Source organism: Micropterus salmoides, unplaced genomic scaffold (assembly GCF_014851395.1).
Source record: "Micropterus salmoides isolate LMB-PRFRI ecotype aquatic unplaced genomic scaffold, ASM1485139v1 Ms_hic_scaffold_14, whole genome shotgun sequence".
In the NCBI taxonomy this organism is placed as follows: Eukaryota; Metazoa; Chordata; class Actinopteri; order Centrarchiformes; family Centrarchidae; genus Micropterus; species Micropterus salmoides.
Window position 1 is genome coordinate 20,061,017 of NW_024040485.1, and position 144,179 is coordinate 20,205,195.

Below are 144,179 nucleotides of genomic sequence, written 5' to 3' on the forward strand. Positions count from 1 at the left end.
GGTCTCTAGCAACCAGAGAAAATCTGGCACACAAATAAGGCCCAGATGAGAATACACTTGAAACAGTGTGAATATCCTCTTCTCTCAGTCGTTCTATCTGTCTGTCTGTCTGTCTGTTTGCTCTTTCTTTTTCTGTCTGCATAGCTGGTGTCCCTCTCAAGGGGATCCTCCTTCTCTTTCATGCTCTCTTCTTGTGGGCAAAGCTGGCAGAGACTGGCAAAATGCCCTCCCTAAATAGCTGTTTTTATCTCTTTTTCCCTCCATCCATCCCTCTGTCTCTTCCTCCCTCTATCTCTATGGCTCAATGGCTGTCTGGACTGAGCTAAAGGGTGTTTTTGGGGGGCTCCAGAGACCTGATGTTGACATATATTTTGTGCACACTGTCTATGAACTCAAACGTTTTTAGGATTAGTGGCCACAGTAGAAATCTCAACCTCACTCCTGGCGGTGTTAGTGGCACGAGCTAAGCTCTGCTGCCACCACAAAATAGTAAGGTAGGGATATGGAAGTACAGGTGTAGGGAGATTGGTTGTGTTTTCGCAGATGCCTTGAAGACTACAGGGTGGGGGATGCTGGAGAGGCTCCCGGCCTGCGTATGAAACCGAGACAGGGAGACAGACGGGGGCAGAGAGGGCTTTGTGCATCAGCCCTTTCCCACACTCCCTTTCACCTTTTGTTGTATGGCAGCACCAGGGCTCTCTGACATGACGAATCGCTCTGCCTGCTTAACTAAGACGGTAGCAGTAGGAAAGTAAGAGTGGAGTGAAGTGGAATGATGTGTGTGTGTGTGTGTGTGTGTGTATATATATTTATATGTGTGCGTGCATTTTTGTCCTTTAATCTTCGTGCCTTAGACTGGCTCTGCTTCCCATCCTCTGTCCTGCAATTCTCTGCTCATTTGTCACTGGTCTGGAACAGGAGAATCCAAGTCTCATTGCTTCGAGGAGCTCTAAATGAGCAGATTCCACAGCGGATGAGCCAGACACAAGCACACGCACACACACGCTCATATGCACACTAATGCCTCTGCCCAAATGCCAGCACCAAGCTGTTGCCCATAAAGCGTTCAGGCTGTCACAATAGAGACATTACCACATGAGTGAGTGGCTTTGAATAGGGCTAAGGGTGTGTGTGTATATAGAGTGTGGTGGCTTCGGGGGGAGTTCCTGGCAAGGCAGACGACCCTGTCATCACCTCTGCCCCTTCTCAAACAAGTGATCGCCGTCAATGGCGCATGCATGCAACACACACACTTGCACACAGTCCAGCTGCGCTGCCTGTTGCGCTTATCCAAGTTTCATCTTTACTTTGTGACAGTCCTTTATTTTCGTAGACAGGAGCTCTTGCTGAAATGTGTGTGCGTGTGTTTAAGGGAGGGAGAGAGACAAGTGCGGGTGGCTGGTTAGCTGACCAAGACAGATAAAATGAATAGTTGACCCATCCAGGCCGAGCAGGGTGAGGGGTGAGAATTTAGGGGTCGAAAGAGGAGGGAAAACGAATGAAAGAAGAATTCTATTCAAAATGAATGAAAGGGCTAGGAAAAGACCAGCACTTCCTTGTGGAAATAAATTCTGCAATCTTTAGTCAAGAGAGTGATTTTTGCAAAACGACAAAGGCAGATGCAGATAGAGTTATGTGTATGAGGGCATAAGGAAACACATGACACATTTCAAATGTTTGTTGTAGGCTACTGTCGCTCAGCGCTGTCAGTGGATTGTCACCACATGGGTTTGTGTGTGCAGCCTTGAAATGTTATTATGCAAAAGCGGTGCTTTACGCTGGCGAGATCACTCTTCCACGAGGCATGCAGGATGTGTGTTTGGGTGCATGCGTGTGTGTGAGTGTGGTAGACAGAGTGACAAGGGTTTAAGAGGCCATGTCATGCTGTCACTGCTGGAATGCATCACAGCAATGTTTTGTCACTGCGAGGATGAATGCAGCGTCATGGCAGCAGAAGAAGAAGGAGGAGAAGAAGAAGAAAGAAAGCAGAGAAGAAAAAAAGGACTATTATTTTTTTTTCTCCCCACACTCAATGAGGAAATTAGGTCATCCAAGTAAAGCCATTGCAGGGAACAAATCATCATCATAATTGGAGCCTTAACAAATCTGGAGGTGGCTGCTTCACACACACAAGGAAAACACAAAAGCCAACACAGACTTATATAGCTACACACATTGCCAAGACGGGGTAAAACAGAATTTCAGCATAAATCAGGGTATGTTTGACAGTTTTATAGCTCTTTCAGGAGCCTCATTTGGGACAGAAGCGTGATAGAAGAAGGTTGCTCGTGGTAAATATAATTGTGGTCATGATCCTTCCATAAATCACAGCGTGGTTACATCACATTTGCCAGCAGGGAAAAAATCCCAGTGCATCAGGTGACCTATGGGATGTCTTTATCCCATTCTGTAAGCTGAGCATTCATAGCAAGAGAAATGCCAAAATTAGATTTGAAAATAGGTTGTAATTTCACCCAATCCATATTCAAAACCGCACCAAACTGAGTACTGAAATGTTGGAATTAAAGGAGGAGTCACTCTTGCTGAAAGTTGGATGAGAAGATTCATAGCTTAGCTTAGAGAGTAGAGTAAACTTTATTGTCCCCATAGGGGAAATTTGTCTTGGGCACAGTGCTACAGTCCATTGCGTCACATAAAAGACATCACAAAAACATGAGAAGAGTTTGATACAGACAGTTGCTTCACATAAAAGCATTTTATCTATCTATCTATCTATCTATCTATCTATTCAGAGAGGAGGGGATGTCGAGGGTCTGCAATGATTTTTGTTGTTTGTTTCATGACTGCCTGCTCTTAACAAAGGCATACCAGCCACTCTAAACCTCACACAAAAAATCAGTGGAGACTCCAGGAAGTGACTTCGCCCAGCCAAGAAATAGTCACATAACCCACTGTAAAACCACAGTGTATCAGTTTTAAACTTTTTGTACAAGATGTAACGTGTTAATTATTGAGCATTACAGGTGGGTAGGTGGATTTTGTTAACCTGAGTTGTTTTCTCTGTTTTCAATCTTTATGCTAAGCTAAACTAACTGGCTGCTGGAGGTAGCTTCATAATTACTGCACTTGAGCAGCAATGGGTGAGAGGGTTGGGAGGGTGAAAGGGTACAGATCAAGGCCCTAACATGGTACGGTGAGAACAAGAAAATGGAAGGAGCAGAGGCCTATGGTCAGTAAGAAAATAATCACACTGTTTCTATGATATCACCCTCTGTCAGAAACTGAACCAGACTATCCCCACGCAAAGCAGGTTAGATAGACAGAACGTTTTTCTCTGGGTTTCAAAATAACTGACATGACCTTTTGTGCTTTATAATCTTCTTGAGTATATGTATGCAAAACAGAGCATGACCTGGACAGGTCTACAACACGCTGGCTTTGGAAACGGTTGTTAAAGACTCTGTCTGTGTTGCTACAAGGCTAATGGCCAAGAGCTTATTTGAAATTGCCCATCTTTGTATCAGAGCTAAGGGGTGGTGGTGGTGCTGAAGCGGTATGGATGAGGGGTCCAATTTTGAAAATGTTCCCCTCTCCTTAATTCCAAATGGCTGGCCTGAGAGTTGTATCAGTCTTCTCATCTAATTCTCATCAAGAAAGTGAATAAGCGTATTTCTCAAAATATTGAACTATTCCATTAAGGTTTCAATTAAATTACATAAAGTTACCCTACCATCTACTTTTAATAAGGACTAATTGGTAGAAATGAATGATGTGCCTCATTAATTGTCAGAAGATTAAATTTTTTTTGCATCCTATGCCTTCATGAACTGGTGCTGGTTTCCAGAGTAATGTCATATTTTGTGTTGACCTCAACCTACAGGTGCAATTGGTCAAAACAGTTGGAGAAGCTGACACCAGACGGATGAGAAGTGTAATATTCTGTATATGAACACAAACACACACGCACACTCGTGTTAAGCGAGAGAGGTAACATGTCCCTCTTGAAGACATCTTCTTCCGGCAGGGGCAGGGGTCTCACCACATGAGCTCAATAAGCCCTCTTAAAGAAGAAGAAGATTGAAAGCTTGACCTTGCACACACTCGGCTCCTCCTCGCACATTTCATATGACAGGCTGCGCATGTTATTTATTCATGTTTAAAGACAGTCTGCTCGAGACATAACAACAGCAACATTCACACACACAAACACACACACACATACACACATTCCTGACGTCCAAACTGTAGTCAAATATATGCAATATAGGCAGAATAAATCTCCATAAAGTGTTTGGGTGGAATCTGATGTGCATGTCAGTATTGTCCTAGTAACATCTGCAGGAGCCATATCAACAACCGGGCAAAGACAGAGAGAGGCAAGCCTGAGCTGACACTAATCCAGTAATGTGCCCATGTCGCTTATCAAAATAATTGACAGAATTTTCTACAGTGAGATGGAAGTGTTTATTCTGGTACTACCCAGACAATTCTGTAGATCCCAACAACTCTGGATCAGTAATGAGATGGCTGGCTTTGTTGCATTTTGCTCTACCCACGAATGTGGTTCTGGGTAAATCCATCTAAAATCGGTTAACTGCATGTGCATTGTCCTTTGCAAACACACTTTTTTTGCCGGATGTGAAATAAATTAGAAAAAATTTAAAAAGTTAACTTTGGTTGATATAGGTGATTGTTTCCCTTATGGCCATAACTATGTGAAAATCATGATTAAATATGCTTCTACTTTTCAGGGATTGCATCCCTTTCACTGCTCCTGAAAGTGGGGAGTGATACACAGCTGTCAGTTTAATCCCATATGAGTTGACCATTTTTTAGAAAAACAGATGAGCAAAACAATAAATCCAAAAGTTTTGCTTCTGTATCTTCTTTTAAAAGAAATGACAGTTCTGAGCCTGCTCAGAATCATCTGATCCCAGGGAAGATTTAGTTTTGCTGTGACATTTATGGCCTATTATCACGTTTGAAGCAGCATTGTATTTGTGCCTGAATTTCAGTTTAGGGTTGCTTTGGATGAGATTACAAGTTTACAAGTCTAATTATGTCCCTGAAGCACTGACGATTGAGCATGTCCTTGTTAAAATGAGTGGGAAAGTTAGTTTTATCTCTCTTTATATATCCCCTTTCAATCTTTCAAAAACAAAAAAATATTTTCAAACTCAGGATAAAGCAATTGTTCAGATGGATACTTTTTTACAGTGTAACCTAGAGTGAGGCGTCTCCAAAGGCTACACCACAGTCAGGCGGCTGATTGACAGGACTTGGCTGGCGGTGGACCCTCCTTCCCAGCGTCTCCTCCTCTCCTGCCCTCGTCCCTGCTCTCTCTCTCTCTCTCTCTCTCTCTCTACTCAATCGCAGGGCTGCGCTCACCGACTCGACACCGCCAACAGGGATGCAGCGAGGGCGCAGCGCAGCCTGAAAATGGCACCACCACGCGTCCTGTGGATCTATCCATCCCTTTTCCTCCTGTTCTCTCTGCTCCTTTTTCACGCGTTGTCGCCGTGCCGAGCCTTACGGAATTACCCGGAGAATGAAGGTGGGTGTCCGTGGTGGGTGTTGTGAACCTTAAGTGGAGTGAGGTAGATGACTTGGTTGTGCGCTGTGCTGGCTGATGGGGAGCCCCGTCCCGCGGTTCCACTTAACGGGGAAGGAGCTGAGCGGAGCGGCGGAGAATCCCGTTAAGTGCTCTGCTCGGTTATGAATCATGCATAAAGAAAAGCGGAGGAGGGTGGGGGGTACTGTTCGTCACGTTTTTCTTTTCCGAGCAAATTGATATTAAATTTGTATGACATATACACACAGGCGACCCTGTCATGCTGAAGATAGAGAAGCCTGATTTCACTTTCTGACATATGGAAAAGCTTCTTTGCATTTTATTAATCTTTGGGAATATATTTCTTGCATTAAAGTAGCCTAACTTATATTGGTTATGCCAAAACAACATTGACATCTCTGTCAAAAATCCCTCTTAATTATAGATTCTTTATTATAACACAGTGATAAATGTTTGTTTTTTTCTGCTGTGGGCTATAGCCTACTGCCTCAGTCTGCAAATGAGGAGCAGCAATTACATTAAATTTGTCACACGCTGCTGCTGAGCCTCTCTCAGTTATTGTATTAACATCGATGCTTGGCTTGAAATTAGCCAATGCATTTACTTACTAACTACTCCCGAACGCTTGCTGGGTTGAAACATGGGAGCTGGCTTGTTTAATGGGAAGCTGAACTTGCACTTAATGGAGAAAAGAACAAAGAAGTGTGCACAAGTTATATAAGTTATATTCACCATCATTGGTTAACAAAGCAGAGTGTTTGAAGTAAAATGGAAGTGTCTGTGCTGTTGTTTTTCGCTGGCTGGCTGTCAGACAGTCTAGCTGGAGATGATGCAGCTGTGACTTGATTGTCATTCTGTGAATCATTTCATTCAGTATTCCCCAAAGCTCCAGTCAGCCCTGTTCTGTAGCTCAACAGAGCTCCCCCTCCCTGTTATGAGCTGGATGATTTGCCTCTCATTGACATCTTCTGTATCATTTCTCACTCACTCTCAGGCTTACGTGGGGTAGATCAAACAGTCACACACACCACACACACCAATGGCAGGCCACCGAGGTCTGATGGGATCTCCTGTCTCTGGCTGACTTAACAGTATAGGCTGCTTGTACGTAAGTTGTGCTGAATGTATGTCACAGCCCTGAGGAGTAGCCTACACACGAACAAAGGTCCTGAGGATAGATAGGGAGTGAAGGAGAGAGAAAGAGAGAGAGTGGAGGAGTATTTTAACAGCAGGAGACAATGCATGTGAAGGAGACACACACTGTTGAAATATTCACTGAAATGAGCATGAATGATGAAACCAACTGGAAGCCAAAAGAAACTCCTGTTGATTTAGATAAACTGACAGGAGCATCTGTAAGTCCTTATACATGTGGTGTGTGTGTTTGTGTGGATCATGTTCAACTTGAAAATTTTGAAGGAGACTGACAGGTTAGAAGGGGTTTTCATTACTTTTCAAATAATCTGCCAGGCAGTCTGTGTGTGTCACTTGGTCCTTCATCCTCTGGTGATCCTCTATCCTGCTGTGTTACTAAACTATTGGCCTAATTGGTACCAGTTGTCTGACTTGTGTGTGTGTGTGTATGGTGTGTGCACGTGCCCCCGATGGGACAGTAATCCAATGAAGCCATTTTTGTCAGCCACTCTATGCTCTGCGTTTACCTTTTGGCCTGCCAGTTTTCCTGCTGTGACTGCATGCTTAGGCGAAGGATTGCTCTTCTTTGTGCCTGTGTGTGTGTGTGTGTGTGTGTGTGTGGTGTGTGTGTGTGTGTGTGTGTGTGTGTGTGTGTGTGTGTGTGTGTGTATGTGTGTGTGTGCACCTTGTGTTGTCTTTGAGTGTGCATATTCTCCACCCACGCATCTCAGTAGTCATGTTATTCCAGGAAATCCTCCCTCTGAGTCTGTCTAGTAGCAGAAGCGGGGCTGTCATAAAAGGAGAGATACGGCTCTCAAGGCTCAATTAAGAACACAGTCCCTTTGATAGAGCTGATAGTGTTAAGCTGTCAACAAGCTTAGTTTACTACCAGAGATATTGATCTGCTTCAAACTTGTTGGCATTTACAAGAATCACAGTTGTGAGGGTGGACTGGCGGAACCCGGTGCTTCTGGAGAATTGATAGAATTGCTTGAAAACTGCTGCTAACTGCAGACTGGGGAACATGAGACTTAGTAGAAATGGGTTCCTTCATACGTTGCTGTGATGAAGAGTATTTCATCTGAAGGTCTTTGTTGTCAACAGTGAAAGAGGTAAGAGTGGAAGAGTTTTTGTGCACCAGCAGAGGGAGTCCAACACGCCTTTTGCCTGAACCCTGAGGGCACACTGATGTAACAGGAGGGTGGATGCTCACAGGTCTCCCATGGTCCTTTGTCCTGCTGTCCTCATCCCTTCTTTACTCTCTTCTGGATCCCTTCTACCACGGTGCAATGACATGTGTCTCCTCTATTGTTGTTGTTGTTTATTTGCAGTTGCTCCCCCCTTGTGCAGATTCCTGGTGGGGAAAGGAGCAGACTGTCGCTCCTTTCTATTTTGCGTCTTCCTTCTGACTCTAAATATATCTCCAATCCTAGAAAACATACTGTAAAAGCATGACTGGAGCCCCGCGCCTCTTTCCACTGCCAGTGTATGTGTATTAGAGTAAACTAATAGAGGTAAATGAATGGTTGAACTCCAAATTTTGCCTGAAAACTGTGTTCAAACGTAATTGAATTAATAATCAAGAGTGGGCAGAGAGGGAGAGGAAAAACAACAAAACACGGGGGGAACATGACTCAGTTATGGTTTATGTTAGAGTCTAGAGGTTTACTGTAATGTGTAATTGGTCGACTTGGAACTACAGTACACTTATAGCTTTTTCATTGGAAGGCCTTCGGGCGCTTTGGGGTTGCTGTATTGCTTTGTAAGGTGAACATGAGGGCGAGCAGTAAGTGCAGAGGCAAGCATATGTAGAGGACGCCGCCTTCTTACACACACACACACACACACACACACACACACACACTCACACACACACTTTCTTATGATTCACACAAGATCCTGACTGTGGTATAATGTTAGGTCAAAGGTCTCCTCTGGTTTAATTGCTTTAATCTATAATGGTTGCTTGTAGTTATCGGCAGAACTATACCTCATTAAGTGTGTGTCTGTGTGTGTGTGTGTGTGTGTGAGTCCGAGAGATTGCTGTACTCCCATGTAACAACCATGACCTTGGACAGAGGAGGATATAGATCTCCACTCTCATCAAAGAGCAGCAAAGAGAGACAGCAAGAGCGAGCACCCTCCTGTTTCTCTTTTCTACCTCCACCACTCCAAACTATCTCTAATCCCCTTCTTTCAAATCTGCCCTTCTCTATTTTCTATCAGCCTCCCTCCTGGCCTCCATTTTCTCCCTCCTTTTTGTTTTCCCTTTTGTCTTCTTCTCTTCTCTCTCTCCTTCTGACCTCCAGTAGCAGTAACAGTTGAACAGGAGTTGCGAGCCACTGTAAGTTTTCTGTAACAAGGTGGAGCTCCTATATCTGCTTAAAACAGCCCATACACAAGCGCGCGTACACACACACACACACATACACACACACACATGTATCCTATCATAATGTATGGCTGGGGGCAGTTTGGTGGTCTTGGTCCAGAGAATAGTGTCATGTATTCCCGAGGCTGACTGATAGATAGGGTTATAAATACAGCTCAGTGACAGAGAATGATTCTACTGTGAGGGCTTGTGTGTGTGGTGGGGTGGTGGTGAGGGGGGGGGGGGGGGGGGGGGGTCAGAGACAAAAAGACAAATCCACAAGAGAGACCGTGAGACAAAACATAAATGAATAAATAAAAAGCAGAGCACAGAAAGAGACGTGGCTCTAAACAAACTGAATAACTCACCCATTTCTTTGTGGTCTATTGAGCAGAGCACCCATAATAGCACCCACAGGGCCTTTGTGTTGTACTTGATGGTCGTCAGTGGTTGCTAAATATAGTTTTGTTATTCAGCCCTAACAATTCAATTTTTTTTTTTTCTGTTTTGTTTCAGTTTGGTTTCTGTTAGGGATACACATGTTTAATGGTTTGACATAGAAAACTGATAGCACTCTAAAGTCTGTACACTAAATATGAGGCTATAGCCAGTAGCTGATTAGCTTAGCTTTGCACTGGAAGGACCGGAAACGGGAAACAGCTGGCAGGCTCTGTCCAAGGGTTAAAACATCCATCTAGCAGATCTCTAAAAGCTCACTAACAGGTTATATGTCGTTTGTTGAAATTTTCCTAAAACTTAAGTCTAAAAATTACTATTTGTGGTTTTACAGGGGGATGATGGCAGTGACTTAATGGAGTTTCCAAATTATTGTAAGGCATCCAGGAAGTCACTTTGCCCAGCAAAGAAGTAGCTTGGCACACAATCCCCTATAAACCCACAAACAGGCATTTTTACTGTAAGGTGTTTGTACGTGTTAAACTAACAAAATAGAACATGTTAGTGAGCTTTAAAGGTGCTGGGCTGGCTGTACTGTACACTTGTTTAAACAAATCCTCCATAGACAAACTGCAAGTTGTACAGAATGCAGCGGGTGAGAGGTGATCAGGCTTTCTGTGTGGTGGCTCCACGGCTCTGGAACTCTATTTCTTTAGCTTTGAGAGCCTTGGACTCTGTGGAAACTTTCAGAAAACACTAGGGTTGACCCCCAATAGTCGAAGATTCGATGCTTCGATGGGCGGAGCCAGATTCGACTGTCAATCTCACAGTCGAAGCTTCGCAGTGAAACGAGGATCACCAGTTTTCTCCCAATAACTTATTATACAGCCTATTACAATATACATTTCAATGTTTAATGCTGTAAAAAATATGTAAAAGAATCAAACTTCCAATAAATGTTTTTAAAGTGCGTGAATAAATCCAAAATTGTAACCCTAATCTTGGGTCGTCATGGGCATGTGTAGGCGTAGCGTGTGTGTGTGTGGTGGCGGAAGAGGACGACTTGCTGAAGAGACTGAGCCCCTGGTGTTGTGCCAAGTTGTCCGCACCTCTCGGGACTTTTGGATAATTTATCAAAGTTGATGAACCAAACAAAGAATTTTATCGTTTTTATATTAGCCGGCTACTTGAAATAGACCCGCAAGAAACCGCGACGTGCATGTAGTTGTTGGCAGCACGGCATGCACGCAAAACTCACAAGACAGGTGAATGACAGCGCGAGAGAGAGAGAGATAGAGAGATAGAGAGAGAAGGGTCTTCAAAAAGCCTCAGTATAGCTGGAAATTTACATTGTAAGTTGAATGCATAGAGACTGCAGCTCTGCAGCTTCTCAAGATTAAAGCGGAGCTACCTTGTGAAACTCCCCCACTCACAAATGCCGCACACAAAAACGCACGATTCCACTATCAGTCGACTATAGGCAGGACTTGACGATTTGACTCGACTATGTAAATCCTTAGTCGGGGACAGCCCTAAAAAACACCATAAGACACATCATTTTAAACAAGCATTTAACTAGTCATATGGTTTTGTGTTTTATGTGTTGTTTTTTATTTGTTTTATTTTATTCTATTTTTTTCATCTCCTGGCTGCAGCTTTATATTACTGGCATTAGAGTGGGATCGATGTCGTCATCTAAGTCTCAGTTTTTAGGCTTCAATGATTTCTGTCGGATGCAGAGTTCATTTATGTCAAATGTCATGTCTGTGGTGAAGTTTGGGTATAAGTGGGCTCCCACCACGTCTGCTGACCCCTTCCCCCTCTGAACAAGCCCTTAACGGCTGGTCAAATCACTGATCACTGGGCCTTGACCACTTTCCAGCCGCTGCTCTAATCCACACACTCCAGCTCTTCTCCTTTTCCTTCTTTAATCTCACTGCCCCTTCTCACACAACTTCCCACCCCAATCATACCCTGTCCTGACCTTTAATTTGACTAAATTGAATTTTGTTGTTTCCTTAGCTCTCTCTCTTTTTATGTTTTCCTGTTTGCTCTGCGGGATTGGCTCGTGCCGCTGCTGTGAAAGGCTGCATTAGCCAGCTTTACAAACAAACAGTCGAGCATTTGGGTCAGCCGCAGATATCGAACGTTTATTGGCCAGTGCTCCAATTTTTCTACTGACCTGTGAAGGCATTATGAGAGCAAAATAACTTGGGAACTTGGACGCTGAGTCAGGATATTATAGTGGTGGATGGCTGGTTGTACAAAGAATCCAACGTTGAAACTTGAGATCGCTGTGCCCATATCATTCCCTGCCAACAGTCAACATTGGTTTCTTTTAACCATGACAAAGATCTTTCCCGACCCTTACCAAAAAAAGTTTGAGTTGTCTAAACTTGGCAAAATGTAAACCATAGAGATATAAAAAAATGCTCATATTAATAACTTCTTACCAGCCATTTTGGACAGTTTTGAAAGGTTCTGACATACATACACTCATATGAGCCGTGGAAGGTGATGACTGAAAGACTTTTTCTTATTGTGTGTACTTCCTAGATGCTTTCTTGCAAGTCACAGATGGTAATCTTGTTGTCCTTTGTTGACACCATTTGATGATTTCTAGACTTGTGTCTTCTAGACAGTGAGCTTATTCTCAATTCATGGGATAAGATGTAACCATGAGTCCTGTAGTGAATTCCCAGAAAAAACTGAACCATAGAAAACAGGGCCAGCTTACAAACATTTCTCTTATGATTTTGGTGTTTTGCTAGCATAGTTCCCTTAAGACTTTTCCTACAGTAGGCTACATCCGCCATCCACTTAACCTTTTTAGCTTCAGTTTTTTTAGTTATGCTTGTTCTGGCTCTCTGTTTACTACTTGATAGTGTCCTCATCAGTGCAAAGTAGTTTAAGTTTGATTTGATAGAGGCAGCAGGGCAGAAAGACAATGATTGTAGGTGTGTGTATATACATGTTATATGTGTGTGTACCAACAGTAGCAACCTAAGCACACGTTTGTCTGACTTGTGATTTCCTAACCATCTCCACTGCTGTGGCTCACTCTAGGCCAATTTACCATCCTGTGACCAGCCACTGTGTGACAGCTATGTGTGTGAAAGTGTGTGTGCACTTGTCCCATCAGGAGGAATGTCATAAGAACTAACAGAGCACAAAAAAGGTCAAACAAGAGAAACACACACACTTGAAGGGGAATTTAGAGAAAGAATTAGCTGTCCTGTGTCTTATTAAAGGAAAAAAAGCTTTATCTATCAATGCTCATTCACTCTATTCACTCCTCACAGGCTGTTTAATTCTGTTCTTTAAATGAATGGTGGGTTGCGTCACAGTTTGAGCGTGTGGCACATGTGTGGAGGCGTATGTGTCTGTGGTTTGTACAGCAAGTTGTTTCTGAATCCTCAAGGACTCTGGTTTGTATTTGCCACATATGTGTATGGATGCGTTGTTTTAGTTGTTGTGTGTGCGTGTATGTGTGTGCTCCTTGCCCTTGATGATTTGTTGGCATACTGGTGGAAGAAGCTTATTAAAAAAACAAGCGTCTGGATCTGACTGTGTGTCACGGTTCAACACTGTAAGCATTCGACCAGCACGCGCAGACAAACCCATACACGCACACACACACACACACTCCAGAGCCTCTTCAAGCGACAAACTAGGGCAGTGCTCCTGTCATAGTCTGTCAGAATGGATCTTTTCTGTTCTGCTGGGGCTGCCAGTGTATATGAAATAGCAGAGTAGGCTAATGTACTTTCTGCAACAGTGGAAGGGGGAGGGAGGTCCAAAAATGCAAGCTCAACGAGGAACAGTTCATCACATACATGAAAATTTTCATAAACATTTTTAGCTTTGCACACCATTTGCCTTCTGGGGTTGCCAGGGTATTTTTTTTCAAGGCTTTGGAGAATAAGGTTTTCAATAAACCATGTGCATCCCTTTTAAAAATGACTTCAGTAAAGCAGCTCCCTTAGAGCTTCTTAACATCACATTTTTTACCCATGTGTGACTGCAGTGTAGAAGACATCTTATGCCTGTTATCTTGACTTATTTTTACCTGAAATTGGGTTAAATGTCTTACATTTCTGCCAGCTTATTCAGGAAAATCCAACATCACAGTTCAAAGAGGTAGCAAAAGCTTTTGATAAATGATGTTGATGTATTTTTCCTGTTTGTCTTCTTTCATTTTTCGTTGAACGTTTTGCTTGGTTAATCGGAGTGGGTTTCCTCTTTGGGGAAGAGTGTAATAAACCAACTAATGTTTTAAGGGTCCCCATTTATTGGCAAGTCAATGATTAAAGATACCATAGAAAATATGTACATGCACCTAGGGCTGAGCAATAAAACAATAATGATAATTATGGCAATATAATGTTCCTCAATTACAACATAACAAATGTTCAATATATATAAATTCAATAAATGTTTAATTTAATTAATTTGAATCACACGGATTAACACTTAATTTTTCTATTAAGATATTTATTTTGTTGAGGAAAAAGGACTGAACAAAGATTTATTAAATATATTTTTGAAAAAAGATTTTATCATAATGTTTTGAAAGTTCTACCTCAGATTTGTGAAGTGATCCACTGTTTGGCATGAAGTGTTTGTCATGTTATGACAATAAAGCATTAAACCATTTTTTATCGTGATATATAATTTTTGGCCATATCGCCCAGCTCTACATGCACCCCCATGATATGACACTTATATGGACCACAGAGTAAACTGGTCATTTGATATTTCCATATGCATGATTATAATATCCAGCTTTCTGATCATCCGTGCCTTTTTTTCACATTGCACAATCACATTTATTTGTCAGTGTAACCCAGCCAGCTATGTTTAGGTTACTTAAAGGTTCAGTGTGTAAGTTTTAGTGACATCTAGTGGTGAGGGTTGCGAATTGCACCCCCCCCCCTCACCCAAGCGAACAGTATAGCTACGGTGCCTGAGACAGGACAAAGGTGTCATCTATGAGATAAAAGAGATTGCCAGTCAAGAAATTAGGTTTCTTTTAGATATATTAAGAAATTATATAAATTATGTAAAACCATGTGAATATTATGTTACTTTTTCATTAATAAACAATAGCCACATGAAGAAATGAAGTGCTACATTATTTTACAACTTGGGAGGGTTGGCTATCTGGACTAACATACCAGAGAAAATGAAGAAGATCTCAAAAACTATCACATCTAGTGCATCAAGTATGACCACTAACAGATACCAGGACAATGTAAGCCTCACTGTTTCTGCACCACAGCCCATTATAAACCACATAATACGTGAAGTTTACAAAGGCATTGGCTGGGGAGGATCAAGGCTCCAGTCACTTTGCTTAATTAGATAAGCAATCTGCAAATCTTACCAAAATGTCTTATTAATTTTTTGAAATACAACAGAAACACAATTAGTACTGACAGCCATAATTTCAACTTGTGGTAAAACGGTGCAACGTTTTTAATGGGCATTTAGCATGTGAAAGTACAAATTACATATTTGTGTGCACAGTGGGACGCAATATCCATTAAGTTTTTTTAATGCAAATTCGGAAAGTATTTATTATGGGTCACTTGATAGGCACACGGTCTTGTTATATATCACCATTAGCAGCAAAAAGAAATATATGTTTTCCACCAGGGCAGTAAAATGTGAAGTTGCTGATCTGAGCTTCCCTGCTGTTACCATTTCATTACCAATAATATTCATCAGCTGATTCTCTCAGAAGGTAACGGCACATTTCTGTCCACGTAACAAAGCTGTAACAGAAGCTGGAGAATAACTAGATGAAGTTACAATCCAACTACATTTTTTCTACCAGCACAGTAAAAGTTTAGCTGGCTGATCTGAGCTTCGATGCTGGAAGCTGCCGTTTTACTGCCAATTAGCAGCTGATTCTTATGAACATAACATACAAAACCAAAACAGAGCACTGGAGGAAAGAGAGAGATAACTACATGAAATTAATCCAACTAACATAACACCACAAGCCAAAGCACAGCGCTGGAAAGTAAACCAATCCAACTAACAATAAATGTTTTTCTACCGGTCAATAAAAGTTTAGCTGGCTGATGCTTCCATGCTCTAAGCTAACGTTACGGTACTGATCAGCGATTGTTTCGCTAAGTAACGGGCAAAGCCAAACCACAGGCTGGAGAATAAGTAGGCGCCATGAAATTAATCCATATTTCACACCACTGACACGGGAAACACGTCACGGCTTTCTGTGATTATGGCCAGCTTCTAGCTAAAACTATCAAACAGCAATTTTCATTTGCATTGTTAAAGTCTGACAAACACAGTTAATTACCTGTCCAGCAGAAAACAGTCAACTTCAGCACCGCTTTGAAAACATCTGTCCCACATTAGCCTTCCATCTGGGAAAATCCACAAAATCCGTGATTTCTGCCGTCAGCTGTCTGTCCCGACTCCGTCTGGCTGTCGGCTCTAGTGCTAAATAACACGTGTGCTCCTTCATTTGTCCAAATGTCACTTCTCTTCTTACTTCTAATAAACCAGAAGACTACTCGGAGACTGTATATTACTATTATTTTTAGTCCCTCCCCCTTCTTCTTTGTAGGTATTCAATGTAGTGACAGGCGTCTACACTACCGGAATTACACAAGCAGAAGAAGAACGCCGTGATGACAAAACGCGCTCTGTAGCGCTGTTTGTTCGTTGACGGCTACGGTAGAAATATGACGACAAAATACAGCGACCTCCACAGCAGGGGATGCCCGCGGTTATGTAGATATAAATGTCTCATTCTAAGGTAATACAAAACATAACGGTTCATTATGTAAGGTCTTTATACACCACTGAAAACATAGTTATGGATCTTAAATTGCATTTCTGTCAATAGAGCCTCAGAAATATTACACACTGCACCTTTAAAACGAAAATAATTGCTTAGCCGTGTTTCTGAAACCAGGTATGGTGTTAATCTAACACTCCAAAAATGGTTGAGTTGAATGATAATAATGTTTATGAAATCAAACTTTATATAAAATACTTAATGTCAAAACAAATTAATATTTAAGAGCAAAATAGCAATCCAGTCAAACTTTAAAAGTTTTACAATTTAAGGGCAAATGATATGTAGTTTTTTATTTTGATTATGCTTTGATCCATTTTCCTATCAGCTCACAATTCAGACACCCAACAACCATTTAGCCATGCGTGCAAAAGCTAATTAATTTTTATTAGTGTGTTTCACAGATTCAGCTTTTACCTGTCTGTCACTCATGTGTATAGCTATAGGCTGCTGTGTTCCAATTCAGTTTTAATTTTGTGTTTGTCGAAGTGTGGAGGATCAACATAACATTTATCTGAACAGAATGGGAAGTTAGAAAGCAGGGCCCAGGCAACTGAACTGAATCAGCGAAGAAGAATTTGGATGAGAATTTAATTTAAATCCGCTGAATTATTCATAGACACATTCAGTTTGCAGAAAACTATCATACTCAAAGAAGAATAACACTTTTTTTGCTCCAAAATCATACTAGATCCCACCTCATTCCGCCAAACCCCTGTATTGAAAAATGTAATTAAAATAATGAAGATTGGGATATGCCTGCTTAAGGGGAAGCACATCCTACGCACACAAACAGCACATAATACAGAGTGAAAATCTGAAGTGTGGATACAAATATTTGCAGTTTTGCTGTAAAATCTTCTCTCACGTTCCCCAAAATCTGGGGTAGGCTTGATGATGTAGGCTTGTGAGAATAACAAGGACCACAATCAACAGGTATAATTAAATGATTTATTGATTAACGAACAGAAGATGTATGAAGCTTGCAGTAGCTGAATAGACATTGGAAAGCGTTGTGGGGAAGCTACGATAGGGAAATCCGCCGTAGCACCCGGGCACGACGGACCCCCTATAAACCTATGGAGAGGAGGAAGGAGATCAGGAGGCAGGACAGAGAAAGGGGTGGGAGGGAGGGCTGCAGGATACGAGGGCGAAGGGGAGGACTTAGGACGAGTGGGTATTTATGGAAATGCTGGCGATGACGTGCTTTATGTGTGGTCCCGCTCCTGAAACTCTGCTAATTAGCACCACTAAAAATTGCCAAACATGCCAAAACATCTTTTATATATTATACATGGAATATAAAGCCGCCCCTTTCCTGTAACATGCATGCAAGGCACAAGAAAGCTCACCGATGGATTAATGTGTGCATGCAACCTAATCACTGGGAAGGATGTACAGTAACACACAGCTTTGATAAAAATAGTATGAACAGAGGATGAGAGCGCAGAAGGAGAGAGAAGCCTAGAGAAGAAAAGGCTGACTGAGTGCCTCTGGTGATGATGAAAAAGTCCTTGTACAACGCCAGTTTGTTCCTAAAGTTCAGAGCGCAACTCTTCTCACTCCTTCATCCTGCTCTCTGTTGGCCCGTATGTTGCCCTGACAACGCTCTCAGTCGTTGAACTGCGCTCTCAGTGGAGTGGAGGCGGGAAGGTCTGCCTGTGTGGCGCCACAAATACTGACATATTGGGTATGTACAGTTCCACAGCTGTTTTATTTATTGCATCTCGGTATGGAGCAAGCTGCAAGCTTGTATTACTAGAGCATGTACTTGTATTGTGTATTTATATTAATTATTATTCTTTCCTAGTGGGTTAACCTTTTTGTTGTTGTCTTAAAGAAGATATTTCAATCTCAGTGGCATTGTCTTTCTGATGAAGGATTTTTATGGATAGGATAGTTTATATTAGCTTATTAGCGTTCTTGCCGAGATTAAAATGAGAAAACACCACTATAATGTCTATACACTAAACATGAAGCTAAGTCAAGAGACATTTAGCCTAGACTGGCTCTATCCAAAGGAAACAGCATGTACCTACAAGCACTTCTGAATCTCACTAAATAGTAAGTCTCTTTTGTTTAATTTGTCCAAAAACAGAGGCAGGCAAAGTGTTTTTTAGAGGATTTTGTACTTAAAAGGAATGATCAGCATCTTCTTTGTGTTGTCTCCCCATTTTTCTGTTTACTTTCTAATACTGGAAGATTCTCTTCCCTGAAGAGGACCTTGATTAGTGTAAACTTTGGTCGTCAGCATTTTCTTGCGGCAGGAAACACTTTCGGTTATGTCGAGACATAAAACCTGGGTGAGAATCTGTTTAAGCTGATCTGTTCCTTTTAAAAATTAGGGATTTATATTTAAAGTCAGTGAAAAACAGTGAGGCTTGTACATGTAGTATCATAGCATGTTGAATATAGTGTCAGCAGCCCCTTTACTCATATCACGTCTACCATTTCCAATGTAATATTTTGTGTTTTGAGCTGAAAAGATTGTATGAGCTCATTATGCATTCACATATTGTACTCTATATTGAGTCTGTGTGGTGGTCTTATTGAGTAGTCTTTCTCTTTCTGGCACTGGCACCATCCTGAAGTGCGTGTGAGTCAGTTTTATGTGTGTGTGTGTGTGTGTGTGTGTGTGTGTAAGCATCATGGGCTCTTTGTGTGCCAGTCTGGCTGTTGGCAGCACCGTTTGATTCTTGGCAGGTGGATCACAGCTTCTTGCAGCCCAGCTGAAGCAGTGGATACCGACCAGAGAGAGAGAGAGTGGCAGAGAGACATTAACAAAAAGAGAAGGAGCCAAAAAAAAAAAGGAAGACAGAGAGACAACCCAGAGGGGGAAACAAGAGTGAGAAGAACAATAGACCGACACAGGAGGAGATGAGGAGACAAAGGGAAAGCGATTGAAAATCTATTTTCCGCACATGGTTCTACTACTGTAGTTTCGGTTTCAGCGTATTACAGTATTTGTACAGGAATTCCTGATTTACAAATTTCACACCCTCCACCCCCACTTCCTCCTCATTTTTCACTCTCAGAATGTAAACCTCACAGTTTGGCGCTGAAAATCAATAAGAGAGCATGTCTCTCTGTAATCGAACAACTCTCACAGTAATCAGGTCACATGTGTATGTTTATGGATCTGTGCATTTATACCCCGGGAAGAAAAGCTTGGGGAAAAAATGTGTGTCCCCAAGTAAATTTGTTAGTGTGTGGAAGTGGTATTTTCAGGTAGAAAGGCTGGGGAATGCTAGTAGATAGTTTTTTGTTTCGGTGTTTTCACCGAGTGCTCAAATTTGGAAGGTGCTCCACTGTGGGTATGATATTTTGTGTGTGTGTGTGTATGAGTGCGTATAAAAGAGAGCGAGAGACTGGTCATTAGATTGAACATGAGCCTGGCCTGAGTGACTGAGTGATGAGCTTGGTGTTTCTATTTCAGCCCAAAGCAGGCTTAGATTTCACACACACAAAATTTTGCCAATTCCCTGGAGAAAGAGAGAGAGAGAGAGAGAGAGAGAGAGAGAGAGAGGCAGGGTGGGAGCTCAGAGATGGGTAGAGACAGATTTGGTTGGGGAAGAAAACTATGTATTTTTGCAATTTCTCATCTATACACAAACACGCAGGTGTACACACATACATATATGCAAAACTGGCTATGTCAGTAGACAGGAAGCTATATAGGCTATAGCTAATACATAATTGATGAGTCCAGTCATTGATTACAAGTGATAAGTGGTATTGACAGGAGGTGTGAGGAGAAGAAAAAATGGCGTCGATGTGTAGGTTAATGTATGTGTGTTTTCCCAGTGGGCTGCAAAATGGCTTTAGAATATGTAATGGCCCCAGAAACACATTAGCTTACTGGACCTTAAAGCAAGTTTCTACATGGTAGTGACTCCAGCACAAAAACACGTATCCGCTTTCTCTCTGAGGTAGGTGAGAAGATCAGTACACCTGTTGTGTGAAGTGTGAGGAGGCGATTAGCCTACCTAAAAGTATATGCAACTAACCCTATAACTTGCCTTATATTTGTTTGTGTACGGACTAAATGAACATAACGTCCTTGTTATAACGTGTTAATGAACTTCATGAGCCACCCATCCATCTGTCCAACAGAAAGCGAACAACCATTTTTCCTTAAGCATAGACCCATTCCTTTAAAAGATTGAGCACCAAATATCTTTTAGAACATAAACTGAGATGTGAGAGTTGGAAATGTTCAGTGGAAAATTTGCACTTCATAAACATACAGAAAGACTGGAAGAAAATGCCCCAGAGAACTGGAGTTCTTGGTGAGTTTTGAGGTCAGATCAGAACACAAACAGACACACAGACGGTCATTTTCTTTACTCCACAGGATATTCCACAGAACACATATGTATTATGCAGACAGAGTAACCAGGACATTATTTCTAGTAAATACACACTGATACTGAATTTCAGTGGGATTATGTGAAACACAAAAAATTCCACTCACCCGTATTGTATTGGGTTGGCTGCTTAAACTATCTGTAAGCCTAGAAACCAGTGGGGGTAAGTGAGAGAATATGTTTGTAATTTGGCTGAACTGGCACTTTAATTTATCAAGCTTAGACTCAGTTAAACTCTCTGTGAAACACATGAAAGGGTATTACAGTAGGTGAGTCACAGTGAATATCATTGGACTGTATGTGAAACACACAATTGTGCAAAATTCCAGGAATGTTGTTGATAGGTAGCTTTTATCGCTGAGCAGATATATGAGTGTGTGTGAGAGGAAGTGCGTGTGTGCGCTTCTGGGTCCTGAAATCACATATTATTATACTATTATGTCCTATTTTTGCACGCTACTCAAATGCCCATGAACTGAGGAAAGCAGTCTAAATGGTCTTTAGTCTCTGTGAATACACACACTGGAGGCTGCCTCTGACCTTTCGCTACTCAGCACCTCTCCTCCGCTGTTTGTGTCTCATCCCTCTCATTTAATCCACCTCGCTCTCACTCTCTCACCTAGGCTCTGCTGTGCAGCCTCTCTCCCTGCTTCATTATACAACGTGCACTGTCCTCTCTGTGGCTGTTTTCTCACGCAGACGCTGCTGTTTAGCGAGTGAGTGCAGACACACGCGGATGTGTGTGTGCCGTGTCACGCGCGTATGCACACATAGACTCAGTAATACAGCATGACGTGCCTCCCTGCTGTCACGTGTGTGTGCTGAGCTGAGGTTGGGCTTTCAGTAAGGGCTGATGAACAGCATGACTGCAATAGGAAGAGAAAGAGAGGGAAAGATAGGAAAAGAGGAGGTTGGACCAATTTTACAGTCCCTTTGTTACACCTACGGGCAGTATGGATGCACAGAGGGGCTTGTAAACAGGCACTTTCAACCCTCTTCTATTGAGTGATTAGTCTCATTTGCATTCAGGGGGGCAAACTCTGTTTTCTTTTTACTTTGGAATAGGTTTTTTCCCCAGGTCACTGCATATCAAAATTGGAGGGAATATGAAAGTGTGCTGCTTTAAAGTAATGCAGTCAGTTTAAATTGTGTCAGGTCAGCGACTCATGCGTCTGATCTTGGATCTTTGGATTGAAAGTATAGTGTCAAAGATTTTGATAGAGCGAGGATAACCTGAGAAAGCCACAATGTGTGTGACCGAGTAGGAGAAGAAAGAGAGAGGCAGCAGTCTCCGCAGATGGATACTGATTAAATATTGATGGTCAGCGTTGTTGAAGGCTTGATTAGGACCTGACTGAGCCAAGCCCTTAACAAGCACACACCTACACACACAAACACACACTAACAAGGGACACACACAGGTAGAGAACCTTGGTCCAGAATCTGAGCAGGTTTTCGTTATGCTCTCCTGCTGATCAACCTGCCACCTTCCTCTCTTCACTTTTCATTCTCACCTTCCTACATCCTCCCACCGGTTCCTCCTGTCACACAGCGATCACACACAGGAAACAGCATGTGCTAATTCAGAGTCGAATGTACAATCACCCTGCTGTTGCACTTTGTCCTTTGACATTTTTCTATTAAAGTGACACTAAAACAAAATCGTTGTAGAATTGAAATCACAGTATTAAACACTTTTTTTGCTTGAAAGTTGTTAGTAAGATATTTGCAGTTCACTTGTTGCAAAGGTTGGTTCACCACCCAAATGACAAAAACACATATTTTCTCACATATCGTGTTATCCAGACATGGAGAGAGTTTTAGTTTTATAAGCCCAGGTTTTCAGATATCCATCTTCAGAAACAATGTCTGGAATATCCAGACCATGTTGTCAGCAGTTTTTATGGGGACTATTTCTTCGGTAGAGTCGTCAGTAGTGTTCACAGAAAGGTAACCAGGACAAAACAGAATACTTTAATTTGTTGAATGCAATTTTTGTTTTTCGTTTTCTTTGAGTACCACAAACAGAAAACCATTCACCTTCATTAGATTTTGGTGTCAGAAATCTCAGAGACCTTATAAAGTCTCTATGCATAGTGTAAATGATAAAGTTTTTGTAATTGAAATGACCTTTGAAAGAATATAATATTGTTATGAGCTTGGATTCAAATCATTCAGTTTGGATTTCAATAGTGACTACAGTTTGAAAAAAAAAAGGGAAATGTTCACAGAAACTTCTGAAATCTCCCCCGCTGTATAATTCTGTTCTAGCCAATGATTGAGCTTGGATAAAGCGATACGGACCGGAGTCTCCTGCTCTAATTTGTGCCAAAACACAAAAACACCTGCTTGGGCTTGACAGGGTGATGAGTATTATGACACAAGCAGCTTAGCCATATATTGGCAAAAATGTGATTTATCCTGAGATGAACAGCAAAGTAGACTATTATGGTGCAGGTGTGGTTTGAGAAGATTTGGAAACATTTTGATATGTTTTATGTGGCATGAAAACATTGAAAATCCATTGTAACCACTTTGAACCACAACTTGACCACAGCATCCTTTCTCCTTAAATAACACAAGCTTCAAATGTCCAACAGCCATTTCTTAGGCCGAGTGAGTGGCTGAACAGAAGCATTGGGTGAAGTGTCACTTTAATGTCTGAAATGTAAATGTAACTGTAAAGTATACTCTTGCTATCTTGATACTGTTTCAGCACAACCACAGATGAAATTATAGGTTTACCACTGCTTATGATTTCATTCCGACACAACAAAAGACACCCTTGTATAACAACATGAAAACATCTTGGAATTTTTTATATGGGAGGTTTAGGATGCAATATGATCTTATGTGAAGATTTCAATACAGCAGTATTACCACACTGTATATGGAAAACATTATTGCTCTTTTATGTAAAGGGGGATTGAGAAATGATTTCCTCAGTATGTGTGTTAAAATGTTTGTTCTCTCTCCTTTGTGTTCCTGCAGTTACGTTGCTGGACTCAATGTCAGCATTGGCTGACCTGGGCTGGCAGGCTTTCCCTAACGAGGGGGTGAGTATACGCAACACACACACACACACACACACACATACACAAACAAAAAATATCCTCTCTTTGTGCCGGAGCTGGCACCAAAAGAACACATCTGATAACAACTAGCAGGTTGTGTTGACATGTTTTATTTTCAGAGAATGAGCAGGGACTCGGAGCTAGCAGCAGCAATGGAGTATGTGTTTTAGAGAGCACTGGTTTCTTGAGCGCTCTTTGCTAAATCGGGAGTCTGCAGGGGGAATTACAAATTATTTCTGCTGCACTGAATACGCTGTGGCACTGGAGCCTCCATTTATTACGGGTTGCGACTTTCAGGATGCAGTGAAGAGATGGGGTGGAGGGGTAAATATTCTTATGTAAAAGGATGTGTGAATGTTGGTGTTATTTACGTGTGTATGTGTGTGTGTATGTGTATGTGGGGGTTGCGTAACTAGCCTTTTGCAGGTATAGGGACCGAGGGAGTCTGGAGTACAGACATCATGCATCAGAGAATGACAACAGAGATGTGAGAGGATAGGAAGAGGGTAGAGAGGGTAGAGAGGAAAAAGAACGAGGTGCATTCAATAAAGAAATAAGAGCGGGTTCTGTATGTCACTCTACCGCAGGAGCTGTTGAATGGCACTGAATTAATTCTATTTCCCCTTGAGTCACACTTCCTCTCCACTATTCAGCATCAGTGTGTTAAATTGCAGGATGCCACACGCGGTTTCATGGTTGTGCGCAGCAGAGAGGCAGCTGAAGTGAGCAAAGCTGAGCAAGGTTGTTTTCTCAAGCAAGCAAGGGTATCAAGTTCACTTTATTGAAATGCTCTGATTGTATGGCCATATTGCGGATGTTTGTGTGTCTTTTTTCACTGAGGTCCCAGATAGAAAAAGAGAATGTGCTCCATATGTGGCTAAGCCAAAAGGTTCAATCTAATTCTGAAAATCAAAGAGTACACAAGTTACTTTTACTGACAATATGGTTCAGTTTGGGGTGGCTTAATCGTGGCCCCCAATAGCACATATGTAACTAGTTTACGCTCAAAGAAATGTGTTGCCTTGAAATCAAATATATATAATAAACTCCATCCGGCATATCATTTTTCATGTACTGTCAACATAGTGGGTATCTGGCATCTCCTCTCTGAATGAACCTGGCTCTGCGGCCATCCACACAACTCCTCTGTCAAATAAATACTACAAAGAGATCCTAGATAACACATTATCAACCGAGACATTGTTAAAACAAGTGTTTTCTTTGAGTTTCTTTACTTTTGGGTCAGGCACAAGCTCTATCAGCTGCTTTATCTGACCAAGGAAATGATTAAATTGGTTAAAGCTGGTTGTTCTTATTTAGTCTTGTGGTACTTGGCGCTATATAAATAAAACTGAGTTGAATTGGTACATGAAGGCGATATTATCTTCCTCCTGTATAAACATGATCCTCCTCGCTCTGTTTCTTTTTCTAGTCTTTGTCAGTTAAAAAGACAAATGTGGAAGCCTAAATTGTATGAAATAAATAGCTGCCTCTTAAAATAGGCACGGTTAACAATGCCATAAAACAAAAATTTTGTTTCTGTTTAACAGCTGGAAGGCACATGGGCGTACAGCAAAACAAAGCAAGTGCAGCTGGCACAAAAACACAAACAAACAAGAAAAGGTGAACTGAAAGGAAAGAAAAAAAGATTCTGTGTGTACACATTTTTAAACATCATTGCCAATTTTAATTGTGACAAAAGCTATAAATATTGACAGCATGCAATCAATATTAAGTGTTTCTGTTGTTATATCTGTCGTTGTGAAACAAGAGCAAGTTACGTCATCCTCTGCTCACATCCCTGCCTGCTGATTGGCCTGACACATACTGTACCTGCTGGGTTTACATGGGCATGTAATCCGTTTTAATCATCACACACCTTTTCCAAGCGTAAACATTTCCCCTTGCATCCTCAAGCAGAGGATAGTCGCATGCTTTTATTGTGAAGCACCTATAGGAAATGCAGTGTCTTTGCCAGTCAGTTAGTTAAACAGGTCTATGCAATAAGACATGGACATATTCTGCGCTATTTATTCAGTTTTTAAATATTGCAGGGAGAAGTAAGCAGAAAGAGTGAGCTATTAGATGACAAGCTCTTACTGCGGTTTCTCTAACATGTCATCAAGCTACCAACACAGCTTGAATTTTTGCAGTACCTCACGGGCCAGCTCGGCACGAGCATTCCAACCTGTATAAAAAAAGCATCAGGGGATCATTCTTGCAGGATGTAGTTTGGTGAAGCTGTGTGAAGCTAAATGCTTCTTGCAAGACAAGATGCTTCTACTAGACTTTCCTGGACAGAAGGGAACCTTTTTTATTGTGTAATAAAAGTCTTTCTATTCCCTTTTTCTGCCATAAAACAATCTAGTTAATCTAAGCTAGTGGCATACATCATAAAAAGCAATAACAGAGACTAGTAGAGGCTGCCAATCCTGTTGGCAAGATAATGATGCATTTGTGTCCGAATGAATGTGGTAATGATTTATTAAGGAGAGGAAAAGTGATAGAGAGTGAGAGACTGAGAGGAGAAAGGTGCTAAGGCTGTGAGGAGGTCTTATGTTTCATATCAGAGGGATTATCTAGTTGACCTTCAAACTTTAACTTGGAATTGGTCTCAGTGAGGGGCAATTCCCACCAATCTGAGACCACTGTCTAACTGAATTAGTCTAAAACCACACTTGACCCCCACAGGTCACACATAATCCAAGCCGTGCAGGGCCGGATGTGCCTGAGACTGCGTGGAGCGACCCACTTCTGTCACCGGTCGGGGTTGTTCCTCGTGAGGGACACAAAACAGATACGTCTTAATGATGTTTAAAAATGAGAGGCCCCCACAGCATCTCTACTCCCCCAGTGGCTCCTCAGCCCTCATTACTCCTCCCTCCTCTCTCTTCGTCCTCCCTCCCCCAACTCTCCTTCTCTGTCCCCCTCACTAAGCCAGGGCTTGTCCCAGAGTTTGGAGGCCAATTATGTCCTCGTAGGTGTACCCATCAGATGATTGCAGAAGGGGGAATATTATGTTAAGCTGGGGAACGGTTGAACTTAAACCCTGATCCGACATCTCTGCTTCACTTCAAAGCAATCAAGCGGGCTCCATGCTGATTGGCTGAGGTGATTGAGGGTTCAGGGAGGAGGGTTTCATTCTGAATGTTAATTAGTGTTCAGACTGAACCGACACAAGCAACAGTTTTCACTTTATATGCGTGCGTGGGTGTGTTTATGGAGTAAGAAAGAATCAGAGCTTAAACTCTTCAGCCTATCCAAACATTTTCCCAGTTGTGTTTTTAGTAGATTTTCTCTCGAGTGGCTGGTGTATCATTAGCAAATATGGATGCGAGCAGGTTGTTTTTAACGTTCCAAAGCACACCTGTGCTTTACACCAGGCAAAAGTGACAATGAACAGACTCGCCAACCAGGGAAATAAGTGGCTCACCAGGAAGTGGCTGTAATCCAGCCACTCCAAACTCTGCCTACAAAGAAATAAACAAAGACATCATAAAGCCCTCTTTATCCCTCAATGACTATTCCCATAAATGCTTTAATCACCACTCCCTGGGGACTCAGCTTTGTGTGTTTGTGTGTGTGTTTGTGTGTGGGTGGGTGTATGCGACCGTCCTGTGATGTCCGACTGGTCTCAGCTCTGCACAGATGGGTCTATTTAGCTGCCAGGCGTGCCTGTAATTTACCAACATTGACTCCTCTCTCTCCTCTCTTGCTTTCTCTCTCTGTATTGCTTTTACCCCCTTTTATTTGAATCGAATGTAGTCAATCACAATGACTCTGAGTTGTTGTGTGCACAAAATGTCGTACAAGACTCCAGTGACACGTCCTTTACATGTAAAACTCTTGTCAGGGACGTTTATGTCAGATGACTTCCACAGCTTAAACAGTTTTCTCTCTCCTCTTCTTTCTTCTCCCATTCCTTCTCTCTGTCTCTGTACTTGAAGGACTGTTGGGTCACAATCAAGAGAGAGCTAGTTTTGTTTGAGCTCCAATTCATACACAGTAGACGTTTCAGCGGAGGCTGTGGAGATTAAAAGCATCTGAGTGTGAGGAGGGAGCTGGAGAGGGTGTGTGAGTCTGTGTGAGAATGTGTGGTTTTTTTATGTGGATCTGTTTTAGTGCTCAGGACTCTGAGGTGAAATGCGTCAAGCTTTTGCCGGGATGTTGGGCCGTCACATTAGATTAACCTCAAGAATCCAACCTTAGCCCGGCCTCCGATCGTCTAAAAGTTTCTCTTTGCCTTTTCTTTTGTTGCTTTCTTTGCCTTTTATTGGCCTTTCTTTCTCTTCACTTCTCATTACATCTACCATTCAACTTTCATTTGAATTTAAGGACACGCTAGGGATGACAGGTAGTTACTCCTGTGGGTCTTGGTGTGGACATGTGTGTACGCACATGTGAGTGTGTGTGTATACAGTCTGCGCCCACGCTTGTGCGTATGTATCAAGGTTTGTGTTTACATGGTTGGGCTACTGTTAGGTGATATGTGCTCATCACTCTAGAGATTACAGCTTCAGTCTTAAAGATGACGACATGAGCTCAGAACAAAGATGGTGGTCCTCTCATCCCTTACCACAAACTAGAAACCAGTTTGCATGTGTGTGTTTTTGCATATGTCTGTCTGTGTGTGTCCAAGAAAATCCAGTTAGCTTCCCCATGAATGGATCAGATATCTTGAGACACTGAAACCACATTGGTTTATTTTCCTTTTCTTTAAGGAATAGAAATGTTCTTTCTCTGTGCACGCATAACGGTTTATGCGTGTGTGTGTGTGTGTGTGTGTGTGTTGATAGAAATGTTTTCCTGCTCATGCGAGAAGTGTTCTCAATTACTGCCTTAGTTAGAAGTGGAAACAGATGGTAGCAGATGACGGGAGACAAAGTAGCTCTGTCCTACCTACTCCTTCTCGCGCTCCCTTTCCCTCTTTCTCGCTCTGTGTCTCTCTCATACACATACCTCCACCTCTTAAGCGCTAAATCGCGCATTCACTTTAGAAAAACATGCTCACTCTATGCACACGTGCGGCATAGACAAAGACAGTCCTTCAGTCATCTTGACACAGATCATCACTCATATTCACCCAGACATGAAAACAGAACATGCAGGCTTAGCGTTGGTTTGCATGAAACCACAGTTCATTGAACTTGGGCCCAGTTTCCCATAAGCAATCTTTGTACTGAGATCTCCTTTGTCCATTGACTAGTGATGAAATAAGACAATCTTACAGCTGAGTGGTGCTGTTGTCAAGCCGGCACTGTGCTGCTGAACGTCACTCTACCCTGGCTGCACGTCCACTTAGTCTTTGATTTGAAATGTATGTTTTAGTTGCAAGGATTTCCCCCGTCAATGCAAACACTCCTCAGCAGGCCTCACCTCTCTCTTTTGCACTCTCCTTTCCTTTCTCCTTTCTCACCCATAAATCCCCCTTCAACCCTTTCTTTTGCTTCTCTTTCCCCTCTTTATTCTTTGCTCCTTTCTTCTCCTTTTCCCACCCTCCTCTCACCTTCTCAATCATCCTCAATCTCTGATTTCTGTCTTTTTCCTTCCCTTCATCTAGTTGCTTTCTTTTGCTCTCCATCTTAAAAAAAGTCATCTGATAAATGTGGAAGATGCTAAATCCAATCAGAAATGTCATGTTGCAAGCATAAAATATACAGCTTTGCATTTAGTAGACCTGCTTTTTTGGTTTCCCTCTAAACCTCCTATTTCTCATCCACAGTGGGAGGAGATCAGTGTGATGGATGAGAGGAACACCCCAATGCGGACCTACCAGGTGTGTAATGTCATGGAGGCCAACCAGAACAACTGGCTGAGGACGGGTCACATCAGCCGAGAAGGAGCACAGCGCGTCCACATTGAGATCAAGTTCACCCTGAGGGACTGTAACAGCCTGCCCGGGGTCCCCGGTACCTGCAAAGAGGTCTGCATCACTTCACCCCCCCAACCCCGACACCACACACACATACACACACACACACACATAATACACATGCAAGCTTTTGAACACACAAACAGTATGGTGGCAGATCACAAATGACCTGTGTGTGTTTAAGCCCCTGTGTTGAATTTGTGCTGCTTGTTTGTTCACTCTTGGTGAGCAAGACACTGAATTTTGACCAGCTCCATTGGTGCTGCTGTGTATCTGTGAATTTATTTTGGAGGCAAGCAAGTAAAAAAGACACACTTCTGTTTTGGAGATCAATAGCACAGGAGTGAGTTTAATTTGGTACATGGTGGAGGCAGAAATAGGAGTCTGGGGTTTTTCTGCAAAGCTACAAAATATTTTCTGTGGAGGACTCCTTGATAAAATTGAGTTAACTATAATACATTCAGTATGTCTTTCACTTCTCAAATGTATATCTAACTTAGTATATACATATTGTATTTTTCATGAAAATGGTAGATTAATTAAGAAAACAAATTAGGACGATCACAAATTGGAACAAATTCACCCTACGGCACACGCAATCGCCACTTTTTTTCGTGTGCTTAGCTAATCAACTAAATCAGCAAATTAACTTTAATAACACTTTTCTGCATTTTCAATTGACCCTGCCTCACCTTCATACTTTATCTGATATAATTATGCCGTATTGTTTGCTTTTGCAGATTCCTTTTATTTCTGCAGAAAATCCAGACACTCGAGACGAGTACGAGAAGCAAGCAGGAATTTAGAGAAGGACCACTAGAAATTAAATTTTTGTTCTTAGACAAGGTTCAACATAAATTAAAAAAATATATAATTTTTTGTATATGAAGTGCACAAAGGCAGTTTTCACAGCTACTTGAAATGAAAAGTCAGGTCATAGGGAATATGATATTGGGTTATTGGGTTATTATCATGAGAGCTACAACAATATCTTACTAAAGTTACTTACAAAGACTGCAGAGATCTACTGATTATTCAGCTTCCAAAAAACATATCCTCCTACTCTGCTGATCTCCCTCTGTCTCCTCTCCTCTTCAACAGCAACAATAAACACAAGAGTTGTCAAATAACAAGTAGTACTAATAAATGTATTAATGTTACATTAACTAGAGTAGATCTGTCAAACCAGTGTTTGAGGAAATTAGAAAGCAAATCACAACCATCCATTTTGATGAGTTTCTCAACAGCTTCAGTGATGGTGATATGTTTTCAGTGTAATGAGTCCCTGGGAAGCACAGGTGGTCATTTCAGTGGGTCCCAGGGAAATTAAGTGGGTCCCCATTATAATGTGTGGTGTGGTGTTTAGAGATGGGTATTGTTAGGATTTTATTGATACTACTACTCTTATCGGTTCAGCTCTTTATTAGTACTCGTATTTGTTCTTTTTCACTACTAAAAGTGCTTTTTTAAAAAATTGTTAAAAACATACATTCAGAACAGAATTAGGACTGAATATACTTAATGTTTCTAGTGCAGCAACAACGACATTTACAACAACAATGCTACATGTGTCTTTGTGTAGAAGCTCTCAGAAAGCAGGACTTTTAACACGGATTTGTTGTTCACAATGTAGCGAAAATAGGGTGCGTCAATAGTGAGTTTACTGCGTTGTTTTGTTTTAATGGGTCACCTGTAGCCGAGAGCAAAGACAATGTTTTGGGGACTGGTTCCAAGGACCCGGCAATGTCACGCCTTCCCATTGGCTGTATGGGCAGTAGCAGGATTTGTGGTGCATTCAAGCACAATATATTATATTTGTTTCATGAACACGCTTTAGAAACAGTGTAAAACAGCAATAAGCGATATATTTTTGAAATCTGAGCATGAATGCCGTTCCCTTCTGACTTCTACTCATGGAACGGCGTTCCCCCCATTTCCACCATTGTTATTATGCACATAATACTGCTTTACACTGCAGAGCAGCAAAATACCATTTTATGTATTTTTTAATGATTTAATCTTTCAGTCTTTTTACATTCAATACACACACATACAACACACACAGATGGAAGTTCACTTTGATGGCTGATGAATACATAAACAGATGAGAAGCGGGAAAAGACTGACATGAGAGAAAAGCTGCGGATTGAAACAGATGTTCTAGAGGCTTCTTTAGTGGCTCCTCGTATATTTTAACATCTGATATATTTTTTTACTGTCCCCCATTCTCTCATATCAGCCTGATATCACTGCTCCTCTGTATTCATTTCTGTCTACTTTGTCTGCCCTCTGCACCCTTTTCATTCTCATTACATCTCCAGAATGACTAGTGGAGATAATACTGTATGAGACAGTATAGAGCTGCACTTTCGTGAAACTGCAGACAGTGTTGCTGACTGGCCATCGAGACAGATGGACTGAGATTTGAAGAGAAGCAGCAGAATAACTGGAGAGCTATGCCTTGTTAAATTTCACATTGGATGGACTTTCTCACTTTTAACTGTCTACCTTTACTGTGTTTTATTCTTGTGTCTGATAATATACATTTCTAGAGTCTGAAAGGTGAAATACTGTTTGTTTTGCAGACATTCAACATGTACTACCATGAGTCCAACACTGACAAAATGTGGTTCATCAAGGAAAGCCAGTATGTCAAGATCGATACTATAGCTGCAGATGAGAGTTTTACACAGGTATGGACACACACACACACACACATTGGACATTACACTGACTTACATTAATTTCCTGGAGACTAACCCTTACCCTACCCGGACTTGCATTTTGTCCCCAAAAGAAAGGCGAGTCCCCACACAAACAAACAAAAAAAAAACACTCATATAGCATAAGTACACATAGGCACTTACATGTGCTGCATATATAATAAAGATACACATTAGGTATACATACAAAAAATAAAACAGGGCATTATGTAATAGATAATAATGCGACAAATAAATAAAGATTTCCAAATGACCTCGTAGCTATCATTGAAGTGAATGTGACCAGTTCATATCTGCCCAATTTTTTGTTTGTCTTCAATCAAGATTTATACTCTCCTTCCCCCTCTTTAAAAGAAAAAAAAAACAGTGACAAAAATGAATCAGTATTTCCAATTGCAGCTGTGCTTTGGCTATCTCTCATCTCATATCTCTCTGTTTTCTAAACTGATTTTATATTGATTTTAGCATTAAGCTGTTTGTATATGGCCATCTGATTCTCTAATAGAAGAGTTTCATTCCAAAATTAGATAGTCACTGTTTGACACCTACTCTTTGAAAACAAATCTCAATGTGGGGAATTTTTTAAACTTAGTTATCGTATTCCATTTGCTTGCAAAATTGTCAGGAGGACATTATTATTTTGGTCTTGGAAATGCAGTCGCTGAGTTTCAGGCAGCAACATTTTACCAAAATAAATGATGAAAAAATGAAAAATGCTCCCATTCAAATGAACTAAGACATATAAAATGTCCTTTGTCCACAGGTGGACGTTGGAGACCGTGTGATGAAGCTGAACACGGAGGTGCGTGAAATCAGCAACCTAAGTAAAAAGGGTTTCTACCTGGCCTTCCAGGACCTGGGCGCCTGTATCGCTCTGGTCTCAGTCAGAGTCTTCTACAAGAAGTGTCCCCTCACTGTGCTTAACTTGGCCCAGTTCCCCGACACAATAACAGGCGGAGACACAGCACTGGTGGAGGTCCACGGTGTGTGTGTAAATGCCTCTGAGGAGTTTGAGGCTCCCAAGATGTACTGCAGCGCAGACGGAGGCTGGCTGGTTCCTATCGGGAGGTGTGTGTGCAAACCGGGCTTTGAGGAGAACAAGGACGTCTGCCAACGTGAGTGGGGTGGGGGTCCAGGGGGGTCACGTGTGGGTGTATTTATAAGTGTTTATGTGTGTGAGAAATAGAAAGAGAGACAGAGAAGGACAAATTTAGAAAGCAAGAAAGAGAAAGGTGCTGTCATGTATTTGCTTTCATGCTTATGCGTACATCAGTGATTATATAATAGCACAATTTACACTACAGTTGATAGTGTAGTGTATCACTGTGTTCAAAGTTCTCATAAAGGTCTTCTGATATGAAAGAAACCTGAGTGTCAAAGTATGACATGTGAGATTCCTCTACAGCATTTAAATGTTTTTCTTTGTTTCTAAGAGCTACAATTGACAGCAAACGTAAATATTTTTGTAACTTTTCTTTACTAGAAAATTCTTTTTTTATTTCTTTATTAGGAGCCTCATTAGTGCCAGCATAATCATTGGTTATTCTTCCTGGAGTATATTTGTATATTTTATTTGAAAGAATATATTACCCTATTTCTGTTCGCAGCATGCATGTAAACTTGACCGGCACAGGATCGAATATGTAAGACTGATCAGCCCGGTGACCAATTGTGGCCGATGAGGCTGAAAAGTGGCCGATTCCAGTCACCGGCTGATCGATCATTTCATCTCTAGTTCTAAAGAAAACACAGCCATCATATCGATTCTGCTCTGAACGACGTGAATATGCGATGTGTAAATATGTGTGTGTGCATCTGTGCACACCTGTGTGTCGTCGCTGAAAGAGGGTGCGCAGCAGCATTTTGGCACCCCATGAATACTCCTGCACAACTGAGGATGGAATGACAATTACTCTGTGTATTTAGGTTACTGATGCTCTTGTGTGTATCTGTGTGCAACGTGTGTGTGTGTGTGTGTGTGTCAGTGTGGGCGTCATCAATCAGAGTAACTTTTATACAGCTCCCAACAAGGACAGGACAGTTCTTGCACAGAAAAGGGTAGCAGTTGCTTTAAGGCATTTCCTTTTTTTTGAGTGTTTGTTAGAGCTGAATATCTCATTTTCCCTGCTGAGTAGGGAAGAGCTGTATGAGTGTGTGAGAGAAAATGCTTATTGATGTTTGTGTGTGTGTTGTAGGTATGCCTTAGGAAGGAGATTATTGAATCATAAAACTCCACAGATGGTGTGTGCAGTATGTGTGTGTGTACATACTGTGTGTGCCTGCATTTGAGAGCGCGAGCTGCATCAGACTCACACCCTCACCTGTCCCCACGGGCCTAATTTCTCCATGAAAAAAGAAAATGGAATCATAGATATTCATCATTGCAAACTTGGAAATTGGTGCACATAATGCAATTTCAGTTGCTTTGGAGAAGCAGCAGCCAAGACGCTCGGAAAACCTGGCAGTTGGGCCTTAGAGACAAGTGAATAAGAACAGAAGTTGTACTCTGCAGTTTCCAGGCTGGTAATGTGCACAGATTGTGGCAGAACTCTGGCTGTATCTCAATCATGATACTCAGACTGTTGAGCTACATGCCTGTCTTGTAAAATGATTGTGGTTATTTGACAGGTGATCTCACTGACAGGTTTTCAAATGATTTCTCTACGTACATTGTGTAGTTCACATTCCCTATGTTGAACCTTTGTTTAAAGTCAGTCTGAAGCAGCAAAGCGGTTGACCTCAGTGATCTCTATGACCTCATCAGTCTGCTCCCTGAGTCATATCACTCCGGAGAGAATATGTAGAGCAATGTAAGCGCATTTAACAAGCAAGCTTTAACTCAATAACAGCATGCTTGTGTGTGTGTGTGTGTGTGTGTTTGTGTAAGTGTATCTGTGCTGTAATTGTGGGTTGAGGTAATGATGGACTCTTGACAGTCTGAGGCCAGAGGTCAGGAAATATATGTGTCCCTTGTCTAATAAGTTAGGGTCAATGCAGGTATGGACGAATGTGCTCTTGTGCGTGTGTGTGTGTGTGTGTGTGAAGGCAAAACAGGTGTCCAGTGTCTTCAACACAGAAAGAAAAGGTGCTTGGTTTGGTTTTTCAAGTCACATTTTCTGGTGTAGCAATTATTCCAGAAACAATCAACTAGCATTTTCCAATAGATTCTAATTCCTTCGTGGTGAATTGAAGCTTCTTTTCCGCAGGGTTGTCTGCGCCACCTACTCAGTATTAGGAAAAACATTTTTGTGGGATCTTGGGAGGGATTTGCATAGCAATGAAATTTCCTCCTCATACAGCAGGATAATTTGCTGTCCCACGTATGTCAGTCCAACATATCTCATATGAACCAGCTTTCTTTTGTTAAAATGATGTTGGCGCCTGCACTATTTTGCCAGCTTCCATGTGCTTCCATTCTGATATTGTTCCTTTTTCCTTGTCAAAATTTCACTTAGCCAACTAATGTAACTGAATCTGTAATCAGACTGCTTTTAACAAAGATATGAGAGGACACAGAGAAGTACAACAACCCACTGTGTTGTGCTTTAATGTGTCCCTGAGAGAACAGGGGCCAGGCTTTTAAAGAGTCCTCTCAGCGCTCTGCGTCAGCTCCAAACAAAAGGTGCCTGCCCTGACACAGTCTGGAGGTCTTCCATAGGGAAAACACACTCAGCTAATGCATTTAAATCATCCTCTCTCGTTTGCTGTCACACAAAAGATGAAGAGGTGAGGTGGGGGAGAGAGAGCTGGAAAAAGGACTGGAGGGGCATTTGTAATTATCATCATCATGCAGGTGAACAAGCCTTTTAATGGATGCCTTGGATTCCCTTTCTCATGTTCTTTTTGTGTATGGTTGCTTTCATTCTTTTTATGCCTCAGTGCCAGCGATAACCGTGGCTGGAGGCATTATGTCTCAGTAACGCCTGAAAGGAATCTCTTCAAATTTGGCACAAACGTCCACTTGGACTCAAGGATGAACTGTTTTGAATTTGGTTGTCAAAGGTCAAGGTCACTGTGACCTCCCAAAACACATATTTGGCCACAACTCAAGAATTGATGACCATGTTTCACACTTGGTCAGACAATGAATTGGTGGCACTTTTGACTCAAAGGTTAAGGTCACTGTGACCTCAAACATGTTTTTGGCCCTAACTCAGTAATTAATATAGGAATCATGACAACATTTCACACAGATGTTTAATAAGAAATAAGAAACTTTTTTACCCAAAAGGTCAACTTCACTGTGACATCATAGTGCCCTATTTTTTTTTAGCTATTATTCAACACCATACCTCAGCAACAGAAGGGGAGATTGTGACTATATTTCACTGTTGGTCAGTCACTGAATAGGTGACACTTTTGACTCAAAGATTAAAGGTCATTGTGACCTCAAATAGGTTTTTAGCCATAATTTAAGAATGAATTCCAGATTACACACATGTTGACTGGGACGACATAATGAGTAAACAATGACTAGCACAGTACAGGCTTTCGTCCATTCTGCCTTTCACTTCCTGCCTCATTCTGAATTTTGAATCGACTGGTTGGTGGGGGCATACAACCGTGGGGTGGAAATTCCAGTTTTCACTATTTAGCTGCTCTGATGCTCATTGTTTTCTTGCTCTGGTGTTCTGTGTGAATCTTCTCGTTGTGTTTTGGCCTCTCTAGGCTCCTCTTTTTGTCTCTGTGTCACATGTGTCTACTTCTCTCCCTCTGACTCCCACTCTCTTTCTCTATCCCGCTCTGTCTCTCGCTCAGTGTCCCTGTCTCTGTCTGTCTGTCTCTCTCTCTATTGGTGTGAGGCGCTAATGGAATCATTACTAGCCTCTCTGCGTTAGACAAACACCAGACACCTCCAATTACAGTCGTTTTTTCTCAATCTCTGGCTCTCTCCCCACTCTCTGCTATTTTCTAACCTTGCTCTGGTGTCTGCTTCTATAATGGGACTGTTTTCCACCTCCCTCCCTCTACAAACCCCCCATTTTGCTCCCCACCAATTCTTTCTGATATTGTCTTCCTTTTTCACCTCATCATTTTTCTTTCTGTCTTCCTCCTCCTCCTCTTCCTCCTCCTCGCAGCCCTCATCTCCTCTGTCTGCACTCGTTAAACATTTATAAACCACGGGTTCATCTTTCTCTTTTTCTATTTTCCCACCCCATGCTTGCTTCTTATTCCCTAAAGTGGGGCACAAAGTGTCTTTAAATGTGTGTGTGTTTTGATGTTGTTAATGGCAGACACTTTAAGATTAAATCTGGTGAAAAGTTTTATGACAGAATGGGACGTTGCTCCCTCAGAAGGGCCACTATTCTGCCAGTACAATCAGTACAAGTGGTAACTGACTGTGTAAATGGAAATAATGTCATTCATGGGAAATATGGTCTAGTTTTTGAAACACAAGCACTCATTAGCAACCAGGATGTGATGGAAGCTACCATTTGCCTTCACAGTGATGTCATAAGTTATCATAATTAATGTGACAATAATATATTGGTATTTTGGCCAAGAAAAGAAAAAGGTTGACATTATACTATGAAAACAAAAACAGAAAGATTATTTAGGTTGCAATTGGAAATAATTGAAAAAAAATAATTGCAAATGTACCACATGAACAATGTCGGTAGTACCAAATTACTTTTCCGGGCACCTTCCTCTGACACATCATTACATCATTTTGTTTTAAGTAACCTTTGAGACCTGTAAAATAAAGTTACAGTAATTTACTAAAAGAGATGGATGGGCACTATAGTTTTTAACGAATGTTAATGAAACAGCATCTGTTGGGGCTATTTTTAGCAGCGGATAAATGTACATTTGGTGCTCCAGTGAGTATTTAACGTAGAAGGACGATGTACTGTATGTGAGAGGGACTTAAAACTGTGCCCAAGTTTAGTGAAGGAAAAATAGAAACCAGTGCAAAAGTGTGACTCATTGATGTGCTTTTAGTATCTTTTGGACAACAAAGGGGAAATAAGCTTTATTAGACCTTTGCTACACAGACGATACGTGTTAGTATAGGATCAATACATTATTGGTTTTGGTCTTTTCATGGGATGTGTTGACATTTTATGTTTAACACTGCAACTTCAATACATATTTGTTTTCTTTCTTTTCCATGCGGTTTTGTTTTATGTCATTCACCTGTGGTTTTCTGTTTACTGTCCTGTGCTCTAAACACACTGATGCTCCGACGGCCAGGGCTCTGCTGCTCAGTCAAATGAAATCATACTCATCTCCTTTGTCACCACTGGAGTTACATAATCTCTCTCTCTCTTATTCAAACACATACTTGCTCTCTCTGTCACATACATTTGTACGCCCTCATAAGTTCTCCTCCATCTCTCTCTACCCCATGCAGAGGCCTATGTCTGTGCAGCCGAAGCCTCCCCCCCTCCCCCGTTTGTCTTGTTCACACTCTTGCTTTCTTTTTTTCTCTGTTTGCCTCTGTTTCCTCTACCCTCTCCATTTCCACCTCATACTCCCTCATTCTCTCCTGCTGTCTCTCTGTCTCACAGCTGGTAGGGAATGTAGTGAACTCTCCTGCTTTTAAGCCCTAAGGATACATGCTGAAGGGCAGGAGTGTGTGTGACCGTGTATGTGTGTGCCAGCATAGACTATGTGTGTGTTTGTGTGTGTGTGTGTTCTGTCCTTCTCTGGGTGCCTGACAGCACCAATTACTGCCTCAGATGCCTGAGAGATGGAGGAGACGGAGTGGAGAAGGACAGACACCTGTCACCTCCACACAAATTCTCTTGCTCTCATCTCCTCCCTCTTTTTCTCAGCAGGCAAAAGTAATATAGGTCAGCATGACATGTCTGTCTGTCCGTCGGCTATACCTGTGTAATGGTCTGCTTTTTCCACCCTTTTCTTCTTATTCACTTGTCTGTTTGATGCTGCCAATATGAAGCAAGAACTTAGTTTACAAGAGGACCTTTTCAAAGTCACACCACACTCGTCATACTGGTTCCGCTTAGCTCTCCTGCTGTTATTTTCACTTCTCAAATTGAACAGAAACCAGAGTGTAAATCACTGAGGAACAAGTCCAATGTGCATCCGATCCGGTGTGAACTGTCTTATCAACTGCACTATGTGTTAATTTGGAACGCTGTGGAGGCAGTCACAATGGGTTTCTGGACTGCTACATGATTTGAACTAATATTTTAAAGAAAGAAAAACAGAACACTTTGTGGATTAACTCGCAGTATTGGTCTTTCAGAGAGTTCAATATAAATATCATGGCTGTGTGTTAAAGGAATAGTTCCACATTTTTTAAAATATGCTTTGTTTTTCCATTTCTGTGTTTGTTGCAAAGTTACAGTCAAATTTTGTCTTTATTATGAATTAATAACATTTTATTTTGTGTGCTTTCTGTTTTTATCTACTATGGTTAATTAAATGATAATGATGACCGACTGTAAAAACGAGGGGTGGGACAAAGATTACTTGAGCAAGCATGCACTGCAGGGAATATGTGTGTAGAACAAGGCATTGGTGCAGTCTTTGACCTCACGACTCGGGAATGTTGCCAGGTTGGTTAAAAGTGAAAATAAATCAGCTGAAAATGGATGCAACAGTATATGTTGAGGTGGCAGAGAGGCCATCGTGCTTAATATTGATATCACAAGCTACTGCCCCAAACACTGGAAATGGAGAAATAGATAGCTTGGCTCTACCCAAATGTAACAAAATCCACCTAGCAGCATCTCTAAAGCTCACAAATAAACACGTTATGTCTCGTAATCTGTGCAAAACAAACGAGTGTACACATTGCAGTGTTACTCAGAGTTACTGTATGTGCTGGAACATTTCTTGGCCGGCCGCTGTAACTTCCTCAAGATTTGTTGTCAAAGTTAGGTTGCCAGGTTTGTATCATTGTACCTGTACAGATCAAAACCAAAAATCTGTGCTCAACGACTTTATCTGGCAACTTCCAGTAAGAGACGCTGCACAGAAGTGTTGCGCGGATGAATTGTGAAACACAAAACAGCTCCAATGTTGAACAGTTCCTTTAAGGCATAGCCATGTAACCCTGAATGCCAGGAAAACATCATGCTGCTTTCCTCACTTATACACTCTAAACCCCATTTGACTATGAGATCATAACTTCTGGGAGGGATAACTAAGTCCAGTTCAATGTTATTTTCAGGAGTTAAAAAACACAGTAGTTTGTTTTTCTTTTTGAAAAAGTTACTCAACCTGTGTAGGGAAATTCAGCTTTCTGTCTGCCCAGTGACAAACAGTGATCAAAGGGCTGCTGCTCAGCCGTTCACTCAATCAGACCTGGATCTGACGGCAGCGCAGCAGGAAAAGATTTATTTGTTCTCTGCAAGAAAACGTACATTCTGTATAGATAAGTGAAAGTTATATGTGCTGTAAAGGCCCCGTCAAGATATGCAGTGAGACGCATATAATGAAAGAAATAAGACCAAGAAGACTACAGGCACATACACACACACACACACACAATAGACTGTTAGACTTTATATCTCATAAGAGGATTGCAGCCTCTGTTCATAATGAAAGGTTTGAGCAGGGAACAGATGTAGGAAAAGGCTAATCTTCGCACCTGTGAAAGAGATTGAGCTCATTTACAGAGCGCTGTGTGTGTGTGTGTATGTAGGTGTGTGTGTTGAAAGATCAGTAGGGAACCTGCCTTTCTTTATTGCCTCTCCAACACAGAGCTTGATCTCTGCCTCTGTCCTTACAGCAGAAGTGTGTGTGTGTGTGTGTGTGTGGGGGGGGGGGGGTCTGTAGTAGTGAGCATTTTTATGTTGATCACATACAGACTTTTGAAGGTCAAGGGCTCCCTCCTGCATGTAGTATGTTCTCACACACACACACACACACACACACACACACACACACAGTTCCCTCATTTCTTTGCTCTTCTCTTTGTGGCAGCTCAGGGAGCTCAAGAGCATGAAGGTGTGGGTAGGAAGGGCGTGGGCGGCTAACAGAAGGATTTAGACAGCAAGTCAAGAGATTTTTGTGTGTATACAATCCACACAATGTTTGTATGTGTGTGTGTGTGTGTGTGTGTGTGTATGTATGTACACTGCTACAGGCATTAGGGCATTAAGCTGTTGTGTCAGGCAGCAGGGTGTTATTACTGGCCAGATGTTCTTAAAAGACAAACGGATATATGGGCCGGGTAAAGGCCAGTCATCTGTCTTTCTACCTGTCTATGGGAGTGTGTGTCTTTCTGCTACTCGACTTGTCCATCTGTCTGACTTCACTTTTCATTTACTTGGATAACGACGGCCGCCTTTTTCTTAATTTCTCCTTTATTCTCCTTTGTCTCCTCTCTCGCACACGTCCTTCCTAAACTCCATCCCTTTCCCTCTCCCTCTTTCTCATCTCCTCTCTTTTGTGTTTGAATAAATGACACAAAATCACAAAGGCTTAGGCACTCGCTATGTCCTCTATACAGCATGGTCCCCGTCTACATACCCACACAGCACTGACCCAGATAATGTCTATTCACACAGAGCCTCCGAGCACAGCTCCTCTCTCGCCATGGTAGATCGCTTGCCAGACATAAGCTGAGTTGCCAAAAGCCACCTTAACACCAAGACGTGTTTTCACCGTTGAAGTGTTAACCACAACAAAACCTGAGGACATTAAGGTGGCTTTTAGGAGACTAGACCTCGTAGAGTTGAGCTGAGTCTGGTGCACTGGGTTGAGCTGTGTGAACAAACCCTTAGAGGAAAGGAGAAAAAGCAGGCCAAGGACTGAGAAGCTGTTAACGCATGTTTCAACTCCTCACGTCCTTATATAGCACTGTTCCCTTCAGACAGAGGCACAGAGAGAGAGAGGTGTAGAGGGGAGAGTTTGTCTCCTTTGGGTACAGTTGCTATTAATTGGCTGTGTTCCATAGGCTGTTGAGTTCCAGCAAGGGATAAACATGTGTGCGCTCATGGGAAAGTTCATAATTTTCACATTTCTATAGTGTTATATCAGTGTTGAGTTTGCTCCACTTAAGATCTAAAGGTTTCAAAAAGGTGCATGTGTGTGCAAGAGAGGCCAGAGGAGGCATGCAGAAAGCCAGCGGGTCTGCTGAACAGGAAACACAGGAACAGGAAGGCAGCCATTGACCCCTTCCCCTTATCCCCTCCTTCTCTCTCTTTCTAGTTTATGGATGGCTTCCAGATGTACGATCAGCCTGTCAGCCTGATTGGGCCGGCATTGCACAGGCATTATTGCTCAGCCCCAAACACGACGTGCACATGTAAGCGCGGGTGAAGTCCAAATTGTTGCTGCTTTTGTATGCAGTACAGCTGCACTATTGTTCGGCAGCCAAGAGGAACTGTTCAGAAAACTGATTTTTTAGTCCCACTATCGGCCAGAACAAGAAACGGTTACACAGAACCTGATGTGACAGATTATGTTTCCCTTTTAAATATGGCCGTTTAGAGCAGCTGCTGCAGTGTTACGATTATAGATGGATAATTTCTACATAGGCTCCAGGCTTGAACTGACACCTTGTACAGGTAGCTCCATAAAATACACCTGCAAGCTTTACGAGTAAACATGTTTACTCATAATGATTTCTCAAGAGAGGGAGGCAAAGACACTGTGTGAGGTGAAAGGTGACAGGTGCATGCCAGTGCTCTGAAAAAAACAATCAGGAAGTTGGTTATTGTATTTTGGCTACTGCATGGAGGCAATTAATGGACTTAGCCCTTAGCGTCTGACTGACACAATTTGCGTCAGAAATTGCTCTCAAATCTGAACACACAGACCTGATACACATACTTTTACATTCCTCGTGACTCTTTCTGAAGATATATTACCTCAGAGAATAGGCCATAAATATGCTTAAAAATCAGCTTTAAAAAATGCTCCTCATAACTCCAGAAATTAACCTGAAAATCATCATGTTTTTAAGTTTTCTTCTGTAACAAAGTAATCCAGTGATAGCAAACCAGAATTGTTCTCAGCTAATTTGGCATACTTTTAATAGTGCCAATTTGCACTACTTTTTTGAAAATAGCAAATAGCTGATTTTGCAAATATGTGTAAAAGGTTACAACGCATTATTAGTAGAAGACAAGAGAATAAATCAGTTACAACTAAACAAATTACAAAAAGTTTTAGGACACATGGTCACATTTAAGATGCCTCATGCAAACATATAACTTCACTTTTGATCATTTTACATGAAGCTGAAAATAAATGAAAACAGCAGCATAAATCATCAAGTTTATGTCACTTACACTTCATCTCTCTCCATTGTGATTTGCCACCCGGCTTCATCCATCGCTATGCTGAAAGGACATCATTGAGGTCTGAGAGTGCCATTACCTTTCAAGGCTGCTTCAGAAGTAGATCTGCCCAGAGATCTAATTGTTTTGTCGATATTTATTTGTCAGATGAAAAGCTCCTGCGGTCCTGAATGGTGCAGATTTTATTATGGGGAGAACAAAAAAAAGGGACACGCCGTGGCAATTTTCTCAGGAGGGGACTCTTTTGTATGTGACACCCTTCACTTCCTGCATGCTGCCGGGGTGTCAAGGAGATGTGTAAGGTGAATACTTCATTTGTAACAAGGTTATACTGTGTCTGTCAGGTGGAAGAGGCCACTTGGGGTCACACACATACATATACTTGCACATAAATACATTCATTCTCAAGAGATGTATGCTCAGCAATGTGTACACACTCACAAACGAGCAAGGAAGCAATCTCAAGCGTTCTCTCTCTTGGCATTTCTTTTGCTTTTGTTAGTTGTTTATAAATCACTGACTATTAAGTCTCTGTAATCTTCCCATGCGAATGAGATTAAAACATACAAGTTCAGATTTTCCTGCCATTGTCAATTTGCGTTGAGTCTTTTGCTGACAAAGGCAACAACTGCCCACCCACAGATTACAACAAGAATATGGCCCCCCCACTTGACAGGTACATCAGTGTGTGTGAGTGTGTGTGTGTGTGTGTGTGTGTGTGTGTGTGTGTGACGGACACCAAGAAAAAGGCACGGGGCTCTCCTTTCCTCCTCCGCCTGAAAGAATGAATTATTGAGAGTGATGAACTGAAAATAACGTGGGTGAGGAAAGGAGGTGCGCTCCTCCTACACACACTCTGCCGGTCACGGGGCCGGGCCGATGCCGGCACGTTTGCTGAGTGCATCTGGGGAGATAAGATGCGTGCGTGTTTGTAGTGTGTTAAAGCTCTGTGGGTTGAGTTTGATAGAAGATGTTTAAGCGACGTGTGCCTAGGGAAAGAGAACGTGTGGGGTTAAAGTACAGCTTGAAATCTGCCCATGAAGACTGAAGCTTTTTTTTTTGGGGTGTGTGTGTTGTGTTTTTGAGTGTGTACTGGTCCGTCTGTCTGGCTGTTAAAAGGAGGAGGTGAATCTTTGTGTTCCTCTGGCCCTGGCCTTTTATCTTGATGGAAAAACAGACAGACAGAAAAGTAAGTTATTCAGACAGTGAACCAAACTCCCAAAAGACTCCTTCTATAGGCCTGTCATGCCCTCTCTCGCTCTCTTTCTCTCTCTTTCTGTCCCTCGCCCATGACCACTTTCACACAGAAACACACATGCACCTGGTATCTATTTAATCTGTTTTTAGACTGCAGGATAATCATCCTGGCTCGGAATTAGTGAGCCATCAGCTTGGGTTACCACTAGAAAAGTGTGTGTGTGGATGTTTGTTTTAATTGCACTGAAATTGAGCTTGCTCTCTTTCCCTCCGATTTATTTTTGAGGGTTTTGTGTATGTGTGTGTGTGCCTGTCAGCGGAGAGAGTAAATATTTGTGCAGGAGCTCTGGAGGAGGTCAGGGTCAACGTATGACAGACAGCCCACTGGGAAATAAGACACACATACAAAGGTAGACTCACACATACACACACATACATAAATAGAGAGAATAAAGTAAAGATGGCCAGAAAAGGAGCAAGACAGACAGAGAGGACAGAGACAAAGAAATAGAAATAGACAGGCAGGAGGGCAAACAGAGAGATAAACAGAGAGAGAAAGAAATAGAGAAAGACAGACAGAGAAAACAGAGATGGACAGAATGACGAAGAGGGAGAGCTTCATCCCGTAGTTCCCCTTGGCCGCTCTCAGTAATTGGCTGGTATCCAGAGGACACAGAGTAGATCAGAAAGAAGCCAGAGTATGCTCATGTGCTTCATGTACTGGACATCACAAACCATTTTATATCTGGTTTGACCGTGTGTGTGTGTGTGTGTGTGTGTGTGTGTGTGTGTGTGTGTGTGTGTGTGTGTGTGTGTGTGTGTAGGGGTCAGAGAAATAATAGGATGCTATAAACACAGTAAGGGTCTGTCCTGAGGTGTCAATCATGGAGGCCTATGTCTTCTGTCAGGACACGGCTCATGTCTCACGTCCACTATGCAGTCATGTGATCCTGCCTTGTATTTCTCTAACAAAAGTCTTGTAGGCAAAAGTAACCACTGCCACACATTACAATATTTTCTTTAGGAAGACATTATAGTTTTTGAGACACCACCCCATCTGTCGTCTTACCTCTTATGTAATGAACTTTAGTGGTTGAACTGGGATAAAAAGGTGTCGATACTGTCAACTTGTCCTACTCAACTACTAGGCCTAAGTTCCTAACAGTTGATCTTTTCCAAAAACAACTACCCATATATGGCCACACACAGTACAGGATCTGACATGAAAATGCATGTGTTCACTGATAATTAGCCTGGCAGGCTATTTTCACACCTCTTCTATGGTCAGATGGATTTTTCTCCATGACAAACATCAAAACACTGTCAGAAGTCTGTACAGTGTCAGAAGTCTGTAAAGAGTTTATTAAATATTTTTGTGATGTATGTGAAATTCATTTACTGTAATTATGCAGTTACATGCCTGTAAATGCCTTCTTTTTTCAAGGACCAGTATTGCCCTAACATTACTTACCTGATATAAATACTATTTATTACTTATTTGCATGTTTCCTTCCTGCCAGTAATACAATTCTGGTGGGGAAATATTACTACTCTAAATTTCTGGCCTTAAATGGTCTAATGGTCAAGCATAACAATGTTTAGTCTCAAATACAGGATAACTCGTAAAGTTAGTTCAGGTGGGTTTTCCTTCCACTCTGACCCCTGATAGGAAAATATCTAAAATGTTACTGGTACCAGTGAGCACCTGCTCTGTTCAGGCACTACAAATTGTGCTACTATCCTGAGTAAAGTCTTTCCTGTTTCCTGCAAATTATTTTTCAATCATTTTAACATTCACATTTGTTATACTTCTTAATAAGAACTGCATTATACTTGACATGTCTTGATGTTAACTGGGTTAAACTGGACCAACAATTACTGTTTCTTGAGTAGCTATGTTTTTCAAGAAGATTGTTTTTGGAACACACATATATCAAAGTTTTTAGTGTTAATCAAACTATTGATCAGATTTTGCAGTGAGAGGACAGATGGTTTTAGCATTGGGAACCTGTGAGCTACTGTATATATATCTGTAGTGAGCTCATTGTTATTACAACATTTCTGTTGTGGTGATGATGCCACTTATAGAAAACTGCCCCACAACACAAAAACAAAACATAAAGGCAATGTAATTTTGTAATTGCAAAGTTGCAAAGTTGTTGTTCATACAAAGCAAAAACATGAGGTGTCCATAGTTGAATAATCCTTAGATCAAGAAAGAAAGAAAGAGCAAATTTAATGCAAAAACAGACAAGCATGTTTGCTCAGGAATTGTATGTGTGTCTTGAGTGTGTGCGTATGTTTTGCAGGATTAGTAGTAATGCTGAATATTATGGTGTTAAAGGTTGTTATGAACTCCAGTTAGGGATTAGAGGTTCTCAACAGGGGGCTGGACTATGATGCTGACATCTCTATCCTACACAAACTTCCTCATTACCACACACAAACCGACACACACACACACACACACACACACACACACACAAACCCACACACACACACACGCACACACACCAGACATATTACTTCCACTTATCAACAAGGAAAGTTGTTGACTACACAAACACACTGTCAGTTGGTCATGTTCATCGGCAGCTTTTAAAAGATGCATTTTGCTTTGATAATGCACACCAATGTATAGTGAATCTATTGAATTAAAATGACATGTTTACATTAACATTTGTAATGTTGTGAAGTGCCAGTAATCATATAAAGGGTTTTATGCCCCTTGTTGTGTATGTTTTTTTCACATATAAGGCACAACGTTATTCAATTCGGCCGAAAGCATGTTTCACGGTTATGTACACATGAGCACAAACACACACATACAGATGCGACCCCAGTGGCCGTAAAGGACGTCACATTCAATCTCGTCAGATTTCTCCACTGACGCTTGATGTATCAATTTTTAAATAGCTGGCCTCAACTAACGCCTGGGTAGCCAACAAACACACACACACACAGGCCGCTCTGTGCTCCAGGAGCTGTGGCACTCGAGGGGTACTAGAAGGGTTCCAGCTTGAAAGCCTGTTGCCATGGTGACCATTATGGAGCTCATCTCCCGTGGGCCAGCGAGCTTTACACAACTTCCCTCTCAAAAGAACACACACAGGCACATGCACACACTCACTATACCCCCCAACCACCCACCCACCCACACAAACACACACACACACACACAGAGTTTTCTCCTCTTTCTGGCCTTTATGGTAAAGCCGGCGGGGAGCCAATGTTTGACTTGAAGCAAGTGCGACAGAAAGCAAGAGAACAGAGCAAATAACAGTTAAACTAGCAAGAACATTTGAAAGGGAAGTGGAGGAGAGGAGACGGCTCCCAGCCAGGCAGAGGAAGTGTTTGTTTCAGAAAAGTGCAGCTGATGTGATTTTGTATACGTACAGAGCTGCCTGGCTGAATGTAATTAGGATGTAATGACTTTGACTATGTGATATCGGGTTTGTGTTTCAGTGTGCACACTTGTGTGTGAATATGCACAGGCCCTTTTCAACCATTAACCGAACCCACTTCCTGAACTCTTCCGGTATAGTCAGCAGTTTCTGTCATTCACACAAGTTCAGTACGCTTGTATCTTAAACAGTCACTCAGCTCCATTTCCTTTTCCTTTTTTCTTTTTCTCGTTTTATGTGATTCTGAATAAGAACACTATATTTGGGTTTTGCAGTCAAATAAAACAAGCAGAAGCAGTATCAACAGATACTTGGGGGTAACGGATTCGCGATTCTGGTCAATCTGATGAATGAATATTTACTTTCCTTTTACCTTCGGCTTGCTCTCCTGAGGTAAATACCTGGCTATTTAGGTGCTAAATGCTCCACTATGTTCAACAGCTAGCCGCTTTGTCTGTCTGCTGTTTGGTGCTGGGCAGGTCACGTACCGTCACTTTTATAAGAACTTTTTAGCTGAAAACAGCTGCCTGCTCCTGGAAACACAGTTGATATGTGGTGACAGTGAACTAAACCTGTAAAGGTGTGAGCCATAAACCACAACAATGTGTTAAGAGATGCTAAAATGCTCTGTAGAGTTGAGGGGATCTGCAGTTAAGAATTCATCACTACATTACACATCATCATTTGATCCATTGTTAATATAAATACACTGATTAGTGCAACTTTTTAAAGACATGTCCTGGTTGTTTGGTGTAATACACTTATTTATCTATAACTTGTCAGATTTTTTATAATTGATTAAAGAATTTGAGTAGAGTAGAGAAAGAGTAGAATTGAATATACAAGAAATAGAATACAAAAGAATTCAATCACTGTGCAGTGTTTTCCCAAAGGAAACAGTTGGGCTGTTCCCTTTTCAATCAGTGCGTTGTGACTGAGGGTGTGTCTTGAGTAGCAGGACTATATCATATCTAAGAGCTATCGATTGGCATAAATATACTAAGTCTCTCTGGTGACCGGATGAATATTTAATAAGATACTGGATCTGAGGCCACTCTTTGTCTTTAGAAGAAACACATACACACACATACAAGCACCCTACGTACTGTACAGTTACTTTGGAGTTAGCTCCTAGTTCTACAACATAGTTTTTGTGACTAAACTTTTGTGCTCCTGTGTGTCTGCTTTCTGTGAGTGCATGTTTATGTGAGCTCTGTCTTACTGCCTCAGCCTTCTTGTCCCTTTTTCATATCTATGGTAAATCATTAATCATAAGGGAACCAAGTCAAGTAACACATTTCCCATGGGGCAGACACAGGGAGTAGCTTGAGAAAACAAAAAGAGGCAAGAAGAAGGGGGATGGAGGAGAGGGGGGACGGGAGAGAGAAAGAAAAGCTGGAGTGAGAACGAGGTGGAAAAGCAAAGTAGAAAACAGCAGATCAGGAGAAGGAAGCGCCACTCAAAGTGGCCAAGCTGCCATTCTTGCAGAAAGTTTTTGATCAGGCAGTTGTTCGGACGCCAGGCCTGGCACGGGGCGCCCTGTCTGTCCTCTAGCGTAGGGGTCCTTTGTGCCTGGCCAGCGCCCGGAGCCAGGACTCTCCGGATGAAACATCCCCAGAGAAAAGCTGCTTTTCCACCCTGCTCCTACAGCCCAGCCAACAAGAACACACACACGCACACACACAGAGTCACTAGCACAGCACATAGGCACCCATTACCTTGGAAGCTGACAGGAAGGAGGAAAGAGAGCAGAAACCCTTTGAGAATTATCACTCCCTTTCCTTTCTTTCTTTCTTTCTTTCCTTCGTTCTCTCTTTCACACCTACGCACACACACATCCCCTTTCTGGTGTTCTCTCGGGTCTTTTGGGGATTGTGCTAGTGGACTTTGCTCCCCTATGATGAATGATTTGCCTAAAAATACTGTCTGTATGCGAGCAAGCACAGCGTCCAGGTGGAGGAACTTACCTCCACAGTGAGAAATCACACCACTTTTAGGCCACTTTTCCATTCCTCTATCTGCAGGTTAACCATGGCGTCGGACATGCACGTGTGCCTGTGAACATGTGTATTACAGTGATAATTTACAGCCTTTCTGGGACGTGTAGCTTGACGTGTAGCTTGATTAAATCCGTGACCTTCACCACCAGCACAAGCAATCAGCAAGCCAACACACACGCTCACACATACACACGCGCCGCATACTTAACACTTTCTCGCTGAAAAACGCTCAGCGCACGAACATGCAATCAGCACCTGGCGGAATCTATAGCATCACTGATCAAACATATTCGCACATACACATATGCATACACACAAGGCATATATCGAATTGCATTTGAGACACTCATTTTCCATACATGGGGTTTTGTACACCTTAATACTATTTACCACCTTAGCAGAAAAGGCTTGCAAGGACGGGAATACCAGGCCTACGAATGTATAAATAAATACATGCGTAATCTTTATTCAGATTACCAGAGGGAAAGTCGGAAATTCCATTTTACTGCCTAGGATGCAAAGGGGAAATCATTCAAGTCCCCAATCTACTTCAGCAAGCTGCTCCTGTTGAGCGGTAGCGTGGTTTTCCCTCCCCAGTTTTATGACTCCACATAATGACTAATATGCAGCCAGCGTAACAGCCATAGCAATAGTCATATTATGTTATTGTGATTATTGCTGCGACTGCAGCTGTGTATTTTTGTTCCCTCGGTTGCCTGAAGATCTACAGCTTATATAACGGGAATGACAGTGGATCTGCTGTTGCACCATGTTATTGTATTGTACAATAGGGCCGTCAGCCTGATCTAAAAGTATCTCATATAGACCCAATGTCACAATATATTAATCAAACTTTGTTTTCTTGTTCTTGCCATGGGGGCTGCATGGCACATCTTATGACCTATCAGTATCTGTTGTAGTACCTCTTTTGTTGCATAATTCCTCATGTCGGTTTGCATTTTCTTGAACATTTTCTACCTTTTTGAGTAACTGTTGCCCTTTATACTCTTCTGACTCTCCTTTATTTTCACACAGTCTTAAAGGTTATTACCGTGCACAACCTTGGTTTTATTCTTGTAGTTTTGACCATAATTTCTTTCAGTTATGATAACGTACTCACCAAATTGAAATCTGGGAACTTCAGACATTTAGACAGGGCAAGAAACATCAGCAGTCGGACGATCAGACAGGTGGTACACAAGCCAAAAATTTAGCTAGATTATTCAAACCACTTTACTTGGAGGTACAACTGAAATTGAATGCAAGGTCTGTAAAAATCCCTCACTGTACAGGAAAAGTGTGTGTCCTCACAACTGCGGCCGGTAGGTTAATATTAATTACTAGTGTGTTGGTTGATAATTGTTGAGCGGAATATACAGTATAAAAGGTGTATTGGCACAGCCTCTAACACAGTGTTTATCTGTCTCCTCACTCAAGCGTGCAGACCTGGTACCTACAAAGCTTCAGCCACAGATGCCTACTGCACCAAATGTCCTCCCCACAGCTCGTCTCCGCAGGAACAAGCCTTTGAGTGTGTTTGTGAGAAAGGTTTCTACCGTGCTGAGACCGACCCACGGGCCATGGCCTGCACACGTGAGTGGCAGAAAACTGGCAGAAACTCAAACCCATGCACATCTCATTAGCTACAGTCATACAGTTCGAAGCTAATTTCATACCACACTGTGTATTCACTGTAGTCAAATATTTGCTTTCGACTGTTTACATTTCTACCTCATAAAATGGCATTAAGAAACAATAATTGAATTAAATTTCATTTAATTAGTTTGCAATGTATTCCTGTAAGAATTTACATTGAAGGGCTGCTCCATTTATTCATTTTTCTATCTATAATCCCTCCATGCATTTTCCTTTTCCTCAGCTGCTATTGATTTACACAACACTAGAGATACAAAAAAACACACACACACACACACACACATCCATGTCTGTCAGCTGTGTGGTTACAGTCCGCAGATATCTCAGATGAGAACACTGATATGGGTGATACTCGGGTAGAAATGTGATGATGTTTCTTATTCTTTGTCTGCTTCCCACTCTCAGCCACACACACACACACACACAGAGCCAGGGGGATCAGAACCACATCCTCATGAACAGAGACAGCGGAGCATAGAAAGGATGGGGAGGGAAGATTGGGGGAAAGAGGGGGACAGAAAGAGATGGATTGAGATAGACGGAGGAATGTGGGGGGTGGGAAAGGACGGTGACATGGAGGGAGAGAGAGCCTGAAATATGGACACGCACACACGTGCACACACACACCCAAACCCATTATCAAGTTATGGTAGATTACACTCATTAATCGTTGTCACAGGTGAGATGTGTAACAGTTGGTGTTATCAGCTGGAAATGAGTAACGGTTTGTTCAAGTATGTATGGGCCACATGAGCACACATGCGCACACACGCGCACACACGCACACACATGCTGGTGAAGAGCACTGAGGAGGAAAAGGCGAAAATGAGAAAATAAGGAGCAAAGGTGAAAGAATTTGTCATTTAGAGACATGGAGAATGACACTTTAGACACAGGCAAAGAATAGAACAGTGGGGGAAATAGGGGACTATCAGAGGCATATAATTTAAATGTCATAAAAGGCAGATCAGTAGACACAATGATGGACAGTTAAGTTTGGCCGAGGGAAGTGGGGGGATGGAGAGAAGAAAAACAGAATTAGCAGGATCAGTCAGCACAATCCTTTAGGAGATTTATGACTGACAGCCTCAATTATCCACAGCATGGCCTCTACCTCCCCACTCCCAGTTTTCCCTCATTCTTTCAGAGAGGCTCGCCATTGGGATGGCTAATCAGGAAAGTCCCAGGCTTTGCCAGCGGCCCCCTGGGGCTCAGTGCTCAGCCAGGACCTGATGAGATGTCAGGCTGAATGGGCATCTACTGCCAAATTTCCATATGGTTGAGATATCTGCACTGTGCTGTGCTTTGAGCAACCACAATCAGAGGTTTCCATAAGAGTGAGACACAACAAGAAGTCTTACCTTGATTATGTGTTGGAGGTTTGTGGTTCGCTCACACTGTCCCTGCTGACAATATTTAAAGTTGATCTGCCAATGAAAAAACACAGAAAAAAGGCCAACATGTAGATGTACTTAATTATTACAACAACAAGGAGTTAGAAGATGGTTGCTAACTTTGGACACAAAGATAGCACCTCCAGTATTTGCTTCTCAATAAGGCCACATTCATTACTTTGTAATGTCAATGCCATATTCCTAGAAGAGATCATTGCATTGCAAGATTAAACCTTCTTCCTGTTCAACTGGTTTGATGGAGGAAAGCTTTAATGTGAAGCAAAAGCAGGAACTGCTCAGTCCGTGACAAAAATAGAAACAGAGAAGCCAGTGAAAAGTGAAGGGTGTACGATCACCATCCAAGTTGGGGATCCACTACCTCCACAAAAGCTTTTGTGGTCCTAAACAGAATTTAACTGAATTTAAACTCAATTTGTTATAATTCCCAAATTTGTATAGGAAATATAATTTGTACCCAGACTATGTACCTTAAAATTACACATGATGTCTACACATCTACAAGGGGCTGTGAATCAATCAAATCAGTATAAAAGAAATTAGAATTTTATCTCAATGGTTTATTTAGAGACAAAATGCTCCTTACAGTCCTATGTTAAAAACTCAGTACACTGCTTCAGTTGCAGTTGCTTCAGTTACAAAACTATTTGAAATGTTATTCACATATATTACCTAGATTTTGATCTATGTATCAACATCAACACTCTTCATCTAAAGATATAATAAAGAACATTGTGTGTCGCTGTGTCTCTGTTTCCTTGAGGATGATTACTGACACACTTTTGGACTCTGTGATACACTAATCATGTCAGCTGAAGTTCAGAGAAAATTACCCTGGGCACTTTCTATGGATCATTGTCCACTCACTATTTATTGTCTGCAGTGCAGCCCCAAAGAGTATCAGTTAACTTCACGTGGTAAAAACCTCCCTGCAGCTGAGCGCCAACCATTTAACATCATGTGAATTCTCTTAAGATGGATTTAAACTTCGGCTGCGTCATATATTCTCCTGCCGTCGCATTTACAATCAGCCAAGCTCTTTTAATCACTGTCCATTTCACAGCTATTCATTAATCGAGAGCTAAGTGTCCGCCCTCTGGCTGGAGTCAGTTAATTCATTTTTTCAGCGTGAATTCTGTCCTTAATAGAAACTGCAATACATTTTGTAACGAACATGAAGACAGTGTACGCTTACAGAATTTTTTTAGGTGTACGATACAGCTCACCTAATATACCCAGGGTATAGTGTGCCATTTATTGTAAAGGGGAACTCCAACAATTTTCCACATTAAAGTCTGTCTATAGGTCTTGGGGAGTACTACAGCATATGTGAAAAAGGTTGTATAAAGCCTTTTGTGGCTCCAGAAGGAGCTGTGTAAAATAAATTTCACTTGATGTGATGTCACTTGAGTCTGCGCTGGCTGGGGCTGAAATCTGCAAGTTTGAAAATGATAAAATTATCTGGGGGTGGGAAGTTAGAAAGAAGTGAGCTTTACCAAACGTCTGTAGCACACTCCTCATCTCTGCTTGAGAATAGCAGCCGAGGCTGCATTTGCTGCTACTAGCATAACACACCTGAATCTGTTAGTAGTCGAGTTGATTTGTGGGTAATGTAGGTGGCATGTTTTCAGAAGAAAGAAGAATGCATTGAGTAAAAAAGGCAATATCTGAGGTTCTGCTGCATAGATTTTGATCCTGTTTTTCTAAACTGTCCATTGTGAGCCCGACAATGTTAGAGAAGCACAATACGAAATCTGTGGAGCGCACTTTAAACAGGCCTCAACGATAGACACAATGCCTTAGTGAGAAAGAGCAAAACATTTTGTTTACAAAAAACTCCACAGGGTCAGTTGAAAAAGATTCTACTTTCTGGACAAAAATGTTTTTTAACAAGGTCACAGAAATAAATCTGTGTGCCTCTATCTTCCCAGGTCCTCCATCTGCTCCAGAGAACCCCATCTCCACAGTGAATGAGACCTGTGTCACATTGGAGTGGTCACCACCAGGGACACAGGAGGCCGAGGAGACATCACCTACAGCCTCCACTGCAGTAAGTGCTCAGGTGATGGCAAGAAGTGCACACCATGTGGTAGCAGCGTCCATTTTGTTCCCAGGCAGTTTGGTCTCTCGTCAGCCACCGTGCTGGTCACCGAACTGCAACCGGACTCCAACTACAGCTTCACTATTGAGAGCCAGAATGGAGTGTCAGATTTAAGTCCCACACCCAGAGGAACGGCAGTCATCAATGTCACTACATCACAGACAGGTGAGAGCATACATGCATAGTGGGGGTAATGTCACTCCTAAAAGTACATCTAAATCCCCAAATTTAACTATGAATGTCACAACACCAGCTTTGTTGAAACAGTGTAATTTGTACAGGTGGCAGGGTGCTTTAAGATTTAAACTGCAGTTAAAACTTGACATCAAGAAGGATTATACAGGATTCCACTTTTAAAGGCTGATAAGAAAAGAAAATAGAACATATTCATTAGCCCGAACTAGGAATTGGAAGGATAGTGAATTGAGCATTTTTCAAAATTGTCTCCTGATTGCAGTGTGCTCACAAATAGTATGAGGCTTTTAACTATAAAAGCACTGCTTTCCTGCATCACTCTGATACCACAAAATGACACCTCTGCCTGCTCATACAATATATAATCACACGTTTTTCACAGTGTGGTACTGTGGGAAATGTAAGAGAAGTGCGTATGACAGGATGGGCGATGACTAATAGGCTTCGTTCTACGATGTGTGTGTAATAACAGGAGGGGGGAAAGGTGAAAGGGTGTAAGAGGTTGTTAACCTCATTAACATCCCCACATGTCACACGTGCTACTCTGGACTACAGTATGTCACACACACACACACACACACACACACACACACACACCAGCACAAGCAAATATACACTTTCCACCCACACAAGCCTGTGCCCCTATGTGGGAAGGCAGAGAATCAGTCGCAGGGTTTGCACATTAATAATACGAGCAGATCACAGACCATACACACACCGTAGAATGCTGTGATCACACAAGTATGAAACACCTTGTAAGCCCACTCATTAGCAAAATTACATGACACACACTTCAAATATGGGTCTTCTCATTATAGCACAGTAGGAATCCATCTAAATCTGCCTCTTTACATGCTTTTCCCCCCTCATCTCGTTGAACTTTACTCTCTCTTTGGTGCTCATGCTTTTCCTCACTTGTTCTTTGTTTTCCTACAGTGAGCGTTGTGTTGAAGGAGAGGCGGAGCAAGGACAGTGTGACTTTGGCCTGGCAGGGTCCAGAGAGACCCAATGAAGTGATAGTGGAGTATGAGGTCATCTACTATGAGAAGGTGAGAGAGAGACACACATTTTTAAAGGGGCACTCAACCAGTTTGACACATGATGATCAGATTAGTTGTTTTTTTAACAGAAAACCCGTGTTGCAACCTGGTAGTGGGGATAAGCTTTGAAGAAATACTTTGACATTTTTTGGAGGTATTTGGGAGTCATGTTGGGAGGTATTTGGTATTCTCTACTGAGGGTTAGATTAGAAGATCGATACCACTTCCATGTCTGTGTGGAAAATAGTAAGCTATTGCTTGCAGTCGATTTATTTTAGCTCAAATTCTGGAATCAAGGGGAAAATAGCTAGCTTAGTGTCCAAAGGTTAAAAAAATCCACCTTCAAGCTCAAGAATTACCCATTCCATGTAGTTTGTTTAATCCACACAATTTGCTGCTTTACGAGGAATTATTTGCCACAAAATAAAACAGCAGATTGTTGTTTTTGCACCACAGTTTCTATGTATGGATTAACAAAAGACATATGTAACATATGATAATTTGTGAATTTTAAAGGTGCTGGTAGGCAGATTTTGTTACCTTTATACAGAGCCAGGCTAGCTGTTTCCAATTTGTGTGCTAAGATTAGCTAACCAGCTGCTACCTGTAGCCTCATTTAGCATGCAGACACGAGAGTAATAATAATATAATAATAATAATAATCTTTATTGTAGAGCACTTTTCAAAAACAAGTTACAAATGCTTTAACAAGTGTAAAGACAATAATACCCAATCTCCATCTTCCATCTTACTCTCACCAAGAAAGGACATAAGCATATTTACAAAACTGACAAACAATTCTTTAAATGCAATGCTAAACTCTGGAGCAACTCTTTCTTGTTTTAACTCAAAATGTTTCTTTCCACTCCTTTTGTTCTCTTTAATCTACATGTTGTCTAGGTTCACAGGACTTGAGTTTTGCCTTAGGCATGTCTGTAATGACTACTCATTACGTACACATCTCTCTCTCCAATCTCTCTATCTCTCCATCTCCATCACCATATACCTCCCTTCTCCCCTATTCCTCACACCAAGCCAATTAACAACACATCTGTCGAACAAACCTTGTAAAACATGGCCAAGGTGATGAAATTAAGCCTGTGCGTGTGTGTGTGTGTGTGTGTGTGTGTGTGTGTGTTAGCAGGCATTAGCAGTAAAATAGTGTTAATCCGTGTTGTAGAGTGTCTTCCATTAGGTAGAGTATCAGCCTCTCTGCAGGGAATCAGCTTACTGACAGGCACACTTATTCTTTATTCATCTACCTACACACATATTGTAAGTGTGTGCGCAAACACACACACACACACACACACACACACACACACACACACACACACACACACACACACACACACCTGCAAGGTAGTCGGGGGAATGAAGAGTAAAGAGGGTGTGATTTGGGACTTGACAGATGCTCATGTATAAATGTGACCAAATGGTCCAGTGATGAACAAATGAAAACTAAGTGAGGTGTATGTGGCCCCATGGAGACGTTTAAATTAAAATATTTGAGCTTTCTATTATTTTCAGACTTTCCAGTTTTTTTTCTGTCTCCCTCGATAAGACAGTCCATTGCTCTTTATATAACACTTTTGAGTATTTATATAATTTCATCCCCTTTTTACCCACAATCACTTTATTTCTCTGACACCTAATAGTATCTACTGAACTCTCCTCCTGCTCTTTCTTCCACTTCAGAATCAGCGGGAGCAGAACTACACGGTCTTGAGGACTAGCTCCAACATGATGACAGTGGACGGGCTGAAGCCAGGGACCACCTATGTGTTCAGGGTCAGGGCTCGAACCAATGTGGGCTACGGGAGCTACGGTGGAGAGATTGAATTGGAAACCAGCCACGAAGGTAAAGGGATGAATAATAAATATTTGTTTACTCAGAATGAATAAGCAATTTCACTTTTCCTTTTTTTTTTTACGCATCATCTTGTGTAATTGGATTGCAATTTTTTCATCAATCTTCCTGTTTTCAAAATGTCCCTGAGGTTTTCCGATAAAAATTGGAATAGCAGTCAGTTGCTACACTGAAAATAGCTACATGCCAATTATTTAAATGTATAATATGCATTTCCACATTAAATTATCAAAAAAACACTAGACCTATGTTAAATATTTTGTTGAATTGTGTACTTACAACAATTTCATTCAAGGTAATTGTGCGTTTCATTTACTCGCCTGCTGCTGGCATCATATCCACTTTAACCCCTCTAAGTGCTATAGTGTAACTTATGGGGAACATCGGATTATGTGTGAGGAAGGAATTTGGCAAACAAGACTAAATATAACATGAATTCAACTTCAATACATTACCTCGTCTGTGGACATGATTTATACCTGAGTCAAGAATCACAAAGATTGACTGCAGAGCAAAGAGTATGGCATATTATATCACAGTGTAGTAAGACCCTGATTCATCCCCCCTGCAGTTTAAATCAATCTGCCAGATGGTCATGAAATAGCTCACTTTTCACCCGAATGGCTTCTTCAGTTCTGTTGTCAGACAGAAAAACCTCAGCAGCCTCACAGGCTGTGTCATCTACATATCTGAACCAGTGGCTTAAAGGTATCCTAATAATAAAAAGTATCAGGTAAAAAGGAGACAACCCAATTACACAATGAATCAAAGCAAACATGCTTTACTGGATTGTGAGATTTTGATTCACACCAACGACAGGAGCAAAATCTTACGAGTAGAAGAAGTTTGCACCCACAATGAAAACCATGAATTGAAAAGACAGAAAATGAAAACACCAAACATCCTCAGATGTTATGTAGCCATCGGGTGAATAAATTTAAACTTGACTGGACATCTTACTACCTAGATGATGTTTAATTTTCCCCACCTGCAACTATACTGCAACGGCAGTGCTCTGTATAGAGCGGGTTTTTTTCCTTCTTCTGAGTAAAGGAGACTGACCACTTGCATTTAGAAATGTATTCTGGACTTATGGTTTGGAGTCAAAAAAAGAGAAATCTATGCCAGGGTCGATCCAGGCCAGTGGGGCCAGGCCTCACAGCTATGGGCATTCTATGCTGCAGCTCTCTCCTAATGTTTTAGCCTCTCTGTCACTCCTTTTCTCATTTGTTTGCTGTCATCCACTTTCATTATCGCTTCATTATGTGCTCTAGGATTTTCTGCTTTAGAAGCCCCATAATGTGCTCTTCAAAGTGAACATTGATTCCCAGACAGGCAGGCAGAGGGGATAAATCAGGTAATGTATGGCACTGCGCTGTAGATTGTCAACGTAGCATACAACAGGCACACATTAGCCTACTAATCATTCAATAATCAGTAAAAGTAATTCAAAGTAGGGTTTCTATTCCTGTTCTGCAACAAATATCTGGAAGATGACAGTAAAAGACAGAACCCAGGTTGCGTGTCACTGGTGTCTAGTGCTGTTACTGAACCTTCATACAGCAGATTCATATCCGAGTTCAGTGCTCTAAAATACAAGATTCAGCTGACCACGCAGCAAACATTTCAAGGTTATCTAATCAGATCAATTCCATTGATTGTTAAAGAAGGCTGTGCATGTGTGCGGCAGTAAATGTAATAGGAGATCAATGCTTACCTGTGCCTTGCCTAGGGGCTCTAATTTGCCTCTTCAACACACACACACGCACACACTCATATATTCATACACATACAGACACACGTGCCTGCTCATGCTTAGCTAAGCCAGATAAATGAGGTATTTGTTTTGAGTAATGGCTCGTTTGGGGTGGCGTAAAAATCAATGCATCTTTGCAGAAAGTTCTTGGCGGTAGCCTTGTTATGTGCAATGTTAACATATCCATTTGGACAGCGCGGCCGAATGGGAATGGCTTTCACGTCCACTCTCATACCCTCACAGGCGATGCAGAGAGGGAGAGCGCTTTTCATCAAGGACCTTACTTACTATTCCACCCACCACGTCGCTCCTCTCTTTTATCCTCTCTTTATCCTCTCTTTTACTCGTTTGCTGCTCTCTCTTTTTCCCTCTTCTTCAACCTCTTTTATCTTCTTTTCTATTGCTCTCATATTTCATTCTCTCTCCCTCTTTCCTCCACCACACTCACTTTCCTGTCTGTTTTACTCCCAGACTCTCTTCGTCTTTTCTCCTCTCACTTTCCTCCCGCCGAAAACAACCTCAGCTTCTTTCCATCCTTCTTTATGCTTTGTTTATTAATCCACTGTGTTCCCTTTGTCTCCTTAATAGATGTTTTTGCTATCGGGGACCCTAACCAGTCCACCATTCTGGCTGTGTCCATCGCTGGGGGAATCGTTCTGCTCATCTTCCTGGTGACTTGCTTCGTTGTCAGCGGAAGGTAGGGTAAAAAAAAAAAAAAAAAGAGACACAAAGGTCCTCTAGACATGATCAGTATGAGCTATAAGCACCACAAGATGGGGCGAAGAGCACAGGGCAGAGGTAAAGTGTAGTGTTGGTACTAACATGTGGCAGGCAGCCCGGAAAGGCGCCAGGAAATTTCAAAAACCAAATGACTACCCTAAACAAGTGTGTTTGTAAATCATGTATTTTAACACATGTCTGGTATTATCTTTTTAATTTGTGTTATTATGAACAAATCCCATGAAAAGACCAAAAACTACAAATGTGTCAGCAAGTATAGGCTGTGTATCCAAAGCCTGATCTCTTTCCTCTATTCCATAGAATCAGAATCAGAAGGAGCTTTATTGCCAAGTAGTGTTTTTCACATACGAGGAATTTGCTTTGGTGATGAGGTGCTTAGACAAACATGCAGCTGACATAAATAAATCTAGAAACATATAAATATGGAATATTTATATACAATGTAAGTTATATAAGAATAATAAAAAGAATCGAGAAAAATAATACAACTATTTGCAGAGAAAGAACAATGTCGCAGATATTTACAAGTGCAATATTCCAGGATGTGTTACGCAAGATATATTGAAACGGAAGAGAATATTGTGTATTAATACATAAACTGACAATATAACAACGATTAACAATTAACAACAAATATGTGTAATGTGCCAGGTTTGTGTATGATAAGAAATGAAATGAAATAGTATTTACATGTGCAGAGATATTTGTATTATTTGCAAGGGGATAGTGTCAGTGGGGGACCCAGACTAGCTGCAGATGGGAAGAAGCTGTTTTTGTGGCGAGAGGTTTTGGTCCTGATGGACCGTAGGGTCCAGGGTGGGAGGGGTCAGCTGTATTCTTTCCTGCTCGCTTCAGAGTCCTGGAGGCGTACATGTCCTGAAGTGATGGAACATTGCAGCCAATCACCTTCTCTGCAGAGCGAACGATACACTGCAGCCTGCCTTTGTCCATGTCAGTGGCAGCAGTGTACCAGATGGTGATGGAGGAGGTGAGGATGGACTCAATGATGGAGGTGTAGAAGTGCACCATCATTGTCTTTGGCAGGCTGAACTTCTTCAGCTGCCACAGGAAGTACATCCTCTGCTGGGCCTTTTGGTGAGGGAGGTGATTTTCAGCTCCCACTTGAGGTCCTGGGAGATGATGGTGCCCAGGAAGCGGAAGGAGTCCACAGTGACTGGGGAGTCACACAGGATGATGGGGGAGGGGGGGCTGGGCTCTTTCTAAAATGCACAACCATCTCCACTGTCTGACGCTGAGCTCCAGACTGTTCTGGCTGCACCAGGTCACCAGATGGTCGATCTCCCACCTGTAGGCGGACTCGTTCCCACCTGAGATGAGCCCAATGAGGGTGGTGCCATCCGCAAACTTCAGGAGCTTCATGGTCTGGTGACTGGAGGTGCAGCTGTTGGTGTACAGGGAGAAGAGAAGAGGGGAAAGAACGCAGCCTTGAGGGGAACCAGTGCTGATGGTCCTGGAATCAGAGACATGTTTTCCCAGCTTCACGGGCTGCTTCCTGTCTGTCAGGAAGTCATTGATCCACCTACAGGTGGAGTCAGGTACGTTCAGCTGAGAGAGCTTGTCCTGCAGCAGGGCCGGGATGATGGTGTTGAATCAGAGCTGAAATCCATAATTAGGATCCTGGCGTAGGTTCCTGGGGAGTCTAGGTGCTGAAGGATGTAGTGAAGGGCCATTTTTACTGCATCATCTACAGACCTGGTGGCTCTGTAGGCAAACTGCAGGGGGTCCGGGAGTGGATCAGTGATGGATTTAAGGTGGGACAACACAAGGCATTCAAAGGACATTACCACAGAGGTCAGGGCGATGGGTCTGGTTGTTTAGTCCTGTGGTCCTTGGTTTTTTTGGGGACAGGGATGATGGTGGAGGCTTGAAGCAAACTGGCACATGGCATGTCTCCAGTGAGGTGTTAAAAATGTCTGTGAACACAGCTGATCAGCACAGTGCTTCAGGGTGGATGGGGAGACACAGTCTGGCCCGGCTGCTTTGCAGCGTTTCTGCCTCCTGAATAGTCTGTTGACTTCCCTCTCTGAGATTGAGAGAGTAGGGGAGGGGGTGGAGCTAGCCTGGCCCGGCCCTGTCCCACTCCTATATGCGTCCTTCTTTCCCAACCATAGCTGTCTGAGTTTGGCTGTAAACCAGGGTATGTCATTGTTATAACTTGCCCCGGTGCGTGTTGGTATACAGCTGTCCTCACAGAAGCTGATGTAGGACGTCACAGCATCAGTAAACTCATCCAGATTGTTGGTAGTAGTCCTGAAAAAATCCCAGTCAGTGCACTCCAAACACACCTGGAGGTCCTCACCACAGCTTTACATAGCTTTAGTTTCTGCCTCTATGCAGGAATCAGAACCATGTCGTGGTTCACCTGATAGGCACTTCTAACTGTGGTGTAGCAGTGATCTAAAGTGTCGACCCGTCCACCCTGTCTGCTTGGACAAAACTGTCTGTGTTTGGGGAGTGCTTAGCTAAGGTTTCCTTTGTTAAAGTCACCAAGAACAATAACAAGGGAGTCCGGGTTTGTATGCTCCACACACAGTATCCGGTCAGCCAGCATGCGCTGTGCGTCGTGCATGTTAGCCTGCAGCAGAATGTAAACACAGACCAGAGTGAATGAAGCAAACTCACGGGGAGAGTAAAACAGTTTACAGTAAATGATTTCCATGATATTCCAGATCAGGAGAACAGTGGAGAGAGAAGAGAGGGATAGACTTCCATTGTTGACCAAAAATGCAAAAGAGCCACATGCTGGCTGACATATTATCTTGTTACAATGCACATGGCTGCTACAGTAAATTGAGAAGGTCTCATTCACTCTGTCCTGCCACCATAAATACTCACTACAGCACCAAATCTTCCACTTGGTGTCACTTCATATCGCTCTGCCTCTCTCTCAGGGATTACATGTGGGTGTGGCAAAGCAGGGCCTCCAACTTTGACATTTAAACTGCTGCCAAAGCCTAACTAAAGGCTGTGTTATTCTGTATGTGGACAGCGTGGACTCCCTATGATCACTCTCTTTGAAGGTTAGGCTGCCGTTAATGCTCAAAGAAGGCCAAAGAGGAGAAGGAGATGAGAGGGAGAAGGGAAAATAAAAGAATGCAGATTGGTGAGAGGCGAGAAGATGAAAGGATTGGAGTTAGGAGAAGGCTCTTTGGACAAAGACGAAAGGGACAACATCAGGAGAGAAGAGGAGAGGAGAAAAAGGGATGACAGGCATCTGTGATTTACCGTGCCTGTAACTGAATGTTTATCCTCCATGAGCTCGGACTAGATTAGCCACATGTTAAGAACTACACACACACACACACACACGCAAACATGCACACACTAATGTACACAAGCTAAAAACATTAGTATTGATTCAGGTGATTGCTTATCAGGCTGAGTGCTCTATTCACTATTGACTAGGAGTAGGGGGGATGTAATCAGTGGAGACTGTCCTGTGTGGCGCCCACACACACACACACACACACACACACACACACACACACACACACACACAAGGCATGTGAATGGGAACACATCAACATTTTTTTTAATCAGAGGGGAATTATGAGGTTGTATCTGTAAGAAGCAAAACAACCTGTTAAACACAGTGCGCTATGAACACACATGATGACACAAAACACACTAACACTCAACTAATCAGGTTTCACAGGCTGGGGAGGCGTTAACTAGGTTTTACAGCAGGGTCGATGCACTGCCGTCAATTTTAGGCCTCTCTCTTCCTCTGTCTCTATCTATCTTTCTACCATTTAGAGTTGGGGATGCTTAGGGGGAAGGGGTGTTGATTACCGCTTTCTATTAAACAACATCTATACATCTGTCAAAACGTGTGTGTACGTGTGCACAGGTGGAGTGTGCGCTGTGTTTGTATCTGGGGAATGAGGCGAGGATCAAAGCTACATCACAAGAGAGACAAGAGCGGAGAGAGAGAGAGCGCGAGAGAGAGAGCGAGCTCACGGGGAGAAAGATAGACACAAGCAAGGTAAAGGAGAGACGCAAGTGGAGGATAAAATGAAAACGTATTAGATAAGCAGTGGGAATGGCAGACTGCAGCAAGTAATGTGTGTGTGTGTGTGTGTGTGTGTGTGTGTGGGGAGGTACATCTAAAATGTGTTTGTGCCACTGGAGAGCTACATTTTGAGAAGAAAGAGGAGGAGGCTTGAGAGAGATGGAGAGAAAAGGAGATTGATGGAGGGAGGAGGAGAGCCAGCGGCACAACGGGAAGAAGGGAGAGGTCCAAAGGAGCAAAAGATGAAAAGGTAGATTATAAGAGTGTTTGAGAGAGGAGGAGGAAGAGTAGGAGAGATGATGGGTGGGCGATTGCACTGGTAGGTGCAATAGGAGAGTCATAATACAGGTTTTGGAGGAACTGGGAGAAATCTAAAAATAAGGATTTGGTCTCTCTCTCTCTTGTTGTCCATACCTCCCTCTTTTCATCTACTACACCTTCCATCTTATCCGTCAATCAGTCCATTTCTCTTTCACCCCCTGCTCTCGTTTCACTCCATTCAGCGCTCTCTCTGTGTCTGCTTTTCTCTCATCTCGCCCGCCTTTGGCTCTCCAGCTTTCATTTCCTGTTCCGTTCTTGAAATTTACATTTGGATGAAAACCCTCTGTAATGTATCAAGAATCTGATGTATTTGCTCAGGCCAGTTCAATGTGGACCGTGATTAAAATTGGAACTGAAATGGACACTAAGAGTCATCCAGGGTTGAAATGATTTCCCACCGGACACTTGTAAGGTCAGCTGTTTAAATAATTTCCACAGTAGTCACTAGACTGGAGAGTGCTGGAGAGCTTTTTGTTCTTGTTTTACACCTAGTTCACCGCTTGAACCCACAATCCTGACCACATTCTGAACACCTTTATAGCAGGGTTTTTGAATCACTACACTATAAAATATGCCCATAGTCTCTCTGTCTGTCTCACATATACCCACTTCCTGCAGCCTTTGCTGGCAGGGTACTGAACAGCTACGCCTCATAAACGGCCTGATTTGCAGGCCATTCTGTTCTGTCCTGTTCTCGTTTAATAAAGTGCTGTTATGCTATTGTTACTGCAGGAGGGAAAACATGAAAAAATGTCGAAAGCTCCTCAGACGCAGCACGGCGCTGACAAATCACACAGTTATTGCTGTGTGCGTGCCATTACTGCTCTGCGAGTTAATGCGTGCGGGTGTGTGTTTGTGTGTGAAGTTGGTGCTTTTGTCCTCCTGAGGGTGCTTTGGCAGGCTGGCAGGTGCGAGTGATGGGAAGCTCGCAAGCGACTGGCATAGCCATGGATTCAGCAGATGGCCTTTCACTCAAAAAGCGCTCTCCCTTTCGGTTCTTGCTTTTTCACACTGCTTGTTAAACACGTTACAGCTTCTGCCTCCCAGCATCTGTGTGTACGTGTGTGCACCTCTGTTTTGTCTGCAATCTAATGATTCTGCAGCCTTACAACCATCTTCTTTCTCGAATAGCTGCAGGCCTTGGTTATGTGCCAGAATCCCGTGTGTTTTTCTATGTTCATGTTTTTAATGTGGGAGTTCTGGGTGAGAAGTCAGTGTGAAGTTGTTCCATTTATGTGATGCCTCTTTGTTTTTTGTTTTTTTTAAAAGCCTTCTCATCTACTATGTGTCTCAAAGTCTGCCTTTATGGAGTACATCTGTTGTCAAAGCTGGAGATATTCAGCAGGGAGTCAAGGACCGCAATCTGTTCAAGAAAATGCCTGAAAATCTTATAATAATTGTAAAAGTGATTATGTGGATGTCTAGTTAGTCTTTCCACAGAAGTAAGATCAAACAGAACTCTATTGATCACCGTCTTGCAGTGTGGTTCAGTTTTTACCCACGACAAAAAGAAGAGAACGCTTTCCAGGAGCCGTCCCTTCAAGCATAGTTTTCAGAGAAAAACATCCTTTTGGAGGAGAGTTTTGAATAATAAAGAGTGAAAGGCAGAGAGAAAAAGTCACGTTGGATAGTGAGATTTCTTTATAATGTGGCTGATTCTAGCAGAAAGACTTCTCAGTCTCACTAATAGAGAGCTGTAACAGCTCTATCCTTTTTACACAATAGCTTGTCCTGTGATGTCATGTTTGTGCGCGTAAGCTCTTTTACCTCCGCAGCATCTGTTGTGCAGCCCAGGGTTATTCTTAAAACTTAATGACACAAAAGAGGAGAGGAAGGATGGAAAGGGGGGGGGTCGTGTGCTGATGGAAACATGCTGTTGAGAGAGGAGGGCAGAGTTAAGGGGTAGAGAGAGAAAGAGACTTCTGAGAAACTGAAGAACACTAATTGAGTGTAAAACAGCAATAGTGTGTGTGTGTTTGTGTTTGTGTGTGTGTGTGTGTGTGTGTGTGTGCCTTCCTGCATGTTTGGATTACAAAGGCAATTTTTTATTTAATTAACAACACCAAAGACTAAAAGTAAGAAAAATTGGTGAGGGTTTTTTAGTTGTGGGAAATAATAAAAAAAAATCACACGCTTGCTTTTGAACCACAAATTAACGAAAACAGGAAATTGAAGGAAAAAAACGGAACATAGGCACAAATAATGGACCCATGTTTGCCATAATACTTATGGTGAATTTAGTAAAGGTAAAATTCAGCCAATGCATTCCCTTCCATGTGGGTGGTGTTGGTCTGTTTGCTTGATAATTACGATTTGGCAGCCAGGAGATTCTGTGTAAACCAATATTAAACAAAACAGGCCGGTTTGGGGAAGTGTGTGTGTACATACATGCAATGACGATGATGTGTGTGTAATGTATTAGACAGATTTGTATGTGCTGCTTGGATGCTGGTGCTTTCAATTTATGGAGCTAAGCTGTAGGGTGTTGCTGAATACAGCTTTGTCTGCAGAATGCCTAGAAAGTACTTACAAACAGTGCAATAATAGCAGCTAGTTGCCGCAGGTGCAAAACTGTTTCACACAGGCTTTATGCATGAGCAGATGTTGCAGCGGGTTTGATCAAATGTCCAATAAACATCAGACAAATTCAAAAACTGTTTTTGGTTGGGGTTTTAATGTTTATAGCGTATTATTGTAGCAGATACATTTGTCGGATACACACACACACACACACACACATACACAAGTGCACATATTATGATCATGACCTAATCAGGTTGTGTGTGTGTAGTAACATCATTAGGGGAATTAGTTTCACACTGATCTGTTAGCAAATATCAAGATACACTTCACTTAATGATACAGATGACATGCTCCTCTGCCTCATCTCTCTCTTTCGATTTCCTCTTATTTGACCTTTTCACCGGGTTGTTAAAAATTCTGCTACATTACACCAATTACCCAGCTCCAAACCTCACTGCTTCTCCTCCACCTCTCTCCTTTCCTTACCTTTCATTTCATTTCCCTTCCTTTCTTTCCCCCACTACCACTCTCTTTAATGAGCTAAATGAATGTTTCCAAACAGGGTGTTAATGAAACATAGACAGATTTACTAGTCATAACTCTTCAGCTAATCATTTCTCCTTCCTAATAATTAGGCAGAGCTGAGTAAATCTTTTTACACTGTGGTCAGAGAGCGCTGAGCCAGTGCCAGACACGGCCAAGACGGAGAGGAAAGAGAGGGCCAGAAGAAGAAATCTTCCTCACTTGTGTTCCTAAGCGCTCTCGGTTACAGACTTTTTTGTTTTTGTTTTTTTTTCGTGGTCATGCTGTTTTGACTCTTAATTAATTATCCTCAATCAGCTTTTATAAACCTAATAGTATATTAGCACCCACGCAGTGAACGCAGTTTGTTTTTCAGGTTGATGAACGATATTATTAATATTGCTGTGAAATAATGAGTGTGAATTTCATCCATTGATTTCATTCCAGTAATTTTTTTATTTAATAGCTTGATATTAAATGGAATCACCATTATCATGAGTAATGAGGAGAGCAGATACCCACAGCAGGGTGTGTGTGTGAGGTGGGGAGAAAGGAGGATAGATGTGTTATTTCATTGTGTCATGCCGGAGGGGTGACTAATGATTTACTGATTTAATTTTCTAGTCATTCTGATTAGCAGTGGGGGAAAAAAACAGGAAATGAAAGAGGAGAGGAGAGGAATGGAAGACAACATTTCTGTATGAATGATCCCTCTCTGACTCTTCCTTGTCTCAGAGTGTATCAATTTCTGCTCCCGTCTTCCAGCCAGCAGCCGGCCTCTAATCCTATTAAAGGTGGCCAGTCATATAAAACAAACTGGGCGGTACCACGCAGCTCAGAACTACACACACTTTATTAGATCTCTTCGTGTCTCAGGTTAACATTAGTCCAAGGTTATACACTTGCATGAAGACAGTCTCTGTCTCTCTTATATCTTGCCTCTTTCTGTCACCAATCGTCCACACAACTTTGTTTGTCTTTGGTCCGTCTCTTTGTCCCACTTTGTTTTAAGGTTCTTCCGCCATGCCTGTTCACCCTGTTCTCTTCTCTTCAGCCTTTAGTGCATAATCAAGCTTTTTATTCTGTCCTGCCAAAATTTCCCCTCGTTTGATCACTTTGCATCTCTTCTTTTCTGTCACTATGTGTTCTCTCGATTTTCTCATTCCGCACTCTTTCCCCTCATCTTTTTTTTTCTGTTTTTGCTTTAGCCATCCGCACTCTCTCTTTTTCTCCACTTCATACCCTCCATACATTTTTTTCTCCTTTCTTCTTTCCCCGCTTTTCCTCTCTGATTCAGACGGGGACTTTAGTGGCTCAGCAGACTCTTTCTATAAGAGAACTTGGGAACTGCAGGCTGTCACGGCCTTAAATACGTTATATCAGAGAATACAGTAGCATTTGTGTGACATGATGACCACATCTGTATCTGACAGAAGTCATTCTCTTAATTCCACACTGCACAGTCAAAGCTTGAGCAGCACCAGCAAACTAAAACGACAACAGAATCACTGAGTAGTGGGTTTAATTGTCTGAGGAAGTACAAATCGGTGCAACTCAGTGCAGTAGATATTGTCTCCCACTCTTTATAGCCTGGAGTTAGACTGAAGGGGAAATGGAAGCAGCATAAGAGCTTGAGGCTAATAGACCAATAAATGAAGACTTGGCATAATAGTGACAATATCGGAATAAGGAGGCGGCACATTTTGTAAGATTATACATTATACATGACAAGGACCACCTGGATTTTGACTTGCTACCAGGCAACTGGATAGCCACTATCTTTAGGTCTATTTGCCACATGCTCACACAATGTGCGCAGTGAGATGCAGGGTCGCTGTGCTAAAAAGGGCTAGTGTGCAGATCAGAATCAAAATAAGAATTAGAAAAAGACATATAAACAATAAACTTAAAGATAAAATAAAGATAAAAGTCAGGTGTAGGTGGAGTGTTAAATGTCACAGTTGTAGAGCAAACTATACAATAATACTATGGTGTATGCACTCGAGTGCATAAATGAAAATGTGCAAGGCACTGAAAAAGATTCACAGAGAACAATGTGCTAGACAAGGCAGAGGACATACAGAGGAAAAAGTTCACCTAGTTCATCCTGACAGTCTGAGGGAACATATGTTCAGTATTATATGTCTCCCTAAGATTCAAACAGTAATAATCAGTAATAATATATTGTTTCTCAAGTCACTTTTTTGGAAGGTCTGACTATAATTTTTGCACCATATTTAAGGCTGGAGCTATCGCCTGACGCCCCCGTGCTCATGTGAGCTGACCTCCACATGCTATGGTTTCTTCCCAGTGTCAAGTGGACTGAATAATCCTGTCTGTTTGAGTGTGTTTATCTGTCTTGTGTTAGCCTTGTGATGGACTGGTGTTTCCATGGCTTCTGGGCAACGCTCGCTGGGATAGCATCCAGCTTCTTTGGTTGGGTCTAAGTGGGTATAAACAATGAAAGAATGTAACAGATTTATCAGTTTATTTTAGCTCCTTCCTTACATTCATACTACTGGTTACCAATGACTGGCCTCATCTTCTCCAGTTTACGGTTACATTATGGTGTTGTCCATTCCTTTTTCTCTCTCACTCTTTTTAAGCACACCTCTTGCAGCCATACAGTTGACTGACACTCTTCTCTTTGTCATCTGCTCTTAATCCGTTCATCAACTCTTATCTTTTCTCTTTTCCCCTTCAGGGAGCAGCTATGCTCGGTATGCTCCGTAATTATATAGCGCCTTTCTAGTCTTTTCGACCACTCAAAGTGATTTTACACTACATCTGCATTCACCATTCATACACTGAGCGCTCAAACAGAAACTAACATTCACACACATTCATACACTGGTGGAACAGCCACCAGGGGCAATTCGGGGTTCAGTAACAGATATGCAGCCTGGAGGAGCCAGGGATTGAACAGCCGACCTTCCGATTAACGGGCAACCCGCTCTACCCCCTGAGCCTCTATGTGTTGATAGTGTTGCACATTGTTGCTGCACTGTCCTTCTTAATCCTTCATCCGTGCAGCCAATATTGGGCGTCTCCATCACTCCTTATTTCTATCATCTTCTTTTCTGCACATGTAGCCAGTGTCCCTACTGTAAAGATTATACTCTCCTCCTTGTTGCTTCCTTTTTTACACACTTCATTTTTTTTGTAGCGCTCTTACTTCTCATAAGATGTCTTCTTTCTTTTTATCTTTAGCTCCTGTTGTTGCAGCACACAACACTACCACGCCTCTCTTTCTGTCCACTCTCCTTACGTTAACCTTCAAGCTTCTATTCCTATGGCTGCCTCTACTTCCCTCCTCGCTCTTCCCTTCCATCTGATTGCTTGTTAGTTGGTATGCAGGCTAGGACCCCCATTGTGCGTTCTTGCCTGTCAGCACTCTCTTTTTCCATCTCCCTCCCCACCTCGCTCTCTCTCTCTCTTTTTTCTCTTTCCAACTCCTGGTGTCCACTGTTTCTATCACTAAAAAAAAACACCACAAAGAAAAAGAGAGCACAGGACAGGGCCTGTTGAAGGAAAGAATTAAGAAAGAATATAACACCTTGGAGATATAAAGGGCTGGAAGGGAGAGGAAAAGAGAGGAAAATAGGGGAGGGGCTACGGCGACAATAATATATGGATGGAGTTCTATGAAGGTGTAAGCTTGCTAGCAGAATGACAAATGGGTCTCGAGTGACAGAGTATTATATTAAAAAGTAAATTGATATGCAAATGTGGAGTGTGTGGCTTTGGAGGACAGGGATAGCTTGTTGTCCTCAGTGAAGTGGAACAGAGAGAGGCAGCGAGAAAGGTGAGAACCCGGGTGTGATAGTGATATCGCAGTCCATTAAAGTGTGTGTTTTTGCGTGATTGGAGAAGGTATGTGTGCTTTGAATCTGCATGTATATACAGCTGTGTGTGTGTGTGTGTGTGTGTGTGTGTGTGTGTGTGTGTGTGTGTGTGTGTGTGTGTGTGTGTGAGATGTGTATAGTGCAGTTGGATGGTAGCTAAATGGAACAATGATTTCCCCCACAGTGACAGATAGTGCTAACTTCACACTGCAGTACAGCAGTATAAAGAAGCAGCTTGTGGCAATGCAGGAGGACTACTGTATCTCATTATAAAGTCTGTTCCAGCTCAAGAGTCTATGAATGCTCATATTGTAAAGTAAAAGCCTGCGGCATCCAGATCACTAGCAGACAATTACCCACTCAACAATCTACATGGTGACCATAACCATGTTTTCTGTCATCATATAAATACAATCATAAAAACATCATGGAATATGCCAATTATACAACTATATCTCCTACAAAATATGCATATATATTTACCTCAATAGGTTTTAGAGGAAACGTGTGTAGTTGCCTTGATATGAAGCACTGATAATATTTAGGAAACATGCAATTCCTGTACAGCTGGTGTACACAGCACAGGACTTTAAATTACAGAGACCGTGTCCCCCTGTTGTTAGGCTAAGACTAACAAGTAAGTAAGTGACGGACAAAACAGGCACACACAGGAATGAAGATTTAAAATGAAAATGGAGTACTTAAACTCAAATAAATGTAAATATGTACTTCTGGAATATCAGTAATGAGTGCAATGTTTGGATGAGTGGACTGTTGAGATGAGTGCGAACAAAACACAAAACCTAAATGTAAACTTAAGTAAATTAGCACATGGAGGCCTGGAAAGAAAAAGAAGAGTGGGATGTTAGTCGTGAATCCACTTAAATGGACTGAGGCCCAAAAATTCTCTACGTAATGGTGCCTGAACTGGAAACTGAAACTGTCTGAAACTAAACAGAACAACTCCAGAGAGATAAAATGTTAATCATGCTTTAGACAACAGTAGCGGATATTCCAGGGAAAGTGAATCTTTTGCAGATACGTTAAATGTAAAAGTTTCCTCTTATGTTGATTTAAAACATAATTCGGGCAGCATTGTTTTTCCCACATATTTGCTTGCAAATAACTTGTTTATAAACACGTTTGATTCCCAACATGTGTTTATTAGAAATTATATGAAGAAGCGGAAAATACATGATTAAAATATTGCTTTAGCCAGCAAACAAGAAGTTGGTATGACGCTGATCTGCTAGATATTGATCAGGAAATCTTCTCAATATGAGTTTTTAGAGTTAATTTTATTTATTTATTTATTTGATTGGGACAGTACATGTTAATGAACAAACATGGAATACATGCATGTAAACATGTCGGATTGTAGCTACAAGATAATTTCCATCCGTAGTCCCACAGGCTATGAGAATATATGTGACAAAAATTGGGAAAAGTGGACTATCTACACACAAGCAGCCTAATTGTTTAAACATGGAATAACTGCAAATGAGAATAATGCATACAAATGTATGATTACCCTATGACAACTATTTGTTCCGTTATGTTCTTTTTGTACTACTGCCACATGTTACCAGTTTAAAATGTTAAGTATTAAAAAACTGCGGCATCAGAAAATGGCTTCCACATTGTTCTCCAGAGTCCAGTTCCAGAGCCTCTAATAGATGAATTAAAGGTCAGTTGCAGGTAATAAATAAAATATCTATCTCACACACACACACACACACACACACACACACACACACACACACACACACACACACAGAGACAGCTGTTGGGGGGAAACAAAAGCCATATCCATGTCAGGTTTTGTGCCATGTTTAAGACTGCAGCGCTAATGATTCATGACACTTCAAACTGGAGAGGAGAAATGAGTTGCTCTGTAATTACTATGGAAATGTGTTCATTTCCCATCAAACACACACACATACACACACATAGACATCCAGCAGTGATAGGGAAGTGTTTTGAATGTGGGTGTTGGGGTTTTGCAGAACTACACGTGTGTGTGTGTGTGTGTGCGTGCACACCCCCCTTGGGATTATCACAGTTGGAGCAGAGGTGTGACCTATGTCCCCATTTCCCATATGTTCTAAACACATGCCCCAAAGCGCTGATCGTCTGTGTGAGTGTGTGTCAAGGGGGTAATGATAGTCCCTTGGTGTTTGACTGGCTTGAGCCCAGCTGATAACCAGGTGGGGCCCCAACTCCCCTTTCATAAGAACATTATGCCCCCTCCTCTTTATCCCCAAATACCAGCAACCAGTCTCTACCCTCGTGTGTGTCTGTGTGTGTGTATTCCCAAGATAGTATATTGATGTCTGGGTTATGCCATGCATTCAGGTGTGTAAAATCAACACAAGGATTAAATACCAAATGACTGAGATGTACTGAGCCTAGTTAGACCCCACCTTTCTCCCTCATTCTTAGTCGTAATGCTTCTTTTCCACTCAGAATTCTTCTTTTATTTTTTTGTCTGCTTTGTCTTTATGTAACTTCTCCTCTCTGTTTTCTTTATTAAATCTCTGCTTGCTATTTCTTTCAGTCTCCCTTTCTCCTTTGTCCTCCTCCTCTCTGCTTCTCCAAATCACATAGAGTCTTTGCTGCTGATTCCCAGTTACTCTTGGCTGCAAGCCCAAATCAATTTATCTTCACGATGGACAGACATACTGATTGGTTGCTGCTTTACCTGCATGACACTCAAGGAGGATGGGATAAGAAGGGAAAAGGGAGATGAAAGGAGGCCATGTAGTATTTATGTTGTGCTTAGTACCTCGTTACATGAAACTGCTTTTACATTTTATGTTTTCTGTCCTAAAATCTGCTGAATTTAAAAGAGCCGTTAATCTCAGAGACAGTGTTATGTGTTATTAAGGCTGTTAAACACAGTTTTGGAAAGAAAGTCCGCTGACGCAAAAATATGACACTCCCAACATCCCACAAGAACACACACACTAAAAAGCATCCCCCTGTGAGGTCTGTAAAACAGAATAAGTTTAACACTTCCTCTCAGCTGGACGGCAGGATTGAGTTGATCAATTCGTCAATATTTTGTCTTGATCATTGGACTGACCAACGCCGCAGGGTGTGGGCATGTGTGCACAGTGGGGTGGGAAGAGGGCACTGATGTGTGCATTTGTGTGTGTGACCTATGGTAATATTTAAGGCAGTGGTTAACGACCAGAGGGGTCCATAGATAAGAATGAGAATAAAGAGGAGTGCTTTATGCGTCCATCTGCCTCTGAGACAGACAGACACACACACACACACACACACACACACACACACTCTGCATAACAGCTTAGAGGGAAGTGTGGAACTGACAGGCAGAAGCATAAAAAAACAAGAATAGTTTGTTTTATTTTCCACCAGGCTTATCTTATACAGAGGGCTGGGTGTGTGGAGACAAAAGAAAATATTTAGTTGTTCATACACACAGCGTAGCAGGGGGGTTTCCTGGAAATATCATAGATTTAATATATGCACCTGTGTGCAATTGCACAATGCACATATGCACCCAAGGGAATGTTATCTTCCACAGACATGCTGTAATGTTACATTAGTTTATGTGTGGTGGGAAAAGAGTCTATACTGTGTATACAGGTTTATATGCAGGAAAATAATCCAACTGCACATATCTTTTTCAGGCACTGTGGATATATCAAAGCCAAGCAGGACCCTGATGAAGAGAAGATGCAGTTCCAACATGGCCGAGGTAAAGACACAAACATATATACTGTACACACATACTAATGTCTGTATGTTTATTGCTATCAAAATGGAAACGTTTCAGTTTATTATGTGACATACTGAAATTAATTTTAAGTATTAACTAAAGTTATAGCATGATGCATACAAATACATTTAAAAAATACATCTTTGAGTTTGACAAATAAAAAAAAATTTGTTCTTATGCAAGAACCCCCATACACAGACATAACATGTCTTTAAACCACACTTCACACCCACCTGCAATGAATCACATCACTCCCTAAATGTATAACTATAAACAAAAGACAGGATGAATATTATATCACTTTGAAAAATACTCCAAAGTGACAACAACCTGAAAATCTTTATTTCTTCACATACAACTTTGTGGCACACCTTCAAATGAATCATAAGCACTGAAACTGTTAAGTCTCCAAATTTGTAGCATTCCCAGCTGAATAATCCACATTGTTTCACACTATCTTGCACAAATGTTTGCTGGCAGAGACAAGCTCCTTATGGGTTCCTGTTAAAATTATGAGTCATTTTAACACCATTGCTAACAAAGTAGTTATGTGTTTAATTATGTAATAATTTGTAATGTCATTCAACCAGAAACCCACGCTCAAGCTATTTCAACATGAATTCACACTACTGAAATGTTTAAGTACAGTGTCTGCTGCTTCTTCCCTAGAGGGATTAATAACCTATTAATACTATTAATTTACCTGCAAAAGCTGGCTATATATGAGTACAGTGAGCATTTCTCTTTTTTATTTATCTTTCCCTATTTCTCCACTTTTCCACTCATCCAGTCAAGCTTCCAGGCAGCAGGACCTACATCCATCCTCACACCTATGAAGACCCCAACCAGGCTGTCAGGGACTTTGCCAAAGAGATTGATGCTTCCAATATTCGCATAGAGAGAGTCATTGGAGCTGGTGAGTTGGCAGTAAAACAGCAGTAGACTATATTAATAAGGACAGTAAATTATTTATTTGACAGAATTCAAAATACTTTAACTATGGTTGATTTTTAGGGATTCAACTGAGTCATGTCAGCATGTATGAATATTTTTCCTTATTTGTGGCAAAGTAAAGTTAACATTGAAGTAGCAACTGTAAAATGAAATAATTTAGTTTTTTTTAAATATCTCAATGCAATTTAGAGTCATTAGTAATGACAATGTTAGAGTAACTAGATTTATATATATATATAACAAAAATACAGATAAGAGCTCAGATATTCATCAGTTGTACAAGCTCTTATCTTACATATAATTTAATCATGGCTTTTTGGTCTGTGTGTGTGTGCATGTAGGAGAGTTTGGGGAGGTGTGCAGTGGTCGGTTGCGTGTGCAGGGAAAGAGAGAGATCTACGTGGCCATCAAAAGTCTGAAGGCAGGATACTCTGACAAACAGAGGAGGGACTTCCTGTCTGAGGCGTCCATCATGGGACAGTTTGACCACCCGAACATCATCAGGCTGGAGGGTGTCGTCACAAGATGTGAGTGTCGAACAAAATATTTACTTCATCCTGCGTGTACGGGTGATTGATGTGTTTGTCTAACCATACACTGTAGTAAATGTGTGTGTCTGTCACATACCTGTGTGAGACGCAGCAGTGCTGCTGGTGACATAAACAGGACTTGACCCTGGAAAAGATAAAGGCTCCATTACCATGGTAACACACTGATGACGCATGGCGGAGTGCATGTGAACGGCGACTGTCCGCCTCTCAAACGGCTACTTGTTTACTTCACATGATCGTGTTAGGCAATTAGAGCGAGTGTGTGTGTTCATAGACACGGGTCTGGTTCAACAAGATGGCTGATGTGTTATTGCTGTGCCTCGCCCTCTCAATCACACTGTCTCTTTCCCCCTGTCCATCTATCTCTCTCTCGTCTTATATCTCACGCTCCTGCTTTCTCTCTCAGTCATTGTCTGTCTTGTCTTCTCCTTCAATTGTTCCCCATTTCTCTCCCTTTTTCTCTCAGTCTCCTCTCCTGTCCCTCTACCACTGTCTCTTTCTCTTTGTAGCCCTCAGAATCCGTCAAAACTAAGCCAGCTAAAATTGAAAACACATTTTTTCCCCTAGACAAAATTTGAAAGGAAACACCAAAACTTTCTCCGGGTATGCGTGCCTTTATGACCCAACAGTTATCACAAACAAAATGCAAAGCTTTTTTTTGCGTAGCGTGGTTCTTCTCATGATTGGTGAAATGGTGTAACAATGGCAAATGTCAAGTAGAGTTTACATTATAATCATCATTGACCAGTACTGACCATAAATAAACTTGTTGTGAGAAAAAAAGGTTTAGGTTTAATTGTTTTATTTTGTCCTGATAAAGCTAAATTATTTCATTTATGACGTCATCTACTTCCGCATGTACTGACTTGATGGGCTGGTTTCACTCAGCTTCCATTGGAATAAATTACTTTCAATTTTGGCTAATCCAACAATGTGTGATGTTGTGTATATAGTGTATGTGTATGCCACTGCTCTGTTCCTCTTCTGCTATGACACCGTGTTAGAGATCTACAGACAAGCAAAAGAAGTAGAGGGAGACACTTGCTACAAAGAAACAGAATTGTAAACATGCGGCATACAAATAACCACCCCCCACCCCACTCCCCCTTTCCCTCTGTCACACACACAAAGATCTTCAGTCCATCGCACAACGGTGCTCAGTGGCACTTAGACTAACAATAAAAGAGCAAATGCATATGCATAGGCTTTTATCATGAATATTAATAATTCATAAAGTTAATTGGATGTGTTTTTAGCTTCATGAATATTCAGCAGCATGCATACTAAGAATGAGACCCCACTGAATTTCTTATTCATTTCCTCTCACTCTGTCATTCTTTCTCTCTCTCATTGTCTAAATAATGCTTGACGTTAGCTGTGACCTTTGGTTAGGAAGCTTGAGGCAGTTTGTAGAAGTACTACAGCAACAAACTAAACAAATGTGGGTTTTTTATTATTATTCTGACAGGCAGACATAATTATGGGGCTTTATTTCTTCACACACTATTCTGATTTAAAATACCAGAATAAATTCAAGAATTATTAAACAAATCCCTGAACCTTCGTGACATAGGACAATAGCGGAGTTGACAATAGAAACAGCTAAAGAGCAGAACTCTGGCTTGACGAGCACCTTACTTAAACACAATAATGTGCGGTTTACTTTGCTGTGCTCAATGATTATAAAAATATGTTCTTGCATGTTGTTTTGGGGTGTGTGGATGTGACTACTTTTGTCTACTTTTCGATGTGTTTCTCAGTGCCTCTCTTCTCACCTGTCTTCACGGCACATTGAGAAGCTGATAGAGCCACTCAGAAACAAATCTCACTAGCGGAGCAGTAATTTCACAGGTCACAGCCCAAGGTGCGTATCTGCGAGTGAGGGGGTGAGAGTTGAGATGGGTCAATAATTCCTTCAGGCCTTTTTCTCAAACACCAGCTGGTCCCTTCACACTGCCCTCAGTCTAATCAGGCAGGCTGACCCTGACTGCTCTGGGCTCAGGTGTGTTGGATTGGTTTGTGTAGGTGTTAGTAGTGGAGTCAGCAGGAGTACTATTGGTTGGAGTAGTACCACTGAGGTGTCAGCAGAAGCAGCAGTGGTAACAATATTTAAAGCAGTAGTAATGATACTGCAGCAATAGCAAACATTTACTGTGAGGATATCAGCCACTCTAGTATTTGCCTGGTGCTAGGAGACTGGAGTCAGCATAGCATAAATACTGTAAACAGGGGGAAACAGCTATCCTGTCTTTGTCTCAACTATCAGTTGGTCAGAAAACATTTCAGCTCTACAACGTAACAATACAGGAATACACACACGAAAATGGTGCCTATGCCCAAGCACATGGATGTATTCACATCAGAGTCAAATGTAAAGTTTGTGGTGGGAGAAAGGCCAAAAGTCTGGGGTGTTTTGCCATTTACTTGTCCACAATTGACTAGTTATTTTTGCAATTATCAAAATACTTAATAATGGACTTATGTTTCAGCTCTACAGTGTAACAGCACAGGAAGCAGGAATGCTAGTAATATTAGTGGTATAAGTGTTCTTGTTGATGTTGCAGAAATTGCAGACTTTGTCGTAGCTGTTATAATCAGATATAGTCTTACAAGTACCACGGTCAGCAGTAGTAGGTGGCAGTTGTGTTAGTACTAATGGTTGTAATGGTATTTATTGTAATTTTGCACAGTTGTATTTTGTATTGGGTGTGTGGATGAGTTGGCTCTGCATTTTCCTCCATTCTTCGTGTGTGTGTTCTCTCCGCTTAAAACCACATAAGCCTTCAGCCCCTGCCGTGTGCCACTTTAATAGCCTACTCTGCTGTCTGCCACCTGATTGTTGCTATTGTCATGCTAATAAGAGCGCCACATGCAGGAAAAGAGAAAAAAATAGATTTTTCTTTTCTCTATCTGTCTCTCTACACATCAGGAAAGTACATCAATCTGCCACCCCCCCATCTCCTTATCTTCTCTTCATCTCCCCGTTCCTCATTTTATCCATCCGTCCTTTATGTTTTACAATCACTGCAACAATCGGCTCATTTGGAAAACCCTCAATTATCGAGCTCCATCTCATCTGCCCACATCGCGCGCGCACACACACACACACAGACACACACATAAAAAAGGCTGCTCTACAAAGGTGCTGTTAAATCGGCAAAACCACACGTCTTTTCCACCCGTCTTCTGTTTGAAGAAACTAGTGATTAGTTTTAACTGTGTGTCTTTGTGCTCTGAACAATAAGTATTTCAATGTTTCCTGTCAGAGTGTTTGAAATTATTCAGGGTTTTGAATATGTATGCAGATGTGGAGATTGGACAAATGAGGAAGAGGGGAAACAGGAGGAGGGGAGCGTGGAGGGGAGCGTGGAGAGAAGGTGACGACGGGTGCGGAATGGAGGGAAGAAAGGGGGGATAGATGGATGAATGAGATAGGATACAAGAGCGAGGAAATGAGAGAAGATGGGGCTTGAGAACAAATGAGGGCAACGGGGAAAGATGTGCGAAGAGATTCGAGGAAAAGAGGGGTTGGACCGACGAGAGGAGAGATGACGAAGAGACAAATGTGAGGAAATGAGAGAAGATGAGAAAGCCAAGAGGTAGGAGGAGAGGTGAAGAGCGGAGTGGAGATAAGGTTATTGAGTTTCTGTCTCTCTGCTTCTCCGCACCCCCTCACATGGACCTTCCCAGAACAGAGATCTGTTCTGTGTTAAAAGCACTGTATCACTTAGTTTGGACCCTTAACATTAATCAATACAGCAGTTATTTCATTTTCTCGTTTGTACCTTGGGCCGTCTCATTCAATATTGCGGTAATGTGGCCCACTGGCGCACACACAGATAGCCACTCATAATGTAATTGTTTGGATGTATACAGACTCTATCACTTTCGTTTACACTCACACCGACACACACAGAAACTCATAATGTAATTTCCCAGATATACTGTATACACATTGTCTCTATCACTTTCATATACACACACACACAAATCCTTGTGTCACTATCTTCGTGGGTACCCGTCATTGACATAATGCATTCCCAAGCCCCTTATCCCTAACCTTAACCATCACAACTAAAAGCCCTTTAATCTTGTGGGGTCCAGCATTTTGGTCCCAATTCAAATTCTCACACACACACACACACACACACACACACACACACACACACACACACACACACACAGCTATCACTAGCCATCATCTGGACACCTGCCATACAGAATTATCCCTGAAACTCTGAAAGATAGCAGAGGTTAGCAATTAAACCGACCACACGCACTCAACGCTGCACGTTAGCTTGTTTCGTCTGGTGTCAGCATAAACACACACTCGATGATACAATGAATCCGAATCACTTCTTGTTGCGCCTTCATCACATGCCATCCACATATCAAATACACACACACACACACACACACACATTCACAGGCTAGATGGGATCCTCTCCAGCTTGTCATGGAGCTCCTCTACGCCAAACGTTCACCAGCGCTCCTCAATTTCCTCCTGAAAGGACATAATTAACTAATCACATTCATATTCATTGAAATTTATTGCCTTTCTTCGCCTTCAGAAATAACACAGTCGTTTGCGGAGCTAAAAACACCTCCCAGTGTATGGATGTGTGTGTGTGTGTGTAGATTGGGTATTGATGTTCTGCCAGGTGGAGTGTGTTATTGAATGGATCAGAGAGGAGTTTGCTCTTTTTTACAGCTCTTCATTAGGTGAAAGTAGAAAATGTTGTCTCTGCTCTCCTCAGGATAAAGCTAGGATCATTTAGGACTCACGTGTGTGTGTGTGTGTGTGTGTGCGTGCGTGCGTGTGTGCATCTTATCTGGTCTCACGATTCAATTTGATTACGATTATCAGGTCAACGTTTCGTTTCGATTCCTCGTTGCATCACCTTAAGTGTGGGAATTTCTAGGCACCTCATTACGATTACGCTACGATGCGATTGTAAAACAAATATGATAAAAATGTATTGTTCTCACTGTGTGACTACTTGGTACTTTTAAAGCAAAGTATTTAACAATCCAAACAAGTAGGTAGTAATGAAGTGCAGATATCTAATGTTACTTCATATAAATGTAGCTAACATAGCACAGCATTATTACATTATTACAGCGTTATTACTGACCTCTGCTGCTGCTATTTTATTTCTGATGCTGCTGTTATTAGTATAGAGTCAGATGGGGGTTGAACTACGCACTTAACAATCTTGTCTTGTAAGTTGATTATCTTGTATTGAGCACCATGGGCCTTGAGAAAAGGCATTGGGTTCATTGTGTAACGTTACTCGATATGTGAATGAATGACAACAAATGAAATTGAACTAGCAGCCAAAAAGAGCTTCCAGACCGCAGTCTTAAGAGATATTAGCTAACTTTAGCGTTAACTGCCTTAACTTATCCAGCAGTTGGAAAACAACAGACAGACTTTAATAAATGGACACACAATGACCTATACTGTACATTTACTGCTAGACTGAAGCGTAGCGCTCATCTTTTCCTCTGCTCGGCTGCTTTCACTGTCAGTTCCGCCTTTTTCGTTCCATCAACATTACCTTATCAATTAACCTCTTGCTAATCAATTATTGACATTTGTGAATCGATTCATAATCGTCCAAGTCCAAATCACGATGCATCTAAAAATCTATTATTTTCCACACCCCTAGTGAGTGTGTGTGTGTGTGTGTGTGTGTGTGTGTGTGTGTGTGTGTGTGTGTGTGTGTGTGCGCGTGCGCGTACATGCCAAGCTTACGTGGTCCTCTAAGCCGAGATAACAGGACAAATGTGTTTCATTGTGCTTTTCTCTCTTGACCACATCTAACACCGTGGGCCTGAAGGTAATATTGTCCCTCACTGGTCACATACATGGGCTTACACACACACACACACACACACACACACACACATGTAGCACACATATAAACACACACTCAGAACATAATTGGTTTTCAGAGGGAGGTTTTCATAGCTCTTTTCCATTTCATGGCTGTTTTCTTTGTAGACTATGGATGTCTGTCTGTTCTGTATGGATACACACAGAATAATACATGCATTCAAATACACAGGGTCTATAATCTGAGACACAATTAAACACACACACACACACACACACACACACACACACCTCTACTAGGCGGACAGAAGGCTGTGAGGAGTCAGACCTCCTTTCAGTCAGGATCAATCCCATCAACTGTTTTATCTGTGGCTGTGAATCACACACACAAAAGCACTTATGCTCTCCACCTCTGATCAGAGCTGAAATCTGGCGGTCATCATCGTGCTGTCCCTCCCCACTTGCCATGCCATGAACCAGCTCTCTCTCTCTCTCACACACACACACACACACACACAGAGCGACACACCACACAAAACACAAACCCCGTGTGGAGATAAATGTGACCAGCAGTCCTCACCCCCAGCAGAAGAAAATCCAATTCTCTTTCACTTTTATCCCTGAGACTAATGTTACTGTCAAAGAAGACACCACCACCAGAGACCAGGCGACTCTGTTTGTGTGTGTGTGTGTGTGTGTGTGTGTGTGTGTGTGTGTGTTTGGTGCAGTGAGATAGTGAATTCATTTAAGGTGATGTATTGCTGTCTTTACCTACTATCTCACTGTAGGCCTCGGTGGTGTTGTTCATGCCTTTCCATGACAAGCTTTTGACCCCTCCTCTTCCTCTTCTCTCCTTTCCTCCTCCCATCTTTCCTTCCCCTCTTATCTTTTAACCCTTTGCTTCTTTTGTGCAATTCATGTTTTGCCTTTACACTCCTTCATCTTTTATATTAGTTATCATTTCTTTCCCTGTTTAACTTTTTCTTTCAATTCATTTTCAATTTCAACTTTTAATTCATTGAAGCTTTATAGGCATGACACAAGTAGTTACAAATAACAGTTAAATAAAAATAGAAATACTCACAATGAGAAAATTGTCTGTATTACAGTTTGTAGAAAGAGTTTCACTCTGCCCTTTCCTTAGAATCTTGGAAGAGAAGGAAAGAGTGTGATTTCGGGAACATGTTGGTGTTCTTCATGAAAATATCCTATAAACAGACTATCACTGCCTTCACTTCTACAGTTTCTGTATCCCTCTTGTGCTGTCTTTATCTCTCCCCCAGGTCTTTTCCCAACATCTCTGAGCTCTGTTTGGGGAAATGTGACCTATTCATCACAACTGACATAGTCTGTGTTTATAAGCTACACGCACATACAAACACACACACACGCACACCACCACCATTTGCACTGCACATTGCATGTTTGTTTGTGATTGGCAAACACGCGCACATGTGCGTACATGTGATTGCAGGTACTTTGTTAATCATTTGTAAGCCCCACCAGATGCCATGCATGGGACCATAGTGCGTAGGGCCTGTCAGTCATCCATCGCTATATCGCACAAACATGCACACAGACACACACTCATGCACGTGCAGGTGCATAGCGATCCAACCACAACCCCCTTCCCCTTGAGGCTGATTAGTATTCATGAGATCTCAAGAGGCCCCCTTATACACACACACACACACACACACACACACGCACACACATATTTTGGTGGATTGGTCCATTCTAATTATCTCCTGGCGTTTATGGAGTGGGCTGATTAGAAGCTGTCAGTGTGACTGATGACGACATGCCATGTTATCCCCTAGAGAGAGGCAGAGTGACAGAGAGGAAGGCTGGTCACAGCTGTGGACTCCACTACTTCTCTGTCCTCGACTCTTTATAGTTGGCGTCTTTCTTCCTTGTAATTCTGCCCCACTAACAGCTGCCTTGTTATGTGCCTCCGTAGGTAAGCCAGTGATGATCATAACAGAGTTCATGGAAAACGGATCTCTGGACACTTTCCTCAAGGTGAGTCGCAGCTCAGCTGGAAAGAACACAGCGCTCACATTTTCTCCAAGGTCAGGGCCACAAGTCTTTACAAAGGCCACATGGAAAATGATGTCCCAGGTGTAAAGAGTTTGAAATTGTAGTGTTCATTCCCCCAAATTGCTGTACTTGAGGACACATGCTTTTAAAAATATATAAAAAGGAAATTGTCTTTCATCTCTCAAAGCTGGAGAATTCAATCTATAAAAGCTTTACAAAGTCCACCATGGACTTAAGTTTAGTTGATCAAAAGCTTAAGTTAACAAGTATACTTTAAAACTAGCTGATTAAAGTTTCTAAATGTGTTTCTAAACCACATTAGCAGTTTAGCACAAACTAACATTATTCCTTAACAGATAAATGTGTGCAGCTAGGAATGACACATCTGGCAATTTTCAATATAAAAAAGGCGACACATCTTCACTAAATGGTCCAGTGAAAGTAATAGAATCATTTCCATCTGTAATTATAAATAGAGTCTTTTATATGTTGAGTTGAAGTGACTGAACAGTAAAAACAGTAAGGTAAAAGAGTGAAAGTCAAGAAGCTGCAAGAAACATGCCATCAGTATACAGTATGTACATGGAGGTAGGGATAGTAGGGGTAGTCATAATATATTCAGTATGCGTACACAGACACTGAACTTTTTCTTTAGTAATAATGGTCAGAGAAGTGGTTGAGATCAGAAACATTCAGATGGATGCGTGGCCTCCCCACACTTTCATCACATGATGTTTGATGCTGGGTTTATGAAATGCACTTAGTGTCCATATCCCAGAAAATGGCATCAGACTGCTGACAAATGGGTAATAAAACTGAGAAAGTGCATTGCTTTGTGTGCAACATTTGCTCTGTCAGGGGATTCAAAAGTGAACAGTTCACTTCAAATTGAAAGTAATATCACAAAAGGCATATGGTTGTTAAGAGTCAAGACAGCAACTGAGAAAAAACATTGAAAATCACCTCCAAAATGCCAAAGAGATTTAAGGGAAATCAGCTTCATCATGAATGGACAGAGGAATACAGTCAGCATAGACATTTAATATGCTGATGAAGTTTCTGAAAATAATCTCAGTACAGAGACTGGTTAGAAAAAAATACCGTTTGTAGAGCAAGTGATGGAGCACAGAGTTCGGGCAAGAGTATTACAAAAGTAAGTCCTGAAAAGCAGACTTTACTCAAGGTTATTACTGAATCTCTTATCAGTTAACATATTTAAAAATCAAAGGAACACTCTGGGGGTATTAATATATATTATAAAACATTATGTCAAGAGTTAGAAGAGCCAATCACTCAAACTGATGTTTTTAAAGAATTTGTTGTAAAAGCCATCCTCTTAAACATATCACAACCCTGTACATATATTATGTTTATTTAGGAAATCTTAAAATTATTTACACAAAAATTATGGATTTTTATTTAATGGCAGATGCAAAAGACAAGAATATAATGTTTTGATAAATGTGTGATTCATGATTCCTGTTCATACAAAATATGTGGCAAGAAGAAGCAAACGTGCAGTATTGATTTAGCTGTGGAGCCCCGAATTGGGTTTTTGCATACACTCAGCTGAATATCTTTTTGCAGCCCCGGTGTGTCACATTGAAAGTCCCCCTGATTCATATTCAGAGTTGTTTGTCAGCCAATAAAATCACTGCGGTTCTCCAAAGCCATTAAGCCTGTGATGATAGGCCCATCGCTAAATAGACACCAATCCCATCAGCAGCACTGAAGCAAAATGAAATGAAATCTGACAGATATAAAAATGGCTAAGGCATAGTGTCCTGAAACACAGATACACGCATGTTGTGTGTTACAGTATGTATTGTAATGAGGGTCATAAAGAGTGTCCACAGTGGCTCAATATAATTATGGAATCAGTTTTATGGGTTTTACAGCTGATCCGTGCTCCTGACATCCATATGTGTCTTTAATTATGCTGACCATTTATTAAGCAGCTGTCCCTAAGAAATAACAAAACCACCGTTCTGTCTGTTCCTCTCTTGGTCTCCTTGTTTCTATCTACAGTATCCTTTCCTTTATTACATTTCCCTTTTAGTTTTCTCATAAAGACTTAATATGCCAGAATATGCCAAAAAGTCCATCTTTCCATCTTCACCTTTCTCGTCTGTCTTCCTCATTTTCTAGTCCAACCTATCTGCCCTGCATTTGTCTCCTCTCTCTTTCCCTGCCCTGCCCACCCTCCCTCCTCCTTCCTGGCAATACAATGTGGTGGGCAGATTGATAGAGGAAGTCTGTAGGTTTGTTGGACAGTCCAATCAATCAGCATCTCACAAAACCACCGGCTAATTAACTTACCCCACAGCTGCCGAGGGAGAGAGAGAAAGAACGATAGTGGGGTCGGGGGGTGCACAGATGCAGAAAGATGAAGGAAAATAGATGGATAGATGGAGACTGAAACAAAGTAATGCAGAGTTCTTTCTCTCTCTCTCTGTCTGAGACAGAGACTGAGGAGGGACAGAGATGGATTGAGAGGACAAAGAGACAGAGGGAAGGAGGGATGATATGAAGTAGAGAGGGTGACTGATAACATGGATGGCTTTTTAACGGGGACCGTTGGCCCAGGGCAGAAATAATTGGCAGAGGAAGGTGAGCTGGACCGTCATCGATCAACAGGCTCTGCTCTCTGCCAAAGACAGCTCAAATCTGAAATCCAGTGAGCTCTGCTTTGGCACACAGTCAGTGTTAGAGATGAAAGTTTTGTCTGCTCTGTCAGATCCAATCCTCTGCAAGTACAATTATTTTTGTGATCCTCCAATAATCCACGGGTGGAGAAATTCATCTTTTTGTTTGCCACCCTCCAGAGAGAGGTCAAAGTACAGGGTTAGCAAGGGCCGGAAGGGATTCAGAGTCTTGCTCAAGGACACTTCAGAAGCGAATTGCTGCCATTATGGATGCTTCAATCCTGGCTCCAACCTTCATTTCCAGCTGAGGTGTTGAAGGCCCCAGTCCTAATAATTATGCCACCCTGCTGCAGCTTAATGTCAGCATTTACACTTTGCACTGTCTCCCTGTCTCTCCCTCCAGAAACATGACGGCCAGTTCACAGTGATCCAGCTGGTTGGCATGCTGCGTGGCATCGCCTCAGGTATGAAGTACCTGTCAGACATGAGCTACGTTCACAGAGACCTGGCAGCTCGAAACATCCTGGTCAACAGCAACCTGGTGTGTAAGGTGTCTGACTTTGGCCTGAGTCGAGTTCTGGAGGACGACCCAGAGGCTGCCTACACTACAAGGGTAAGACACACACTCACAGACTGTGGCTGTCATAAATAAATGTTATCTCCAATTACAGTCCATCTGCCCATTGACCTCTACATTGTTAGATTCAGTCCAAAACCAGAATGTATGAATGCATACACACATCAGCCTCCCCTTCATTTTTATGGGCCTATATTTAGTAAAATCAAAGAAGTCTTTGGTACAACACCATCCTCTCACAAAGTACAGAGAGACTGAAGAAACTCAAACGTCAGTGAGTTAAACCACTGTGGAGTAACTCATCTAAAATGCCCACAAGGAGATGGCATTATTCATATTCATAGGAAGTGTTGGGGATGTTATTTTTAATATGGCATTAGCATTGCCCTGGGAGGAGTGTATCAGCCACTGACTACTCTATTGCAATCACACACACACTCCTACTGATGTCAGGAGACCTAGATGGAGAGCTGCAGGCATGGGGGGGGGGGGGGGGGGGGGGGGGTTAAGGCAGAGATGGGGAAGAGACAGAGAGAGAGAGGAGTGGATATCAAATAAGACTGAGATAGAGGGAGGCGGAGAAGAGAGGGAAAATAAGGGAAGGCAGGGGAAGGATCCAGTGAGAGCAGTTAAGAGAAAAAAAAGAGAGGAGGGGGTAGGGGTGGACAGGGGCTGGTGGAAACAAAAGTACAGTGCCGAGTGACTTGGCAGCTTTGTCTTTTATTTGACTTTGACCAAGCAGAGATGGGAATGCTAGGTGGTGCAGAGGCAGCTGCCGCATGTTAAAAAGCTGAACCGAGCCCTATAGAGGTACGGTATGTTTTGTGTGTGTGTGTGTCTGTGTCAGACAGAGTGAGAGAGAAGACAGGGGTATCTTACTGCCTACTGTGTCTATACAGCGGGCTTTATGGAATCCTTTTGATCTGTGCATCAACCACAAAGGCAGGAGACGAAGGAAAGCAAAAAGAAATTCACTGCAAAAGAAAGTCAAGTGCAAGAGTAAACACTGGAGCAAAAGTAACACTACTGTATGTTGTGAGCACATTAGAGAGAGGAGCTGGTTTGTTAAGTTGGTGTTTTAATCTCACCTGCTTTGCTCTTAAAAGCAGCGGTGCACCAAACATGTCTGTAGCCACCTACTCTTGATTTATTATGGCCACAGTTTTACAATATTGACATGTTCAGTGTGCCAAGAATGTGCTGACCGTGTTCTGACCCATCTACAGGGAGGGAAGATCCCAATCAGATGGACTGCTCCAGAGGCCATAGCCTACAGGAAGTTCACCTCTGCCAGTGACGTGTGGAGTTACGGTATCGTCATGTGGGAGGTGATTTCATACGGAGAAAGACCCTACTGGGAGATGTCCAATCAGGATGTGAGTCACAAACACAAAGTCATTTACATGACTAAAAATTATTTTTCCTCAATCTTCAGCTCAATTCTTAACTATGAAACTGGATTTTCCTGCACATTTGCATTTCCCTCTTGTATCGATCGGAAAACTTGATATTTCATCCTCTCTCCCTGCAGGTGATTAAAGCAATAGACGAGGGCTACCGTCTTCCCGCTCCAATGGACTGTCCCGTGGTGCTGCACCAGCTCATGTTGGACTGTTGGGAGAAAGGACGCAGCGACAGGCCAAAGTTTGGACAGATTGTCACAATCCTGGACAAGCTCATCAGAAACCCCGCCAGCCTCAGAGAGCTGGCCAACAGCTCGGCATGGTTAGTGGGAAGAAAACTACAAAACTATAAATTAAAGCTGTAAATTCACTTTCACTGACACACGCGTAGTCTTGAGATACTTGGATTCGATTAGATGAAGGTACATGCAAGACATTATCACTGCCTTAGATCTACATTGTGAATGTAGTTTGTCAGTTTCGAAAATTGTGCAAAGTAGAAAATGTCATTTTTGTCAGTAAAATCACATTCTTATCTTTTCTCAGCAATGTAATATTTGTCAGTGAAAAGGTATAAATGTTACATTGTGGGTTGGCATATGCATAGTCTCGCACTCAGTTCAGACTCTCTGCATCCCCAGTCGCACACATCCATAGACTAGCATTATTTTTACAGTTCCCTTTCAAAGCAGACAGAAAACACTAATCCCAGCACAACGGAAAAGAACAACAACAGAAGCTCAAAAGCACTAACAAGAGCTTACACATTGCAGACGCAATGCTCTATGTGACTAAAACAGTCTCTTAAGCACGGGTCTTACTGACTGTGACATGGCCTTAATTGAAGCATGTACAATACAGCACTGTTTGTAAGTGCATATTGTACGTGAGTGCAGATGCAATTAGTCCTGCATATGCAAGGTATTTAGTAAGTTTGTAGGGGACAGTAAAGGGACCAATCATTAATAATACTTAATCACTAATGGCTAGGTTTAACATTTAAGGATTATGTTTTTTGTTCATAGTGGATTTGAGTCTGTCATGCTGCAGTTTTTGAAAAACGTAAGCTATTCTGTCCACATGCAGATCCAGCACCATGATTGAGCATTAATTTCCGCTTCAAGTGTGCTGCCTACAGTTTAAATTATTATGAATGCTCTAATAAGAGTTAGATTTAACAAAACTGTTATTTAGCCACTCCACAGGACAATAGTTCATAGAGTTGTGAGTGTGCTTTGTATCCCAGCAGGGAGGACCCGTCCACCCCAGAGTTCAGTGTGAGCACAGTGGATGAGTGGCTGGAGGCCATCAAGATGGGCCAGTATAAGGAGAACTTTTCCAGTGCTGGATATGTCAGCTTGGACTCAGTCCTCTACATCAGTGTCAGGTACAGACAGCTGGTGACTCAACCCAGTTAAAATGAAACTCTCGAAAGGTCAACATTGTCAGTACAAGATATTACTTTCCACTTGAGTGTCATTTGAAATCAAAGAAGGGGATTTACACAAGTATCTTGGACATGAAACCTCTGCAGCTGCTTGGCATTTGAAGGACAATGTAGAATTTCTCTAAAAGTGTCATTAATAGATAATATATTTGTTTTTTTTCTGTCTTCCTTGTAGTGAATTGGCAAAGATGGGTGTGTCTTTGGCGGGGCACCAGAAGAAGATTCTGTCCAGCGTGCAGAGCCTGCAGACCCAGGGGACACACGTTCAAGTATAACAGTTTCCACATAAACACACAGTGAGACAGAGCCAAAATGGATGCTCCTGTGAAGAGTTTCCACACTGAAAAGGAGCTGTAATGGATACTCTGTGCTTGGGCCTCCATTTAGTTTGAGACACACTGAGATGGAGACAACATGGACAATTGACTCCTTCACCCTCTCGCAGTTTCACCATTCTTCCCATCCTCAATGGGCACTACCGGCTTTAGCACTCAGAGTCCCAGCAAGACAACCACCATTACGGAGCAACAGAGAGACACATGTCTAACAGCAAGACCCATCCCAGACCATTTCACATCATATCAGCTCAACAAAAGCAGAAAAAAAAAAGATTTTTAACAAAAGAAAAGAGACAAAAAAACTAATTAGAGTATAATTATCTTCACTGTCTGTGAGGTGTACAGTTGGTTTTGATTGTCATTTTGTTTCTGTTTTGAGTTTTCACCTTGAAGAGTTTAAAAAGGGTCAGAAGATATGTATAGGTGTAGATATATGTTTATATGGGCTGTTGTCCCACAACCGTAGAGATGGACCTAACGTTTGCATTGGTGGTGAGGTTTATATCACTCAACGTTAATAGGAGTTATTACCTATGTATGGCCCCGTCCATTGCTCTCTGTATACAGAAAGCCAATGAATGAACTGAGATTCTGGATGACATGAATGTGTAGTGTGAGGGAAACAGAAAACCTGGACCTTTAGAGATAGAGAGTGATGTAGATTGTGCTAGCTCATGTAGGATGGAAGTATGATTCATTTAAATAGTGTATTTGACCTGGACAAGGGCTTCCCTAGCGACTGCTCTCAGAGACACTTCCATAGCAACTAGACCCAGTGCACGTTTGCTGTTCTGCTTGCACTTATGATGTAACTGAGTGCAAAGAAACAGCAAAAAAACTGCTTAAAGTGCAGTTAGGACAGATACATTTTTACTCTTCCATAACCGACTGTCTATTCCAAACAACATTGTTTATTTCAGCTGTTACAGTATGATGTTGGTGGGAATATTTCAGCCTAATAGTTTGCCTTCCCATGTTTCAGGTGTGTTGAGAAAGCTATATAGTGTTTTTTGTAGGGTAAAGGTGATGCCAAGGTCATGATAGAGTTGACACTGTTAAGAACGTGTAACTTGTTTTTCCAGTGTTGTGCCATGTACAGTAACCTTTAAAATGTCCATCTGGGCAACATACCACCATTCTTACTTCACTATTTCCTTTAATCAGTTCCTATGGCTGGATGGTAACACAAGTCCAGTCACAGTAATTACAGTGTTTTGTGAAGTCTGCTTGATGAAAAGGAACATTGGAATGGACCCTTTTTTTTTAGCAAGATGAAGTATTATGCAGTGTTGATTTTCAGCTGTGCCACCACAAGAGGATAAATTTCATTTAAAAGAAGATGATTTGTGTCTTGTACTCTCTCACTTTATTGTTATCAGTCATGCCAACCAATTTTAAGCATCCCTAGTTTCAAACCAGTACCCATAAGACAAATTTACAAAACAATGTTTACAGTAAAAAGCAAATTAATTGGTTTGTTGGTTTTTCCTTATTAGAAGGAAACTGCTGCTGATCACATTAGTAACAAGGTTATATATGATGGGACCATCTTTGTGTGCACTGCATTAATGGTACTGAACCTGCTTTAGTTTATTCCCAAACCCAGTTTTAATATATGTGGTACTCTATAGGACCAACAGTGGCATAAAGTACAGTATATATGATTGTATCATAGTGTAAAATATGTACAGTGTTGATTTCCAATGTTAGAATGTTTGTAATGATAACGATGATGATGACTATGATGTACTTTTATTGTGAAACAGAGATTTCTGAAGTACACATTCAGGAGCGGGTCATGCAGGAGAAAAGCTGAAGGGAGGTGATTTGTTGGTCTGAACAAAGGAATGTAGCATTGTGCGAAGCTTCAGCTTTGATTGACAGGTGACATTGACTGCAGTTTCTACTATAGTGTTAGAATGAGTAGAATGGACTTTCCTTATTGATACTCTGGCTTAAATTGCAAATATCCCTAAAACAGTAATTACATGTACTTAAGCCTGTGTCCACCTACAACACAAATTGTTAAAATGCTTGTTTGGGTGAAGAAGGGATGGAAGGAGGGAGGCTGGGGTAAGAGAAGTCCTCAGATCTAATCTCTGTCCACTGACATCACAAATAAGGATTTGCTAAACCCTTTCCCGAAGCAGAAATTGTCCAATCATAGCTTAGCGACCGTAACTAGGAATGGCAGACCTGTCAAGCTTTGCATTTCTCCACACGTTGAAACGATGTGCATGTAGAGTGTTACCCAGCATTTAAATAGTTTGGTGGCTGGTAACGTTTTTGAGCCTTTCCAAACCCCAATATAGAACAACAAATGTGCAAGGAATGGATTAAACAGTGCGTTACTAATGTAAGCTGCAATTGCTACAGTAGTAACCGAGTATTACTTCTAAGGCCAAGGTGCACATAATCAATTAACAAATTCTGTTAATCTTACCACTTTGTTATATCTCCCCACTAAGTTGAAGCCGGTCTTCAGCAGTTCTGTTCTGCTATTGGATTTGGGGAAAAACTCCAGCAACCTCAGCCTACATAACTAGAGATAGCATTACATTTGCCAACATATCGCTTTGTTCTCATTCTTAAAGCATGTTTTCTTGTTATGTTAAAAGTGTCACTTAAATATAAATAAGGTAAAACAATATGGAAGCTGTGCAGACAAACAGGAACTTAAGAACAGTGGTCATCATATTTATATTAGGACTAACTCTATACTGTAATACAATAACTATACTATGTTTCTTAATTTTTAAGTCTTCTATGTGTATCAGCAAGTGGTGAGGATGTTGGGACATTCAGCTTTAGCCTCTGTGTTATAGCACCATATCATGTAGCCATAGGGCTGTCGCGGTGAAGTAATTTCCACCACGGCAATATGTTCGGGCTCAACAGCACAGTATGCGGTATTATCGCATTTTTCATCAATGAAGTAAATTGGTGCCATATAGCAGAGTAAGAATGTCTGTATCTGTCACCTCACTGCACAGCGAACCGCTAACAGCAGCTTTATGGTCTGAGCAAGCTAGCTGTTGCGTGCTAGTCAACAACATTTCCAAGCAAACACCTTTTGTAGTTTGACCGTGTCTTTTTCAGACGTTGCTATATCATTACCTTCAGGGCATGTCTATCAAGTCAATTTTCATAGCGCGCCGGTGTGGAACAGAATGGCTGTCCACAACTAACCACTGCGCTGTAGTAACTAAATTTCCTTAGTTAGTGAGATTCAAATGAGGCTTACTGTCCACAGTTTCTCTGGACTGTGCCTCTGGGTCACAACATTAATCCAACATCGCTGAGCGTGCTTGCCACATTAGCCACACAATATGCTAACGCCAAGTTAGCTAACCTTTAAAATAAACAGTAAAACAACACAAAACACTTACAGCTTCAGAGTTTGTAGTCGGGTCATGTACAGCCCATGGCGATCCATCCTTGAACCATCCTTGAAGTTACAGAGCTTGTTACGGTTGTGGAAATTTTGAAGCACTCATTTATTAATTCAACACCCCCTGAAGTGTACAATATGAAGATTGCGGTTGTTGCAGTGCTTGCTATCCTCGTGGTAGGCTTGATCAATTTTGCGGATATCGCGACAGGCCTATGTAGCCATCATGTGAACATTGAAGTCCCTTTTTACAGGGTTTTCATTCTACAGCAAGTGAGCTGGAAACTGAAAAAAAGTCAGCCAGAGAGCATTTTCAACCAACTCCTGGAGCTAAAGTTAGGTTAACTAGTTTAGCTAACGAGCTACATCTACTAAAACAGGTGTCATTTTAGCCATAAACGTTTTCTTATTTGGTGGCTAGAAATAATAATAATAATAATAAGTATGTCCTTTACCTACCCTGAAATCAACCAATCACAAATAATTTATGGTAACTGTGCAACTCCAGTTACTTCTGAGTAAGCAAATGGCAGTTGAGTTGAATTTGAATTTATCTTAACTGTCTCATGTTTCTGCTATGCTGATTTTATGCACTGTGTTGCTTTGCTAGCATCTTTGATAAACCAAACTACATCAACAGCGACACCTCACTACCGGTCGGACTAGTTTTGCGTAAGCTTAAGCTTTCATTTTCTGTGGCCCGACAGGTTGGTTGCCAACGTTAGTAAAAGTGTTATTAATAAGAGATGACACATGGGTTTTCTACCCGGAAGTGATTGTAAACAAACATTGTGATTGGTTCTATATTATGTGCCATTCTAGAATGGAAAGCTTGACAGGCGTAGCTAAAATAACTAAGGCCCCGTGTCCACCGTTTTTTGCCAGCTGAAAACGCCTGCTGCTGTTCTGAAAACGCCTAGCTGGGAGCGCTAGGGCGCATTTTGGAGGCGCAGTGTTTTTTTTCAAGACGCTGTGGTTGCTATGATACATAATTTCCATGGAGGCGATGTGCTGCAAGTAGGGTAGCCTACTTAATTTTAGTGAATGTAAAAATGTCACCACAAAGCATGCAGTCCTACTTGCTCTGGCCCTTGCTCTGCATGAAGAGAAGGCTGAAACATGTGAGCACAGTACGCGGGATCATGAGATTATGCGGGCGAGGAAACACCTCTGCAAGGAGGCACATCGTTTCGTTCAAGATCAGATGTGCTCGGTGTGGTGTTTGTCCCGCCCCTCCTGCACTGTGATTGGACGGCTGGGTAAAAAGTGACAGTGACAAACGCAGCGTTTTTTCCCAAAGTTGAACATTTTTCAACTCTCGGCGACTGGAAAAAAACGCTCAGCACTCAGCGCCCAGCGCGGAAAAGACGTTCAGCGCCTCCTCACGCTCGTGGCTTTTTTACCAGCTTGAAAAAACACGGTGCTCCCATTGCAAAACGCAGTGCTCCCAAACGCTTTGGTGGGCACGGCCCTAAGGGAGGCCGAGCTTAGTGAACTGTCAGTTGAGGCGGGCCGGAGTGGGCAGCAGACTACTTTGCAGAACAATAAGGCTTTTTACCGTGTCACAGAAAAATGTTTGAATACAAATGGCATACAAATAAATGTACAGCTAAAAAAATATAATCCAGAGATAAATACATTTGCCAATGCACTGTTTTATCGAATATGCCACACACAAAAATACAATACAATACAATTTGGACCATCTGTACATTCTACTCTTGCTAACTCTATGATTTCACTCTAGCGGACTACCCATGACCGCTGGCCTTTTAGATGCCTTATTTAGTGAGCTATTGTTCTTTTCTGTTGCCCTATAGAGGCGATATTAAGAGTAAAGTGTATGTACAGGTAGTATTTATCTGTGTTCTTAAGATGACCTCACATCAACACCCTGGTTTTGTAACATCCAAGAGACCCCCTCCAATTTCACCTTCACAAAGTCATTTTGTTCTGAAAATATTATAATAAATCTTACAGCCACTGATTGAAATTGACAGAATTGTTTTATTTATCTTAGGTCAAGAGATATTTTTTGATCAAAAACAAATGCAGTTTATGGATGTGGTTAGCTTAAAATTTGATAGGCTATTTTTTTTTCATGTGCAAAATTCCAAAAAGTATGGGTACATTGCGAAAATGTCTTCCCTTTTTACAAGCTTATTCAACACTCCCACTTTAGAGATTTTAAGAATACATGGATCATACCTACACTTCAGTTTAAACTGCCAAAATCCCAGGTTTGTGTCACTATTCACTCTATCAAAGTTAGCTATGTGGATCGGTTTGCTTGAACTAAAATACAGCGTTTGTCCTCCATTCCCTACTGTATTGTAAATGTTTATGAGTGACTCTCATTCTCGAGACCTTCAGCTCTCTGTCTCTTTCTCTCCTCCTCTCTTTCTTTCTTTGGCCACCGTACAATGCTTATTTGTCCTCCTGCTAGTTTCCTCTGCGTTGCTTGTTGTAAAGGGTGTAGACATTCTAATGTCTTTCATGTTGCTGTAATAAATATGCTAATATTTCTAATTTCTCACCTGGAGCCTGCAGTGTCTTTTTCTTTCACACATTATTTTTCTTTCTGTCTCTCAGACACACACACACACACACACACACACACACACACACACACACCAGAAATACACTTATTCACTTGCACAATTACATAGTAAAATTACACTGGGACTTGCACAATATGACAATATAAAATTGAAAGTGCCTTTATATGAAAGTTTTATGAAGCCCTTGCTTAATTATTTTTTGCTGTGTAACAAAGCCTGAAGGTATCAAATTTTGTTTTGGTGAGCTTCTGACCAGTCTTGCAGAAAATCAGTGAATAGCTGGGAACTTCAAGGGTAGTCTCATTTGTCCCCGGCACTGCTTTAATGGTGATTGTGGTGGCGAAATTCCCATCACAACATTCTTGAATGGCAAAATATGGCCATCCTGCAACCACATCTTCATTATCAGTGTGTGTGTGTAGTGTGTGTGTTCCTTACTGAGAGATAATTCTGTCTCAGGAGAGGGGGAAGGTCAGTGACTTCTGGCCTTGGTTAACCCCTTAATGCACTGGCCCAGTTGCTGTCACTCTATGTTACCGCCATTACACCTCATTTAGTCCATCATATTAGGCTCCATATTCCCCTATCGCTCTCTCCCTCCATCTCTCTTTCACACACATACACAGACAGACGGCTAGACACAAAAATTCAGGGCCTGTTCTCCATTTCCTCACTATCTCCTCCTACTGCCCTCCTCTTAATCTTTCAGTTGGCCTCGTGCATCCCCATTTTTCTCCAGACAGACGGAAAGGTTGTGGCTAGTATTCTGACCTCAACTACCCCCATTATCTCCCCTCTCTTTGCTTTTTCCTCTTCACATAGCTTTCTAATTTCCCCTACCGCCAACCCAACATCCATCCAAAAGTTTTCTCCACATGCAGCCCTCTCTTTGAGGTCCATTGCCGCTTTCTGTCGCACTGCTATCACCACCGGATTTCCTTTCACGATTAAAGGCCAATCCATAACTTCGGGCTTTTGTCTCCAGGTGTCTCAACAGGGAGAATGTCATCTCACATATTTACTCTGGATAACACGGAGGCTACTGGGAGCCAACGGCTTAGGCGATTGATTCATCATGCAGCTGCTATTGGCATCATGTGAAAAGGTCAGGTGTCCCCATGGAGAATACTTTAAAAGGTCATTGGTGACTGATGAGCCTGTCATGTTTGTATCACATATATGCACAAGCACTCTGTCTCTTACTCTCTATCTCTACCTTTCTCTCTGTTCCACTTCTCTGCGCTCTCTCTCTACGACACACACACACACACACACACACACACACTCTCTCTCTCTCTGTCCCCCCCATGAGAATAGTAATTGGGCCCCTCTGTCATGTTGTCAGGTGTGGGTTTGAGTGTCCACTCATGTGCTACAGCAGACATTAAAATAACACAAGACCAAACAACTATAGATCCATGGTGACCTCTGCAGGGTCAGCCATATGTGTACATGTGAGTGTCCATAGATGTGCAAATGTTACATCTGTATGTTCATAATGCTTGTAAAACCAAAACAGATGGTCATGCGTCAGTGAGTAAGCGGTGTGAGCATCAAAAAGACAGACAAAAAGAAAGTAGATAACATCTGAACTAGAAGGAAAGATTTCATCAGTCATTGGTTAAATTTGCTGAAGTTCCTGCTTTGTCGCTCTTGATTGCATTGCATGTGTCCTCTCTAATCAAATATGGACAAGTTCAGGCAGGCTCAGTGTTTCACGGTCCACACACACATGCATACATCAGGGCTCTTCTGTCTCATGAGGTTTTAGTTTTGCTATCAAAGCGATTTCCTGTCTCAAATTTTCATCAGTAATCAAAGTTCCTGATTGAATTTGAAAAGTGAGCCCAGCTCTATAAATCACATTACATGCCTCACTCCCATCATGCCCGCTCTCATCAGCCACGGGAATGAGACGCCACCCTGGGTGTATATATGCGTCATGGTCTCTGTGTATGTGTGTTCTTGTGCATGCCGTGGAACAGGAAAATGGATGTTGACCAAGCTGTGATTTGATCTGTGCAATTTTTTGTTAGGACAGATAATACAATAAGGAAAGACGAATGGTTAAACAACGATAAAGATAACACACCTGGGTCTGATTGTATGTGGAAACTATTCTTGCCATTTTTTTTGGTGTCAATTTGATGCCAGATAGGTGGAGGTTATTATATTATTACAGTGGAAATGAGTGATAAAAACTAAGGTAATGTGAATTTGGTGAAAAAGACTTTGGTGAAATGCTTTTGTTGGCATGGATAGACTACTGAACGGGGCTACCTAGCACAGGAACAGGGGCCCAATATGAATTATGAGCCCATAAAACCACTGAATCTTTTGTGACAAATTTAGCTTTTCCACCCACTCACACACACCCTGTGAGCACCTGACACACACACACACACACACACACAGTGTTGTTAACTTAGCAACTTTTTTTAAAAGCAACTAGTGATAAATCCAGAATCTAGATGCACAACAAGACGAAGAGATGCAAAACAACTTCAAAGAGATGCAAACAATTACAAAGAGAAGCAAAATGACTACAGACTCAAACTGATAACAAAAAGAGATGCAAAACATGCCATGTCTTAATCCATCCATTGTTGTTGGCACACCTGTTTGTTTGAAGCCGTGATAAAGACTTTGAGGGTCAAAACATGTAGGCTTTTTTAATGATTTCGCCAGTATAACGGAGGCTTTTTAATATTTCCTTCCTTTTTCTCTTTCTTATATTATGGAGTGCCAGGATTGCCTTCCAGTTTATTCTGTTGTTTCCGTTTTCTAAAAGCCCACATATTTGATGTAAGGGTGAATGTAAAAAGCACCTTTTCATGCAGCAGACTCTGTAGTGATGAAACGATTTGTTCAGCCAGCATTAGATAACCAAAACACTTAATAGTGAAGAGCAGGTGCCGTTTTTAAACCAACAGCAGCCCCTGAAAGTTCTTGTTCACCTGCGAAATGTCACTGAAACAGACACAAAACAACTACAAAGAGACGTAAAAGGACTGCAAAGACATGTAAAACAACTTCAATAATCCGTCCATTGTTGTTGTCACCAAATAAGCTAAAAACTGTACTGGATACTGTATTTCCAATTACAATGTTTGACTCAAGTCAAACAGGTAACAAGAAAAAGAGAATCAGCAAGAATACTGCCTGTATTGGACAGCTGTCACCACCTAAAATCAGTAACAGATTTGGAGGAGAAAAACAGTGTTTGAGTTTGAAAAAAAGGTAAAGAAAAACTTGGGTTTGGAGGGACTGAGATAATATTGACCACATAATCCCTTACAGATGTTGAAATCACTGTTTAATGCCTGGCAGACGTGACATGCTGAACTGCTATTGGATGACTCAAGAGGGACTCTGACCAAAGACAAACTTGCTCTCGCTCAAAAGAAGATGAAAATCTAAATGTTGGGCCATGCAGCACTCAGTAACTCATATGGGGTGATATTGCTGTATTTATTTAAGTGTAAACATACTGCTAACGTCTTCCTACTTAGAAATGTAAAGGCCTAGTTCTATTCTTTTGTGAAATCCCATTATAAACCCTTTGTGTGGCAGTTCATTGCAGTACACTGCATGATATCCTGTGCCTGTTGCCTGTGTGTACACATGCATGTGTGGAGGAAAGACATGAGTGTTCTTTTTTACACACCACATGTTTACGTGTGTTTCCTATCCTGTATAATCAAACACAGCTCTTCAAGTGCAATCAATCAAGCTTTGATGTTACGGGGAAGAGCCTCAAAACTGCAACATCCCCTCCATGAGCTGACTCTGAGCTGGGAAAAGATGTTTTACTGTTGGTGGATCCATAGGAGATGTTTTCTAACCAAACAGAGGTGTAGAAGCATAGTGGCGGCAGCTAACGGTCCATCATAAATGTGGTTATTTCAGGTTACTATGTAATATTTTGGCTGGTGAAGATACAGACCAATGGTTTATGTCAACAATTTTCTGTAACATTGAGCAATTAGGCTGCATTCACAAGACCTTTTTCTGTAGCATAACTTTTAGTTTACTAGTAGAGTAGTTTGCAGCTAATGAACAATAGGGTTAATAACTCAGTTAAACTACACCTGTCTCAAGTTCGAACGTCAGCAAAATCTGCAATTTGAAATGACACATCGAGTTCAAGCATCCGACCACTCCTGGGAAATATCTGCAAGTGAATGATGATCACAAGAAATCATTAACAAAAGGGTCAAACTCAAAGCATTTTGTAAAGGGAAAAAAAAAACGGGAGATGAAATGAAATGAATGTGAACTAGTTCATTTTTTGGACTGTGTTGGAATGTAGTTCAAAATTCTAAATTGTAAACTATGAACGTGAGCTAGCTCATTTTAATCAGCGTGAAGGGAACTTTGAGCTAGCTCCTGTCCTGTGTACAACACTGATTATTCTGGCTGTGTCTAGAGTCTGGATTGTTACAAACAAAAACAAAAAAACAGACACATATGGTCATCTCCTGGTTTTGTTTTTACTATTTTAAGACCAATTTTTCTTTACCATGCTGCCCTCCTTGCACCTCGTATTCCGCCAGCCTGTTTGTCATCTACATAATAACTGCCATTGACAAGTGGGCATGTCCCCTTGGGATTGATTGGCGACGGCCTCTGGAGTGGGTGTGTGGTGCTGTTGTTGTTTTATCTGTGCGTAGGTGTGTTTAGGAAATTACAGGGTATGAGTAAGGTTCACATTGTGCAAAAGAAATGGAAAGAATTCCTCAAAATTTTGTAACCGTGGAAAAACCCACTCATATATAACAAGTAAAAAAATAAAACAATAAATTGTAGAATAGAAGAAAAACTAAGGGATCGACCAGCATGTGTGACAGGCTGGTCAATGAGTTGAAGTTGATGAGGGGGAGGTTTGGTAGTCAAGGGTCAATAACCTAACCAAGACATTTGGCTCTACATATGCAAATCTATTGGACCATCTGAGGCACTTGTAAATATTCATTTGAATTTTAGCAATTACTGTGTTTGTTCTGCTGGCATCAAACTGAAGTACACAAAGTATTTTGGTCACCTCAGGACCTCTGTTGTTAGGTGTTGTTCAGGAACAATAAGAACACTGTGAAAACCATGCATTATTGAGGATCTCCAGTGGATTTTCACATCTCAAGGCCTGTAGAAATTAGTAGTCGGTCCAACACTTTGGTCCAGACTGAAATATTCCAGTTCCTCTATCATCAGGTCAAGATTTTTATTTCTCCAATACATTGGTTTATGACCAAATACTTGCTAAACCAATGGCATTCCCATCAGTCTTAGCTGTAATTTTTGTTCAGTGTTGATGAGCAAATCTTAGCATACTCAAACGCAAAACATAGATGGTGAAAATGGTAAACAGTATACCTGCTAAATATCAGTATGTTAGCACTGTCACTGTGAGCACATTAGCATTGTGACTTTGACATGTAGCACGAAGTATAACTGTGCCTCACAGAGCCACTAACATGGCTGTGGTCTTGTTTTCATGGAGTGTACTCCTGTGCTGCATAACTAAAGTTAAAGTTTTGAACATAAAAATATATGGGTAATGGTTGGATAAAGAAGTTTCACCTGTGGTTATAAGAAATATTGGCATCTTATTTTCAGGTAATAACAATCGAACTTTTCCACGATTGTTTTGGAATTAAATGAAACTAAACTAAACCTGTCATTTAGCAACCAAATGCAAAAACACAGTACTTAGACTTGCTTGGGGAAAAGTGCTGAAAATAAAGATTGGACATATACAGCAGGACAGCCAAAGCACAAGTTTAACAGAAAAACCGTTGGTGGGTTTTTGTTGTGTATAACCACAATCACATGGTTTGTAAAATGTCATGGAAAACTAACAGCAACTTTGGAGGCACACTGACTTATGCACACACAAATACACACAAAAACACGATCCATAACCACTAGCAGTAAGCACACATACTGTGACAGTTGATTTTTGACCACACAAGATGGGTTATTAAAACAGTGTGCAAGTGCTGACTCAAACTCTACTAAAAATAAAGAAACATTCGAGCCTTTCTCTCTGTCTAAATCTTGGACATATTCTGTGTGATCAATGAATGTTAATTTTTGTTGTTGTTTATACCATTACAACACAACGCTTGTTTGTGCGTGTGTGTGTGTGTGGTTAAGTGCACACACATATAAAGCACAAATACAGAACTAAGGGTAGGCAGTTGAGGCTCTAAATCAGCCATGTGCTTACTAACAGAGGTTTGACCCAAATAACAGTGTAATTTATGAAGGCTTTTAGGCACCCTGGCAGCCATGGAAATAGAACAGAGAATAATGTGAATCTGACTGTAGCTACATCACTTCAGTTTATGTCCTAGTCTTTTACTAGGACACACGTCCGCGGTTCTTAATGACACAGAGACAGTAAACACAATGTTAATGGACAGTGGGTTTACAAAGATGTGTTCAGCTGCAAATGTGCAGCTGTGAGCACAATTATGGACAGGCTCATAAGCAAGAATACTAAACAGGTGCAGGTACTGACGTGCACAATTATAAAAGAGATGCAATCAAAAGTGCAGGCAGTACATTAAATGAGGGAGATATAGTAATTAGAGCCTGACCGATACCTATTTTGGTATTTGAGGATTTTAAAATCCAGTGTTCCGATATATCGGCTGATATTCTTTCATTTTGCTTCTTTTCAGGAACATATAACATAAACAAAGATTATCCCACATTTACCAAGATAACATGACATAATGCAGTATAATTTTTTTTAAATTATATAGTTATAAATCGTCCAAAAGTCCAGCTGATCACATCATCAAGATTTGTGGAATACCAAACATCGCAGGGTGTTATCTGGTGGACAAACAATGCAACAACACTCATAACATGATTGAAGGATCTGTCTTCCGTCTCTCCGTTTTCTTTTGTAATTGTCATTTATCGGCTGTTATAAACACCAATACTGATTTATCTGCATTTAGTCCGTATCGGTCGGTAATGGATGCCGATTTCTCTGTTGGGCTCTAATTGTAATAGAGGAAGTGAGAAACATGTGTGAGAATGATGGATGGAGAAGGAGGGATAGACTGGAGCAGAGAGATCATTAGTATCCCACTGTAAGGCTCTGGCCCCAGGCTGGGTTAGAGGCTGAACTGGACTGTTAGCACCTGCTAGAGGAAATGACATTTCAGGCAGACCCAAAGGACGAGTTAAGACATCCCAAGCACTCATATAGCTCTGTGTGTGCTGTAGGTGTGTGCCTGCATGCATATAATCCTGTGTGCTATCCTCCCGTGCTGTAGCGGGTCATTTGCCTCAGTGTTTGAAGTGGATACAGCTCTGAGGATCAGCCTCCTGTCACGGCTCCAAAGATCAGAGCACAGAGCCACAGGATGCCATGAGAGACGAGGAGAGGGCAAAGACAGACAAATGAGATGACACGAGACCTTTCCCCACACAAGATTCTTTTCTTTTCTATTTTGCTTTCTTTCTCAGACTATGTCCACATGGAAAACACAGTTTACGAGGGAAAACGACATGCGACATGCGACATGCATCCACACAAGCGTTTTCAGGTATTTTCGCTAATGATGTCTGTCTAAACTGAAACGCCTAAACAAATATCTCCATAAACAATGGACACCTAAACAATAGGACAATGACTTCCTCTTTCAGGCTATTAACCTCCATTCTGTCCCTTTATGCTATCCTTGATATGATATGATACAACATCTTAATTGGTAGGTAGTTAGCATTTGTGAGTCTCAACCAAATCACTATTTTATACTTCCGTTCCATTAAGACAAATATCTAAACAAGCACAACTAGAATTTAAATTTGGCTCCATTTAGACTTTTTATATCAAAGTTATTTTACTAAAAATGTCAATTCCGGGTTTGACCAATTATACTGACATTTAAAATGAGTAATCAGAGAGGGGGTTGAAGGTCCCAAGAAATGGTTCAAGTCAACCTTTTTCCAAAAGCTCGTTTTTTTCTCATCCACACTAAGATGCATATTTATCCAGTTCAGTCTGGAATCCAAAACACAGAGAGATAACTGTGTAGACAAAAATGCAAACAAGCCTTTCCTTTCCCTTCCTCACACTCAGAAAACCAAGAGTGCATTGATAGCGAGCCGTGAGAATCAGGGAAACCAGCTGTACGTTAGTAATGAGATTACACTGTTCTTTTTGCATTTGATACACAGTCAGATGATTTACTTAATACTTTCCGTAGACTGACAGACAGAGAGAGGAGGAAGAATAGAGAGCAAAAGGATAAAAGAGCAAGAGGGGTGACGAGAGAGGAGAGCCAATATGTGCTTTCACATGTTTTTCTCACTTATCATCACGCAAATTAGGTCCTGCTTTCTGCTGATAAGGTCAGCTGTCAGTCTAGACTTGTGGATATGCACAGACAGATATGCTGCCGTACGCGAAAAAACGATTTCTATGCTGATTTAGCATCATTAGGACACTTACAGTACATAGACACAATTGTGTGCGTCTTACATTTTTATTTCATTGTCGAATATATACATAGAATATTCCTAATCTCTGGAAAGCACTGCATAAGAAACTTTACAACACACTTCTTTCTAGCCCTTCTTTGTATTTACTTTCATAGTCATGTATTATAAAAGTCCCCCCAGTGAGTCATAAACTGTAAATTCAATTGGATGTTGCAATTCATCCCACAGTCTGAACTGTGCAGTGCAACAATATCATGTTCTCGAATGCTAGTGCCAGGCCCTGTCATTCTGACTATGGCAAAGAGGGTGCATAAAAAGGTATTGCCAAAAGCTGAGTGTTTGTTAAATGAAGATGAATGGGATGGTTTGGATTGAAGGTGATATTTTATTTAGGCTCAGACGTTCTCTGTTTGGTAATGCAACAGTCACTCTCGCAACAACATGACAGCCCTGGGAAATGGATATTGATTAGTAAAGGTTGATGCCCCCCCTCCCTTGTTTTTTTTTTTTTCTTACACTCCCTACGACTCTCCCTCCCTTGCTATTTTTAATACTCTCTCTCTCCCTCTATAGCCATCTCACATTTTCCCCCATTCTCTCCATCTCTCTGTGTGCTGTCAAGCTGTTATGTGTGATGTGCTATCAAGCATGATGGATGGTTAGATCTGATTTTAAGGCCCCGCAGCTGAAGCTGGGTTTGAGGACCCCTGATCAGATTTCAGTCATGAACGTGCTATTTTGTGTGTGTGTGTGTGTGTGTGTGTGTGTGTGTGTGTGTGTGTGTGTGTGTGTGTGTGTGTATGTGTGTGTGTGAGCCAACAAGAGCAGAGAGAGAGAGAGAGAGAGAGAGAGAGAGAGAGAGAGAGAGAGGGAGATTTGTCTATGTAAATGAGAAGAGAGAGTATTGCAACACCAAAGCCTGAAGACGAAATGGTAAATTAGGTAAATAAAATGATAGAATCATATGAGTATCGGCTCTGGCTCAACCTGTGGATCATCTCACAGCGAAAACTACAAAAATATCAGCAATGTTCTCTTACACAAAGGAAGTAATTGAGCCTATAACACAATAGCAAAAGACGACGTTCATTAAGTAGTATCAATCCATAACTAACAGTAATTGAAAAAGAAAATCAATTTGTGTGTACATGTTTCTCTGTATTTTTCCCTGTGTGTGTGTATGTGGTCAATATACCTCCCCAGTGATGCTGTAGACTTACACAGTCAACATTCCCCTTGTTCAGCAGATGTATGCTCATACTATTATATAATATTGTCCTACACACTCACATAGACACACACTTGTTTTCTCAATTGGGACATTGCACTTTTATTTATTCCCTGGAGTCATACCTAATGTTAACCAAATCCACTACATACCTAACCCCAACCTTTTCTGTCACCTAAACACTTTATCCCTGGCTTTGAACCTTCAATAACAGAGTAAATGATGGTCACTTGGGGGCAGCAAACTTGTTAGCAAATTGTTGTTTATTTACACATCCAGCTGACACAGAGCAATATAAGCATGAATTTGGAGTCATGTTTCTGGCCACCTGATGAAATTCAACAATCATTCTCCTTTTAGCTCTATTTTGGTCTCCACCAACTCCTGAGAAGATCTGGCTCTTTAAATGCTAAATGCTCCAACATGCTTAGCTAGTCATTAAGTGTGTCTGTCTATGTACAGAGGGTCTGTGCTGTTTTGCTGATGCTTGCTGCCTGATGCTACAGATGACACTGATAAGGGCAGTGCGACTTCATCAAAACAGTAGAGTTGCGGGCTAGCAAACCAAAACAATGAGCTAAAAATGTTTTTAATGTTCCATAGAGCTGAGGGTAACCACACAGTTGGGTGATAATTCTTTCATTTCAACACTATGAGAGACTCCTTTAACATCCACTGTTAATATAAAAATATTCACACTCACACACACACACACACACACACACACACACTCAAAGACACAAAAACAGAGAAAGTGTGAAGAGGGTGCATTGTGTTTGTGAACAATAGTGTACTCCGCAGTAGGTGGTGACATCATTTAAATTCCAAACACACAGACTACCCACACATGCACATACAACACAGCACACACTTCTCTGGCATTATCTCCTGTGCCCATACTCCCTCATTACTATTCAGCTCTGATCCCTGATGATAAACCTCTCCTGGGCAGACACAGCCACACGGTGACCAGGATTATGTCTTTTGACAAGTCCAATTAACACAGACCTAACGACAGCAATCAATTGCATTGATTAAACATTGCAAGGAAATTCATAATTGCCTGGAGGTGAAAGGTTAAATGACTTATACAAAATCTTACACCATTAAACAGATGTAGGGCTCATTGTTTTGTCATTCTTTTCTTTATGTTCACTATTGAAGGGACAATTGACCCCCAGCAAGTGCAACAGATTCTGACATAGTCATTACTGCTAGTAACAACATAATTTGGATGTTATTGTCATAGATAACACACAATATTGACAACATGGGCCACCAGCATAATACAAAGGAGCACTATTAATAAGTTATTGTAAGATCATCAATGTTTCCTTCTGAATGTAATCAATGATTTCCTTAGTGTTTATATATTGTGTCCACTTCATTTTATGGGACTTACTCTATGCTCAGTTGCTCTGGTGGCAACAAATAAATAATTAATTTCACATTCATTCATTCTTTTGACCACTTAAGCTATAAACATAACATTGACATAGTATCACCCTATAAAGGTGTAATGGCAAATATATCAGAAAAGAGGTACCTATTTAAACATAAATAACGTTCTATACCACCTAAATGCTCCACTATGTTCACCAGCTACTTGCTAACTGCGTCTGTCCACCACTTGGTGCTGGGCAGGTGTACAGTGGATTTATCAGAGCGTTATCACTGACAACTGCTACGTCTGGAAACAGCATTGATCAGAACAGTGAGAGTGAACTAAAACGTTAAACCAAAACAATGAGCTCAAAGATGCTAAAACGCAGTGTAGAGCTAACTCTGACAACTGTTGGGGTTATAATTCCTTTTGGGTTCCTCATTACAAACAGCTCCTTTCACATTGCACATTATTATGCGAACCATTGTTAATATAAAAATTTTGATTAGTGCAGCTTTAAGGAAAGAGAAAGGGTGTGCTCTGTTTAAGTTGTCTTAAGTTTAAAAGCCCTGCGTTATAGGGAAGTATATTTTCAGTTGTTCACCTGTATGATAAAATAATTTAACCACATTGTACACTCGTAAAATCACATACAAGGAGGTAGCTTGGTTATGTTCTGACTGATGTGGCTAAGCACTGTGCTTTTAACAGACTTTAACAGGTAGAGTCAGTCATTCCAAACATACAAGTCTCCCAGGCCTTGGAAGTACACAGAAAATAATCCAGTTGTATCTATATAAGCCTCTTCTCTCATTGAACTCAGTGATATCTAAATCTTTACTCCAGTTGAACTCTTCGGTGGCTGCAGACACTCTCAGCAATGTTTCCCCCCCATAGGTCTCTTGTCTTCTGTACTCTGCTCTTAGCAGCCGCTTCACTGCCGAGATGAACAAGATGGAAGGCAAGAACCAAACTACGGCAAGGGCATGCTGCCCAGAAGCTAGACTTTGATCAACTCTCTGAGTCAAGCACACTCAACTCCCTTTAGCAACCAGGTGTTTCTTCTCCTTCTCTCTGCTTGCTATTGGCAGCAGACTGTTCTTACATGACAAATGCTGAAAGGAAAAGAATATGATAAACTAAAAAATAATCTTATTAATATAATTCTACTATCAAATCTAATTGGAAAAATGGTCCCATGTAATAGTTTCGCATAAATTAAATGACTTGATTTTACTTTTAATTTAATAGTTAAGAAGTTGCTAAATAGTGAGAGTGAGAGTAAATGGACATCTTTCTGGAGTATCAGTGACATCAACCGGCTCCCCTCAAGGCTGTGCTCTCTCCACTTTTCAACATCATGTACACTAACTGCTGCCATAGTGAACTGACCAATAACTACATTGTAAAGTTTGCAGATGACACAGTCATAGTAAGTTTAATGTACACCACTGAAACATCTCACCGCCCTGTACTACCCTATTTTTTAAACTGGTGCAAAGTAGCCTTTTTAGACTTAAATGTCACAAAGACAAATGACATGTGCATTGATTTTAGACGTCACCATCCAACTCCTGAAAAGACGATTATAGATGAAAAAGAGGTTGAAATTGTTGAGTCGTACAAGTATATGGGAATCATCATTGATAATAAGTTGTCCTTTGAACTCAACACAGACATGCTGAGTAAGAAAAGTCAGCAATGTCTATTCTGTCGGAGAAAGCTAGCGAAGTTTCAAGTGGAGAGATCCCTGATGACATTGTTTTATAAATCTTTTATGGAGTCTGTCTTTACTTTTTCATGTATTTGCTGGTATGCGTCTCTTAGTTTAAAAAGGAAAAAAACACATTAGCAATGGTAAATAAAGTTAGCAGCAAAATCATCAACTGTACAACAAACGTGGTTAAAAAAATCCATCATGTCTGATAGTTCTGACCCCCTGCATGCAGAATTTAAGATGCTGCCTTCTGGTTCCCGCTTCAGTCAGCCACCAGCCAAAACAAACAGATCTAAATTTTCCTTCGTACCCTCTGCTATCTCTCTGCTTAACTCTCTGCACATAAGGCATACTTGAACTTAAACTTTTAATGTTGTGGTATTTATTTACCCATATGTCTGACCCTGTATTTTTAATCGATGATGTCATCACATAATCCAGGACCAAACAACACCACTGCAGTTGCCACATGCAGGAAAGACAGCTGACAAAAAAATTGCTGTTTGTGTGAATGTGTAAATTGACAGGCTTATAATATCTCTGTCATATCGTTACATGCATAAACTGAAGTAGATCTAACTATAATTACATTTGTGTGTTCCATTAACTTAATGTGTTGCTTAGACATGTTCTTACAGTGTGTATAACAATTTTAGCCTTCTTTTAGTACAAGTACACAGCTTTATTACTTCAGTCTTCAATCCTGAAGTAACCTCGCTAACATCAAATCCTGCTTGGTAGTTTAGGGCCCAGGTGCTAATCGTTTGTGTGACACAGCAGAGAAAAGAGAAAGTATCAAGGGATTTTGCCGGGAAAACAAGGAATTAAGGACAACCTTATCGGGTGCCTTTTGTTGAAACATGTTCAACTTTTCATAAAGCCAATGCGAACGCCGTCACTTCTGTCACTTTTTGTGAACAATCAAAGCCTGGATAGGGTGGGGCATTAAAAAAAGGCTGACGTGCTATAGTAAATTTTCGAATGTTGAACTCATTGTCACGCATGAATGGTTGTTGTGATTATTGACAAGTTAGAACTTTGCATTAACAAATTGTAGACTAACTGCCAATGTACACCATTTTTCTTCCACAAGGATTTAATGAAAGAACAAAACCTACAAAAATTATAAATGTTGGTTGTGAATTTCCTACACTGCTGTATTGTGCTAATACCCTAATTTATACTACTTACTCATCCGGGTTGTGGATAGTGCATCGGCAGTGGACAGATGTAGAATTAGCCAATGCCAGGATGCAAGTGCCATTGCGACAATATGTGCTGCTTCTATTTTTTTCTTTATTGTCATTGCCAGGCTAACATCAGTGGTGACATTACCATTTACTGTTATCAGACTGTGGGCGTTGTTATAAAGCTCTTGGAGCCTATAAGTGTAGTAAACTTGACATTCAAAGGGAGCACAGTAGATTCCAGAAAACACACAAATGATTTGAATGACAGTTTTGGTGCTCCTTATTACTCAATGTTCCCTCTGTCTGTCCTTCCTTATCTTTTCCATCCCTTCTTTGTTGCTGACATCATCCAGCTGAAAATTCATGCTTTTAAATTCATGCCTTCAGTATTGCAGTAAAAACACATCTGGCACCTCTCCAGCTACCAGTCCACACACATTATGACTGGTCTGAACTGAGCTACTGCTGTCCCAATTATCCAGTTAAAAAGCATCCAACCGATTACCATGCAGAATGCACATGGTGTGCTCTACATTGTTCAAGAGAAGGCTATTAGAGTGGCGTATGTAAATCAGTGTCCAACCAAAAGTACAATATGCTACATAGTATAATAGGTGTCATTTATAGTGATCATGTGGATGTTTTTGTCAGTGTTTCTTCTGTGTTTTTGTGTGCACATGTGCAATCCAATATGCGTAACTCTGTGTGTGAGTGTAATCACCATGGTTCCTTGTCAGAGAAAGGGCAGGGAGGGTCCCAGAGGTGTCAGAGGGGATAGCAGGCAGCAGACAGAGGTGAAACAGGGACTGTGGTGACATTTGCACAGTAGGAACCGACCATCACAGCATAATGACGAACAAGGTCCGCTTTTACTAATGAGAAAAACAAGGCGGAGGATGTGAGCAGAGAAATAGCCTGACATCCGCATGCTCACAGTCAACGATACATGCATTAACTCAAATATTAACACTTCTTTGTCCAAGAAATACAGACTCTTTCTCTGTCTCACTTAAATTTGACTAATAAAGCTATAATAACTCAACTCATTGTTTCTTGCATAGGGTATCCAGGCAAAACACACAAACACACACTTACACACACACACACCTGTGTTTATGCAAATGTACACACACACACACACACACACATCAGGCTAAATTCAAAAGCCTTCTGGTCAAACAAAGCTCTAATGTAGCTTTATCTGCATATTGACTTGTCCAGAGGCTGCTGTGAAGCATTGGAGCACAGTCACAGTTTAGACCAGCCATTGGCAGTCTCTCTGCAGCTCAATAACAGATGTCCCATGGCTGATGAGGACTCACAGTAGCTGGTCAGGAATTAATGAAAAGTTTGCTTGTGTGTCTGTGTGTGCGTATATAAATGTATTAGTGGGACTGTACACAAGTATAATTTAGTATTTAGTTAATTGTATCCTTTCTGCATGATATTTTTGACTGCTTTCTGCATATGTAGTGTGCTTATAATAGACTTGCACCAATTCTTGTGGTCTTTTGTGGTGCTGTGGCACAGACAATGTCCTTAGTACAGTGATGTATTTTCCCTTGAACTTTCTTTTGATAAATGTAAAGAAATAGTTCAAGATATTGGGAAATACATTTTTTCATTTTCTGTCCTTAGTGTTTATGTATTGTGTGTTAGATGAGAGGATCGATACCACTCTCAAGTCTGTGTCAGTCCTACCTTAGCTGCCTTAACAGCTAGCCTGTCTCTCTTCAAAGTTCAATAATATGCTTAGCAATACGTTTAAAGTTACTATTTAGCACGTATCTCTTTTATTCATTCCGTAACGCCAAAGATGCCGGTTATCCCACAACCCTCCCGCTAGAAAGCTAATCGCCTGCATTTAACAGCCAAAGTGGGAAACATATTTCAGCCAAAGGTCTGTTATACTTCAACTGCGCATGTGTGGTAGTAGTGACGCATGCATAGTAGTATAACTAAGTATAACTGGTCTGGAAAAACGCTTTTTAAACCTTATTTTGGGGAAAAGTCGTCAAACCTTTTCAGCGATTTTAATTAGATCTTACTGCTGATTCTATTCATGTAGTTTTTATGCCCCGGTGACCAGTGCAGTTCTATAGGATAGGAGCCTGGTCTTGTTAGTCCGAAATAACTGCCCGGAGGCGCTGCCAAGATGGTTGCCAAGTGGCATGACTTGCCTATAAGGACTTTGGTAGTGTCGATTTAAGATCTTTTTTTTAAAATTGGGTTTAGGCTGAATCCCTACGCATATTACTATTGTTATATCAAACTGCAAATAGACAGTAGCAGAACAGGTAAATGGAAATAATAATATAGCAGATTGTTGCTTGGTGGTGATTTGGTGGATGGTGACATTGTTGATTAACAAGCAGTTATCCAGCATAGGTGGTGTAGATGTTGAGGGAGCGGCAGGGACTGCAGGGATAAAAAGGCTGTTTGAAAAGCTGTTTGAGTGGGTTTCAAGTGCTGTGAACAGAGACAGACAGACAGACAGACAGACAGACAGACAGTGCTGTACAAGAGGAGCCGCTGCCTACAGGCTATACAGGACACAGGCTAGAGAGACGCGCTGGGTATTGATTTCTAGAGTTTGAGTTTCTTTGTGAAACAGGATCTGAAGACACAAGCGAGAGCATTATTTAAAAGTCTCCTTATTCACATCCATAACTATTGATCCATGCACACTTTCAACCAGCTTTAAGTAACTCTCTGGTTGCCTACTTTCTTTTTTGCATCTCCTCTTCTCTTTCTTTATTTTCTCATCATTCTAATTGTGGCTGTCCAGGCTTAAATTCTCCCTTATTTTCTTCCTCTCGCTCTCATATTTCTTCCTTACACCATCTCCTTTGGTCCCTCTTCAGGACGTAGATGAACATTTAAGAGCATACACTATTTCCTGATCATGTTTCCCTGCAATTAATCTCTCAATGATTAAACCTTCTTTTATGGGTGTTTATTTTTCTAATGTGTTTCCCATAAAGGTCTATCTCACTGTCCTCTGAATCCCTTATCTCTGACAACAATAAATTGAGCAGATTTACTCAAAGTAGCACAATCACATTTAGCGATGACAAGCGGATTTCAACACCCAAACACATACGCAATGTAGAGATAACAACTTTGTTCTGTGGTAGATGTGATTGGTTGCGGATGCTGTTGTCAGACTCCAGGAGTAAAATATGGCTGTCGTTATTGTGTGCTGTCATAACTTGGCCTGTAAATCTCTCCCTGAGTGGAAGAGGGGAGAAGGGAGGAGAGAATTGATTCTCTTGTTGTACATCATCTTTAGCCTCTCTGCTCTTGGTGCAGAGCCAAAGGCCTTGGAAGCCATCTTCATTATGTGTCCATCCAGAGGAGGAGACAATGTTAGTGGCTCCTCCATCTGATGTCACTTTTATTACTTCACACTTGTCTCTAGCATGCCATAGCTCTCCTTCCTTTCTTTTACATTCCTCGCTTTAGTTCCCTGGCTTCCGTCTTCATGATTTTAACCTTCTCAGATTCCATTTTCCCTCCTTTTTTCTTCTTACTCCTTGCCTCTGTCTTCTCCGTCCCCTCCCTTCCTCGCTCTCATCCCCCTTCTGACTCCTAGCCAGCAGCAGCTCCGAGCAGACCTCCACCGTTAAGCGGGGTACAACTGATAACGTCAACCATGCTGTCTGTGACTGACAGCTGAGTAAAATGGCTGTGGCAGCACACAGAGGCATGGAGAATCCGTTTTCAGGCTGCACCAGTGCCGGTCCCTGCGCCCATCTGTCAGCCGAAAACAGGAGAACGGACAATCAGTCACAGCTGACCCCAAGTCAGCCACGCGAGGGACTAGTTGGGAGGGGAAAGGCTCAAAGCAACACAAATAAGCATGAAGATCAACAGATGGCTCTCTGTCAATCATTGTCTCTTTCTTTACTTTTTTTATCTCACCACCCCTTTCTTTGTTCTCCATCTTCATCTTAATCCTGACAATCCAGTATACTGTTTCAATTCTTGTAGCTTCCCTTTTAAATTTATTTTTTTGCCCTATATCTCTCTATTTGTCCCCAGGTGGTTCAGCAGTGAATGTGACATGAGCTCAGTCAGGTGTTCCTCTCCTCTCCCCCACACAGTTTAGATTGCTGTCATTACACTCACTCTGGGCTATTTCACTCCCACTGTAATTCGAGCAGCTGTGAATGAAAGCAGGGTCCTTGATTTCATACTTTGAACATACTGATAGCCAGGGATGTGCTTGCCAAGTAAAGGTGTGTGGATGGTGTGGAATCTGTCAAAGTTAGTATTTAAAAAAAAGAAAGAGAGAGAGACTGCAGAGAAGCAGACATGCAGATTTAAGTGTTGCAAATTTTTGGATAATTGCACCAAGCAAATGTTCATTCAGAGCGATACTCCCTGCCTTGTTTAAGGGAGCTACAGTGAGGGTGTGACACAGGTTCACTGCATGGTCTCTCTTTTCACACCCCCTTATTATAGAGCGCAGAGAATAATGTATAACACCTTGTTAACGATCTGCAAGAACCCCAGAGACATGACTGGATACAAGAGCTGCAGGACATAGAGAGACTATCTTCTATTTTATGCCCAGAGATAAATTCATTTCAGTGTAAAACCATAATTCTGTTGAAAGAGGACAAAAATTTGCTTTTAGTGAGGAGAAAAAAAAATCAATGTGGCAATTTAATTTAGTGTAGAGTGAACACTTTTACATATTACTGTACAAGATGCAAATGAGATTTCTCCCCTTGAATAATCATCTGTCTAAAAGGCTGAACCTCACTGGGAGGTAATTACACTGCTCTGATCATTAAATAACCCCTGTTCTCGCTCTCACACTTTCCCTCTCACGCTCCCATCTCTCTCTGCAAACCCCCAACACTTTGCTATTATACAGTACACACTGAAAATATGGCACCAGTTCACATGCAAGTTTACACAAGCATCGGTTTGCTCACACAAACTTTATCCCACACAGATTCACACACCTCCACAGCTTCTGAAAAATTTAACAGACTTGGTATCAGCCACACTACTTTTTATAATGTGATTTTTTCCCCCACACTTTCCCACAGCTTGTGAATTACCACCTTCCCATTTCTAATAATGGGTTGTGGTGAACCAGTGAGGCTCAGTGTGCAGTAACAAATATTCTTCTTCTATTTAAGATACAACATTTACTAAAATACTTAGAAATCACATTATCATCATTGCACTACAGTATATTTAAGGGAATGGTACTATTACTTTATCTGTGGCATTATTCCAACAGTTTCTGGCTGGCTTCAGCTGTCTCACAGTTGTAACACTACCAAACACCTCAACCTGGCACAGCTGACAGTTTGCTGCACTCAGATCAAAGAAGTGCCACACTCAAACCTTTGGTTTGGCACTTTTGGGAAAGTATTGTATTGTGTAACGCACAGCTGTTTGCTTAGGGGGGAGTACAGGTAGTTTCAGAATGAGTGGCAGGAAAACGTCATTTACCGCTCCCGTTACAACTTTACAGGTGGATGGGAGCTAATTCTGAATCAATAAATAGATCAGAGCAAAGTGGGACACCTGACTTTGTTCATCTGGCTGCCGCTGCCTTTGTTTATATGTCATCTGCAGTAATCAGTGAGGGAATAGAAAATGCTCCACTTGATCTCTCTTAACTTCGGCGTTTTAAAAATATGGCAGAAGTGAAGTGTAGATCTGAAGTTTCAGCTTTCTGTCTCTGGACCACAGCAGCTGCACAATGTAAATATTTCCTGGAATTGTTGCGGGTTGACATACCAGTCTTAATGTACAGACATCAAAGTAAAACCTTAACAACAACCTTGCTCATTCATGGAAGACGTTGCTATTCCAAAAGTCATTATGCTAGCTGTCAGGAGAAGGTCAGCACTATGACACAGAGCTCCAAGCTGCCTGGAGGAATTTAGTATGGATCACTTTCTGCAACATGCAGAGCTCAATTCCAGCTGTCATCAGGCTGGAGGAGGCAGAAATGCATTACCAGCCAGGATAATATGCTTTATTATATAGCTTATATGCCAGCTCACGCTGCCTCAGGGCAATGAGAGGAGCAATTACAAGGACAGGGATGTCTACTGTGTGTGCATGTGTGCGTGTGTGCGTGCGTATGCACATGCATACACCTGCCAGCATTTACCTCTCAAAGCCAATAAACTCTTAATGCCATTATTTTCAAAGTCGCATCAATGTTTAAAATGTTATCAGCCCTCAGACATGCACCACTGCTTCCTGATGATCTTCAGGAGAAGGACATAATCCTCATCCCCCTACAGTAATGCAAACACTGTGACACACACATATAGCGCTATACATTCCTCCTAAACAGTGTAGTGGTTGTCAGTTGTTAGTTTATTTTGTGAATTTCTGAATATTTCTCACATTTACACAAGGGATTTATAGCGTGAAGCTCCACCAACAGTCTGGTTGTTTAGGAGATTCAGCATTAAGTGACTTCACACCCAAAAGGTTTTCTTTCATTCAAAAGGGAACAAAAGCACTAACTGATATCTTTGCTAGATGAAATGCAATTTCACCATGATACCACCAATAGAGCCACTCCAGTGGCACAGTAAAACTGAGAATTGTAGGGCTGTTCCATCTAACAATAATCCTTTGCGCTTGTGTTGAACCCCAGCCCTGCATGTTCTTAACACACCAATATAACAGCATTATGTGGTTTCAGATAAGAAAACATCACAAAAGGCATCAAATATTCATCCTGCGTTACCCGTTGATCAGTTATCTCCTGTTTTCATTTCGGTGCCGTCGCTGTCTCCATCCCTTATTCCCCTGCTCTCTTGCTCCCCAGTTTCATCTGCGCACCATTTCCGATGTAATCTTTTTGTGGATATGGAATGAGAGAGAAAGAGAAATGATGATACCTTAAAAACGACACAAAGCTATTTGCTGTACTGCTGGAATTACTGATGATGTTCATCTCTCAGTGTTTGTAGGTGAATTTGTGTGTGCTTGTGAATGCATGTCCATGTGCGTGCGAGAGTGGGTATTTTCATGTATATGCCTGGAATGAGCATCATCGCTTTGCAGGAAACATTGAATCAACTCTCTCCTTTATCTATTAGATTTGAATGTTGTGCTGCTGGATGAAAAGGACATGTTCTGGCAGACAAAGAAATAACAATGACCATAAACGATTTTCCAAAGGCTGCCGCTCTGCTGGGAGCATACTGCAGCCTTGTACTTGTTAGCACTGATAACTCTCAGGCATGGTTGTTTTTGTCTGTCCTCTGCTCTCCACAAGCATGTCTCTCTCACACACACACACACACACACACACACACACACACACACACACACACACACACATGCACACGCACACAAACACACTGCCTAGGCTGCTCTCTACTGCCAACAGCTTAACAACGTATGGGAGAGACTGCAGATCTTTAAATTGACATACTCCATCTTGTATGGTGCTAACAGAATGATAGGCTGCCCCTTTCTAACAGACACACAGACTCATACACTTTTTGTATTACACAATATTTAGGAGCCATTATTTTCTTTTTCTACATAACTAAAAAAAAGAAAAATATGGAAAAATAATAATAGATCAGATTTTAAAAATACCGTTTGATACCTTTTGTAGTGCAACCACTGCAGTGACTGGTAATAGACTTTTCCTCTGTATTTTTTCTGCTCAATTTTAATACCAGAAACAATTTTTGAGCTTTTCTTGTCACACAAGGACCTTGTTAAATGTGAACTGCTGTGATCAGTGTATTCTTTTAGCAGGAAACACCAAAAATAAATCAACAGAATTTCATCTGTTTAAACCCATCTGCTCTTTTTAAAATCTGCGGAATTTCTCCGTGCCAATCAGTGAGTCTTACACATGTGTACTTGGGTTTGCTCACATATTATTGCTATATCTCTATCAATTTCATCTTTGTCTCCCTAACACATTCTCTCTCTCTCTCTCTCTCTCTCTCTCTCTCTCCTTTTCCGTTCATCATTGCCAGTGGTCTCAGAGGTAATTACAAGGGGTTTCAGACAGTGGTTCTGGAGACCTGGGACTCTCCACCAACCATTATTCTCCAGATCAATTGCTATGGACTAAACTGAACACACACTCTCAGAAGCACAGAACAATTAAAAGTCAACACGGGGGGAAATTTCTACACGCGCTCACATGGACACACGTACGCATGTGCACGCACACATACACCTGAATCAACCAAGGCACACCGACATGAGCGCACAGACATGAAGACTAGACAAATGAGCACCTTCAGCAAACATGCAGGCACAAACACAAACATACAAGGGGGCATTCAGGGAGAAAGACTGAGACAAGACGCTCCTAACACAAAACATAAGTACATAATGAAGAGGAAGGGGATTCAACACAGCTTAAAGCCAATCTGGTGCTGAAGGAAAGGCGTAGATGAGAAGTCTTATTTGATATCTGTTTCAAAAGAGCCTACGGCAAGGGCCCCATGGAGCCAAATCCAGCGACATAACCAAACCAAACTTTGCTCTAAGCACAACAAACATTTTCATGTTTACTGGTCAAAGGATCACACACTAATAAACTCCACAATCTGGCTTATCAAAGCTATCAAACTGTGCATGTGTGCGTGCGTACGTGTGATTTAGTATGTGCGCACTGTGTGCTTGCATGTTCCCATATTTACGTGCATGTTTTGCCCCATAAGCCCCACATACATACACACACTTGAATATGAGAATCAAGGGAATGCAACTCTAATATAAAAAAGAATGATGCAGATGCTAATTGGCTTGAGCACGGCAAACTAGCAAAGTTGAAACCCTTGACGTTCCAAAAGGTTTACAAAGAAAATGTTTAACGCAACGCACTTATCGTAAGTTTCATTAGAAATAAAAGAAGCTGAGGAGATCATCTGTATGAGTGAATTAAAACACAACAAAGGGTGTTCTTAAGTAGTCTACATGTGGAGGCGGTTTAGTCTGAGCCTAGTGTATGCACAGTTGGATGCTGGGAACAGTCTCTTATATGACTCTAAATATAGAGACCTTCCCTTTTGCTGTGTGTGGACTCGCACTTAGTCTCTCTCTTTCTGTCTCACTGACTTGAACACACACACACACACATCTCAATAAACACTCAGGGTTATCGCAACTTTTGTCTCACACACACACACACACACAAATGCACAAGTTTGTGTGTGTGTCTCATGAGGGCTCCGGTGAAGTAGGGCAGGCTAGAGGAAAGTGGGGCGACAGGGGGGCGGGAAACGAGCCCAGTCAGAATATCAATAATAGATAAACATGTTACCATCAGCAGGGACTAAAGGAGGGGGAGATGTAGAGAGAGAGAGAGAGTGAGGGCCTGGTAGAAAGGGTAAAGACTGAGGACAAAGGACAAGAGGAGAGAGAGAAGCTGCTAGAAACAGGGGGAAGAGAAAGATAGCAGTCAGACAGACAAGAGTGAGAAGAGCCGCATGTTAAGTCAAGGGCATTTGCTTTTAAAAAATCAGTTTACTTAAATTAGGTAAATAAATTTTCTTACTTATGTCAAGTGATATCTTGGCATGCAGGGAGTTTTGGTTTTATTTGCCCAGGAGATATCTGTGTCAGATTTTTGCTGCTGTAATGAGGCCACATATAGAAATTTTTTAACAGTGCGTAAAAAAAAAATCCCATATTGAATTGCAAAAATTAATTTAAATGAAGCTGGACAGTGGATGCAGTCGAGGAGCCAGCTCAGAGGGCTCTGGCAAGAAAACGCAGAGTCATTGTGAAGTGAACACCGTATTTCTACTGTTTACCTCGCGACTGACACAATGAAAGATAAAATGATTGCCTTCATGATAACTAAAAACCCGTCTCATAGTATTGATCTGTGACTCAAACTGGACTTGAACTGGACTGTTTTTAGTCTGAAATGCCCACTAATATGGTATGTGCTGCTCACAGCATTAAAGATTTACATTCCAACAGCAAAACAATGCTGTCATTTTGAACAACCGACAAACCACACTTTGTACAATCTTCATATGGACTTAGAAAGAAAATAGAAAGTATCCACTGAAAACTCACAGTAAAGTGCCTCTAACGTGGAAAAATAGACGCTGACTGTGGAGAGACATGGCACTGTTGGCATTTTGAAATGTAATTTTTTCAATTCTTTGCGCACCACAGAATGAAAATATATTCTCCTCAATTGTATTGGGGCCAGGGCATACATATTAGAGACAGATATTTAAAATCTAAAAATTCTGTGTGGCTAGATAGGGCAAGTGAGAAAATAATTAATTAGGTCAAACCAATGCTTTAACATGGTGTGGCTTCAAAAACTGTTTTTCTTCCAGTTAACCATGAAAGAAGAATAAATCCTTTTTTCACCATTTTTAGTCACTTGTCACTGTAAACTTCAATTTCCAATTACTTTAAAAAAAGATTTTTTACTCTGTAGTAGCAGCTGATTTTGCTGCTACTCCATGCAAATACATGCACCCCAACCACCTCTGTCAGTGTGAATACATATTCTTGCAGTGATAATACCTCTGCAATTTTTTTGGTCCAGTTTTTCTTGAGTCCTTGAGTCACTAGTAATGAGTGCAGGAGTGGAGGCGAGTGAGAGAATGGAAAAAAATGAAAGAACGTAAGGTTGAGTTTGGAAATGTACCATTTTTCACATTTAAGTAGGCAAACCAGTGTGAGAGGTGAGCCATCCAACAGTGTTCCAAATCCATTTAGCCTAAGGTAAATGATGAAAATAGGATGCACAGGGCTCCACTCTGCACGCCATTGTCACCCCTGATTCATATTTATGCAGCCTCTAGCATAAAATCAGGTGTGTGTGTGTGTGTGTGTGTGTGAGATTCAGTTTCTTCTGTGCCTGGATGTGTGAGAGGGAGTACGAGTGGAAAAGAAAAAGAGAGGAGGGTATTCAGAGGTGTTTTGCTACAGGGCATCCCAGCACTCACTTTCTTATAAATTTTGGCTCTTGTAACCCCAGCCAGGGTTTGAGTGTGTGTGCATTTATTTATGTGTATTTTTGTGCCTGTTTCATGACTGCATGTGTGTGTGTATGTGTGTTTAAACCAATTACTGATTGGCTCCTTGGCTCCTGCGTCCACCCAAGGCATTTTTTGGCAATTGAGTAACTCCGGGGTTACCATGAGGGCTTGTTGCTCATGGCAACTCAGCTGTGTCCACTTTTGTCTGCTCCTTTTCTAACTTGAAAAGACATGATCACACACAAAGAGCGAAAAGGAGGCATATTGTGTTCCATCTAATGCGTTCAACAGTGAAATATCGATTCAGCACCATTAAAACCTCCCAAACAAATTGATGACCAACTAGTTGTGTGCCAGTACCAGTGAAAGGGGGTGGTGGTGTATGTAAGCATGTGTGTGTGTGTGTATAAACACACAGACAGCCTGCCTCAGTTCTTGTCCCTATGTACAAGCCTTTCTATTATTCCTTCCTTAATGACACTAATTAGACTGTTCCCTTTAATTAATCTGTCCTTGATTGAGCGTGTGTGAGTGCACAGGGGCTTTGTGTGTGTGTGTGTGTGTGTGTGTGTGTGTGTGTGTGTTGCTGCCAATGAGGCATGATAATCAGACTGCTAATCCTGCTGATCCTGATACTCTGTGAGTGAGTGAGTGATAGAAAACAACGCCGCATGTGGAGCTCCTTGAATTCCACCGTGTTCTTGTCACTGACCTCCAAACAGAACGGGGCTAAAGCAGACATCTACAATTATCAAGGTGGAGTGAGTACAAGTGGAATCCATTACAGTCTCCTAATTACTTCCAAAGGTTGCAATTAGTCAAGTAGTGCATTGGGCTTGCATGAGGAAATGAGAGGGGGAAAAAATCACAGAAGGATTTGGAGTTGCACCAGCTCCCCTCTTTCTCTAATAAATATGATCGGGCATAGTCTCCCTCTTTTCTTTGTTTCCTCTTGACTGTTTCTTATTTTGGTTTGCCTCAGGCCTTGTGCAAAACCCAGTCCACCTCAGCAGAGAAAATGAGACAATGTTTCTGCCTATTGACTTTCTGTTTTTATTCTATAATTGTTGCCATAAAGCATAATTAAACTTCATTGTTCATTCCTTCATCCTCTCTTTTTGCCGCTCGCTCTTTCGTTGCTCTTCGTGTGTTAGAAAGTAATTATATCTCTGTGTGCCTGCGAGACGGCACACTCCTGATCCACTGATGAGAGCAGGCTGGGAGGTTGAATATAATGAAATGGAATACATTACAGGATGCCAGCGCGCCATTAGCCTGGCCTTCCAGAGACCTGCTGCTTCGACACAACACACCAAGAACTTCTCTTTCCAAATGTCTCTTTTAGACCAAAGTTACCAGCTCACATGAGTCCATGAAGTTGATGTCACGCTTTGGGTAACCATATTGCACTGCTACTCTGTTCCCAGGAGTAACTGCTGGTGAAAATAAAACTCAACTTTTGCGTGTTTGTTTCTGCTTTTGACAGCTACATAAACAGATTCAGCACCCAAGATAATTAAAAGCAACGCATCTTGTGATCAGAGTCAGAGGTAAAGTGACATCCTCCTCCTAAATTTACGTTTAGCTGCTTGGAATTTCCTTTCATGTAAGCAAAGCAAGTAAAGTGGGAGATCCTTCAAACCACAGCAACAATGACAAAACCTTGTCCCACTCCTGTATTTTCAAATCCAGGAATCTCCAGAGTGGGTGCTTTGTGAGTTGTTTACTTTGTTTGTCTGACTAACAATCAGCAACTTCTGCTGATATTTAGCAGTCATATTTATGGAAACAGAAATAATACACATAGAACATGGCTTCATTAACATTAACAAACATTATGTGGTTGAGTGTGGTCAGAAGGATGTTCCTTCATGTATGTAATCAGTGAATAAACATGTCAGTGCTCTCTGGTAGACGAACTATGTGATGTGAAATTCAATTTATATCATATTTTAGATAAACTCATTTTGTAGAAAAATATCACTATTTAGAAAAAAGTAAAGCAACCAGTAATGTTCCTCAGTTACTGACTTTATACAACCTGAATCAAAGCGTACAAGTCACACAATCAGTGTGAAGTACAATTCAATCAGAAGGTGTAAGCCCAGAATAGACATTACCAAATATTTGTTATCAGGCTTCTACAAGAGAAATAAGAGGAATAATAATGGGTAGAGACCACTATTAATAGGACAGCTGCAGAGCAGACGGGACAGGTGCAGCATGGGTCAAATGTCAAGCACAGAGTTAACTCATGTCTCAGATATTATCTATCATGTAAACTAGCTCTCTGAGAAGCTGGCTACAAGCGTGCGTGTGTGCAAGAAGAGGGAGGTTAAAATACTATCTGCTTTTGTGCTTTGCTATCTTAACATCATAGACTCAAACACTTACACACATGGACACAGATAGATGGGAGAAAAGGGTGTGTTGGGGGTAGAAGCGTTAAAAGAAGAAGGAGGGAGAAAGACCTTTAAAGAGAAAATGAATGACAAAATATGAGATAGCTTAGGGAGGTGCCGCCTCTGCAGCCACTTTTCTCTCACAGAGCGGAGGAGCCGGCATCACAGCATCAGCATACAAACACCTCAGTAATGAAGCGCCAGCAGTCCTGGGCTCTAACCACGCAGACCTATCCATCTCCCCCATGCATTATTCACCGCACACAGCCATTTTACCGCCCAGCGCACCCGGCAAAGATTGGTTCCACTTTTTATTTATCTGTTTTTCATCCCCTCCCTCCTTTCCCTCCTCCTTCCTTTCCGCAGCTTTTCAATTAAATTAAGGCAAGCGCGACACTAAATCCATGCGGCAGAAGCTGCCCACATGACAATTAGACTGTCAGCCAGACAGAGAAAGAGGGAGAGACGAGATAGTGAACACAGCCCAGGTAAGCTGTCAGTGCTGAAATGCTCATTTAGGGCAGTGAACCAAAGCCCCGACAATATGCCCAGGTCGGTACATTGTAGTTCTTTGAGACCACATTCTGCTCAGACTACCAGTAGACTCTCATTTAAAGGTCAAATTTCAATATTTAGATTTTAGTCAAACATCAAAAACTGACAACTAATTAATTCAGACCAAAATGAAAAGCATTAATTGCATTTACTTCAGCCAGGAGTGAGTAATTTATGCTATTAAAACATTGCTGATAAAAACTAGATTTCATTTTTTGGCAGAAGCTCGATTTATGATTAATTCCCATAATCTCAGATGAACCTCGTAATCAGTCAGCAACATTACACTACTGCTTGGTGGGGTTGCTGCTGTTTCTGTGAGCCAGAAACTAGAGGTAGTATGCTACAGGTGCAGCTAGTAGGGTTTATTAAAGAGACATCTGATTAGCTAGTAGCTCCTGTTTGGGCTAAGAGAGAGGAGTGGTAGTTATAAGCTCAAATTATTATTTGTTGTTAGTTACAAACATTCTTTCTAGCAGGATCAGAGCAGCTGACGGGGAGATTATGACTTGCTCCTTTGAGCAACATTTGGAAAATGTTGCCAACAAAAAGCAAGATTCAACAGAACATTAGCTGAAATATTTCAAGAAGCTGACTAATGGAAAAACTGCATGCTGTTAATCACCTCCAGATAAACTCTCTGTATGTTTAGTCTACACTGCACCCTGTTTTCATCTATTAATGTTATGTTAAATGATTTAAATTTAGGCTTGATGAAATTCAAATAAATTGATTTATAGTCATAATTGATAAATTATGACTATAATTAATTAATAATTATTATAATTATTAATTAGTTAAATTGAGGAATATAAGAAATGGCTTCTCATTTTTATCCGGCAAGCGTAGTTTATGTCTGCTGAAAGGTGTATGTGCAACAACTTAAAGGCACTAAAATGTGGTTGTAAATGCATTAAGAGAAAGTAGATTTAGAAGTAACTCACCTTACAATCCCCAGCATGTGTGTGTATTTGCGAGCGTGTGTGCAATGTCTGGTTCGCGCCAGAAATAATGTGTGTATGTTAGTTTGCATGCAAAACCCTAAGTAAAAGCTAAGTTGAAGCGTAATCAACTTAGTTCACATTCATTCACTCCACTGAAGTTTCAATGTGTTGAAATATATTGTAGATTGTGTTGTGTGTGCATGTGCGCTGACTTACTTCGTTCGTTAGCTGGCATTGGCGGTCATTGCTGTTGGCGCTAAATAAACTTGTTTACACTCGGTATGCATATTTAGCTAACCAGGAATCGCTTCGCTGCCATAAGAAAGGAGTTCGGTGTAGTCTGCCCTAAGCAGACTACCAGGTGGAAGGGACCTCAGTGCAGAGGTGATAAAGCCATCAGAGGAAAGAGTGGTAAAAGAGAGGATTGGGCATGTGGGTTTTCTTGACCCGGTTGGGAGCATTGTCCAGGGGAAATCAGTTTACAGGTATCAATGGTCTTAAATTAACTTTTTTTGCTGCCTGCTACTATGGCAGGCAAGCATTTTTTTGCTTACCACTTATCTGCCACTTTTGAAAAGTATGCACTAAATGAAGAAATAACATTTAGCTCATTTAGGCATACTTTAATGTAATTAATGTTGTCATTCAATGTTTGATATTTACATAAAAAACATTACATGTCTTTTTGGCAAGGCACATCTTTTTGTACATGACAATGACTCCACCTTACGTAACAACCAGGTTTTTCAAAGGTACCTATAGTCAACAAGAAACAAAAAGACAGACAGAGTGGTATTGATCTTCTCATCTAACTCTCGGCTCGAAAGGGAATAAATCTCCTAAAATGCCACACTATTCCGTAATAGTGCATCTTCAATAGAAGGACCACTGCTGTCCAGTTTCTCTGCATTGGGTCAATAAAGTTACTTAGCTTGGCTGTTTCTTAAAGTTGTCAAAGTTCTAACTGTAGAGAAGTCCATGTACAAGTGAGGCAACAGAGACATGGGTGTGTGACTTATCAAGAGACATACAGAAAAGAACAGTTTAATAAAAAAGATGCCTTACATTAAGAATGTCTATGACCAGGAGGACAGAGAGTCATTCTTTCTTATATGACCTTGAGTGACATTGAAGAAACAAATTAAATTACATTCTGGTTTCCCTAGCAACAGCTGATTCACATGTGCGTCTTTTGACCTCCGCTTAAATGTGTGCGTTTTCAAACGTGGGTCTGTGGGTTGTCAGCTGCGACAGGTAAAGTGAGGTTTTGCCGGAGACAATTGGGAGTCAGCAGTCATTTCAGGGAGACCGCTGTTCCCGAAATGAGCAGAGACAGAACCCAAACCAAGCAATTAAGGAAAAGGTCAGGCTGGATAGATAGTCTCCCATATCATGAAGGAGGGAAAGCACACACACGTAAGCACGTAGTAAGTAGTATTACTATGCTTGTGAGGACATTCAAGGAATGCATTGACTCCTTTACAACTAAAACTGACAGCCACCACAGCATGTTTAACCTTAACCCTAACCTTTATTTTCACTTTATACCTGAAGTCAAGTCCTAACCCTTAAAGAAGAAATGGTGACCAGCAAACATCCTCACTTTGGCTACTTTCCCTTTTTATATATTCTTTTTAGCTTGGTCCTGATAAGAATGGATTACACACACACATATATATGCAGACACAGAGCAACAGTAAGTGTGGCAGTGTAGATTCAGTGACACACATGAGGGCACTCAAGTGCACACTTACATGCACAAAGACGCACATCACTTTTCTACATTTGTGTCCGATGTCGAAGGGTAGTTAAGATGGTGACATTTCACCAGAGGGCCTTTTAATGAGATGTGAATGATGTAACTGAAGCAGAGAGGGGGATCCTGCTGCAAGCTGTGGCATCAGTTAACAACTGAGAAAGGGGCAGGGAGGGGCTGGAAGGCTGCATGAGATGAGACATGCTACAGGAATTACAATGCATACATAGCGGGGAAAAAGCGTAGACAGGCAGTAGGGAGAAGAAAGTGGGTTAGTTAGGTATATGGGAAGAAAAAGAAAATGAGAGTGAGAGAGAAAAGGGGAAGGAGGGAGGGAGGAAGACAGAGAGGGAAAATGGGAGAGACACTCAGCTGAGCGAGAACACAGAAAAGTCATAACCCAGATTCAATTAACATCTGATTGCTGTTCTATTGCTGTAATATTATACAGCTGAGAGCAGTTTCATATTTCAAACAAAGGCCAAGCATCAGCCTCATTTATGATCTCCCTCACACACACATTTTATCTCACACACACACTTATATAGACACTCAGAAACAGAAAATGGTTTGCTCTCACTCTAAAGTAAAGCAACGGAGAAGTACATTAGAATAAAAACAAGAGATGGAGAAATGGCACTCAGTCAAGAGGAGCTTTGGAGGCTTGAGTGACAACCTATTTGTTTGGCATGATGAAGATATTTCCATCCAGGCGGCTATTTGTAGAGTTAGTGCCTAGGACAGCCTGTCAAATCTGCTTTAGCTCTCCATCCTGTCTGCACACTGCTGCCATCCCGCACACATCAACACACATTGTCTGTCTCGGGCACAGACCACAACAGGTGTGCATCTGTGTGACTGTGTGAGAAAGGCAGCTCGCTTTTGGGGGCACCATTAACAGCACATCACCTCTGGGCTGAATTATTTAAGGCCAATACACACACACAACCACACACGTGTGCACACAGAGTAAACGCATTATCTTCACCTTTTCTATGTCGCTTAGCCAGAGGGTTATCACCTTCGCCCCTCTCTCACATCTACCCAGTGGCAAAACATTGCGTGAACAGGAGAGGACAAGGTGGGTGGTTTCTATGCAGTGAGCAGGTCGAATGCTGTTGTAGTAGTACAGAAAGAAGGTAATGTAGTTTCTCAAACACCACACATCCATCACTTGCGTAACAACAGGAAATAGAGCTAAAACCAAACCATAATGTCACGGCGAGCTATAAAAAAGACGCTCAGGGGCAACAACATCACAGAACCCCAAGTCATCAGAGAATGGACATCTGTTACAAATGCACACATGCACACTTACGAAACATAAATACACATGTGGACACACATACATACACACACTGATTGTCTCTCTCCACACAGTCATAACTTTGTGAGCACATAAGTGGCTTTTGGGGAGACTCCAGGCAGAGAACTGAAGAGGCGCACATTCTCTGCGTCTCTCTCTCTCTCTCTCACTCTTCCCCAACACACATTAAGTTGGGTAGGGGAGATTGTGAACTCTGGTTGAACTCGGGGTAAAAGAGAGGTGAGAGGCAGTGCCACTCCCATGTACGGGTGGATACACACATACGCACCAACTAGTATTATGATAAATACAGTGTGACCCACAAAAAATTGTATATAGCGTGTTTGGAAACAACATGCAGATGGTGTTTGACAAATTTGACCTTAAAAGATGTGATCTTGATTTAAACATACATCCAGTTAGCTCAGAAAACACACTCAGTCTGACCCTTTGTGTGTATGTGTGTGTGCGCGTGTGTGTTTGCAGTGGCGTCACTGCTCACAGGAATCCCATTAACCTTTTCAGACCTCCCCTCCTTAAATACAGTTTGACTGACTGCACGTTTCTGAAATTCGCATTCAATTATTGAACAGAACAAGGCACCACCATTCATTCACATTAAACACCAGACAATTGACATTCGAAGCAACAAACAGCAAAAATGTTTAATTTTTTGCCAAAAAAGGGAATTTGTTTTATTTGTAGTGAAAAATATATGATGCTCTGGTACAGTGTGGTGGTGGCGGAGATGATGGTGATGGTGGTGGCGGGGTCCCCTCTAAAAGATTAATGTGTAACTTTGTGTGACCCTGGCTCACTGCCTCACTAAGTCTTGTTGGCAACCTACAGTAGGCCTGGAGTGTTCACCAAGAGCTGTTAGCTATGGCTCATCACACACATGCACACACATGCACACACATGCGCACAAACACACAGGAGCAACCAGACATCCATTCAGCAACATACAAGCATAAATGGACACATCAAGTGCACATACTAAAACATACATACTACACACACACACACACACACACACACAGAGGCCAGTGCATTCACATGAGCACGGAAGTGCACATTCATAGATGACAGAGACACACATACACACACATATTGGCTAACTGGTGGTTGATCAAGCCAATCTAAATGCTAAACAAGAATTTGTCTCAGGAGTAAAGTACTGGCTGGCTGCAGACTGTCTCTTCTCTAGAGGCACTCAACAAGGGTACATAAAATGTATGTGCATGTGCGCGCGTGTATTTGTGTCCTTTGTGTGTGTGTGTGTGTGTGTGTGTGTGTGTGTGTGTGTGTAGCAAAGTTCAGTTTCAGTTTCCTCGCATTTTCAAGACCCCAGGCTCTCATCACACTGAGAAGATTCTGAGGCACTTTCTAGAAATTTTTTTCAGTAATTGCTAGCTAGAGAAGAGAAAAATAATGCCGGTATCAAACCAAACACACAAAAGATGGGAGGGATGCACAAAAACACACACTCACATATACAGACACTGCAGGTAACTCAGCCGCAGAGCGATATGTGCATGATAATACGGCCTTTGAAATCAGCTCCCCGATTCAACAGTAAGCCTGTGTGATGATGCTTCTGTGCAAACAGAGAATACGGATGGTGTATACATGCATGTGTACTTACTTGATATTCTGTGTGGCAGCTTTACACTCCCACAGGCCCACAGCTGCAACAAAGAGGACTACAAATAAGTAAACCAGCAACTACGACTTAACAATTCATTTCAGGGAAAAGACAACAAGCTCCACATTAGCATATTATCTATTATAATATCTAGTGTGACGTCTCACGGCACACGCCAGTACAAACCTTACTGCTGGTTAATTTTTCTCATGGTGTTCAAATTGTAATACCCAATATTTTCTCACCAATTTGCCTGTTCTGCTGTTTGGTATACACCTAATCAACCAGCAACGTATCGTATGGGGCAATTGTGCCTGTCAAAATTACACCCAATAAAGTCCTTCTTTTTGCCACCAACAGGCTCAAAATCATGGATATGATCCTTACGAGTGACTCCAGGTGAAAGCCTTTGTTTATAACCAGAAACAAACCATCAATTCAAATGATTTGCATCAAAGCTTTGTTTAATCCATATAACTATTTATGACGCACTGTGTTTCGCATGGATGATTACTACTGTCGCACAATGCATTTTCACTGCGTGTGATCCAAGACACTTCAGAGCGTGTTTGGTGTGATTTGACAGCGTGGATTATTACAAAGAGGAGGAAGGGAGAGAAAATAGCGAGGGGCGCAAAGAAGAGACAGGCCAGAGAAAGCGACAGAGAGTGTCCACGAAAACTCTGTATAAGTATTGTAAAATTGAACCAGCCTACCACAATAGTACAATGTGCCCGATGCAAGGTATATGAAGGCTAGTAAATACTGTAGGCTATGTTAATTACGGCTATGGCTAGTTGTAATGTCCCTGAGTCAGCTAGGTTTTGTCCAAGACATTAACCAGAGAAAATAAAATGCTACAGTCAATTTGAGAAAGCCTGAGCTTCATTCATGTTATTTATTATTATTATGATAGCCACAGTTACTGTATACAAATTTTTGCCTCCTACAAATGCCACAACAAAGACAGTCAAGGCTTTCAGTATACCTGAGCTGTAGTTAGGTTGAAACTTATAGTTTAAGTATATATATACCTTTTTTAAAAGCGAAAGGTGTGTTGTTTTGCAGAATGTAATATGGCGCTTAAATGCACTAAATAGGTTTAGTTTTGACAGATAATAATGTTGTATGAAATTTAAGCACTACAAAATAATATTTTTCTAAAAATTAAACAAATTAGTTGTTCATTTTCAGAGACGTGTCTTATTTTCTCATCTGCATATTTACTTTTGCTCTTTAATAAAGCAAAAGTAGTATTTCTCCAATTACACGATTAATCTATGGATTAATGGTAGAACACTGGATTATCAAAATAATCTATTGCTGCAGCCATAATAGCTAGCAAGACTATATTCCCTACTTCTGACTTCTGTCTCTTGTTAAAAACAAGAGCAGTTTCATATTTCAAGTGTCACCGGGAGTCACTCGTGGGGATCCTTTCCATGATGTTATCAGACAACTCGTATTTTGTGGACATAATTTTGATGGGCGCAATTTCACTGAAAGAATATATTGCAGCCACAGCAGCAGGTTCGCGGCTGCTGGCTGAAGCCATCTACAGCAGGTTCGCGGCTGCTGGCTGAAGCCATCTACTGCACGGATTCCAAAACTTTTTGAACCTATTAGTCATTTCTACACCAAAATACGTGAAAATAGGGCCGAGGCTTAAAAATACTGAAATAATCCTTTAAGACTGTATGTTTAAGTATAGGAGGATGCAGGCGGTGTGCACCTGTATGCGCGGGTGTGTGAGTATGTGTGTTTGAACCAATGAGAACACACAGAGGACGCCATGATGAAGATTGACTTGTTGAGTAATGAAAACCCACTGCAGCCCTCCTCTGAGAGACAGAGCAAGGGAGAGGAACGAGAGAGTGAAGTAATGAAGTAATGAAGGAGCAAACGGCTCAGAGGCTTGCACTTTGGAAAAAGGGCCGTCTCTGGGGGACAGAGAGAAAAGGGGCAGAGACAGGGAGCTGAAGAAAGAGAGGAGAAAGTAGAGAAAAGGGGGGCGGGAGGGTTAGAGAGCAACGGGGCCAGGGAGAAGAGAGTGGAAAGGCAACAGCCATGATGGATGTAGAGACATTTGCATGCATTACACATTTAGGACGAAACAGGAGGGCAGGGTACCTGAAGAATCACAGCAAAGTAATATCTTGTTTGGAAACCAAAGCATGCGGTCATCTCAACAGGTTATTATGGAACAGGTTGTTTGAAAGTTGTTACTAGTTGCTAAGAAGAGAGGGCTCAGGTGTGTGACTGGGAGACTCTTCAGCCTCCATCATAAAATCCCATGGTCACTCTGATCTATAATTCATACCGACAAATGGAGGCGACACCAGACAGAAGACAGGATCACATCTACACACACACACACACACAAACACAATTTCAAAGCCTCAAAATCTGCTGCCACATACACAATCTCCTGCTTTCAGGCAATCTGTGGAATGACTATGTCTCTTGGGGTGTAGGCTAAACACCCATTGCTATGGTGATGGAGCTTGGGCTCTATCCAAAGAGACAGAGATGATATATAGAGAGGTTCATCCTTCATGGATGGCCATGAGGGAAAAACAGCAGCCAAATAACACCAGCACCTAAAGGGCCTGTGGGCCTTTCAATTTGGAGGAAATTGTTGCTCGCGGCAGCCTACAAGGATATTTGTCACGTCACTGGACGATACAGAGCAACAGATCACTATCGATTTGGCTGCTCAGGTTTTGCGTGACACGTCTCATAGGAAGGTGTTGCTGTGTGAAGTCTGTATGTCAGCTCAAATGTGCATGTGAAAGAAGAGAACATTAACCTACATGCTGATGATGCTTTTCATTACTGTCAATATTGTCTAAGCCCATTCCCTGACACAGATATACAAGGCCGGAAGGTGCGCTGATCCTGTTTGAACAATAAGTGTGTGTATGTGTATGTGTAGCTTTCTGTGTATGTGATATACGTGTATGTGCTTTTGTGCATGTATTTGTTTGTGCACCAAAGCAGGTGGTTAGAGAATATAATTAAATGTATATCTTAGATCGGAACAGCACAAGCATCAGTACTAGGTTCTCTCAAGTCTCAGATTGCCATCCAACGTCTTTCATCCCATCCTTCTATTCAGGGTGAGAGAGAAGCGAGGGATGGGGTAAGAGGGTTAAAGGAAGAGGGGAGGAATATGATTTATCCCTCACGCTACTTGATGAATCTGCTCTGGGTGGCTAAACTATTTATGAGCCTCATAGCTAAATTCCTCCATGCGTCTCTTCCCTTTCTCGCCTCGGAACCCAAATCTAATTCGGCCCGGCGAAACACACACATACACATGCATACCCATTCGCATACACGTACTTACCACAAAGTCACTAGAATTTACACACAGATTCACACACTCACTTACACACACTTGCACGATGATTAGCATTTGTGCCCGCCTGTACACAAATCCATATTTCATGAAAGCAGAAGGCAGAAGTGTTTAGTGCGGCAGGTTTGGCTCTTGTGAAGACCAAAGACCAGCACAGAGGCAAGCCGAGATCCTATTATCTTAGCATGACAGGGCCTCTCCTCTGGGTGATTTCCATCTCTCTTTAAGAGAGAGAAGAGCACTTGGAGCTGTTTGTTTACTGAAGAAAACAAGTCTCCAAAACATTAGAAAGTGTGCTTCAAGTGTGCCTTCATCTGTGTACAAAAACACAAAATGACACCTCGCACTCTGTGAAATTTAAATCAATGACAGTGTGGAATATTTATGAGCCTACTGCTTTAAAATTTGGGTATAGTCAATGCCATAAAGCTTACATATGTTTTTGGGGCAAGGTAGCTAAGCAAGAAACCCGGCACCAAGAAATGGAAACAGAAGACAAGAATTTTAAGTTTGTTGATTAATAAGTTAGTTTGTTTTTACCTGGAGATACTGATAATCTAAAAAAAGTAAAAAAAAAAACAAAAAAACTTAAAAAAAAGTTAATTATTAACTAAATATTAGAGGTGCTCCGATCAGGATTTTTTGGGCTGATCACCGATTGCTGAAAGCAGCATCGGCCGATACCAATCACCGATCACTGGGTCTATTTGGAGCCTTTTATTTATCATGTAGCATTATATAGTATACTGTATATTTATTTAATTGGTCCTAAAAACAATGTATTAAGTGTTAAAGTTAACAGATGTTATTTTATTGCCAGGAAACATGGGCAACAAATCCCGCTCAATCTGTGTTAGAGACTTAAACCATAGCAGCCTTTGCCTGGTTACTGTGAACATCTTATAGCTTAACAAATATAGCTTTACTGTGGAATAAACTACAAAAACAGAACAAACAGTATCTTTAGAAATTTACTACAACCATAAAAACTGCAACAAAAAAGGCTGTAGCCAAAATATTTAGGAGATAAAGGAGCACAGGCATCATGAGTCGATGATAAACTCTGAAGTAGCTGCTTTTTGTTCTGGAAAGCTCAGGCAGGTTCTGTGGGCTTTAGGGGGGAGAGAGAGGAGTGGAGAGAGGAGCAGAGAGAGGGAGAAGGGCTACAGAGAGGAGTCATAACTGCCTTCGATGAGATTTGAAAATAAGGAAAATTTGAATACATAAAAATAGGCTACAATGTAAATTCCATATTATACAGTCAATTGTTAATATTACATTGGCTACTATACTCATTATAATTTCATATGGTTTGCCATTAGTAGGCTATAGGCCTTATATCATTTCAGTGGATTGTTTTAATTTTTAATCCTTGTGCAGGAAGCACAGCCTACATATCTTACAACAACAAAGTGGAACTGTTACTGAAAGTAACACGGGAGTACGAGAGACGGCGGTGGAAAACAGACTGGGAGTTGTCGCAAAGTAAATACAGCGACACCTGCACAGTAGGCTAGGCTAACTGTTAAGTGTTATTTACACAGTACTTATATTTTAATAAAAGTACCAAAACTAAAACTCTGTAAGTAGCGTGTTTTTGCTTTGCATCGTTTTATTTAGTCCTCTGTTTTGTCCATCGAGTCAGCAGCATTTTCAAACAATCGTCTTCTGATTCACCGTTTTTATCTGGATGGGAGGTAGAAACGTAGCAAAAGGTCTCCGTTATTGTAACGAAAACAGAGAGAGGCAGTCAGCTGATTGAGTGGCGCCGCTCTTTGCATCAGGTAAACTCACACTGAAGGATCAGTCTCTCTCTGCCTGATGCACTGTCTATTAAACTCCTGCGTGTTGCTCCACTTGTCTGAATTCTGCTCAACTCTAATTGTAAATGATTATGTGGGCGCATGAATCCCTTCTTGTCTGAGAAGGACTTTGGTGCTAGCTAGCTTTGAAAACCGCTCACACAGCGTAGTGAAACATTTTAGCTGCCGTTGAAAATTTGTCTGGCAAGTTTTGCATCATCTGATCGGCTTTTCTTATCAGCCTTTTTAGCGACCACCGATCAAACTAGTTAAAGCCATTATTGGCCAATTATGAACGGTGACCGATCGATCGGAGCACCCTTACTAAATATTTAAAAGTGGCACATGACACACACAAAGTGTGTGTACGTTGAGTTGTCCATTTACTTCATACGCTAAGGAAGTAACTGAAGATGCTGCAAGGGGAAATTGTAATTCAAGTCAGTTTAACACTTTTTATCCATTTTAGTATGACATACAGTCCCCTCCAAAAGTATTGGAACGATAAGGCAAATTCCTTTGTTTTTGTTGTTCACTTAAGATATTTGGGTTTAAGATCAAAAGATGAGTATGAGACAGAATTCCATTTCCATTTCCTGGTAAACAACTCTGGACATTTGTTGTATTAGACCACAGCATTCTTAGGTGAGCAAAAGTAATGGAACAAATCATCTTAAAGTAAATAACATTTAATATTTGGTGGCATAACCCTTGCTTGCAATAACTGTCTCAAGCCTGCGACCCATCAACATAAAACTTTTCCATCACTTTGCTAGAGATTAATCTTGGTCTCATCAGTCCATAAGATTGTGTTCCAGAACTTTTCATCATCTCTGTACTTCTTTGCAAATTTCAATCTGGCCTTCCGATTCTTACTGCTGATGAGTGGTTTGCATCTTGTGGTGTGGCCTCTATATTTCTGCTCTCTGAGTCTTCTTCGAACAGTGGATTGTGATTCCTTCACCCCTGCACTGTGGAGGTTGCTGGTGATGTCACTTACTGATGTTTTGGGGGTTTTCTTCACAGCTCTCATGATATTTCTGTCATCAACTACTGTTGTTTTCTTTGGCCGACCTGTTCGACGTCTGTTGCTCAGTACACCAGTAGTTTCTTTCTTTTTCAGGACATTCAAAATTCTTGTGCTTGCTATGCCCAACGTTTGTCCAACGGCTCTGGTCGATTTAACTTCTTTTCTCAGCTTGACAATGGCTTGCTTTTCTACCACAGACAGCACTCTGGTCTTCGTGTTGGTTTATCCTCTTTAACAGGAAATGCAGTCTTTATAGGTTTGAACCAAGGTTGAAAACTTAGACTAGTCATGCAGAGCTATTTAATGTTTGGACAATCAACCTAAAAGGCAACATCTGGGCAACAAGAAACATCTGTCAGTCACATGTACCAATAGTTTTGCTCACTTGAAAAATGGGTTTCTTCAAACAAAGGGTGGTACTGAACTCTTGTCTCACACTCATCTTTTGATCTTAAACCCAAATGTCTTCAGTGAACAACAAAAACAAAGGAATTTGCCAATTTGCCATTCCAATACTTTCGGAGGGGACTGGAGTAGTGTTAAAAGATTATTGAACTATATACCAATCTGAGCAGCACTGTACTGTGGTACTTGGAGACCTCTCCACTCCAACTGTAAATCAGCTGGAGGTTGATTTAGCAGATTTTCCCATGCCCTTGGCTTTGTAGATAAGCAGCGGCTCTAATTCAGCATGCAGCCAGCACTACAGATCAATGTGTAACAATAACACATACCAAAGAGCTTCAACAACCATTTCATAATCTCCTAATCAGATCAAAATCAAAAGCATGCTGTAAAAATCTATGGGGAGTACACAATATGCTATGCTAAATGTACAAAGCTGTTTTATTGCAAAAGGAGATCTGAGAGCCGAGGTTCAGTCACAGTTATGCGACCCAGAATTGTAATCGTTGAAACAATGGGGGCTGAGCTGTTGGTTCCTGGGCGAACACTTGTTGAACAGTGGTGCTTTGTCCCAGAATGATTATAAACGTGCCTGAATAAACACAATGTTTTTTTCGTATCTGTGTGCTGTGGTACAGGAAGAAAACAAATCCTTAAGGATGACAACAATGGCTGTCGTTTTCTCTGGTCACATTTCTAACTGTAAAGAAGAGGCCATCTGTCAAACTTTCTATGTACACCCACTGAAACACAGTCATTATACATTATAATACAGTCTACACATGCAAGCGCTAACATACACAGATCAACAACACACACACTAAAGGAATAGTTCAACATTTATGAAATATGAAGTTGCAGGTAGGTATGCGCTGGACAGTCGTGGACATACGCATTGATGTTGCCGGTTGCCTGAAAATTGCACAATGAGTCCAGGAAGTCACTGCTCCCGGCCAAGAACTAATCAGGTGTATGGCCCCTCGTAAAACTAAAACTTTGTGTAAGAAATAATGCATTAATTAGTGCACTTTAGAAGTGTTGGTAGTGGATATTTTTTTACCTTTGGACACTCCAAACCCCTTTCCCCCAGTTTACAGTCTTTATGCTAAGCTAAGCTAATCACCATCATTTTGAGAAACACTTAAAGGGGCATTATGGAGTTTCCAGTGGCCACTAGCGTGCTCGCTTGAACTTATGAGCGAGGATAATCCGAAATACTACCACTTTCATACAGAAATATCACAATAAACGCAGGAACACCAGCATGCAGGCTGTGGCTTTTCTCCAGACATGTTCAGGCTCTGTTACTTTGCTGCTGCCGTCTCAGAGACAGCACCATACCTTTCACTCAGCACAGCCAGACGCATATCGGCTCAATACTCCCATAAAAAGGCAGAGTGACAGCGGCTATAGACAGACAGAGCTGGAAACTCAGGTAAACTCCCACTGCAACGTTACAGAAATAGTTTTATCAACTGTTGAACTAATCCATGCTCATTACATGATAACGTTACATTTACTGCATTTAGCTGACGTGCTACATCGTTAGCTTGCCTGCTGCTTTTCAGTAACCTTCTTTACTATCTGTGAATCTGTCACCGGAGGCTCAGCAATGTCAGCATAGCTACATGTATTGGATGACAATGAAACGGTTAGTGAGCTGGAATGGATATTATAATGAGATTGCGTCACATTTTATTACAGTTAGACTGCAGTGTTTTTTGTTGCAGTGTTTTATGTTATGTGGGTCACGTTAGTTACAGCGACAGAGAGGTAGAGAAGCTGTGTATCTGAGTATTGGTAACACCACAATAAACATTAAAAACGTTACAAAGAAAACAGCGGCAGGCCGAGCTGCTGTAGCATTAGCTGGCTGCCCTGGCTGCATCACTATAGGCTACCGTTAGTAAACAAATCGCTCCACATTTGCTTTTTGCCGTTACATCCTTTTTTGCAGGCTAAATCAACAGTGGTACACAGGATAGTAATATGGTGGCGTTAGTTGGTGAAGTAATGTGGAAAGCGATATAACTTTGCACCGGATAACATTAGCAACTGCTCGGTGTTAGCCGGCGAGCTAATGTGACTTTCTCTGTGTTTCTCCAGTTTTACTAATGCTCACTTTGTTCTTTCTCGACATCATGAACCTGTTTGGTCTGATGGGCATCAGCACATAAACCTTTCAGTGATGAAGACAGACTCGTTCATTCAAATCTCATTAATTAAAATGAACTAATCTTTTTTTGAGTCATTTCGTTCATTTTGTTCATTCGAACTAGGCTGGTTATTGTGGCACTGCAGCCCTCTAGTGGGCGATTACAAAACAGCGCCGTTCTCAAATACGGAAGGCTGCCTGGCTTACTTTATTTAAGTATAATGCACAAATTCACCTCTTGATTACTATATATCATCATTATATAAACCCCCCTGGGCCCACAACCAATTCAAACCATGTAAAAACCACAGAAATATGTTGTCTATATGCAATCCACTACTCTGCCTAAATCCTTCCATTTTCACAATCTTTCCCGAGTATACAACCAGACCAGCCATATAGGCTTATGTATATAATTACTATCATTATCTCTAAAGTGCTCATTCATACAGTAGCCTAACGTCCCTATCCATGAGTAAAATATTAATATCAGATTTGCAGTAAATATACTGAAGTAATAAGCTTGATACACTATATGAATAAACACACTCTTATTAAAATTCAACCAATTTGATAATAATCTGGATCAAGCCACCAAGTTCTTAAAGAATTCCAGCATAGAGAGAGGAACAAATAAATAAACACATATAAACGCAGCAGTTTGTCAGTTCTGGATGCAGAATGGGCCACATCAGGTCCGGATTCTGCAGACAGAGAAACACACATGAGCACATCACTCTCAAACACTGCCAGGTTGTTCAACAGTCACGAGCTGTGAAACAACAGCACGGCTCTGTTGTAAATAAAAAGGAAAGGTTACGTTGCGTTCTCTTACGGACCCGGATCAGCTGTTAGCTGTTTACAGAGCTAACGCTAATGTTGCTATGTGGCTGTGTGTTAATGTTTTAATGACCGGGTCTGTTTGTTGGAGAGGAGACTACCTCGGAGGCTACCTTCGGCTCCAGGTAGAACCCTGTCAGGGCTCTGAAGTGGAGCGGACCCAGAACAACTCTCATTAGCTGTTAGCTGCAATGATAAACACTAGCAGGACTAATGTTACGGTGCAGCTGTGTTAAAACTATAACTTAGCACAACATCACTGCGCTGTAATAACGTTATACTTTATAAAATGTCACATAATTAACAACATAGCTATATAATATCAGTCCAGTGACTGTTACCTGACAGCCGACCTGCCTCTCATTCTCCGGCGCTGGCAGTCACTCAGCCTGCCGAGTGAACAAAAGACTAAGGAGGACCCATGTGAGCGGTGAACGAGTCGTTCATTCCTGCTCCACAGTAGGAGCTGTCACGTGACAAATGAACGATCCACAGTTGAGAGTCGTGAACTAATCAATTCTGTTTCCTGTGCTGACGGAGCCCATGCAGCTGCCGTGTGACAAGTGAACGTAAGAGTCCAAGATCCTTCACGCATGCGTGCAAATGAACAAATCACTCACTGAGACAACCCGTTCCTCCCGAGTCATATACACGATTAGGTCTTATGAACGAAACGTTCTTTGAACGACACAACACTAAAACCTTTATTGTTGTTTTGTATATTTACGTGGAGCCTGTGTTTTGCTGTGAGCTGGTTGTTTTATGGTGTAAGTGGACTGCATGTCGTTAGCTGTTGTTGTCGCTGTAGTCTGAGAGAGGCTCAGGAGCACGCACAGGGCTGAATCCGACCCGAAGACCTCACATTAAAAGCAGAATAGTGACTGATGCAAGCAATAGAGAAAACAGGCGTGTGCTTCATTTCTAAGTGAGTTTTGAGCCCATTGACAATAAGGCAGTGAAAATTTGATTTATTAAAATCAAAAACTTACATATAGCCCCTTTAAATGCCATACATATAGCCCCTTTAAATGCCATGCATATTTTTTGTCATGTTAGCAAAAAGCAGGTAAAGCAAGGATTCTGATCCAAATGCAGATTCAGTCTTTGGGTGTTTATTAAGAGTTAAACAAAGAGTAAACAGGTTTAGGCTGAGATGAGGCAGGCAAGAGTCAAAAACACCGGAGGACAGTCCAAACTCATGGCAAACAGATCCAAAAGGCGCAAGCATAATACAAATACCAGAAATACAAAGAAAATACAAAATCAAGTACAGGAGACAGAAAGAGACGCTTGACAAGAGACGATGACAAACCACTACACAAAGGGAATACACAGACTTAAATACGCAAGAGAGGTGGAGATAACAAGGGAAACAAGACCAGAGGGACAGAAACAAGACCAGAGGGAAGTAGCAAAGTAAATCAGGAAACACAGGAAAGTCTGATCAAATACAGAGAATGAATAACCACAAAGACATGAAGTTAAATATATCAAAACACTGAGTGAAGGGGAACGAATGAATAAATGACACAAGGAAAAGCAGAGACAGGAAGTGAAGTAGGGCTGTACATAACGATTATTTTTCAAGTCGATTAATCTAACAATAATTAACGACTAATTTTGTGTATTCTAAAGGGAAAAAAAGTTGCCTATTACTCGATTAACATACCAATTTATCAAAAATCAATATCAAAAACATGTCTAGTCAATAAATCAATATTTTATTCAATCATCCTGGTGAAGCACATTAGAATGACAATAGCAGAATATCTTAAAATGAATCAAATTTCCACATCACTGATGTGTTGTCATAATAACAATAACTACTTTCCATAAAACTTTAAAAGTTTCTGTCATGGATTTATTTCAATACTGAGTATTATGCAGTATGATAATCAAATGTATTTCTGCATCACTCTGGGGCAAAGAAAATAACTGAAAGGATTCACAGACTGTACTGTTATTGTTGTCTGTACAGTTAGATTCAGCTGTTTTCACGCTCATACGTGGCCGTTGAATAAACAGAAAATATGAAACGGCCGAATGTTAGATAACACGCAGTGTAACATTACATTACCATGACAGCAGCGGGGCAGAAATTACTTTTAACATGAAGGTGATTAAGAAATCCTTAGAAAATACATTTTAATGGACTACGTGTCCTCATGCTGATAATGTACCGTGCTTGTGTGGAGTAAACGTCAGTGCTCCGGAATACTTTTGCTTCGTGTTCATGCTGCTTCACGTATTCGTTGACAGCAGTTGTGCTGCACCACGTTATTGAGTGTCTGTCTAAAATACTCCCAAACATTAGATGGTCAAAGGCGCGGTCTTGTAGCTGGAGCTTGTCCGGGGGAATCCCACTAACAACGTATGCAGCGGCACTCCGATGCACGTAATGCAAGTCGACGTATTTAGTCGACGAATGACATGAAGAAGGATTTACAAAATAAAACAGGAACACACCGAACACCAAAACTCACAACCATAACAATTCTACAATATGGCAGAGGGTTGATTGGCAGATATGTGAGCCGAAATTAAAGAAACATGCAGAGATGGAAGGAAAATTACAGTGATACTGAGATGTAATGTGGCCTAGTGAGTAATAGCGGGGCAGAGGGCTTACTTAACGACAGGCCAGAAAATGATAGAGAGAAACAGAAAGGGAGAGATGGAATGGTTGCAGACTAGATATACGGAAAAAGGGAGTGACTTAGAAGTGGCAGACAGAAAGAAAATAACATTGCTGGGAGCATTGGTTATGTGCAGGTCATTACAGCCAAAGGAGACAGTCAGAAAGACAGAGGAACAGACAGGCAGACAAACTGTATGGTCTCTCTCCTCATTTTCTCTATTTCCCTTATCTCTGTCTCTTTGTGTCTTCATCTGCACTCCACTCTGAACAAGGTTTTCAGGGACACTTGGCAGGTTGCAAGGCATAGGGCTGAATTTCAATTGCTGCTGTCTTAGTTAATACACAAGAACTGAGGCTAAAGGTGGAGCAAATCATTCAACCAGAATTCAATTTCTCCTGCTCGCACCTTGTTTGTACATAATCACAGCTTTGAAGCTAAAAAATACATAAACAGGCGACGAGAGTGAAGGTCATCATGGCAGAGACAGAGAATGAACTGAGAAGGGGAGAGTGAGATAGAAAGAAGAAAATGATGGAAAAAGAGAGAGTAATGATTTGTCGAAGTAGTGTGCTGAAGAAGATGAAAAAGCAGTAACAGAAGAGGGGGAGCCTCGAAAACTGAACATGGGGTGAAATTCAGAGAGGTGTGAACCATCGCACACTGGCCATTCTTGCCTTTACATCGACTGGCATCAAACAATTACATGACAGTGAAGGATGCTTTCTGCTCTTTCCTTCTCTTCACTCT

The 144,179-nt window shown here is 41.4% G+C and overlaps 1 protein-coding gene across 1 annotated transcript; it reads left to right on the top strand.

The window, feature by feature from the left end:
* Positions 1-5,344: 5,344 nt before the first annotated feature.
* Positions 5,345-96,072, top strand: epha4b (eph receptor A4b). The gene is given in 20 exon segments (XM_038718213.1): positions 5,345-5,515; positions 23,625-23,689; positions 29,430-29,630; positions 32,165-32,272; positions 33,066-33,417; positions 51,563-51,718; positions 55,125-55,196; positions 55,199-55,459; positions 56,426-56,538; positions 58,228-58,390; positions 60,744-60,852; positions 75,800-75,867; positions 76,679-76,804; positions 77,184-77,369; positions 85,193-85,254; positions 88,321-88,530; positions 89,721-89,870; positions 90,026-90,219; positions 91,147-91,284; positions 91,520-96,072. Coding segments are annotated over 20 exon segments (2,949 nt in total). The 5' UTR covers positions 5,345-5,400; the 3' UTR covers positions 91,620-96,072.
* Positions 96,073-144,179: the final 48,107 nt, after the last annotated feature.